The sequence below is a fragment of the Crinia signifera genome, chromosome 7, assembly GCF_055691185.1.
Source record: "Crinia signifera chromosome 7, ASM5569118v1, whole genome shotgun sequence".
Lineage (NCBI taxonomy): Eukaryota > Metazoa > Chordata > Amphibia > Anura > Myobatrachidae > Crinia > Crinia signifera.
Window position 1 is genome coordinate 179,999,170 of NC_139223.1, and position 121,489 is coordinate 180,120,658.

Consider the following 121,489-nt stretch of genomic DNA (forward strand, 5'->3'; position numbering starts at 1 on the left):
TAATGAGAACAGTGATGAAACAAACTGGGTAGGAGGGCCCTGCTCCCAAGCACAACATGCGCTTTATACTGTATGTATGATGCTCACAGCCCCATTGCATTAATAGCAGTCATATGTCATTTCTAGCTTATTTATGGCACTGCTCCATAAGGTGGTGTGTAAAGGGTTCTACCATTACTACTGCAGAATCGATTCCTATACCAGGGACCTGCTCTATTCTTATAGTTATTACTGTATAGATAATACAGAATGAACAGTAGCACTTATACCAGAGGTGGAACTACCATTGTTGCAGCAGGTGCTGTGCAACATGGCCCCAGAGGACAAAGGAGCCCACAGCTTCCCCTGTCTTCCAGTCAGCCACTGTTTTTCCCTGTCATACTCTACTGTCACCCTCTGCCTCTCCCTGTCACCCTCTGCCTCCTTCTGTCACCCTCTGCCTCTTCCTGTCACCCTCTACCTCTTCCTGTCACCCTCTGCCACTCCCTGTCACACTTGGCCTCTTCCTGTCACCCTCTGCCTCTTCCTGTCATAGGGAACTTGGGTTGGGGTGGAGGAAGGGGGCCCAAATAATTTTTGCACACGGACCAACCACTCACAAGTTCCACCCCTGACTTAAACTGTGTACATTTCACGAAGGACTGCTATCATTAATGATGAATTAGTAAAATAAGCCTATGTTGGTCCTCCTCGAAATCTGGGCAGATTCCTGGATAATAGATATCTGCGATGGTAAGGTGAAGAAAGAAAACATGTAATGGACCACAATTGCTTTCTACATATCTAAGCAAGCCTTTGATGACCCTACTGTGTGATGCTGAGCAGGGCCGTAACTAGGGGGGGGCTGGGGGGTCACGCGCACCGGGCGCTGGAGGTGAGGGGCGCGCTGACAGGTATGTCCGTCCATCTCCTACTAGCGCGGCTGCAGGAAGCGCTGATGACTTCGAAAAGACTTGCCGGACGCTGATTGGCTGAATTCAGCCAATCAGCATCCGGCAAGTCTTTTTGAAGTCATCAGCGCTTCCCGCCGCAGCGCTAGTAGGAGACGGACGAAGATGCGGCTGCGGGGTGAGCGGTGAGAGGACTGTGCGGGGAGGGGGGGGTCTCCGGCGCCAGGGACAAGGCGTCAGTTGTTCGGTCCCCCCTGTCAGCTGCTAACTAAGCAGCGGGGAATAAACGCTGTGCGCATGCGCACAGCATCTATTCCCGCAGCCAGGGGGCTGGGGGCATGGCTAGAGGCTCACAGAGCCTCTGGGTCATGCCCCCATAGCGGCAAAATGGGGGCGTGGCCTCGCGGGGGAGCAGCGACTATAGGCCACGCCCCCAAATTAGGCCACGCCCCCCGAAAATCACTAGGGGGGGGGCACCAAAAGACTGCCTTGCCCCGGGCGCCGGAAACCCTAGTTTCGGCCCTGTGCTGAGGTCATACTTATCCAGTATGACAGTATTAGATGCTCACAATCCACTTGGGAAATGTCTAGATGGCAGAGGCAAAGTGTTTGCCATTATTGTACCAATCCAAGGCAGTTTTGGCAAAGTGCCCTTTGCTGGCCAAGGACCAGACCCAGGTTCCTTGAAGTGGAAGACTTCGGTCTATACACTGTGATTCCAGGCGGATTTGTAAGGAGATACCAAATCTTTTCTGTAACCAATTTGAAACCATCCTGTTGGTAGCTGTAGACAGATAATTGGCCAGGGTCTGTGGACCAAGAGATGGTGTCATTGCTATTACGAACTCCTGGTGGTCTCATAGAAGACCTTGGATGCATTACACAATCTGACCCTTAATTGGTAATCTAAATAATTATTGTCCTGTTCAGGATACAGTAATGCTGCTGGATTAAAATATCAGTGGGTTCTAGTGGCTGAATTTCATCTCAGAGTTCATCTATTCTTTTTAAACATATATATTTATTATATAAACCAGAACATATTACTATTAAGGAAAATATGGGTGTCAACCCTGTTTGAAATTGTTTATTGATGGAATTTCTGTTATGCATAAATGTGACGTTTAACCCATAAACCATTCAATCACAAGAAATTGAAGTATCCTTTAATTTATACCCCTTTCACACCAGAAATGCAGAGACAAACCCGGGAATTAAATTCCAGGGACATGCAGGGACATTCCCGGGTTGGGACCCATTCACACATGCTTTTGAAGCAGAGACAACCCGGGTCGGCACCTTTCACACTGAACCCGGGATGACCCTGCATTTCTATCAGAATAGCATTGAAAATGGCCTTTTTTAGGCTCACATTAGATTATGGATTATTAATAATTAAGACACAAAACATTTGTAGTGTTTCAGCCTTTGTTTACTTGTATAAAACAAATTAAAAGGCATATGAAAGCATCTCCACCTCTAATGATTAATAGCTCTCTCACCTCCTCATTTGTCCAAGACATGGCACACATTGCAGGCTTTCAGGGGTTAAAATGCACTTCTGGGGTCTGTGGTGCTACAGAACATGCACAGTGTCTCCCTGCACACTGTATGCTGTCTCTGGGCGTGTCTGTGAGCGTCCACCACAACAGGAAGTTGCCCTGCTAGCAAATCAGCACTAGCAGAGGCAACACGGGAAGCAGGGACATGTCCCTGCACCTTTCACACCAGCCAGTAACCCTGGAAGGACCCGGGAGCAACCCTGCTACCTAGCAGGGTTGAAGTGCCGGCAAATTAACCCATGGAATTTGTCCCTGGAACCTTTCACACCAGAGCTAGTCCCGGGTTGTTCCCGGACCCAACCCGGGAATTTAGGCTGGTGTGAAAGGGGTAAAGGAAACCTCCCCAATTGCCACTGGATTGACATATTCTGACCCCATGCAAGACTTTAAGTTGGAAGTAGATGCCTCAGAGACTGTGGTTATGGCTGTAAACTGGGTATAAATGGGCATTACACCTTTATGCATATTTTACCAAGATGTTGCTGCCTGTCAAAAATACTTACTTGGTAGGAGAACAAGTTGTTGGCTTTTCATTTAGCATTAATGGAAAGATCTTCCAGGCGAAACGTTTTCCCTGTAGATTATAGATATCTTTGTCCAAGCAATATATTATATAAAATAGAGTTCAGTACAAAGGGGGAAAAAAACATTTATTATACAAAGTAAGAGCAAAAAGTTTATAGAACACATTGTAGAAAAATGTATACAATGGCTTACTACAAAATCAAGTCAGGGAAAACCTTTACAAAATGCCAGCACTGCTTAATAAAAAATACAGCATTCGCATTAAAAATGTGAGATTTTGTTTCTGTTGTTGTATTTATAAATTGTCTATGTGTGATGCCCCTGGGGTAATGCAGGATGAATCGGTCTGTGCCTGCTTCTGGGGAAGGGGACTGTGTAGTGGTGGAATGAGGGCATTTAGCAAGACAGAATGATGAGTGAACTTGAAACCTCAGCGTCCACCTTACTGGACTCAGGTTTTAGGTACCTTCCTCTTGGGCGCAAACCCTTACCTTTGGGTGTAGGCTTTTGTTTTAGCACTAAAGCCTTTCCTATTAAGAACCTTATTGATAAAGAAGGACCTAGGCATAAAATCCTCGTACCAGGTGCAGCTAGTAAGATAGCGGTTACGGGATGCCACCCTCTCCCCTGATTCATTCTGGATCTTAGAGAAGACATCTCAAAAAAGGCTGGAACAGAGATGCATGGAAAGTGAAACCACATGACATTGCATTGACCCAATGGTTTCATTCGGGGAATGCAGGAGTATGAGGGGGAAGGGGGGCAGAAAGGATCTACAGCAGGTGCAGGACTACTGTATACTGCGTGGGATAGACTGGAGAGAAGGTAGTGTGGTCAGGGGTGGGGGAGACCAGTGGAATAGAGAGACAAGTGGTGGAACTTGTGAGTGGTGGGCCTGGGTGGAAGAGTATAATTTGGGCCCCACACCAGTGGATGACAGGGGTACAAGCTGCTGGTCTGGTCAGCAGTGGGCCCCTTAGTCCTCAGCCCAAAGTACCCTCTATACAAATGGTATTTCCCGCCTCTGAGAGAGACCAATCTGCTGTGTCCATCGTAATCTGGTCATTAGAGATTTTCTGTATTGTAAAAAGGTCACATAATGGTTTATGAATTGAACATTGATCACTTGAATACTCTATGTCTTACACTCACCAATATTTCATAGGACACTAGAGTGTGCTACAATATGTCCTGACTCACGGGAGGTATATCATAGTGCGGCATGTTGACATTGTCAGAATGTCGACAGGCAAAATGACAACATTCTCAGAATGTCAACATAAGTTAGGCTGGGGGGGGGGGGGGGCGGAGTTAGGTTTAGGCACAACAGGGACGTGTAGGGAATAAAGGTAGGGATCTTGGAAATATATTCACCGGAATGGTGAATGACAGCAGCTCTGCCCCAGAAGTCAGCGTCACATAACCGCCGGTATGTGTAATACTCATAGACCTGTTCCTTCTAGAAGCCTCTCATTCCTATAAACATTAGCCTGAGATGTTCATTTTTGGTGGTGTGATGGAAAATGTAATTTTTGCCCTGGGCTCCACATGGTCTAGAACCGGCCCTGACTATGCACTTTGCAAGTAGTTCTTACCCACCAATCGCATTCCAGTGCAACCTCCACTCCTGTGTATACCCATGTGGCAGCCCTTCTCAATGAAACTACCGCAGCCTGCGCAGACTTCATAGTGGAGGTACTGAGAAGTGTCTGCCTAAGGACTTCATATATCAGCCACTGTAATGCCCTGATTCCCCGACACTGACATTCCGCCAACTGGATCCAATGATCGTCGACCAGCGATGATCATCGATCCGTTGGGAAATCAGGGAAATTAAACATTTAATAATGACCCAATTTTTTGGGCATGACAATAAATTGCTGTGTGTGTGTGTGTGCGTGATACACCCTGTAAGTCCTATAACTTCTATAAAATAGCTACTTATTCACAAACTTGTGTGGTTGAGGCACTTATCTGGGGGATTGCGTGGGATGGTTTTTTATCACATGCAAAGCAAAATAAAACCAACTTTACACCTTGGTAGAACCACGCAGCTATGAAGGGCCTTATTCCAAGTCACTTGCAGGCTTTTCCCTCTGTCCGGAGCCCTGTACTCACTGCAATCTGCTTATACAACAATCGCCTGATTCTAATTTAGAAGTTAAGCAAAAAAGCAAGCAAAAGCATGCTGCACTGCAGGTGGGGCAGATGTAACGTGCAGAGAGTTAGATTTGGGAGGGGTTCATCCAAACTGAAATCTAAATTGCAGTGTAAAAATAAATGTATGTAATATTTGTAAGAGCTACATACAAAAGCAGCCACTATTTACCCTGCACACAAAAAAATATAAATGTATTTGCGCCCCAGACACAAAGTTGCTTTTTTTTTTTTGCTTTACTTCCAAATCATAATCAGGGAGAATTAATCAAGGAGCGATGAATTGTGAATGATAAAACTCCCCAATTGCGTATGATAAATGTTGTTCCAGCCAATCAACTCCCGCCAGTCATTTTTCAAACATGTGACAGTTAGAAGCTGATTGGCTGGTGCATCATTTATCATACACAAGTTTTACCAATCACAACGAGTTTTATCACTCAATGATAAATGATCCCCTCCACTACAACATAAAAAAATCTACAGTAAGTAGTGTTGAGGTTTGAGGACCATTACATACACTGCTATTTGTCAATGTACTTATATAGGGCTCTTGTATTAAAGAAACCTCTATCTTGTGCTTGCAATATTGGGATATTACCAGATTTCCTTTGGGAAAAGAAGAATCCTTATCCATAACTGCTTGACTTTTGGTAAATATACGGGAAAACGCTCAATGAAAAGAAGTGACAGTTGCCATGAAACTATATAAATACATTTATTCCAAGAAAACAAAAAAAAACAATAAAAATAGAGTTTTTTGGCGATTTTCACCTATACAAAATAGATAACTTCTTTGCTTCGCTTAAAACTATTGTTATACATAAAATAATGTGATACACCGTTGTAAAGATAGTATCTTGTTTGTACAGGCTTGGGGCTCATCCACTTTGTTGCTTGAAAAAAAGACAAGCCACATTATGTGTGCAAACGTGAAGGGTGCCACGTTCCTAGATGTCCCAATAAATGAGTATGACCACATACTGTTGTAGAGAATGATATTCTGCCCAAAGAGAAACCTTCTGCTACGTATAGTAATACTGAACAATTCTAAACACCAGGAAGGATTCTGATCAACAGATGCCTGTTTTTCGTTTTGGCAAGACTATAGTAAGTAATACCAAGTCCCCCAATATACTTGCCTGGGCTCCTAGTATTTAGGCTGTATGGTGGTCTCAAGGTGACTTAGGTGACCATGCTCCAGCTGAGCCTGTATGCTCCTTCAAAATATACTGGGTGTCAGGAAGCATTTTTACCATTGGAGGCTCCGGAGTAGGGGCTGCAGCATAGTACAAAATTCAAATAGAGGAGCCACACCAACTGCCAGAGTGTCATGACTCATGGCCGACGGTGTTTGGCAGCAGTTTGGGTGACAGTTGGTGTGGCTCCCCTATTTGAATTTTGGACTGAGTTGCAGGCCCACTTCTGGAACCTACTCTGATTTTGACAAGCAGATTGGTGTCCGCTGATCAGAACGTGCAAGGAAGCTACAGGCACACAATAGAAGTCCGAAGACTCATCTCATAGTCTGCATCATAGATCCCTGTTAATTGGACATCTGGGACTGAGTTGCCCTCAGTATAGGCCATTCAGAACTCACATTTCAGTTTTGGTTAGAACTATCTTTTAAGCTGGAGAAATCTGTGAGGACCTTTCTCTTTCATACATAAATGCCATACATATGAGCAACGTGACTGCTGCTCAAGCAGGTCAGCAGTTACGGGTCGTTCTTTATCCCACTTCTGTTTGGCCAGTGCCAGTCTCATATTCTGTGTCTCTTTAGCTCCATGTTATGTTCCAGCATGGGAGCCATCTCTGAGGACCTCGAATGCTTGGGCTTCCACAGTCTATGCAGGTATTTAGTCATATGCCGGAGCACCAGTCTTCCATGTGTTCCAGCACAGTAATAAATGTCCCATTAGGATGTAAAGGCAGCCATATATCATATTTCTAGAAGGCTTATTACTAATGAGTTTTCTTCTGAAGGCTAACACTCCAAACAGTGTGTAGAATTAGAGATGCTGGATGAGTCTTCCATCAGTCTGCATGTAATCTCTAGGCAGGGGTTCCGAGGACCTGCAGCCTTTATTGCCATCAAACTATTCCTTCACTGCGCTTGCTCCTCCATACAACCAATCCCGTCATGAGAAGTGTTATTAGGACAGGAAAAAAGATGAAGGAACAGAGTATGGGGAAGGGTGGGTCAGCTGGGAGGCGACCGGTGAGGGCACAGTTCTTGAAGTACTTTATATGGATATTTGTGAAGAAATCATCCACTCGGTGGTTTGGCCAGAAGCAGCCCTGAACTTCGGCCAGCAGGATGGTACAATTAGTGACATCGCCATAGATCCTAGAGGAGAGAAAAACAAACGGAAAGATAATGAATCAACTGTACACTGTAATATCAGCATAGAGTAACATCAGGAACACTAACATCAGTATACACTAATATCAGTAAAGCTATCATCAGTAACACTGTAACATCAGTATATACACTAACATCAATATACACTAACATCAGTAGCACTGTAAAATCAGTATACACTAATATCAATATACACTAACATCAGTAGCACTGTAACATCAGTAAAATCAGTATACACTAATATCAATAATGCTATCATCAGTAACACTGTAACATCAGTATATACTAACATCAGAAACACTGTAACATCAGTGTATATACTAATATCACGAACACTATAGCATCAGTATATAACTGTAACATCAGTATAAACTAACATCAGTAACATCAGTATAAACTAACATCAGTATACACTAACATCAGTGTACCCTCTAACATTCAGGAACACTAACGTCAATATACACTACACACATCAGTATATACTAACATAAGAAACACTGTAACAGCAGTATATACTAACATCAGGAACCCATATAACCCTTTAACACAGTGGTTCCCAAACTGTGTGCCGTGGCACCCTGGGGTGCCTTGCAAGACTTGCAGGGGTGCCCTGGGTTGGTGGTCCATTACCATTAAAAAATATGTACAGTATGACTAATGTAATAGGCAAAATGTGGACAAGCAGAAGTGAATCCTGTCCATTATCACATAACTGACACTAGGGATGAGATATAAACACAATTTACTCAATTTAATATTTTTTATGATTTTAGCAATGAGACACTTTTGCCCTAGGGGTGCCATGAAAAAAATTCTGATACTCAGGGGCGCCGTGATTCAAAAAAGTTTGGCAACCACTGCTCTAACATCAATATAAACTAACATCAGGAACACTAACATGAATATACACCACACATCGGTTAATACTAACATCAGAAACACTGTAACATCCATATATACTAACATCATGAGCACTGTTACATCACTATACACTAACATCAGTTTACATTAATACCAGGAACACAATAATATCAGTATGTACCAACATTTGGAATACCATAACACCAGTATACAAGAACACTGCAATATCAGTATCCACTAACATCACTGTAACATCTATATAAACTAACGTCAGTATAAACTAACCTCAGGTGCACTGTAATATCTGTATACACTAACATGAGGAAACAGGTAACATCAGTGTGCACTAATATGAGAAATACTGTGATAGCATACAGTAAATCACAACCAGGTAACATGAGCATTCACTAACACCAGGAAACACTAATATTAGGAAACACTGTCATCAAGAAACGCTGTAACATCAGGAAAGACTACTGTATGACATTTTATGGCATTTTTTTTTTGTAAAGCACAATCGGAAATGCTGGTGCTAAATAAATATTAATCCTCATCATCCTCCACATAATTACGGATATATTATAACTCCCTCCAGAACTCTTGATGATGACTATCGCCTCTCAATACTATTCATTCATAGAGAGAGAGAGAGAGAGAACACATATATATTTCATATTTCATTGCCTCCCAGAGTTACACCTCTGCTCAATTGCCTTCAATTATTCCTACCGACTCATTCAAGCAATGCAAGATTTACATGAGAGGAAGAAATCTATAAATGAGGAGGGAACTGTGCAAACTAACTCATTCATTTACCAAGGAGCAGAGTCAGACATCATTTGTAGGCACAACCTTTGTAAATAATGCTGTAAATAACGCTTATTGAGTAGATAAATTGCAGTCTACAGAAATATTACAGTAAAAGATCATGCCCAAATGTGTACAGTGTAGTTGGGGCATCATATGGTGTATTTAAAAGGAAATTTCCATTTTACTACATACACCATACATGAGCATTGCCAGATTAAGCCTTTGGGGGGGGGGGGGGGGGGGGGTAGGGGGCAGGGGCACTTTAGACAGGGGGCCCCCTTGCACTTGTCATTACTGGCCGCAAACTGCATCGAAGAATATTACACTGTCAAAACACAGAGTAAAGGCAGTATAAACTTGGTCAATGGGTAACTGCAGGGGATATATATATATATATATATATATATATATACATACATACATACATACATACATACATACACATACACATACACATACACATACACATACACATACACATACACACAAATACATACCACATGAAAAGCCTGTGTTTATCCCTCTTCACCTTACTCTGTAGGAGACCTCACAGTCCCAGTGCTGCCTCTGGTTAAAAACCCTCCCATGACTAGGCTGCTGCTGCTGTCCTCCATGGGCTAAGAAGCATGTAATGAGCTCCACCAATCAGAGCTCAGCACAAACATCTAAGCCTCTGCCCTCTGGTGCAAAGTGTCATGGGACTTAGTCAAATCCCAGTAATGCACTGCACACTTGTGCAGTCAGTGTACCTTGGCTCCCCATGCTCAGCACCATTAATCATTGTCACATTGGCAGATACAGTAGGGGAAGCTGCAGCACTACCCCACTCCCATGCACAAAACCTTAAGCTAAAAAAAGTGTTGTGAGTTGTTGTGCTGTGGTGGTCATCAGTGGAGGGGGTGTGTTATAGGGATCCCGACAGTCATTAGCCCGATGTCGGGATCCCGACTGGCCGGACTCAGACAGCATGGTGAGCACAACAAAGCCCCTTGCAGGCTCGCTTTGCTCGCCACGCTGCGGGCACGGTGGCTCGTTGCGCTCGCCACCTATTCTACTCTCCCTCTATGGGGGTCGTGGACCCCCACGAGGGGAAATAGCAGGTGGCCATCAGGAACCCGGCTGTCAGTGACAGTCGGGATCCCAACGTCGGGTAAATGCCTATCGGGACCCCGTCCGGCACCCAGTGGAGGAACTTCATTACTGTAGTCCATTTAGTTTGAAATAGAGACAGTAATTAAACCACTCAAATGTCAATTTGTCATCACAATTGGACCCCGGACGATAAGTGAGTTTGGATGTTAGAGTTCCCGCCCATGGTGAGACAGAGGTGACTGAAAGTGGGGTAACAGCAGAGGAGAGGACAGGAAGGAAGAGAGAAGATGTAGGAGACTAGGGGGGAGGACAGAGGTGAAAACAATGGACAAAATAAAGGAATACTGCAGGTAGACAAAGGCCAGTATTCAATGGCCGGGGGTCGTGGGTGGCAGCGAATCCTGTGTAGGATTCGCTGCCCTTTCGCCTTGGAATCTCCCTGCTGGGAGATTCGCCGGCAGCCGCCCGTCCCCTGTATTCAACGCGTCAGGGGCTCTCAGCCCCTGACGGCGATAATTACCCCCTGCGGTGAATGCCAGTCGGCTCTCTCCCTGGCTTTCTCCCCTGCTGCTGCGGCCAGGGGATTGAGCGGGGGAGCACGCTGATGCTGCCAGGAGCCCCGCACAGCCTGAGGACAGGGACGGGTCCAGCAGCAGCAGACCTCCGGCTCCAGCAGTCCCAGCGCTGACATCTGCTATCACCGCGCTGTGGCTGCCGGAGCAAGGTCTGCTGCTGCTGGACCCGTCCCCGTCCTCAGCCTGTCAGCGCTTCCTGCGACATCAGAGCGCTCCCCCGCCAGCACACCAGTCCTCACATCCCCCTGCCGGGACTCCTGACTCCAGCTCCCCGATGTACCGATGCTGGAGAGTGAGGGGGGGGAGAGATAACCTGCAGGGGAAACTACACACACGTCGCGAGACTCCTACAGTCCTGCTGCATGCCCTCCCAGGCAGCCTCTGCTGATAATCGGGTATCTTGCTGTGGAGTTTGTCAGCGCTCAGAACGGTGAGTGGCCGGCACCAGATGAGCGCAATTTGTGCCCTGTTCTGTGATATGCTCTGGGTGTATATGCTGCTTCTCCCCCTGTATCCCCCCTGCTGCTGTCAGTGGCAGCCTGATGGTTCCAGGTTGTGGCACTGGCACTGCCAGGCAGAGGGCACACACTGATCCCCCCTGCCCACTAGCGCTACTGAACCCTGCGCTGCCACCCCGCTGCATGCCACCCACCAGCAGGCAGGGGTCCCTGCAGCCCTCATGTGAAATCTGCGGGGCCCCCCCTGCAATATGTAATATAATCCACAGCACAGCATATGTAATGTCACCAGCAAACCCCCCCCCCCCTGCATATGGTACGTTTAAAAAAAATATTTTAAAATTAAAAATATATTTATGTGATCCTTGTCCAGTAAAAGAAATAGCAAGACTCTTCAAATAATTAAATGACTGATTTTTTGACACCAAAAAAAAATTAAAAAAGCCTTTATTTTAAAAGATCACATTACAGTTCACCTAAAAAAGCTGCCGAATGCTAAATGGAGAATCATGGCGAAAATCAGTGGAGAAAGCAGTTCTCCATTTGAGCATTGAATACACTGTCGGCGAATTCCACTAAAAACCCCATTGAAAATCACAGGCGAATTGTGGAGAATCATTTACGGCGAATCGGCAGACATTCGCTGTTCATTTGTGGCGAATTGCCTCCATTGAATAGGGAGAATTGTTTTTTCTAAGTGAAAATTCGCCGTAAACCCAGCGAATTGCCAGATTCACTGAAAAAAAACGGCGAATCTGAGGCATTGAATACTGGCCAAAGAGTGATGGTTGAGCTGAGGAAAACCTGGACATACCTATATTAAATAATATGAGTGGAGGGTACAGAGCAGCAGATTTCCAGAACTGTTGGTAGTACAGCGCTGGTAAATGTGTTTATTTACAGTGTCTTATATAGCGCAGCAGATTCCGTTGCGATTTAAACGTGAATGTTCCGTGGAAACAATTTAGTTTCAAGTAAAATAAAAGATTACAAGGTTGCAGAAATTGAGTTTTAAGCTAGATTGTGCCCCCCCCCCCCCCTTTACTTAACCTGTCCTACGTAATAGGTGCCCATCCGCTTCTGTTCCGGTCTGGATGGGAGAGTAAATATCACGCGCGCTTATTTTATCTTTATCGAGACACAAAATGGGTTGCTATGCACCGTGGGTGCTCTCTGCTTATCAGACACCTCTGCCCTATCTCCTACTAATTCATATTCCTAATTACTTTGCAAATAAGAGAAGAGCCAGCAAGGTTCTATCACCATACACTACAGAGCGTTGGTAGAATGTAATATACCATGTACTGTAACTGCGGATATCAGTCCAGGGGGCAGATTTCATTACCCTAAATGTTTACTGCGTGGGTCAACCTGCAGGTTTGACGCTGATTAGATTTTTTTCTGTATTTTGCCAGTAAAGTGCCGGAACATAGAAATGTTGCGTTAAGTGCTAGAATCTATGGTTCTCTCCATGCACTCGAGAGCGGTACGTTTAATGCAGATTTTTTTTCTTTGCACCAAAAATCTGCCATAACCCTTTGAGGCGCCAACATCTCTGTGAGGGATCTGCTAAAAATGCCAGCGTCGCTCACATTTGTTATATAAATTCAAATAAAATATGTTGTGTAAAAAAAAAAGATTGTATTTCCTATATAAGGTAACGTTACAGGTCATTATAAGGAAATTTTCGCACCTGTTTTGACAAATGCACTCGGTGCTCAAAGGGATTAACGATCAGGTGTGAATAAGGCCCAAGGTGCGTTATATGCATGACAACAAAGTGCTCATGAATGCGTGGCAATTAGCCTGTTCTGCATCTGAGACTTGAACACAGGTGCTATGGGAAGGGTTGCCTACTTTTTTAGTCTCCTATACGGGAGAGAGGAGACTTTCAGCAGCACTTTGGGGGCGGGGCTTGAGTGTGACATCTTCAAGTGCCGCCCAGGTCGTAAAATAGCCTAATTTGCAGATCTTCATGAATTGGGCGGGGCTAAAATGATGCGATTAAGACATTTTAGCCCCGCCCCCTCCTAGGAGACCCGCGGATTGTGGTATTTAAATGCCGCAGTCAGGAGGAGGACGCCGCAATCAGGGGGGGGGGGGGGGGAGTGTAGGGCCCCAGAATCTGGGAGGGTGTCCCGCCTGTCTGGGGGGGCCGTGAGGGGGACCTGATTTTTGAGGGCCATTTCGGGAGGGTAGACAAACCCTGGCTATATGCCTGATTCAGACCATCGTGCGTGCGGTATGTGAGCTATCTGTACGACTGGATCTAGTGAAGGCTAGCCTTCTCTGTCCGTACACAGGGTGATTGACACCCTGCGACCCATTGGAGCCAGTAATGTAGTGTTTTCTAGGAGTGCCCCAGAAACCGCAGGCATTTCCCCTATTTTATTCTCACACCACGCCCTTGTGGATGGTAGGGCATGAAATACCACCTGTTGGCACATGTCGGTTGAAAAAATAGTGAAAAACCCCAGACTGTCGAACTAGACACTGTTGAACTAATGACCTGTCGAACTAACGACCTGTCAAACTAATGACCTTTCGACCTAGAACCAACCATGTTGACCTTTTCCTATGTCGACCTAGATCCATGTTGACCTAATGGTGTCGACCTAATGACTGTCTACCATCATGCTGTAGACCAAATGAAAGCATCCTGTAGATAACTAAGCAGGACCAGCTGGTGAGGAATATTAGTCACAGCGGTCGGTGGAACAGGGGTGGGCATATGTGATTAAAGCACCCACGCACAGGCTGATGAGGGACACATTTGGACCCCCCACAAAGTACCAGCCTAGGGAAGTAAATGCCCTGTGTCCTGTGCTGTATCATAGACAGAGACAGCAACTGCCGGTAATCCCTATGGCGTCTCTGCTAGCACAGCTGTACAGACTGGTCACACAGGACCCCTGATCCACAATACTGGATGGGATCTGGATGTTACAATCCAAAAAAAGGAGAGAAAATAGCAATAAGATAAAATGCCGCTTTATGGGAACACTATCATCACCCCAATTAAATGGATAAACAAAAAGTGCATGTAGGAGAGTTGGACAATCAGTAGATGTCTGGGTACAGTCAGTGTGTAGCTCATTATAACCCTCGTGTGGTAGGTTCACACCGAGTCTATCTATAATCCTGCATGCACAGCTCACTGCAGAGTGCGGCAGATTGTGTCTGCGGACCGGGAGCGGACATGACCACAGGGTAGGGATGGACATCGATGGTCGATGTTTCGGAAACATCGATGTTTTTCTTTCGATGTTAGTGTTTTTACCATTTAATGGTGACCTTCCGATGTTTGTCACCATCGAATGCTAATCATTCGATGGTGTACCGATGGTGGCTTATTTTTTGTAATTCCCAAAAGCTATGCCTCCCCTGGCTGCTGTGTCTGTGTCAGGGAAACTTCCTAGGTTCGTTGGAGGCTGTCTGACTTTCTCTCTGCTTCCCTCCCTCTCCCTCTCTATGGTTGCTGTAGCTGCTAGGCAACAGGGCCCACTGCTAGTTCTGATTGGCTCTCCCTGACTCAGAGAGCCAATCAGAGCACAAACCTCACCCTGCAGCACCAGTCACTCAAACAGCAGCAAATTTCACAGACACACTGAGCTCTGGAGGATTCAGAGAGGAGGAGACGTCACTGAATGTTATACCAGCACAGGCAAGCTACAATAATAATAATAGGTACACAATACAACTAGCTACAGATATTTGTGAATGTCAGTCACATACAACACTCATTAATAAGCTGCATTAGTATTACCAGGCAGCATGATCATATATATGATCATCAGTGAAGTGTTGGTCAGAGATTGTCTGTTTCTGTGAATATAGTGAGATAGTGAGGAACAATATACGCAGTCCTGGGGTACCAGTGGAATGAACCAAGATAAAGGTGCCCATACACTGCTGTGACGTCTCGCAGCAGTGTACGGACACAGGACAGCCTGCAGGCTGCAGGGACCTTCCCGGCGGCAGGAACGCATGCGATCCGTTGTGATAGATTGCATGCATCCCTGCTTCCCACCCGCCTCACCGCCAGGAGGAACGGGTGGCTGCCTGCCGGTCTGAGCACCTGGTCGGGTCCGATGCGCACGGGACCCAACAGCATGTCAGGGAGAGGCGATTTGGTCCGATTTAAGGGGTCGATTGGTCGCAATTGGCCACAATCGGACCAAATCGCCTCAGTGTAGGGGCACCTTAACTGTTTTTATATAAAGTGAACTATTTTTTATATTACGTGACCTTGTCGCTAGCGATTGGTCGCTCAGTGACCGAATTGCTGGTTATCAGTATTTTACTGGGGACCAGCGATTCTAGCAAGTTCCTGCGACCAGCGACCATCGCTGGGCTGCGGTGGGAGCGCACACACGGCGAAGGTCGCTAGGTATCACCGGCAATATGGTCACTGAGCGACCATATAGCTGACGATGGAAGCTAGAATCGCCTAGTGTGTAGCATTATAGTGGTGCCCCCACAGATCCTGGCACCCTAGGCAGCTGCCTAATGGTAGAGCCAGCCCTGCTCATTGCAATATTTATCTCACCATATAAATGATGTGATGACCACTACACCGTCATCTCCCTTATTTGTGTGTGTGTGTAGTTACACTTGCCTTAATAAATAGACATTTTCCTATCTGGAAAAATAGTGAAACCTAAAGCGAGTTAGTTTACAATTTATCTAATTTTATTACATTTTGATTACTTGCTGTTAAAGTGTTAATAATGTGTACAAAATTATTATACTACTTCATCATTGGGCATTGTGTGAATATTATATATGTATATTATACACACAATGTCCAATGATAAAGTAATATGTTGCTCAGAGCCTGGGCCCTGCCACCAAACTCAATTACTACCTTACAAATGGCAATACAGGCTTTTGCGCATGCACTAGTCATATAACTAGTTTTCACCATCGAATACTTTTGATTCGATGGTTAGTTACCATCGCATCGAAAGTTTCAATGGTGGAAGCACTGCCATCATTTGATGGTTGGCTTCCGATGTCCATCCCTACCACAGGGCTACTGCCGGCGGCCTCCTGCCACCGCCAGCCCGGCTGTGATCAGTGTTATCAACAGCTGGAAGCAGAGCTCTGATCATTACATTATCATTTGGCAAATAGGGGGCATCTGTATAAATACGTCTGGACTGGCTAGGGTTAATAAGGGATTATAGCAGTGCAGCACACAGACAGCATTATAGGGTTAATAGCAGTGCAGCACACAGACAGCATTATAGGGTTACTGAGGGCTTATAGCAGTGCAGTGCAGTGCAGCACACAGACAGCATTATAGGGTTACTGAGGGCTTATAGCAATGCAGCACACAGACAGCATTATAGGGTTACTGAGGGCTTATAGCAATGCAGCACACAGACAGCATTATAGGGTTACTGAGGGCTTATAGCAATGCAGCACACAGACAGCATTATAGGGTTACTGAGGGCTTATAGCAATGCAGCACACAGACAGCATTATAGGGTTACTGAGGGCTTATAGCAATGCAGCACACAGAGAGCATTATAGGGTTACTGAGGGCTTATAGCAATGCAGTGCAGCACACAGACAGCATTATAGGGTTACTGAGGGCTTATAGCAATGCAGCACACAGACAGCATTATAGGGTTACTGAGGGCTTATAGCAATGCAGTGCAGCACACAGACAGCATTATAGGGTTACTGAGGGCTTATAGCAATGCAGCACACAGACAGCATTAGAGCGTTACTGAGGGCTTATAGCAGTGCAGTGCAGCACACAGACAGCATTATAGGGTTACTGAGGGCTTATAGCAGTGCAGCACACAGACAGCATTAGAGCGTTACTGAGGGCTTACAGCAGTGCAGTGCAGCACACAGACAGCATTATAGGGTTACTGAGGGCTTATAGCAATGCAGCACACAGACAGCATTAGAGCGTTACTGAGGGCTTATAGCAGTGCAGTGCAGCACACAGACAGCATTATAGGGTTACTGAGGGCTTATAGCAGTGCAGCACACAGACAGCATTATAGGGTTACTGAGGGCTTATAGCAATGCAGCACACAGACAGCATTAGAGCGTTACTGAGGGCTTATAGCAGTGCAGTGCAGCACACAGACAGCATTATAGGGTTACTGAGGGCTTATAGCAGTGCAGCACACAGACAGCATTAGAGCGTTACTGAGGGCTTACAGCAGTGCAGTGCAGCACACAGACAGCATTATAGGGTTACTTAGGGCTTATAGCAATGCAGCACACAGACAGCATTAGAGCGTTACTGAGGGCTTATAGCAATGCAGCACACAGACAGCATTATAGGGTTACTGAGAGCCTATAGCAGTGCAGCACACAGACAGCATTATAGGGTTAATAAGGGCTTATGGCAGTGCAGTAAACATACCGTATTATAGGGTTAATGATGGCTTATGGCAGTTCAGCCACACACAGCATTATAGGGTTAATGAGGGCTTATGGCAGTGCAGCCACACAGACAGCATTATAGGGTTAGTGATGGCTATAGCAGTGCAGCCACACAGACAGCATTATAGGGTTAATGATGGCTATGGCAGTGCAGCCACACAGACAGCATTATAGGGTTAGTGATGGCTATGGCAGTGCAGCAACACAGACAGCATTATAGGGTTAGTGATGGCTATGGCAGTGCAGCAACACAGACAGCATTATAGGGTTAGTGATGGCTATGGCAGTGCAGCAACACAGACAGCATTATAGGGTTAGTGATGGCTATGGCAGTGCAGCCACACACATAGTATTTCCTAGTGTCCTGCAGATTTGTGTTGTTGATGTTGACACTCTTGTAAGACAGATGTCACTAGTTTGTACTGGAGCAGTGTGGGAATGGACTGGAGCCCCCCACAGGAGACATGTGTACTCCCCTAGCCCCAGGCTGAGTCATTTTTGTTTTGGAAACTAAACTCCTATAGGTTGCCTGCACACGTCTGTAACCCAATGTAACAGACAGCAGTGCTAAGGAGCTGCAAGTACCGGGACTGCGTCAGCAGGTTTTCTAAAAAAATACTCTCCTAGGGATTTCCTTGTAATGTGCAGCCGCTTTCACGTTGTCAGCATTGTGAGGTCTAGCAGCCGTTATGAATATTGGTCTCAGACAGTATTATGGCTGAAGATTATCTATAATGAGTAGAAATCATTAGACATATGATATGATTATTGTACAGTAGCACACTCCTACACATTCTGCCCCAAGACACTGACATATTATAAGCTGCAAACATTGTGGCTTTTCCAATGTGCAGCTACTCTATTCTGATGTTATGTGGTAATTACCGTAAACCTGCGGGTTTTGTAAATATTTTTTACTTGAGCTTAAGATCTCACTGATACTTTAACTTTACCATATTATCTCTAATACCCCTTTCACACCAAAAAATGCAGGCGCTTACATGGGAATACAGTCCAGGGCTCAAGCAGGGACATTCCCGGGTTGGCCCCTTTCACACCGGCCTAGTCTCTGCATTTTCTAGTGTGAGGGGGCAGCTGGGTCTGGGCAGCGGGTGGCGGGCAGCGAGGTCCAGACTGCGGGATCCGGCCAGCGGCGGCTGGGTGCTTGTAGCGCTATTTGCCGGGCAGCGGGGTGGGAAGTGCTGCTGAAATTGTATTTGAAAACATTTTTAAAAGACTGGCCGGATGCTGATTGGCTGAGAGCTTCCAGCCAGCCTTTTCAATATGTTTTCAAATCATGCAGCACGTCCCGCCCGGCAAATAGATCTACAAGTGCGCAGCCGCCGCTGCCTGGATCCTGCAGTCTGGACCCCGGACCCCACCACCCGCTGCCTGGACCCTGCCACTTGCTACCCGGACCCGGGTAAGTTCCTTTCACACTAGCCAGTAACCCGGGCTGGTTGCGGGAGCAAACCTCCTAACTAGCAGGGTTGAAATCCCAGAAAACTTTCCGGGTCCAACATGAGAATTTTGGCTGGTGTGAAAGGGGTATAAGATACAAACTAACACCCCTTTTACACCGCCGTAAAAACCTGGTTCAGGTTCAGACCCAGGTCAGCGGCAGTGTAAATGGGTCTACCCGTGTCCCTTTACATGGGACTTCTACCCAGGTCCTGACCTGGGTTGAACACGGCTAGGACCTGGGTTGAGGGCAGTGTAAACGGGTACGCTCCTGTTTACATCAATGGGGAAAGCCCAACCTCCGGACCGCAGCGTCCTCAGCTTGGATTGGGGGGGGGGGGGGGGGTGCACACAGCCTCTGCTGCTGTCTGCTGTACTCTGTGTGCGGCATCCATTCACCTCGTGGACAGGGCCTGGGGGGTGCACGGGGGCTGGGGGCAGCCCAGCAGCTTACCTTGGTGATGGGCTTGCCCCAACGCAGAGATCGGCGGTCCCGACAGGGGGTGATCACGGTCCTGGCGCTTGGGAATGATGCCATCTACAAGCGTTGCCTCCGTCTACACTGCGGGTAGGTACCGCAGTGTAAATGGTGCAAATCCCGAATCCGACCTGGCTTGGATCCGTGTTCCAAATGCCAGGTCGGATCCAGGATTTTTGGTGTAAAGGGGTATCTCTTGCACTACAGACCTCCCTGTTGCATGCTGTGCATGGTGGCTTCCAAGCTGCACATGTGCATTCCAGGTGGTACACCAAGTACCTAAAAATGGACATGTGTGTGAGAGCGGCGGGGAAGACACACAGCCTATGTTCTAACCCAGGACTATTCTTATGCTAATTGTCAAGTCAATCAATTTAAAGGTTTGGCCGTTACCGAGTTACAACAAACATAAGTTTAATTTCTATATAATAAAAGTGATGATGATGATGATGGTAATTATTATATCTGTGAGACGTTTTAGGGGTACATCCTTCTCACGGTTTGAATTTTCTCTTGGTTTATTGAGCACTGCTGCAGTCGTACATTGACACCACTTCACAGGTGCTCATAATACAGTCTCCAAGTTAAGACCCTTCCCACACCCTGCGGTTGACCCAACCAGCTGTTGCAAAGTGAGATGCACAACGTGAGAGGGGAACTGGATGTCAGAAGACATTTGTTCGGTGTTTTGAATGAACAGGGGTGAATGAGCGAAAGCTGAGATGAGCAGCAGGAATCATTTATTTGGAACGACCAGATTAGATGTCTGTGTGGACTGAGAGCAATTGGTTAACTGGCATTTGTAGTCGAAGGGATCTTAGAGGTTGCCCAGTAAAGAGAGAATGATTTATCCATGCCATCCCAGATACTATTCTGCTTACCCTGGATATTCGCTGTATATGTTATCACAATCAAAGCTCCTGGACCCCTCCCTGGGGCTGGTTCTAGACCGAGTGGAGCCCGGGGCAAGAAATTCCTTTACTACCCATGAGGCAATTTAACACACACACATATACACACACACACACATGCACACATGCACACACATGCACACACACACACACACATGCTGGCAGAGGGCAGAAGAGTGTTAACCTGGCCACACATCTATAAATCTTTAGGACAAATGACGAAGCAGCGATATACCCGAGTCTCAAGTTGCCCACATACAGCTAGTAGTGAAGTGGCTAAGCAAGGGAACCCTTCCCTGCAGATAGGATACGCTTTTCCACCACAACCTGGCTCTGAATTGATCCATGAAGGATTATTGTGGGCTTGGGAAACTCCATACAGAGCCCCCCCCCCCCCCTCACACACACACACACACACACACTGATTATATGTAACAGAGGTAGCCCATGTGCATCCCCCCCTTACAAAATATACTAATAAGATAGTCATATACCCCATTCCCATACTTGACAAAGCTCCAGGTACTGTAAGCTGTGAAGCACCCAAGGCCTCCCACCAATGGACATGTAACCTTCTCGCCACCATTGGCCCTGAACCAGGTATCTACCCCTGCTGCTCTTGAATCACCACCTTATGTTGTTCTGTGTGGTGGTTCCCTAACCCACAGATGCATTCTGTAAAGAGCAGACAGACCTGCTGAGGAGGATCAGCGGAGCAGACAGCCCTGCAGAGGAATAGCAGATGGGCTGCAGAGGAGGAGCAGACAGGCCAGCAGAGGAGGAACAACCAGGCCTACAGAGGAGGAGCAGACAGGCCTGCGGAGGAGGAGCAGACAGGCCTGCAGAGGAGGAGCAGACATGCCTGTGGAGGAGGAGCAGACAGATCTGCAGAAGGGGAGCAGACAGGCCTGCAGAGGAGGAGCAGACAAGCCTGTACAGGAGGAGCAGACCGGCCTGCAGAGGAGGACCAGTCAGCCCTGCAGAAGATGAGCAGATAGGCCTGCAGAAGAGGAACAGAGAAGCCTGCAGAAGAGGAGTAGACAGGCCTGCAGAGGAGGAGCAGACAGGACTGCGGAGGAGGAGGAGCAGACAGGCCTGCGGAGGAGGAGCAGATAGGCCTGCTGAGGAGGAGCAGATGGGCTGCAGAGGAGGCACAAACAGGCTTGAAAAGGAGCAGACAGACCTGCAGAAGGGGTAGCAGACAAGCCTGCACAGGAGGACCAGACAAGCCAGCAGAGGAGGAGCAGACAGCCCTGCAGAAGAGGAGCAGACAGGCATGCAGAGGAGGAGCAGACAGACCTGCGGAGGAGGAGCAGACAGGCCTGCGGAGGAGGAGCAGACAGGCCTGCTGAGGAGGAGCAGATGGGCTGCAGAGGAGGCACAAACAGGCTTGGAAAGGAGCAGACAGACATGCAGAAGGGGAGCAGAGAAGCCTGCACAGTAGGACCAGACAAGCCGGCAGAGGAGGAGCAGACAGCCCTGCAGAAGAGGAGCAGACAGGCCTGCAGAAGAGGAGCAGATAAGCCTGTGGAGGAGGAGCAGACAGGACTGCAGAGGAGGAGCAGATGGGCTGCAGAGTAGGCTGTTGGTGGCAAAGTGGACAGAGTCTTCTGGAGAATCCCAGACAGCATCAAGTGCCCAGCATTGCCCTGGCTTAGAGATTCAGCCCTGGCTTTGAGCCACACCTACCCTCCCTATTGTACTGTGACACTATTTGATGCCTTATGATGACCTGTTCCATTATAAAATGTTCCTAAATTGACATTATACAGAACCACAGAACCAGTGTGAGATAAAACACTGAAAGTGTAAGATAACTGGATAATACTGCAAAGACTGCACATATCATTCACATGTATTTGACTCTATAATCACTGCCTCACTGTATATCCGCATAATAGTGTCTGATTCCCTTCCAGTGAAAAACAAGCATTGTATCATGAGTGACAGCCTGGAGAAGTAATGGCAACCCTATAGAGCATGTTATGTGACACTGGGCCATTCTTACAGCTGACAGTCCTGTCACAACAACTGAGGCAATAGCTCACTGCTGATCTGTTCCTGAGAGTTACTTATACAACCCATCATTACAGAAATACGCAGGGAGGTTATATTCACTCACAGCTCTTACAGAAGCCCAAAGGGAGAAGAAGAAATATATGTATATTTATTTGGATACAGTATATCAGACTCAAATTATTAATCAATCAATCAATCAATAATAGAGGTTCTTGATATATTAATTGGCCCACCAACCAGCTTCACGGCGACCTCATTTCTGGTGGGTCCCTAATACTAAGTTAAAATCTGGGGCGCCGAACCCCAAAAAGGCCAGCATAAGCCAGTCATCCCAGGGCAACACACTAGTGAAAAAACAAAGATATAAGTGTGTTAAAGGTAGAGCTAGAGGTTAAAATGTGTAGTGCTACAGAAAGTATAATATTAGTGAAAAATAAATAGTGCTAAATAAATGTTAGGGTGTGCCACCCCGAAAGCAACTCGGTTACACAACCCAAGGGGAGCCACGCTCCAAATCCATCCCCAAGACTAGCAATAAGTGTCAATTTTTAGGTCTTACCTTCATTCAGGGGCGGATCCAGGATAAAATGACAGGGGGGGCACCATGATAAAAGAGGGTTTAGGTGGGGGAGGGGCAGTCTTAGTGGTGCCAGTGTACATGCTAAGAGAGTGGCAGAGAGAGGGTGGGAATTGGAATAAAAATAGGCCTTGGCAGTTAAAGTACGCAGGCCCACCATGGTGACAAATGTGAAGGATGTAATTGTGCTCGCGCCGAAGGCGCGCTCCAGAAAAGGGGTGTGGCCACTCAACAGGGGGCGTGTCCTTGAGTGTAGTGTACCACACCATATACAACTTCTACACATTATGCAACAAAATACTACACCCTATTATACTTGCCCCTTACACATGATGCCAAATGGAATGAGCCAAAATTCACATAATGCCACATGGATTGTGTCAAAATTCACATAATGCCACATGGATTGAGCCAGAATTTACATAATGCCACACGGATTGAGACAAAATTCACATAATGCCACAAATGGATTGAGACAAAATTCACATAATGCCACATGGATTGAGCCAGAATTCACATAATGCCACACAGATTAAGCCAAAATTCACAATACGCTTCATAAACAGGGACATTGTCCACCAAAGGCTCGCATTAAACATTTACACCATAATGTCCATTACACGTTAAGTTACACGCTATTATGTCCATTATGTATTATGCCAAACACCATGCCTATTAAAAATTATGCCACATAAGTGCTGCTTATCTACATGCTCATTGCCAAGGGTTCCATGCTCATTGCCAGAGGTTCCATGCTTGTTGCCATGTGGGATTACATGCTCATTGCCAAGGGGGGATACATGCTCGCGGTAAACGGAGACAGCTGCCGCCAGGCAGAAGTGATAGCCACTGACAGTGGCAGAGCCTGGCTGTATTCAGAGCACTGCAGGTCCCAGCTATTTGAAAAAATACCCCTTTCACACCAGAAAATGCATTCCCAGGTTGGCCCCTTTTACACCAGCCTAGTCCCTGCATTTTCTGGTGTGAGGGGGAGAGAAAACCACCCCTCCCCCCCTTTAACCAGTTCTCTAATTTAACCGGCTATATCTTCGGAACCAACTGACCCATTTACATGAGACAAGTATCATATTGAAGAACTTTTGAGTGGACTTTGAATGATTTTGGTCCAGTGAAACTGGAACGTTTGGTTCCAGAGCAATCTGCCCTCAAAGAACATGAACAGCCCTGAAATTACATTTCAAAAATAAAAAAATTAGTTTACATGCAATATCTCTGAAACCGATTGACCAATATGGATGATTTGGAATGGAATGAGATCAACCACAAGCTTCTGCGATGCCAGGGGGGGAACTGGCAGCCGCCGGAACCAGGTGGGGGGTCGGAATTGACGGGTCCCATATTATCCTATGGGGAAAAAAACGTTACAGCTGGGGGTGGGCTCGTTGGAAAGCCCTGGTCCTCAGCTACAAAATTAATGACAGGGGGGGCACGTGCATGGGTGCCCCCGCCCTGAATCCGCCACTGCCTTCATTGGAAGTGGAGAGGGTTAGGGAATTGGAGAGGCTTATGCGATGGGAGTGGGATAGAGTTAGGCAGTGGGAGAAGGTTAGGGAATGGGATAGGGATATGGTTAGGGGGAGGGTTAGGGGTAGGCAGTGTGAGAGGGTTAGCGAATGGGAGAGGGTTAAGATTAAGCATTGGGAGAGGGTTAGGGAGTGGGAAAGGATTAGGGAGTGGGAGAGGATTAGGCAATGGGAGTGGGTTAGGGTTAGGCAGTGGGAGTTGGGGAAGGTTAGGGAATGGGAGAGGGTTAGGATTAAGCATTGGGAGAGGGTTAGGCAGTAGGAGAGGGTTAGGGAATGGGAGAGGGTTATGGTAAGGGAGTGGGAGAGGGTTAGGCAGTAGGAGAGGGTTAGGGAATGGGAGAGGGTTATGGTAAGGGAGTGGGAGAGGGTTATGGTAAGGGAGTGGGAGAGGGTTAGGGTTAGGCAGTGAAGATTAGGGAGTGGTCGAGGGTTAGGGAGTGGGAGAGGATTAGGGAGTGGGAGAGGATTAGGATTAAACATTGGGAGAGGGTTAGGGAGTGGGAGAGAATTAGGATTAAACATTAGGAGAGGGTTAGGGAGTGGGAGAGGGTTATGATTAGGGAGTTGGAGAGGGTTAGTGTTAGGCAGTGAAGGTTAGCTAGTGGTAGAGGATTAGGAAGTGGGTGAGGGTTAGGGGGTTGGCGAGGGTGAGGCTCCAAGAGGGGATGGTTAGGGTTAGGTACCTGGGGGAATTGTAGAATTATGCACTACGAGTAGTGTTAAGAGTTAGACATTAGACGCAGGGCTGGGAAATTGCGGCCCTCCAGATGTTGATGAACTACACATACCAGCATGCCTTGCATCAGTTTCAGCATGGCCACATAGCAAAACTAATGCAAAGCATCCTGGGATGTGTAGTTCATCAACATCTGGAGGGCCGCAATTGCCCAGCCCTGCATTAGAGGAATAGTTAAGTTTAAGCCAGTGGTTCCCAAACTGTGTGCCATGGCACCTTCGGGTGCCTCGGGATAATTACAGTGCCCTCGGTTGGGGGTTCCAGGATCAAATAAAATAATTTATGGTCATTGGAAAAGGAAGAACTAGTGCGGGTGACTCCAATTACAAAATATGTGGACAGAAAAAAGCAAATCCTGTTTCTCACCACATAGCTGAACTTAAAGATCACATACAAACACATTTTCTCAAGAAACTTCTGGCTTAGGGGTGCCGTAAACAAATTCTGATACTCTAGGGGGCCATGAATTTAAAAAGTTTATGAACCACTGGCTTAGGCATTAGCTGTAGGGTTTGGAAATAGGTGTAGGGTTAGGGAATAGGTGTAGGGTTAGGATAAAGCACCAGGGTAATGTTAGAGTTAGATACTAGGGGGAGGGTTAGGTACCGGGGGGGGGGGGGGGTGTTAGGCACCACGGAGTGGTTAGGGTAAGACTGCCAGAGTTGGCACAAGGGGGAGGGTTAGGCACTAGGGGGAGGGATAGGGTTAGGCATCAGGGGAAGTTGCTAGGTGCTGTGTGGAGAGTTTGGATTAGAGATAGAAAAAATGGTTTAGTTGTGTACTACTTGCATTTCAACCTATTGACCCTGTCAGTAGACATTGGGGGATATTCTGATTCACTCACAAAGGCACAATCACTCTCTAATGGACAAAACCATATGCACTGCAGGTGGGGCAGATGTAACATGTGCAGAGAGAGTTAGATTTGGGTGGGGTGTACTTCAAACTGATATCTATATTGCAGTGTAAAAATAAGCAGCCAGTATTTACCCTGCACAGAAACAATAAAACACCCAAATCACTCTGCACATGTTACATCTGCCCCACCTGCAGTGCATATGGTTTTGTCCATTGGAGAGTGATTGTGTCTTTCCGAGTGAATCAGAATAACCCCCATTGTGTGACTTTCATTATGGTATCTGTATAATAAATATTGGAAATTGGGATTGTCAACAAAACATACCAAAACCAGATTGGATGCACATATAGAAAATGAATAATGGTATTCAATATCCTGTATATAATGACTGTTATGAGCAATATATTCTTTACAGATTCGGCGTTAGTCTTATTGTCAGTTTTCTTTGTCCTTTTATAGTTTAAGACAAGCGAAAAACTCATATCTCCAAGGAGATGAGTTCCAACCTCATGGTACTTAGTTACTATAGAAACATGATATTTTATTGTGATTATTTATGTCATAAAGGGCTTTGGTCAACAGGTACAGTGCCATACAGACCCTTTATATCCACTAGTGTAATCCATACGAGAGGGCAGGGAACATTTATCACACAGGGTAATCTCTCCTACTCTTCTACCTTGTTTTTAAAGGATGCAGTTTTAGTTCACTTCTTAGGTTAGTGAATAACTATCTGGTTGTCCAGAGAATGACTTGTAATATACTTCCGGAGCTGAGGCTTCAATGTGTGAAATAGTATTCATTCATGTTATCATTAGCAATTATGCATCAGACATCACAAATGTCAGAGACAAGAGACAAAGGGGGGTATTCCATGTATTCAAGGTTTCCCCTTATTTCCGATTTCACTATTCAATTCCGGCCATTTGCAGATCCAGCACTTTGAAAAGCCGAATCTGCATTTGCTTAAACGGGTGCTACATTTTTGAATCAGCGTCCGGTTCCACGGAAAAACACAAAAGACGTGGATTCGGTGATCCGAAAATCGGAATAAAAGGAAATATTAGAATAGATGGAATGTGCAATGTATCTATTCTTTGCGAAAACGGACGATATTTCACAATTTTTCAGCATTTTGCAAACATTGAACCCAGGTTTTGTGTCCCAGAATCCTATATGATTTTACCCGTGTTTAGTTAATGGTGGTATAACTTTGACCCGGGTTGACACCATTTATCAGACATAAATCCCGGGTCCCTGCCTCAGTGTGAAAGGGTCTGAAATGGGTACGAATTCAGACCCGTCACCGATGGTCGGGATTTGCGCATGCGCGATTATGTGCATGTGCACACCCCGGGAGCGAACGGCTTTGGCGAGTTTCCCACTCACCGCGCCGTTTGCTCTGGGAAGGGAGAGCCGTGGGCGACCAGGGGGTGGGTTCAGGGGTACGCCCATCATTTCATGGGTGTGCCCACAAAAAGATGGGTGCTCCATGAAAATGCTGGGTTTACCCCTGCAAACCAAATGCAAGCATGTCATTGCCTGCTTGGGGCGGGCAGCTGATGTCACATGATGTCAGCGCCCGCCATGAATTCGGAGATCAGTAGCCATAATAAAAGTCAGTTTAGAAGTTAGACAATAAAGGGTTTTCTTATTTAAATGCAAGTAGATGTATATACATGTCTTTCATATCTCCATGCTGTTTATATCTAAATTGTATTTCTGGTTCATTGGCCTTACCTAGACAATGGAAGAACAATGGAAAGTGCTAGAAAGAAGAGGAAAAATAGAGGGGGCTAGGAAGAAGAGTAACAATGGAATGTGCTAGGAAGAAGAGTAACAATGGGATGTGCTAGGAAGAAGAGTAACAATGGGGTGGGCTAGGAAGAAGAGGAACAATGGGGTGGGCTAGGAAGAAGAGTAACAATGGGATGTGCTAGGAATAAGAGTAACAATGGGGTGGGCTAGGAAGAAGAGGAACAATGGGGTGGGCTAGGAAGAAGAGGAACAATGGGGTGGGCTAGGAAGAAGAGGAACAATGGGGTGGGCTAGGAAGAAGAGGAACAATGGGGTGGGCTAGGAAGAAGAGGAACAATGGGGTGGGCTAGGAAGAAGAGGAACAATGGGGTGGGCTAGGAAGAAGAGGAAATTGGAAGTGGGATAGGAAGAAGAGGAAAACGGAAGTGGAATAGGAAGAAGAGGAACAATGGGGTGGGCTAGGAAGAAGGGGAAAAATGGGGTGGGCTAGAAAGAAGAGGAAAAGGGAAGTGGGATAGGAAGAAGAGGAACAATGGAGTGGGCTAGGAAGAAGAGTAACAATGGGGTGGGCTAGGAAGAAGAGGAACAATGGAAAGGTGTGGAAGAAGATTAACAATGGAAGGGGCTACAAAGAAGAGGAACACGGAAGTAGGATAGGAAGAAGAGGAACAATGGAGTGGGCTAGGAATAAGAGGAACAATGGAAGGGGCTACAAAGAAGAGGAACAATGGAATGGTTTTGCAGAAGAAGGACAATAGAACAGCGTCCTTCACAGACATATTGCATCGGCTCTGCAACACAGCCGATAGTCGATATATCTAAAGATATACTGCATTGGCACATCGTGTTCTGTGTGCGGGCGATTCACCACCTGCCCATGCAGCCACACCAGGAGACAGCGGTGATTGGCAACTCAACTGGGTAGGCACGTGCCCAGTTTTTGACGTCAGTCACGACAGATCAGGCAGTGTGTATGGCGAACACGCTGCCCGATCCATTCAGAGATATATCTGCAGATCATTTAATCTGCAGTTATATCTTCTAGTGTGTATCCAACCTTAGAAGAATACAACCAACATTAGGGGCTTAGTAGAAGAGAAACAACATAAGGGGTTTGGAAGAAGAGAAAGAACAGGTGAACAGCACAAAATGCTCTTACCCCACTGTTGCCTCCCAGTCACACCATAGGCTGACATCCAAGCTTTCCATCTCCACAGTGAACTGCTGCAGACAGTACTCATTCAACAGTGCGGCATACGCAGACTCATTGCAACCTGCAAACACCATCAGTGGTGGAGCTGCAAGGAGAGAAAAGAAATACAAATCCTCTGGTTAGACAAATCCTCTTTCAAGTAAATACCTGTCGCCAATGTCATGTGTCAGAATAACAGACATCATGCCTGTATGTGTATATATTTACATGTAATTGTTGTAATCATGCAGCAAAACCCACCGTTGTTCTCAACATACGAACAGCGCATGATGACAGAAGATGGACAGATAAACACAGAACACAACATTTACTGTACGTGTCTCTGCACCATGCTGGAGAAGAACGTGCTACATTTGGTACATGGTGCATTCTGTAAGATAATAATACTTGTAGGATAATAATAGCATGAACACGACATGGCATCATTGTCCGGGATAAATTTAGAATCGCCGTCTAAAATTAGGACCACAAACATTTTTATTACGACTTTTTTGCATCCAAAAAATCCAAAGGCAAAACAAAGGGGAAAGAGAAACAGCAGCGGATGTTAAAGGAACCATCACGGGGTGGACTTAATTAAACAAAGACACTTTAAAAGGCTTAAAGAAAATAAAGGAAAATACAAAATATGAATAAAATGCTTTCTAAGGTTTAGTAATAAATGCTACAAATAATAAAATCACTTCGTCTATTGCCAATAAATACTGCGTGATGGCCAAATGACAGCAAATATACTGACGGTCATAAAAAAATGTAACATACTTTTATCAGCGACCAGATTGAGGGCCTTATTCAGAACTGATCGCTTCTGTGCGTATTCGGATCTGTCTAGGTAAATCGTGCGTGTGTGGACAAATTGTAACAGACCTGGTTGGTGGTTTTGCATCGTGGTCTGCGGTGAAATTCATGACGGCCAAACCTTCTAACCGGATTACCGGAAGGTACTTGTATCAGCTTTTTTATGAATAGATGAGCTACAACTGGTCAGTAAATTTACCTCAATTTACAATAAAGAATTGTCGTGATCCCCGAAACACCCACCCAGACCTAAAACAAAGGTTCTAATTACTAAGCTTTGCAGATAGATAAGTACCAGCTTCTAAATGCGATTTTGTAGTCTGTGCTTGCATTCTGACAGTTAGGGGCTGATTGGCTGGTAGTTTTTCCTCTATCCACTTTATCCCTCTCCAAAACGTAGCACATTGGGTGCCGGATGACATTCTGACAGTCATTAGTCCAACATTGGAATCCCGACTGTTAAATGCCTGATAGTTGGGATCCCGACTGATAGGGGCTATTCTTCCTCGTGGCCTAATTCCGGGGCATGGCCTATACTCGCGGCTCCCCCGCGAGGCCACGCCCCCATTTTGACGCTATGGGGGCATGACCCAGAGGCTCTGTGAGCCTCTAGCCATGCCCCCAGCCCCCTGTGCTTAGCAGCTGACAGGGGGGACTCCCAACAACCCCCCCCCTCACCGCAGGACACTGCCGGCCGCGGGAGGGACAGCGGGACAGGCCCTGATAATCGGGACTGTCCCGCTGAAATCGGGTCTGTTGGGAGGTATTGAAGAATAGAACCTGTGGTGAGGGCACCCAGCCACCAAGTTCACGACGTGGCAAGGACATCGAGTCCACAATGGGCTTCGTAGCTCTCACTCCCCTCCGTCGGAGTTCCGGCAGTCACGTCTCCGGATTTTCTCCACGGATTAGTTAATAGACCGCTAAGTCACATACGGTACAGAACCATTTCTTTTTAAAATATTATTATTTCTCAGCATAACAGTTGCGTAAAACATCTCTGTAAAACATGTTCTTTACAGCAATCCATCTGGTATTGTTCTCATATTCACAGATTGACCTTATAAAATAAATGAAAAAAATTCAAATAAAAATACATAAAAGCGATGACAGCTCTGATTATTACCCCGATGTTAATCTTGCAGATTACAGACCACATTGTTTCAGGGATGGCCCCTTCCAGACCGCAGCAGTAAACAATCAGCAAATGAATCATGTATTTATTGCCATTGTCTGAGATCGGGGTGTACAGTATTTATGATGCACTTTTTTGCCTAAGTACGTAGTTCCCTCTATCTCCTCCTATGTACTACCGCAGAGATATCACAGCTTAATATCTCATTTCCGGAGCTTCAGTATTGCTTATCGCGTCTTGGCAATGTACAGTGTGACATTATGTAGTAATTAAGATATTGCATATATTTATCTTTTTCATTTATTTTAGCTCTGTAAAACAAAAATAAATGAAGTCACTCAATTTTGTGACATTTCAGGTATTGCACTAAGATGAATTAACTCATATATTATGCTCCACGTGTGGGTTTTAGCTGCAGATTCTGGTCTACATATCAGCAGATGGGAAATGCAGAAAAGACTCTGCCCCATAAATACACTTCTTCTGTTCACACGTACCAGGCATTTGCAATATATACAGCAGCGATCTGACAGGAACAGTACAAGGTGCCGTGACAAGCTCACAATGTGTCATACCTACATCTAACATGTCTGTCATTTCCTGGTAGGCATGAGGAGACTGGAATTACAGGTGTCAGGCATGTAGAGGATGTTACAGGATAAGTCACAATGTGTGCTGACATGCTGGCCTAGCATTATAGTTGCTACACAAACACACAGGGCAGACGACAGGGGGTGCTGTGGGTACAGCTGTGCCGGGACCCCGCCTCTGGAAGGGCCCGGGCAGCTCATTTTGCCATTTTTACCCAGGTCTGCTGGAGGGGCCTGGGTCCCGCTCCCTCTCCCCCCATTGTAGGGAGATGGGCAGTGGAAGAGGTGACAGGCTGCCTTGCAGCACAGCCTCTCTCCCCAGCTCAGCACACGTTGCTTAGTTACATGTGCTTTGTTGGGGAGAGAGGCAGCTGCAGCGGCAGCCAATCATCTCTCTCTCTTGTTTATTTTTTTGTTTCAGAGGGGCGTGGCCACACCCTGGAGGCCCCTCCCCTGCTGGTGGCCGACCTAATGTTTGTAGGCTCCATAGCAAGAGTTTGCAAGGGCCTCTATGTACCTCCAAATAGTGAAAAATGTACATAGCACATATTACTTTGACAGGGAAGGTGGCCCCTCTTAGCACTGGGCCCCTTAGCAGCTGCATTCTGGCGGGGACAGGTGGTGAAGACTGGCGGTGAGCTCCGTCGGAAGGGGACGCGCGAGCATCATGTGCACGCACATCCCCTTCCGGCGGTTGGCGATCTGACTGCCAGACCCCCGCTGAATGAGCCCGGCTGTGCACCCTGTATATAACACATGTAACTGTGACAGGGAAGGTGGCCCATCTTAGCTCTGGCCCTATAGCAGCTGCATTCCTGCATTTATGCTAGTTACGGCCTTGCACAGAGGTGTAGTGCAGCAATACAGCATCGCTGGTCATAGCAGTGATTCAGGACGGAGGAGCGTGTGTATTAATACAACCAGCTCTGCCGCGATTATTAATGGTCAGTATCACACCGGATATCATTTCATTTAGAATGAAAACATCTCTGCGAATTACATCGCAGACACAATGGAGGGATTATATTACATCTCACACCGCGCATGTGCACAGTGCCAAATTCAGAAGCCGGCTGCAGGAGAGGGTTCATGAGATCCCTCTCCTGCAAATATGCCTTCATTGGCATAAAGCATTTTACAATGGTAAATTGTGCCAAAGCTTCATCACTCATCAACATGCCAGTGAGGGGGTTCAACTGCGGGGAATGCCAAAACAAGACACCCTCGCCGTTTAACCCCCGCGCTGGCCGCTCACCCTATTCAACATTCCGGGGAAATACTCGCTGTGAGACGGTGTGGATTCCCCCAAACGGCGAGGTTCGTGGCTAATGCAGGGAGCCCGCTGCATTTAGCCACGAGCCTCGCCGTTTTGGCGGCGGCACACGCCTTTTCCACCTTGCTGTAAAAACCCAGCGAGGTGGAAATGGCGTGCGCGGGGGGGGGGGTAGTTGAATACTGACCCGTGAGCTGTGACGGTGAGCAATCAGCAATGCTCACTAAAGAGCACTGAATACCAAATAGCGGTGCTAAGAGATGATACTTATTGGGGGCATATTTGCAATTACCGATAAAACGTGCCCCTAATTGTTCTCGTACGCTTTTGGTTGGATCGCGCTTAGTCATATGAATCTTGTACATTTACATAAGGCATAAATTGGCCTCAAGAGAAGTTTAAATTCCCTATAGCGGTGGTTATCAGGAGGACGGCAGCTGGGACAGAAGCGTCCTCTCAGCTTTTCTTACTGCGCTCATCAGGAAAATTGGTTTCTCAGTTTTGTGCCAAAGAAATATATATATATATATATACACTGTGTATATCCAAGAGAAGCCGTTAGCCAAATACTACAGCTGCACGTAATCACAGATTTCCAGTAATGACTATTGGCCAATTGATTTGTAGATAATAGAAATGGGGAAAGCGGCTAATTACAGGTCGTTAGATCTCCTGGACAATAATTAATCGGCTTCTTTGTTTCATGCCTGAATGAACATATGAGATGTCCTTTTAATGAGCTAAGTACAAGAGATTTTCATAGACCGTTCGTTAATTAGCTGGACGGTAATGTGACATCTTTGTCCTTCTTTACAAAGAATAAAATGTTCCGGACATTTCCATCTTTCTCTGACCATTTCCAGGATTTTCTGGCCTTGTAGTATAGATTATTAACCTGTTTAAAAATGGCAATCAGCTTAAGTGTATATTGCTGCCTTAAACTGATATACTATGGGCCTGATTCAGGTGCGGTTGGAGATGCTGTCTTGCCTTGGTAACAGCAGTGGTAGCAGAGCCGGCCCTAGCCTAAATTACGCCCTAGGCAAGATTTTGACTGTTGCCCCCTAGCACTGCCACTAGTTCCGTCTCCCCTTTCCCAGCACCATCAACCCTCATCATAGCAGTCATCATTTTGGTGTCCCTACCCGCAATATTTTAAATAGAACCAGCACACCCATTCGGTGCCTTTTTTGCTGAAAATTCGTCTTATTTGCATTGTTATGACCAGCACACACAAGGAGCTTCTGCTGATTAAAATGATATGCAGCATGCCTATATTCTGTGTGCGACTGTGGCTGTACCTGCATACGGAATGCTATGTTACAGTGATTTCCATTAATACACTATTTCATATGCAGAATATAGGCATGCTGCATATCATTTTAATCAGCAGAAGCTGCTGATGCCCCTAGGCATTCCAAATGCCCTAGGCAATTGCCTAGTTGGCCTATGCCTAAGGCCGGCCCTGAGTGGTAGTGCTGTATGTTGATGCAGCAGGAGGTGATGACCTTCCCGACCAGCAGAATTGCATGCGATACATCAGGGGGGTCGAGTCGGAGGTAAAGGTGGCCATACACTAGTAAGATTTATCATCAGATCTGGCTGGTTGGAACAAAAACTGCCATTGGAAATGCTGGAAAACTGACAAACTGTCACTCATCCATAACCATTATGGATGAGTGACAGTTTGTCAGTTTTTCAGCATTTCCAAGCAAATGGTCAACTGTCATTTGCGCTCATCCATAACCATGTTTTTGTTCCAACCAGCCAGATCTGAAGATAAATCTGCATGTGTATGGCCACCTTAAGATGTGCATACAGGTCCGACCTCCGGCTCCAATCCAACGCACACGAGACCACGCATAGGATCGGATGGGATGTCAAACCCGTGCGATTTGAACAGATTTCACCCGATTTCTTGGCCCGATCCATCGGAATCGGGTGAAATCAGCCCAAATTGTGTATGGGGGCCTTAAGACACAGCAATGTGTCACACACTCACCATCGGGCAGCTTGCGGCACCCAAGCCATCTGCTGTAGAGGCCGAGAAATCCCCGTCCAATGGCGTGGATCCCTGGCCTCCTCCTAAACGGTGGTGATGCAACTCCATTTGGGGTAATGGAAGCTGTCGCTGCCCCCTTCTCTTTCCACAGGTGGCAGCAGATGGTCCATCACTGACAGACTACTGACGTCCTGGTTCACGTTGCCGGATCCATTTGTGAACACGCAGAACAATAATTGGTACTTTTCCGTAGCGATTGATACTGGTTAAAATACTGAAGAAAAAAAAACACTGAGCACAATGACATCATATCAATGCGGGACACAAAATACATTAAATCACCTCCAGCAGCCGCCATTGTTATTTCTTCTCAGCAGGACTCAAACAACTGTTTGTGTTGCTTTGTGCTTGTTATCTGCTTCTAATTTGTTTGTTTTTTAAGATGACTAGAGTTTGGTTGGGTGTCTAAAGTCAGACTGGCTCACCGGGGCACTGAGAGTAAGGGGAGGAGCAAGGGAGGATTAAGGGGAGGAGTCCCACACAGCAATCTACGGATAAGATTGGTGTTTTTTACACAGATAAGGTAAGTGTGCCTAATAATATAATGGGGCAGATGTATTAAGATTTAACAATCCAAGGGTGATAAGGAGAGATAAACGTCCAGCCAATCACCTGCTAACGGCCACAGTGGCGGATCCACCAAGGGGCGACTAGGGATGGTCGCCCCGGGGCCCCCACACATCAGGGGGGTCCGGGCAGCATAGGGCAGCCTGCTCTCTTGTCACACTGTCTCTGGACCTACCCTGCTCTCCCCGCCTGATCACCCTGTGTCCCAGGCGTCATAAAGTGGCCGTGCCTGTGCAGCAGCTCCTACTCCAATAGGCAGCGAGAATAACTACTCCGGCGAGTGCTGAGTGCTCTGGGGGGGGGGGGGGTCCTGCTAGGGGTGGTTATGAGAGGTGAGGAGGGGGCCCCCACAACTTTTGTTTTCCAGGGCATCCACAGACCTTAATCCGGCCCTGAACTGCCATGTCACAGGCTGTGTTTGAAAAAAGTCAGTAAGGAGCTGATTGGCTGGACGTTTATCTCTCCTTATCACCCTTGCATTTATCTCTTGTTAAGGCTTAATACATCTGCCCCAATATGTGCTAAGGGGCCCACACACAGGGAGATTAGCATTCTGAGCGATGATAGATCACTCAGACCGTTGCACAGCGCTCAGCACACAGCGCTGCTCAGCAATGTGCCGCTGAGCGATCTGTCAGGGCCAGTGTTCTCCGTGAGAGCACTGGCCTTGTCATAGGCGACCCCGGCGATTAACTAGATTTATCCAGCGAGCTTGTTATTAATCGCCGAGGCTGCGAATCGCTGTCGCTATGCCCCCACACACGTGAGATCGCTTACAAAATACCCCCTTAATCGCTATTTGTGTAGCCCCCAGGGTACTAGGTGGACAAACAGAATGTTGACACATTAAAAAGCTCTACATAGTTATTAGGTCGATGCAAGCAATATGTCGACATGGGGAAAAAGGAGTCGTATTGATGTGTATTTTTGCGGTGCGTGAGAAGAGTCAGTTGACCCCTCACGTGCGAAGATTCACCATCAGCGTCACAGCAGCTGTAAGACCCCCAGGAGAGTTGTGAGTCAGAATCTCAAGAGGGGAAATCAGCAGCAACTACGTCCAAAGCAGGCGAGGAGGCCGCTGAATGGATGTAATAGAGAGTGACGGCGGCTGATGGGGAACTAGGCATCTAAAGCCGGTAAGTGGTTTGACATGAGTTCTGTCCCATTAATGAACGGAGTCATACACTGACATGCGCTGCTCACGCTGTATCCCATTTGCCCATAATTGTTGTTCTCCATAGAGAGCACAGTCTCATTCTATCACAGTTATGCCAGACACAGTGCCGGGGTGTCAGGAACATTCAGATCCAGCATAAAAATACCAGCTCACGTTTCTCAGCCTCCCTCAGGAGGAGGAAAAGATGCAGCGGGTTTTGGCAGAGACACTTGAAGTACAGTATTCATAAATGAGGCTGCATTCTGCAAGCTTCAAGCCGGGTCTTAAAGGGACCCCATCCCCTATACACAGTAATAGCAGAAAGCATAGCAGGTCCCAATGGCATCACTCTATTGGGGCAATATTTGGAATCACAGAAACTGAAGACATAAAATGCTGTTTTATTGGGATGCAGTCATGTGGTCAACAGTCAAAAGGTCAAACGCTATTGGTCGAAAGTCAATCGGTTAACAAATGACAAGGTCGACCCTATGACCCATGCCCATTTTATTTGGGCCAATCATATTTTCTCTACTATTCCTGAACATCCGGGAACTTCCGAATATTGGATAGTCTCCACGGACTACATTGATCGACTTTCCACATCAACCTTCAACTGTGGTGCCAGTTACCAGCCTTTCAGCGTTTGCAGACCATCAGCCTCGAATAGTGATTGGCTGCAGCCTGAGGAGGCCGGGGAAGACAGTGAATCCTACTGGGGACATTATGTGTAAGCGGCACTGCTGGGGGTGTTATGTGTGTAAGCAGGAGTACTTGGGGTTATTGTATGTGTAAGCGGCACTACTGGTGGTGTTTATGTGTGTAAGTGGCATGACTGGGGGCATTATGTGTGTAAGCAGCACTTCTGGGGGTATTGTGTGTGTGTAAGCGACACTACTGGGGGTATTATGTGTGTAAATGGCACTACTGGGGGTGTTACAGTATGTGTGTAAGCAGCACTTCTGGGGGTATTGTGTGTGTAAGCGGCACTACTGGGGGTTTATGTGTTTAATCAGGAGTACTTGGGGGTATTGTATGTGTAAGCGGCACTACTGGTGGAATTATGTGTGTAAGTGGCATAACTGGGGGCATTATGTGTACAAGCGGCACTACTGGGGGCATTATGTGTGAAATAAACCCCTGGCAATGTGCAAGTAATTAGAAGGCTTACTGTGTGGCATATTATGTAAGGAGCATTTTGGTGTGTGGGCCTTATGTAGTGGGCATTTCAGAGTGTGGCATAATGTGTATGGGGCACTACTTTAAGGAGGTAAAATGCTAAATAATGTAAGGGGCATGAATCAGTTTTTTTTTTTGCTTCCTTGTGGTGTCTAGGTATCTCAGTTTTAAAAGTGGGGTATAAGGTCTTTTCCTGCGAGTTACACCCCCTTTTTTGAATGCTTTGTGCACACATTCTTTATTTTCAAAATGTCTATGTGGGTGGGGGGGTGCATTTTTAACTGTTTACCCTCGGAGCCCAGTTTGTTTGCTGAAAATGCCATATTGGGAGGTGGGAGGAGCAGATAATTTTTTTTGGCAGGGGGGAGCCATCTTTAAAGTTACCCCACTGCTCATCCCTACCCTCAGTCTCACTGCTGCTGTATTTGTGTCACTCATGTTAGTAACAGAGGCCAAAGTGAATATTGTCAGAGTAGCCAACGATTGTTTACTGGAAGCAAATAAAGTATAGGTAAGGCAAGTAATGACAGGGCTCAAAGCAAACAGACCATGTTTATATGTAACACTCTGTCATTTATGTAGGAATACAAAATGTTGGCAGGTTATAAATGTTTTGTCTGTGCATATCTATTAAAAGCACATGCACCGGCCCACAATAGTTTATGTACCCAAAGACAAAGCTCGGTCCAAAGATATGGGAAGGGTTCCATCGTCAGTCTCTGCACCGATCACTACTGAAACTATGTTTTGGCACCATCAGCTATCCAGTGACGGAACAGCCCAATCCAACTCTGTGCCCAGATCAGACATATAATACACATATATTCCATACACTTCTGTCCATTCTGGCTTCTTGGAGATTTATATTGATTGCAACAGCAATAACTCCACTTTAATGATCAGTTAATGACCAATACAACCTCTAGTCTACAACAATTGTGATGTCAGGATGGCACACATCACAATGGTATTAGCTGGAAAGTTCTTATCATCAGTTTCAAGGTTTTATACTCTATCCCACCATCTAGTACTGGACACATTGCTCTGTAATATGTATACTGGGCATCAGCTGGTGAGGCTGTGTACTGTATACTGGTCATCAGTTGGTGGGGATGTGTACTGTACACTGGTCATTAGACATTGAGGCTATGTACTGTATACTGGGCATCAGCTGGTGGGGCTGTGTACTGGTCATTAGACACTGGGGCTATGTACTATATACTGGTCATCAGCTGGTGAGGCTGTGTACTGTATACTGGTCATCAGCTGGTGGGGCTGTGTACTGTATACTGGTCATCAGTTGGTGGGGATGTGTACTGTACACTGGTCATTAGACATTGAGGCTATGTACTGTATACTGGGCATCAGCTGGTGGGGCTGTGTACTGGTCATTAGACACTGGGGCTATGTACTATATACTGGTCATCAGCTGGTGAGGCTGTGTACTGTATACTGGTCATCAGTTGGTGGGGATGTGTACTGTACACTGGTCATTAGACATTGAGGCTATGTACTGTATACTGGGCATCAGCTGGTGGGGCTGTGTACTGGTCATTAGACACTGGGGCTATGTACTATATACTGGTCATCAGCTGGTGGGTTTGTGTACTGTATACTGGTCATCAGCTGGTGGGGCTGTGTACGGTATACTGATCAGCAGCTGGTGGGGCTGTGTACTGTATACTGGTCATCAACTGGGGGGGTTGTGTATTAATGCTGGTTATCAGCTGATGGGCCTGTGAATTGATGCTGGTTATCAGCTAGAAGGGGTCTGTTTTGTATATTAGTCATCACACAATGGTGCTGTGTACTGTATACTGGGCATCAGACGTTTGGGCTATATATACTGTACACTGTCATCAGCTGGAGGGATTCTGTACTGTATACTGGTCATCAACTGGTGGGGCTGTGTATTAATGCTGGTTATCAGCTGGTGGGCCTGTGTATTGATTAGGGTTACCACCTAGTCCCTTTAATTCCGGACACATGTTAATTACACAGGTTCTGTGGCAGTTTAAAATCAGGTGAAGTGGAGTCTTGAAGTCAGCCAGCCACAGAACCTGTGTAATTAATATGTGTCCGGAATTAAAGGGACTAGGTGGTAACCCTAGTATTGATGCTGGTTATCAGCTGGAAGGGGTCTGTACTGTATATTGGTCATCACACGATGGTGCTGTGTACTGTATACTGGGCATCGGATGTTGGGGCTATATATACTGTATACTGTCATCAGCTGGAGGGGCTCTGTACTGTGTATTGGTCATCAACTGGTGGGGCTGTGTATTAATGCTGGTTATCAGCTCTTGGGCCTGTGTATTGATGCTGGTTATCAGCTGGTGGGCCTGTGTATTGATGCTGGTTATCAGCTGGTGGGCCTGTGTATTGATGCTGGTTATCAGCTGATGGGCCTGTGTATTGATGCTGGTTATCAGCTGGAAGGGGTCTGTACTGTATATTGGTCATCACACGATGGTTCTGTGTACTGTATACTGGGCATCGGATGTTGGGGCTATATATACTGTATACTGTCATCAGCTGGAGGGGCTCTGTACTGTGTATTAGTCATCTGCTGGGTATTGAGTTTAGCCCTATAAACTGATATCAGTGCCTGGCTCATCAGATGACGGTGTTCAACCGTTGCCTGTGGTCACCATCAGATGAGTAGACTTGGTAAGGGACATCAGATAATTTGACTCACTTTGCACACTTTTTGGGTAAGATAATGAAATGCTGCGCTGTGCAAGGGTGGCATCATATCGCCTCAAAACATGGCAGCCCGGCGACTGACTGCAGCTCGGCTGCGCAACCACTGGACTACCTTTTAAAGCTCTTTGCCGTACAGTGAAGAGCTTGTATAAGAGGAATTAAAAATAAAAGAACAGTTGGGAACACGTGGACTGGATGCGTACTGTACTGTGCTGCAGATTCTATAACCGCTAACTATGTAACTGACCCAACACACCGGCATTTTTAGTTAATTGACAAATTGGCCCCAGTAGCCAAAACCCTCTTTGTTTGTCTTGTTATTCCCATATCGCTAATTGAGCTGACATAGGTGCAGCGTGAGAAGACTAATGTATTAAACAATGCCGTTCTGTATTAAGTGCCAAGATGTCAATATTTGGGTTTAGGTGTTACGGATACTTAGTGTGTTGTCTAAACAAAGAGACTGTCAGTGTCAGTAAATACCAGAGACTGCCAGTGTCAGTAAATACAAGTAATTGAACCTATACTGATGTCTCTATTTTCCATTTGACTATTGTGATCAGGTTACAGTACCCATAATGCAGTTTGTGGGTACAAACGTTTATTCTCACCAGTTATTTATACCGCACATTCAAATTCTGCAGCGCATAACTGAGAATAAGTGTCCATTCACAAAAAAAAAACTGTCACCATTCTCCATGGCCATCTTTAAAGCACTAGATGAGACAGGTGGTATTAAAATGATGTTGCTATAAAAGCGACCACATATGGCGAGCCACGCCTCTTCAGCACCACATATGGCTAGCCACGCCTCTTCAGCACCACATATGGCTAGCCACGCCTCTTCAGCACCACATATGGCTAGCCATGCCTCTTCAGCACCACATATGGCTAGCCACGCCTCTTCAGCACCACATATGGCTAGCCACGCCTCTTCAGCACCACATATGGCTAGCCATGCCTCTTCAGCACCACATATGGCTAGCCACGCCTCTTCAGCACCACATATGGCTAGCCACGCCTCTTCAGCACCACACACTATTTCATAGGCTCCTACCAATTAATTCTCCCAATTTGCTCTTCATCCCCCAGGTGCTAGTTAAGGTACTCTTGCTGAACGCTGGTCTGCTAACCTGTCACAGGGAATTAGAACGTGTGTCTGCCAGACCTTTCAACAACAAAGGTTTTATGTTCTGCAAAGGTAATGTAATAAATTAGAGCAAAACAGTAATATCTAAGGCAAAATAACATAAGTAGTGCAAAAAGAGAAATGTTTTACACAAATCCGATATAATAATAAGGCTTAGGCTGCTCCTTACCTCTATGGGGGAATTCAATTATTTTGCACCTGACAGAGGAATTCAAATGCTGCTCCCCCGCATCTATCCTTTACTAAAATAAGTGCAGGAATGGAGGAGGGGTTTAAGGATTGGCCGAAATTTCCATGTGATAGAGTTCAATGATATATTTTCTGTTTAAGGTCTATTACTCTATTATATCAGTTTGCTATGCGCATGATCTGCTCCGCTGTTGTTCTGGGAATACAGACACCGTAGTGTGAGCTTAACCCCAGTTTGCTTCTATAAACATCTGATCCCTGTGTAAGGTCCTCAGTTTTCCATCTTTCTATCACACTTATTGTGTTCTGTGTTTATTACTAATGTGTGAATATTGCTGCAGGCACCAGGCCTCAGATATATCGGCTACTTAGCAACCCCCTGTTATGGATTAAGTTGGTTACGCGGAAATGGCTTAAGGCCCCATACACTACATAGATATATCTGACGCTGAAGTCGGATGCAATTTCCCTTGAACTCCCCCTGGACCTTCCTGGGAGTGATTCCAGACGATATGGTACTTTGGTGTCATTTTTCCATAAGATATATCTCATGCGATTGATCAAGCCGAGATAAATGCAATATATAGTTTACAATTGTACCATACGATATATATGATGGGCTGGGTTAGGGGGCTAGAGGGACTGGAAACATCAGTCAAACTTCCTGCGATATAGCACATACGATATATCGCATGCACAAAACGCACTCCTTTTCAGATGATATATTGACCCGAATGCCCGTAATCGGCCAAAATCCTGCAAAATCGTTCTAGTTCCAATCAATCATTTGCTATCAAATGTTGGAAAACAGACCAAAATTATTGTTTGGACTAAGCTTGTTGAACCAAATGGATGTAACAAGTTTTCGGAATGACCGTTGTCTTGTTTTCCAGTGTTTGGGTGCAAATGGTTGATTGCCAATTGTTCCTATACATTACCAGATTTTTGTTCTCACCAGACAGATTGGACAGATAAATATTTAGGTGTGTACCCAACAAACCTTGCTGGATATGGAGAGAGGGAGCTGTGAAGACAGAGATTGGAGGTAGGAGCAGATAGGGACTTTCCTTTTAACCGACTTTCTGGCAGCCAACTCAATGAAGCAGGGGGCGGGGCCATCACCTGGAGGGAAAAAAGGGCGATTCGGGGGTCAGAGCCACAGACGGACTGCCCTGTTGGGGGCGTGTCTAGAGTGATCGCATCATTTTTGCCCCACCATGCAATGCTGGAATTTCAGGCATTAAACTGCGAGGGGCGGAGATAAAATGCTGAGATCGCATCATTTGACCCGCGGATCCCCCGCCGGGCAGCGGTTTGAGGGAGATGAAAGGCAATGCGGGAGGGTTTCCCCCATTTCCGTAGGCCGGGAGCGGGACCCGCTTTCCAGGACCCTCCCGTGCATTCCAGGAGGGTAGGCAACCCTGTGTATTCTATATGCAGTTACAACATTGGCTCATAGCCACACAGGGGGCAGGAGTGAGGATGGATCCCAGAGGGTCTGGCATAGTGACAGACAAGGAGAAAACAGCTCTTGAAGTTTTACATACTAGTGACTGATGTTTCAGTTCTCACCCCCACAATTGAAATACAATATTGCTGAACAAGACATCAGAGGTCACCTTTGCCCTGCAGGTCAGAGGTGACAGGAAACATACCGCAATGTCAGCTGGGCACTTCCTGCTGTATTCAGCATTTATTGCCCGGTTCAGATCATTATATATATACTGTATATGTGTGTGTGTGTGTGTGTGACACTACACATTGGTGAGGATGCATCTGTGAGTCCATCTGTGTAGAAGATACACAAGTATATATGGTAGCTAACACCTAGCTACGTGTATTACAGTATACAAAGTAACACTCCTGTTGCCTCAGATATCATACTGACTTTGCTGAGGAAGATGTGTGATGCACTAAACCGAACATTTGCTTTTATTTTTACAGTTCCAAAGGAACTAGTACAACGTAACGTATAAACAACAACAAAGCACAAAACCAGTAACCAGAAAATATAAAGTGGCTTTTATAATGATTAAATTGAGTATTCTGTTAATACATAATCAATATGTACTCCAAACACAGTTGTGTCCTTGTATACTTGTGTGTGTTTTATTTGACACTATTGCTATACACATTTAAATGGAATCTGTACACTTCACAGGAGCTACAGTAATGTATCTGATACACAGGAAGTGTCATCATCTGGAGCAAAGACTGAGATTGCCCCAAAGACTCAAAGGTAAGGGTCACTGCCGGTACTCTACACCACCTCACCCACCACAGAGCATCCCAGTGACAGCCATATAATGTACAGAGCATCCCAGTGACAGCCATATAATGTACAGAGCATCCCAGTGACAGCCATATAATGTACAGAGCATCCCAGTGACAGCCATATAATGTACAGAGCATCCCAGTGACAGCCATATAATGTACAGAGCATCCCAGTGACAGCCATAAAATTTACATAGCATCCCTGTGACAGCCATATAATGTACAGAGCATCCCAGTGACAGCCATATAATGTACAGAGCATCCCAGCGACCACCATATAATGTATAGAGCATCCCAGCGACCACCATATAATGTACAGAGCATCCCAGCGACCACCATATAATTTACAGAGCATCCCAGTGACAGCCGTATAATGTACAGAGCATCCCAGTGACAGCCATATAATGTACTGAGCATCCCGGTGACAGCCATATAATGTACAGAGCATCCCAGTGACAGCCATATAATGTACAGAGCATCCCAGCGACCACCATATAATGTATAGAGCATCCGAGTGACAGCCATATAATGTACAGAGCATCCGAGTGACAGCCGTATAATGTACAGAGCATTCCAGTGACAGCCGTATAATGTACAGAGCATCCCAGTGACAGCCGTATAATGTACAGAGCATCCCGGTGACAGCCATATAATGTACAGAGCATCCCAGCGACCACCATATAATGTATAGAGCATCCGAGTGACAGCCATATAATGTACAGAGCATCCAAGTGACAGCCGTATAATGTACAGAGCATCCCAGTGACAGCCGTATAATGTACAGAGCATCCCAGTGACAGCCATATAATGCAGAAAGCAACACAGCGACCACCATATAATGTACAGAGCAACACAGCGACCACCATATAATGTACAGAGCAACACAGCGACCACCATATAATGTACAGAGCATCCCAGTGACAGCCATACAGTGTACAGAGCATCCCAGTGACAGCCATATAATGTACAGAGCATCCCAGTGACAGCCATATAATGTACAGAGCATCCCAGTGACAGCCATATAATGTACAGAGCATCCCGGTGACAGCCATATAATGTACAGAGCATCCCAGCGACAGCCATATAATGTACAGAGCATCCCAGTGACAGCCATATAATGTACAGAGCATCCCAGTGACAGCCGTATAATGTACAGAGCATCCCAGTGACAGCCATATAATGTACAGAGCATCCCGGTGACAGCCATATAATGTACAGAGCATCCCGGTGACAGCCATATAATGTACAGAGCATCCCGGTGACAGCCATACAATGTACAGAGCATCCCATTGACAGCCGTATAATGTACAGAGCATCCCAGTGACAGCCGTATAATGTACAGAGCATCCCAGTGACAGCCATACAATGTACAGAGCATCCCAGTGACAGCCATACAATGAACAGAGCATCCCAGTGACAGCCATATAATGTACAGAGCATCCCGGTGACAGCCATATAATGTACAGAGCATCCCGGTGACAGCCATACAATGAACAGAGCATCCCAGTGACAGCCATACAATGTACAGAGCATCCCATTGACAGCCGTATAATGTACAGAGCATCCCAGTGACAGCCATATAATGTACAGAGCATCCCAGTGACAGCCGTATAATGTACGGAGCATCCCAGTGACAGCCGTATAATGTACAGAGCATCCCAGTGACAGTCATATAATGCAGAAAGCAACACAGCCACCACCATATAATGTACAGAGCACCATAGCAAACAGAGGGCATTACAGCGACTGTTAGCTGGAGGGTACTGTGTAGGGACCATACTGTGGGCTGCGGCGATATCGCTGCACAATTTATATCCAGCATGCTGTATATATCTAGTTACATCGTCGGTCAGGGCCAGTGTTCTCACCGGAGAACATAGGCCATGACAGATTGCTCAGCACACATTGCTGTGCAGTGCTGTGTGCTGACCGATTTACATTGCTCAGATCGCTCAGCAAAATCTCCCTGTGTGTAGGCCCCTTATGAGGACACACGCACTGACTATGGGAACCCAGGCAGATGCATCCTCTTCTGCTTGCTTCTAAAGGCACTAATCCAATAGTAAGTTGATATATATGATGTAATCTAGAAGTGTTAGGAAAGCTTATTTGTCTTAAAGATTACATAAATGTAGATTAGTTAGCAAATAGCTGGTGGATGCATAGACAGAGGTCTTTGTCCTATGAGTACTGCTGTACGGCTCAGAACAGCTGGCCTGGAGATTCTTGTCCCAAGTGCATGAAATATAAGACTTTCCCAATGATCAAAGCGAGAACTCCTTCGAAACTTGCCACCTACTTCCAAACCTCACCAACTCCCAGACGGGGGATCACAATGGGAGACGAGAGCGCGGTTACTGATCTGGAAGTGGAAGAGTTAAGCCCCGAATACAAGCAACTTTCACATGAGAATGACCAGGAACTAAGACAAATTAAAGAGACTGTGGGAAGAGAGAGATAAAGTACTGGACAGCAAGCTCCTAACTGTGTTTGAAAAAAAAAAAGACAGCTGATTGGTTGGTAGTTTATCTCTGTCCACATTATCACTCTCCAAGGCGTAGTACTTCTGCCCCTGGATAGACTCACTACACCTGCCCCTGTATTTTTATGTTACAGAAATTCTAAATGTAATGCTGCCCATACACTTATGCGATCAGATGCGATGGGATATCGCAATGCGATGTCCCATCGCATCTGATCGCATCAGGTGGTGCCCAGTGCAGCACCCGATGTCGCATGCCATCCTGCGATGGACATTGGGTGCTGGAAGAGGGGTGGTGTGGGGCTGTGTAGGCGGGACCGGAGCTGGGGACCATAGCGGTGGAGCTTTCAGGCGGAGGGACTTGTCAGCAGCAGCAGTTGACTTTGAAACACTGGACGGCCCTCTGATTGGCTGAGAGAGCTATCTCTCTGCGGCCTCAGCCAACCATAAGGCCGTCCAGTGTATCCCCGAGTCCCGCCGCCTGAAAGCTCCACCACTCCGTCCCTGCTACACAGCCACCATGACTCCCCTGCTGCTGCTGAGTCCATCCGATCCCCAGCATTAAGGTACCGGCTCCCCGCCAGTGCTATAGTCCCCATCCCGGCCCTGCTCCCCGAACCCGCCGCTGATTGCATTAGAAAACCACATGCAATTCGATAAATATTATGTGCAGCTCATAGGGCAGTATTCAATGAGAATTTTGACGATGTGCAGCGAATCCTGTTTAGGATTCGCTGCACATTCGCCACTGCCCGCCGCGTTCCGGAGCCTCGCCGGCTCCAGTATTCAACGAGTCGGGCTCACTGCCCCTGACCGGAAAATTTTAACTCCTGCGGCGATGCCGCAGGGAGCCTGAGGACAGCGGCAGGCAGGGAGATGGAAGTCTCCCTGCCAGCCCCAGAACGTTTGTGGGGGGGAGGTGGGCTCCCCAGGAGCCAGGCAGCACAGGCTGCCCCCCGGGATAGCCAACAGGGGACCGGGTATTCACTACACCCAATCGTGCATATGTTATGATCGGGTGCAGTGAATATATGAATATCTAATGAGCGGCTCGGCTCCCGGCCCCCTGCTGGCTGCTCTGTGCAAAAAAAAAAAAAAAATATATATATATATTTTTTTTTTATTAAATATATATTCATGTGCTTACAGCACATGAATAAAAATAGCATGCCCCTCCTCAGAATAAAATTCCTGATTTTTTGACACCAAATGTAAAAAAACAAAACACTTTAATATAAAAGTTCACCTTCCACTTCACCATAAAAAGATAGCGATTGCTACTTGGTGAATCATGGCGATAAAAACCTTGAAATGTATTCGCCATTTGGTCATTGAATAGGGTGATTCACCGTTGTAGTAAAAAAAAAATCGCCGTACAGCACGAAAATAGCACAAAATCGCCATAAAACATGGCGAATCAGCCTCATTGAATACTGCCCAAAATATCTATCGATGCGACATTCGACGGCGTGCCTGCGCATCGCGTCGAATGTTAGCTTAAAAAATGCATGCATGCATCATTTAATTTATCGGCCAGATGTGGCCGAAATCGAATGATTGCATGCAATATCTCACATATGTATGGGCAGCATAAGGAAGATGGGCACCTCCAAACAGTCAGTAAATCACAGTGTCTCATAATAGGACTGCTGCCAATTCCCCGGAGAAGTCAGAGCCTGAGCCAAGCCCGTACATAAGTTATATCAGCCTCTTACAAGTGCAGGCACTAATAATCCTGCGCTCCCTTCTCTCTGACATCTACACCCCAGGAACCCTTATCCGGCTTTTACAAAGGGGAAAAAAAAGCTCTCAGCACAGAAACCACAAACATCTTCCTGGGGTTTTAAAATACGTACGAGGACAGAAACCAGTGACAATTATATCTCCCATTTATCACTTTACCAGTGCTTCTATCACCTACCTTATAGCCTAAACACCAGAGAACTTCCAACCGTGTGCACAAATGCCATTGCAAACCCCCCAAAATGTTTATATTTACATTTATTCAATTTAACCAGTTACACAAGCTCCCATTTTGTGATGACAAAACTTTCACAGAAGTGGAATATAAATATTACCAGCACCCATAGTATCAGTTCTCCATAGACATGAAAAATAAGAAATTACTTCTGAGGATACAGTATGTACCAAGAACTGAATAGGCTCCACTTCTGCAAATGAAGGTGTTCTGTGGTTGCCATGAAGCCCACTGGCACACAGCACTTATGACAGCTGGACAAGAAAGTATTATGGGCAGTATGTAGGGCTGGTGCAAGGCACCGGAGCGCCCCAGGCGAGGGGGGGGGGGGGGTGCGCCCACGCGCTACATGGTGGGGAGGTTTTGTCGATTTGGCTGGTTGGCGGGGGGCTATATGCAACAGGTGGGTCCGCGTGGTCTGTGGGGTAACTATGGCGCCCACAGCAATTTACCGAGCCCCCGTCAGAAGAGAGGGAGCCACACGCTGTACTGCCCAGCCGGAGTGAAGTGCTGCCGCACATCATCATACGCCGGATATCGCCGCTGGGACCCCTCTGACCGCGGCTTGCGCCGCAGGGAACCCTCAGACCGCACGGACCCCCCTGCTGCATATAGCCGGGGGGGGTTCACCTCCGCTCACCTCCATCTGGGGGGGGGGACCTGCTCCGAACTGCCGCCCTCCAGTGGCCGGCGCCCTAGGCAAATGCCTATACCTGGTGGTGGCCCCGGCAGTATGTTATGTTTGTTATTGCATATGCAAATCATTCCAGTCCAGATTATTCCTGCTCTCCGTTATACCCTGCAGACCTAAGGGAAAAGCAGTCGGCATTAGATGTGACAATAATTAAAGTCAGATTCTCACCCATTAACACTAGTTACTGAGATGGGAAACTCTTACATGTGCGACTAGAGCCAAATTGATCAAAATAAGCTCTCAAGGCAAGAACAGCAAAGAGAGGTATGAAGGAGAAAATGTAATTCCTTCCGTGTACTAGAAAATCCTCAAAAAATGTCCTTGAAAAATCCTTAGAGGCGGTTAGGGAATTTACGGCAGAGACTGGAGCGGTTGTTGCTGACCTACGCAGGAAAGTTATATTCAGCGCTGGGAAGGAAAGACTATATAAGAATAGCAATAAGTGTGAAAAGTATAACTAAACTAAAATATAAACTAATATACAGAATAGTAGGTTATCGGTCGGATGGGATGTGTTCAAGCATTAGGTCAAATGTTGACAGTCAAAAAGATCGACATGAACTTTTACAGTTTCTTTTTCAAAAACAGGTGGTATTTCATACCCTACCATCCACTAGGGCGTGGAGGGAAAATAGAGGAGTGTGCCGGGCGCAGTGAGCATGGCACGTGCAGTGAGTCATGTGTGGGGACACGGTACACTGCTACAGTGTCCCATACTTACCTACTTTCCGGCTGGGCAGCCAGTTCAGGGGGGGGGGGGGGAGCAGTGAAAAGGGGTGGGGCGGGGGCAGAGCCACACCCTGTACGTTACCTTGTAATTTGTTTTTTGTTTGCTATGTATGGCGCTGCGGACACTTTGTGGCGCCTTATAAATAAACGAACTACGGTACTTGTTTCCTAGCACGGCGCCCATCGCATTGCATACCATAAGGCATTCGATGGTATGTGATGCGATGTTAGCCGATGTTATACAATTTTTAATTGTATACCATCAAATTGTATGCCATTGTATGGCATATACAATGGTATACGATTTTAAATTGTATAAGCACCCTAATGGGTGTTTTCAATGTTAAATGTGCCCCCTATAAGATAAATAATTGTATAAGCACCGTAATAGGTGCTTACAATGTTAAAAGCACCCCCACGCCACCGGTGCTATCAACGCCAAACCGAAGCGTGGCGAGCGCAGCGAGCCCGTGAGGGGCGGCGGCACGTGTCCTCCGACCTTTTCATACCCCCACTATCCACATCGGCGTGGAGTTGATATGGTTAGAGCGTGGAGTTATATAGTGTGGCGAGCGCAGTGAGCACCACGAGGGGACGCGGAATACATGTGAAGTAATGCGCATCCCCTCGTGGGGCTCGCTGCGCTCGCCACACTATATAAAGTAAACTCCACACCGACGTGGATAGTGGGGGTATGAAAAGGTCGGATGACGTGTACTGCCGCCCCTCGCGTACCGCCGCCCCTCGCGGGCTCGCTGCGCTTGCCACGCTTCGGGTTGGCATTGATAGTGGCGGTGGCGTTGGGGGTGCATTTAACATTGTAAGCACCTATTAAGGTGCTTATACAATAAAAAATCGTATAGGGGGACCATTTAACATTGAAAAAAACCATTAGGGTGCTTATACAATTTAAAATCGCATTGTATGCCATATACAATGGTATACAATTTTGAATTGAATATTGACTTACTTATATTTATTTACGACTGAATATTGTGGGCGCCATGCTAGGAAACAAGTACCCAAACTACTACTAAAATGGTGCGATTTGCGTCATTTGACTCGCCGTGGCGGGGCCGCAGGTGCCGACAGGGGAGGGCCTCGCGGAAGCCGGGCGGCTTTGTGGGAGGGTTGCCGTTCTTTCCGGGGGGGGCGGGAGGGGGACCCGATTTCCAGGACCCTCCCGGCCATTCCGGGAGGGTAGGCAACCCTGCAGTGTCCATGTCAACTTACGTCAACATAGACTCGAATAGACTCACCTTCCCATTGTCAACCTAATGCTGGTGTCGACCTTGAAACCCTGTCGACTTTAGGCCTGTCTACCTATTTCATGTGTCGAGCCAAGCCTTCATACTGTTGACCTTATGACCCATACCTCTTCAGTTTGGGCTACAGGGAGGGAGGGTTAGGGTTAGGCACTTAGGGGGGGCATTCAATCCCACCAGAAATAGTCAGATTAGTTGAGTTTTGCATTTTTCGGTTTGCTCGACAGCCAAAATGCAGCTTGACAATTCGAGTTTCAAGTCAATCAAGTGTCAATCATCAGTGACTCCGCCTGCTGACGTTTGACCAATGAGGTGAGCTGTAGGCGTGGCAATCTCTCCTTCCCGCTTTGATAGATACTTTATAAACCCATGTGTGTTGGTGGCATTTCCGCGTTTCACCTGGGAAATAAGCAGCTTGTCAGCGGACCACGACGGCACCTGGAAGTGTGACGCAGGGAATCGGACAGCAGAGGGTACCTGGACCCTGGATAGCAGCAGTTTGCCCTTGTCATTTTACAAGACATTTTACATTATTTCTGCTTAATAATGTGTCCCATGTGACTGTTACTGATTCCGTGTAATGTCATTTATTAAACAACTACACAGTTCTTAAGCTTTGCTTCATAATATACGTTAATCTTCAAGCATGCTTCTGGAAGGCTACTGAAATAGATGCTCTAGTAACCAGTGGCGTAACTAAGTTTTGGGCGCCACGCACCCCCAATCCCCCGCCGCCCATGCAAACTCCCCCCCCCCCCCCCAATCCTCTGCAGCCTTACCTATCGCGCTGGTCCCGGCGGCTCCGTTCTTCTTCTGCTGAGGACCACCACAAAATGGCCGCCCCCATACAGCAGACAGTTTCAGAGAACTGTGTGCTATAAGGGGGCGGCCATTTTGTGGTGGTCCTCATCAGAAGAACGGAGCCGCCGGGACCAGCGAGATAGGTAAGTCTGCAGGGGATTGGGGGGGGGGGGGTGTAACTATAGCACTGCAGCCCCCGGCCCCCACATGCACAGCGCCCCCCCCCCCCCGCGGTGGCGGGGGGCTGCGGTGCTATAGTTACGCCGCTGCTAGTAACAAACTTCTGAAATCTGAATTACAGTTCTAATAACACAACATTCTAATCACTTTTGTACAGTTAACCATGGAATGAAAGCGTTAAAAATTAAACAAATATGAGCTGAGAAGTGTTGCATAAACAAAACATCTTGTGGTTTTGGAATGGGCATGCTTTTGGGCAGTGGCGTAACTATGAATTGGGGCCCCCCCCCCGCGGCATCCCCCTCCCCCATTGCACCCCCCTCCCTCGTCCGCAGCCTTACCTGTCTTGCTGGTCCCGGCTCCCTTGCTGGCTTTATTCTTCTGCTATGGAGACGGACCAACACAAAATGTCCGCCCCCATACAGCAGACAGTTTCATAGAACAGTCTGTTATATGGGGTGGACATTTTATTGTGGTCCGTCTCACTAGCAGAAGAATGACCGTCCACCACTGAAGACAGGTAAGGCTGCGGACGGCGGATGGGCGGGCGATGGACGGGTGGCAGGCAGGCAAGCGGCGGATGAGAGGGGGCTAACTATAGCACCGCAGCCCCCCAGTGCCCCCACATGCACAGCGCCCCCCCCCCCCGCGACCGCGGTGGCTGCGGTGCTATAGTTACGCCACTGCTTTTGGGGCAGATTTGTACATCAAAAGTACCCTATCACGACTCCTGAAAGAGGCAAGGTAAAAAATTTAGAAACTGCCTTGAAGCAGTCGGGCACCTGAACAATAATCCACATTGAATAGGCAGATGAAAATATCTCGAGAAATCTCACCCAAATATGCTCGACAATTTGAAAATTGGTCATCTCAACAGGCGAGCAAGACGAAACCACAAATCAGGCGAGCTCACCTCGAAAATTGAGATAAAGCCAGAATGAATAGACGAGCTCTGAAAATCGGAATATCCAGTCAAACAGATTAAAAACCTCGACAAAATTACATGCTTGACAGGAATTCAATACCCCCCTTAGAAGGGAGAGTTGGAGTTAGGTTGCAGGGAAAGGGGGGTTGGGGTTAGGTTGGGGGCTGGAGGGGGTTACAGTTAGCCAATAACATGTGGGGGGGGGGGACATGGGTGGAGGGTTAGAGTGCAAAAAGGGATGATTGGGATGCTGGGGGGGGGGGGGTATAATTTCAGAATGCTACTGACTTTTTTTAAAGTGGAAATCGTTTACACTTCAAAATGATTGCCGCTTGAAAAAACTGGATTTCTTCCCAAATCTCTCATCCTCTCATCTCTCATCTGTGTTGTCATCTGGCTATTTCTCTATCAAGTTATAAATACATTTAGCTTTCCATTAAAGTATTTGAAGTACCTGAAAGGCATTTGTACATGTCGCACAGTCAGAGTAAGAGCTTATGGAGTGTTATTTGGAGGTTATCTGGAGGTCTTCCCTCATTTAACAATACCAGGCAATGCTCTCCATCTTCCCCATTAATATATGGAGCTTGCAGTAGCTGCGGTGATGCAGAATGCAGGGAAAGTAGCAGAGGCACCTTAATAATATCATCACATCCAAATCAGTCTCATCACGACTCACATTAATTAGACAAATGATGGAAGATATCGCTCTCCCCGGGGGCAATGGGGAGATCTTTATCATTGTCTCCCTCTATGAATGCTAGTTCACCAATTACAGCATCTCTTATTGCAGAAGTAAGCTATTGATGGGTACACACTTGGCGATATATCGTTAACGACATGGATTATATTAACATTGTTAATGTGTAAAATGCGTGTGCAATGTTATAGTGCAAACCGTCCTGATTGTACGTGCAAAGTCGTTAAAGTTGCGCACTGTTAATGGCCCTTTTTGTACGTGCAGCTCAATCTTGACTACGACTGCAAGTACGGACATCGGTCAGTGTGTATGCCGATATAGTGGCCGATTCAGACCCGTCGTTTTTGATGGTGGTGGGGGGGAAGTATGAGTTGCACTCTCCCTCCAGATTCACAAATAACTCCGGGGATTCTTCTATAAACACCTGTGTGTTTTATGTCCTTGTGTTTTACAAAACAATATTGATTATGATTATGACTGTTTCCCTTTAAGATAAATCCCTTTAAAAACTGGCATCTGGGCAATTAGGTTTTAACACGATCAAATTGTATCTGGTTGCTTTTCATCCAAACTTGTTTATTATGCCAAATGCCTGTGTGATGCTCCCATGGGAACAGGGCATCAGAAACAAGGCAAAATATTTCATAAGATGTATCTCGTGTATATGTTTCCGTATATATATATATATATATATATATATATATATATATATATATATAATATATATATATATATATATTCTATTATTCGGATTCAGTATTGAACCGGCGTTCAGAATCCCGACGCCGGAATCCCGACAGACGAAATGCCGACAAGGGGGGGACGTGGATCGCCCCCCCTTGCGGGCTCGCTGCGCTCGCCACGCAGCGGGCCCGGTGCCTCGCTACGCTCGGCACACTAATTTATTCTCCCTCCAGGGGTGTCGTGGACACCCCAGGAGGGAGAAAGTGTCGGCATTTCGGCGGTCGGGATTCCGGCGTCGGGATTCTGAACGCCGGGATCCCGACCGCCGGGATCGTAACTGCATCCCCAATTATTCTATTATATTCTATTATGCATTCTAAAATGTAATTTCACAAATGCAACAAAAATGCTGGCTTAAGATAAAACCAGGGTTTACAAGCACACGAGTAAATGCTGCAATGAACATAGGTATATAAAGCATGAAATGATACAATGTATCCGGATAACAGGCCGTATCATCACCCGGCAACACATGTTGCCAAATGTATAGCTGATTGGTATATACAATTTAATAGAGAAGTATGGGGACGGCAGAATGTGTGCTCCCAGGGCTCCTGTCCCCATACTTCGATGCCCGCCATGCATATTATATTTTCTAAACATCTTTAATAATGGCGGACATATGTTTAGTATACATGCGTTCCACCGGCCGGAAGTTGGATGCGGTGTGCGTTCCAACTACCGGAAGTGGAACGCAGATTGATGTTTTTTATCCTTTTTATACGTTTTTTCATTGAGTTATTATTCTGGATTGCCTCCTATATCTTTTATTATACATATTATTTATTATAAATTGTGAAATTAGGCCAATTAAGGTTATTTAACATGATCAATGTGCTGCACTGCTGCCAGAACCAGCCTGCCTTACCTCTCAGATTGCCGCCGTCGCCGGGACCCGCAGATCTACTTGTCTGCAATCCCGGCGCTCCTCCAGGCTCCTGCTAATGAAAAATAGCCCACACAAAATGTCCGCCCCCTTACAGCAGACACTTTTTGAGCATGCGATTTATCACATGCAAAACTTGGCACATCAAGTGCTTAGTCGTATCTGATCCCTCCCGGGGAGCTGCCAGGGAATCAAGTTCCGACTTGTCCGAAGCCTAATTTATGGGGGCCTTTAGTAAATTTACCCCGTAGACTTCAACTTTCAATACAATTCACACGAAATACAAATGATCGAATTCACCAATGAATCATCTGAAGAAAGATTCACAGCACGTGCATTAGGAGGCTCCTCCGGATGTATTTGGTCTCCTTCGTTATCTCCAGATTAGCCGCAGTTTTCAATTAGTTCGTGCACTGATTAATTTCCTGTAGCGGAAGGTGTTGGTTTTACCTGGAATATTGGGAGCTACGGCTACAAAAATATAAATAAAACAGCTTCCCCAATAACGTAGGATCCAGTGGTGAATTTATAATGGGTGCAATGTGTGTGGTGCACACAAGGCCCCTGAGTCCCAGGGGGGCCCACACCATGCAAACTGCACCCATTGTTTAATGCTTACCCCTCCAGAGTCCCACGATAAATGCAGAGGCGCTGCCGGAACCACTCAAAAATGGCCTGGGCGCCAATGACTAATCTGCAGTGGATGCTGTGCCTGGTCTTTGCTTCCATTGGGGCAGATCAGTATCAAGCCTTAAAAATAGATAAATACAAGGGTAATAAAGAATGATAAATGCCTAGCCAATCAGCTCCATACTTTCACGTTACATGCTGTGTTTAAAAAATGACAGTTAGGAGCTTATTTGCCAAACATTTTTTACTCTCGCGTTTTTCTCTTTTTGAGATTACATCTGCCCTACTGTGTCTTAGTGCAATACCAGGTGTCAGTGACATTTCTATAGTTTCATACAGTCGATGCGTACAAATTTTCAACTGAATTTGCGTACATTACATCTTACTCGCAGATATCAGCAGCATGGGCGCGTTCTCGGGTGCGTGCATATAGATTGCAATGAGAATGTACTGAGCGATCGCAGCTGCCTCTGTGTTGTGGCAAAACCACACTCGTGACCCATTCGCGGGTAAGATGAAGGCGGCCATATTTGTATAAAAAAAATTGGTTGTGCTGGGTTATACTGAACTGCAGATTCTCATCCTGCAAAGTGGATGCAACACTTGTATGTACTCAGTGTTGCTGCACATATTCATCGCCATGTTTGACTAACACCCTCTGAATATTATACGCTGTACAGGTGTCACCGCTGAAGCAAGGTACAAAATAATGAAACAGTCTGACAGATATAAAGACAAATTAAAGCTTCCTTTGAATCCAGCGGCTTTTGATCGGTAATTTTACCTACTTCACTAATAAAAACGATCCTGTAGCCTCCGGCACTAAGGGATAAAGAGATCTCCTAATTATCAGGAGGGTGCACCTATGTTATTAGTCCCCTGCCCATCTCATTAGTCTGGGAATAGAAATATGCAGAAAGGCAAATTCGTTCTATCATTCTACCACAGAGAGCAACAAGAAAGTGCATTTGATCAAGATGTGATTTGAGTTTGAGAACAAGAAGCCCCTTTGAGGTTGCCCACCTTGAAATGACATTAACTCAATAGTGTATACATCATATCTCCCAAATGTCCCAATTGTAACGGGACAGTCACGATTTTTTGGCCCGACCGGTCGGCCGGGCCACAGTAAAATGGAGGAGGCGTGACCACCGGGCGATGGTGTGGCTCCCGTGATGAAAAATAAATAAATAAACGAGATGGAGAGGGAAAGCAGGATGCTGCTGCAGCTGTATCCCTCCCCAGCTCAGCACACAGCACTGAGCAGCATGTGCTGAGCTGGAGAGAGAGGCTGTGTTGCAGTGGCAGCCTGTCATCGCTCTCCCCACTGAGTGGCTCCTTGCAACGGGGGAGGGGGGAGTAGCACCCAGGCCCCTCCTGCAGACCCGGGCCCGGGTAAAAAGTACCCGCCCCTCACGATGCCACTGGCCCCACCCACAGGAGTAGTGTCCTCTAATGTCTTGGTGACATGGAGTCAGAAATCACACAATACTACGGGATACATTTACTCTTTTTCTTGAAAAATAGGTTCAGGAACTCTGGGTCTGTGGGTGGAGCTATTTATAAAATGTATATCGATAGATAGAAAGGGGCAGATGTATTAAGCATGGTGAAGTGACAAAGTGAAAGGTGATAACGCAGCAGCCAATCAGCTCCTGTCATTTTTCAAACTCAGCCTGTAACAGGATAAGGACTGATTGGCTGTTTTCTGATGATGTTACCGGTATATTTAATAAGCGGTTCAGGAACGGAGTTGCTCCTAGTTCCTGCTCAAAAAGAGAACTGTATGTACCACATTATGCAGGGCTTTTGACAGACATCTTTGGCAGTTTCGGTTGCTGGATTTAAAGAGGCAAATATAGCTAATAAAAAGCAAAGTGAGCTCTTTTATTGAATATAAGTCACCCTGTAGATCCTGCTACAAAACGGCCAAAGTTACAACGGCTTTGAATAGCGCTGCATAGACAACTTAGCCCCAGGAGAGCCTACAGAATTCTATCTCTCCATGCCCGGGGGTGGGGGGACAGCCCACTAGTGCTGCTCTCACAGAATACTTAGTACTTTATAGCTACACTGGGGTTGCACAAAGCACACAGCCCGGATTGCCTCTATAATCTGAGCCTCTTTCTTTAAACTCAACATTGCCGAATCCAAGGTGGTTTTGTCTTTTAAAATATTCTGTTAAATCTAGCAGTTAAATCATGGAAATCTTGCAGCCAACCGTAACTCACAGGCAATGGCATTAACCCCCGCTATGTCCATACCTTCTACAGGCTTCTTTCCAGGGGTGGGTAAGCTAAGCTGGTCCCAGGTCTAAACTTGGCCTTTTTGCATTCTAAGGAGATCACAAGTATTAACCATTTGTTTGAGTTTTCAAATGGATTCTTCTCACAGATTACAATCCTGATTCCTGATTTGCGACGCAGTCGATATACCAACAGTCAAAATTGTCAATTGTCAGACAGTCAGAATACAGAGACGTGCAATATGCCAACAATCATTATGCGGACATGGTCAAGTGTCGACATGTTAGAATGTCGACATTTAAAATTGCCAACATGGCAAAAAGTCGACATGAGTTTTTTGTGTTTTTTTTCCTCTGAAACCAACTTGTTCTTACTTCGCAATCCAAGTGGGCCTAGAGTTAGATTATAATTGTGTGCTCAAAGCGGTACATTTATAAAGTGTCCATGTCGACCTATGGTGACATAGACCTCCCAAAAAGGCACGTCGGCATTTTTGGGCATGTCGGCATTTTGACCGCGTCAGCATTTTGATCACGTCAGCATAATGAATGTAGGCATTTGAACATGTCGGTATTTTGACTGTTGGTATTTGAATGTCGGGATTCATACTGAACCCCCTGATTTCTCTGTATATTACATTTGTAATATGTTGGCTACAGACGTTTGGATTTATTAATAAATAAGTATCTTTGGATACACCTCCCATCTGGAGAGGGGGAAGTAAGTTTTTGGTTTACGCACCTAATCGCCATAAATCTTTCCACAAATGTAATGTACAAGCCCAGCGGGAATCTGATCTCACTTTCACACTCTGGCAGGAGGACCGGCAACAAATATGATATAAATCTACAATCAAATCTTCATATAAGTAACATTTTACCCTGCAGAAATCTCTCATTTATATACCCTGCACGTCTCCCTGAGACCCATCTGACAGCTCATCCGCTAGAATGCTCTAAGTGGCGCAAGTTATTTCTGGACATGATAGATAGAGAATAAGGATGATGGGTCCACAGTGTCAAGCTCAGCCAATAGGTTGACGCCGTATAATCGTGCACAACGTCGACACAATGCAAGAAAAGTTTGACTTTTTTTAACTGTTTTATACTTTGCGGACTCAGATTGTGAACAATAAAATGTGCCGACTAATTGGGGGTCAACAGATGTGGACATTGACACCAAAAAAAAGGTGAAAAACACATTTCTACCTTTTTCACGTGTCAACTTTTTTCGACATGACACGTGTCAACCTAATTACTATCGGGGATGTGGTCGATAGGAGGACAAGCAATACTGTAGGTCGACCACTACTGGTCAACAGGCGAAAGGTTGACACATGGAAAATGGTCAACATACAAAAGGCTAACATTGACAAAAGGTCGACATGTAAAAGTCGACGTGAAAAAAGGTCAAAATGGGTTTTTCATGATTTGTTTTAAAAACAAAATAGACTTGATCATATGTTACCATCCCAGTGGGCATAGAGGGAGAATAGTGTGCCCACTGCAGCGAGGCACCGTGCCCGAAGCATGGCGGTACATTTATACGGTGTCCATGTCGACATAGACATTTAAAAAACTTGAAAACTCGTATTGACATTTTGTCCATGTATACTTTTGTATGTTGACCCACTGACTGTTGACCTTTTGCTTGTCGCTTCCTGTGGGCCCTTAGCCAACCCCAAGAGCCACACTAGATAGATAGATAGATAGACAGGGCTGCCGACATGGGGGTGCCCTGGGTACAGCTGTCCCGGGCCCCGGCCTCTGGAGGTCCCCGGGCAGTTGACCACAGCGGTGCCAACCACCCCCCTGGCACCCGCACACCGCCTCCCCCTCCCGGGCACGTACAATGCACAGTGCAGCCTGAGCCTGCAGAGGACCGAGCCTAGGACACAGAGGGGCTCGGCGCTCTGCAGGCTGGACTGTGCAGTGTGCGGGACCTGACCAACGGTGGAGGCTGAAGGAGCCGGAGGGCGATGCCGCGTGATGGTAAGTAATGGGTAGGGGTAGGCAGGGTGCTGGCAGGTGCGGGGGGAGGGGGGAGGGGGGGGAGGTGTAGTGCTATGCCGCAGGGGGCCTGGTCAGTCCCGGGCACCAACAGTTCTAGTGGCAGCCCTGTAGATAGATAGATAGATAGATAGATAGATAGATAGATAGATAGATAGATAGATAGATAGATGTCCTCATTCTGGGACATTACTTGGTTGTCCGGGTCAGGTCTTAGCTCCCATTACTAGCAGAGTTATCATTAATGCATTACACATGTTATCTGATTTGTCCCCATCTCTCCTTGTACCATCTGTTTACATATATAAATATTTATAATAGAAAACAAACCACATTGTTGCTCGCTGCTTCCCAACAAAAACAGGTGGGGTGAGCTGTAGTTCTCAGTCTGTGGAGTCTCGTGGATTAAATCATAGCAACAGGCTCTCTCCATGTAACTATCTGTTTATGTCAGTATTCTAGGCCCAGATGGGGACACAAATACCAGCCTTGTTCTCGCTTCTGTAACCGACCCTTGCAGAGCTACATTTGCCAAAACAGCAGGGGACAGAATGCCGGGGGGCAGAACGCGGTTACATGCGTGAACCCTGGAAACATCTGTTTAACCCTTTGAGTGACAACGTTGCTGTGAGCAATCCTCAAAATTAATAGGTGAACCCTATTAATGTTGACATGCATTTGGGTCGACCGCTGAACGTCGACATGCCTTAGGTCGACACCTGAAATAGATCGACACGGGTATGGTCAACAGGGCCAAAAAGTCAACACAAGCATTAGGTCGACCATGGGAAAGGCAACAGTCAAAAGGTCAACTTGAGTTTTTCACAGGTTTTTTTTTAGCCGACATGTGCCGACAGGCGGCATTTCATGCCCTACCATTTACTACGGTGCGATGGGAAAATAAAATAGTGTGTCCGAAGTGTGGTGAGAGCCATGCAAGGGATGCAGAACACTGAGATGTTGTCCATGTCGACTGTGTCAACATTTCAGGACAAAAATCTACCTTCCCATTATCGACCTAATGCTTGGGTCGACCTTCCTGTCCTTTCGACCTTACCCATCAGTGGGGTAACTATAGCTCCGCAGCCCCCGCGGTGGCGGGGGGGCGCAGAGAAATTGGGGGCGCCGCCGGGGGGGCTGCGGGGCTATAGTTACCCGCGGTCTGCGTCTCGCCCGGCTCTCTGTGGGGACCTTCCTGACGTCACGGTCCCGGCCGGCTCCTGCTGCAATGAAAACTGACAATTAGAAAATGGCTGCCCCTATACTGCAGACAGTTTTCTGTCTGCAGTATGGGGGCAGACATTTTCTAAGAGTCCGTTTTCATTGTAGCAGCAGGAGCCGGCCGGGACCGTGACGTCAGGAAGGTCCCCACAGAGAGCCGGGCGAGATGACGCAGACCGCGGGTAAGAAGGGGGGGCAGGTTAGGTGGGGGGTGGGGGGTGCCGAATAAACGTGCAGCGGGGGGGCGCTGAATAGTTAGTTACACCCCTGTTACCCATGTTGACCTATTTCCGGTGTCAACTTAAGGCCTTATCTTGTAACTACTGGTAATGCTAAATAATAAGACTGACACATTTCTAGCCTGGTGTACAGATGTGCCAGTAATGGTGATGAGAGTAACAGCAAACACTTCTGATTGGCTGATTGTGTAATGACAGCTCCAGGTAATAGCACATCGTTCATGGGGGGTTAATTCTGGTTGATTCACTCAGTTTTGAATTCGCACCCTTGCAAGTCAACCAGAGCCTGCCCTGCGAATGCCGGTATGCCCCCTCTCGCAGCGTGTGTTCGCCCGCAGGGCCTGCGAATGGATGTCTTACATAAACATACATTTGCAGCCTTTGGGTGAACCCCCACATCATTCGATGGTCGCCGACCATCGAATGATGTGGAACGTGCGCGCATATCTAAGTGACTCTCAGGTGCACCCTCGGGAGGGAGGAGGCGGCACCGACATCACAGCTCGATTACCATGGAAACGGCCAGTGTTTACATGGGAATGTCCATGAAATGCTGGGCTATTGGCGCGACTATCCGCCGTTGACTCACCACCCCAGCGCACCGTCAGTTGCGTGCACCCAGCGAACAGTCAGTTTGCCATGGCCGCACGGACCGGCGTATGCACATGTGCAAAAAATGCAGCTGCGCATGCGCGTACGCCAAACATCGGTCCACGTGCAAAGGAACGCTCGCTGCGGATGGACCAGAATAAGGTCCTTTATCACCCAGGCTCCATTACATCGGGTTATGGACAATTTTTAGAATGTATCATCTGTTATTTTCATTGGGATCCGGCAGTAACAAATTATTCATATTACATTTAAAAAGTGGTAATATCGGGATGTGGGGGGTTTGTGACTAATTACTCTTTATATGAAAATTTTATTTTTTATAATTATGTATTATTATTATTATTAATAATATTCATCATTATTATTATGGCAGTACGGACGGTGTAATGATTAGCATTACTGCCTCACAGCACTGAGGTCATGGGATCGATTCCCACCATGGCCCTAACTGTGCGGAGTTTGTATATTCTCCCCGTACTTGTGTGGGTTTCCTCCGGGTGCTCCGGTTTCCTCCCACAATCCAAAAATATACTGGTAGGCTAATTGGCTCCTAACAAATTAACCCTAGAATGTCTGTGTGTGCGTGTACATGTGGTAGGGAATATAGATTGTAAGCTCCACTGGGGCAGGGACTGATGTGAATGTTCAAATATTCTCTGTACAGCGCTGCGGAATATGTGTGCGCTATATAAATAACTGGTAATAAATAATTTATTTTTATATGAAAATTCAGTTTTTGTAATTATATATTATTATTAATAATTAACAAAACGAATTATTCGTAGATATTAATAACCCTGCTAAGACATGATTCCCTGTTGTGTATGTGACATATTACTGCATTACACTGTGTATGAATAGGGTCATTCTGTGTGCACATTTATACCAATCACTGCCAGGATGGGTCTGTATACTACAGAAAGGCAGCAGTATAGGTATTTGTCTAATGCAGAAATACTGTAGTTATGTTGGTGATATGATGCGTCTTCTAATAAATGAGAGTCAAAATACATTTAATTAAAATAAATCGTGTCTACCAAATATTGATGTTTATACAGTAAATAAAACTAATTATTTATGCAGCAGTTTCCAAAAATGTTTGTACTACAGATTAGACTGCAGCTTTTCCCAATAGATCAGGACAAGCCCGGGACAGTGCTGATTCCCCATTACTCAGGGTGCCATACACTATGCTGCTGCTGTACAGACTGTATTACACCGACAGCTTCCCAGGCTGTCACTCATCATCGCATGCAGCTTGTCCTGACATCGGGGGGGCAGAGAACCAGCTGAGATCTCATCAGTCAGTACTGAGAAGGCTGGTACCCGTCATCCCACTATCTGGGGCTGTATACGGGTTATCATATACAGGTACACTATGCCTATAGCCCTGGCAGGGGGCAGGGGTCATTGCACTCACTTTTATATTTATTTATTTATTTAACCCAGGGAACTATTAGGGGATATTGTGTAATAGGGTATACGAAAATACACAAGTAATGTGTATTTGCAATGAATAGTGTGTGTGTGTGTGTGTGTGTGTGTGTGTGTGTGTGTGTGTGTGTGTGTGTGTGTGTGTGTATATACACACACACACACACACAAACGCATTTATATACACACTCACACTTAAAACTATATATAATCACAATATCTTTATGTCTGCATACATTATGTATATCTAAACCCACACATACACATAAACTTACATAAAATGAAATATAACCCTAATATAATATATATATATAAATATATATATATATACATATATATATATATGTGTGTCTGAAAAAAACATCCTATTACCCTGTGTACAAATATCTACTTGTTAACTGTCCCATTAATATAGGTCCCATTAAATAACACTGTAATGAAAATTTGCAAGTTATTCACTATAATAATAATAATGTATCTTTTATTTACTTGTTAGGATGTGAAGGATGAACACAGTGACTACAGTTACACTGCACCGTTCTGTCAGACTGTCCTGACCTGGGCTAGGAGCACACAGCTGTCACACAACTCATGTCTACAGTCTTGGAAGGAGTCACTGCTTTTTATCACTTTCTTTTGGCAGTATGCTGATACTTGTAGTTCCACAAATACAAAGGACATAGACAACAGTTGGAGCTTATATAAAGATAATTCCTGAGAGTTTAACGACTGCCCTAAAGTTGTGTATTACAGGGAACTGATCACATACTGTATGTGCACTACATGTTCCACTAAATCGACAAAATAATACAATACTATGCTCAGAATACAGTAGTAATAATAATAATAATAATAATAATAATAATAATAATAACAACATACTGTAGGTCACAAGCTGCAAGTGGCAAGTAGTAGCCTAAATCGCTTACACAATAGTAGCCATGTACCATCTCCCTGCAGGTAAGTATACACCGATCTATAAATACAGATAATACATTCAGTACTGTACCTGTCAGATGTGTCATATAACTATGCAGAGAAGTTCTATCTGTACATTTATAAAGGAGGTGACGGGAAGATCAGTCATCAGGACAATAACGAGAAGCTATAATACTATTATGCTAAATGTTGCAGGTTTGTATACCATACACATGTGAGGGCAGTGCCCCTGGGTGACAGATGCTCAGCTGTACCCCCAATGCTCAGTACAGGTAGGTGTACTTCTTACCTAGGAGGATCCAGAGCAGGTGCCTGGAGGTGAGGAGGAATCCCAGGTTCATGTCTGGACAAGGTACCCCCAAGCTCAGAGCGCCGTATACCAATGCCCTGAAGGAGCCATCAGAACGTTGAGGACTTCCAATAGTGACAGCTCCTGGTGTATGTCCAGCAGACCAGATCCATCCAGGTGCAAAAGAACTTCTAAATGCTCTGAAGAAGACAAGGGAGGTGCTTCCACCGACCAACCACTATCTGGTACTCCAAGCCAACGAATGGTGTCCCCTTCCCCTATGCCTGGGAGATGCTGGGAGGAACCTGCAGGTTTTTAGGATAGCACAATCTCACCTACAGCACCCTCAGCGCAGTTTGGTCATTTTTGAGGTCAGTGCTTCCGGTCTGGAGAAGTCTTCAGCTACATGAGCCCACTGGAAACATGGTTGAGATGCCAGATAACCCCAAACTATCAGTATTGCTGGAGGAGAATGGACCACCAGGCAGAAGAAGTTGGTGCTTTGGGATCTACACTTCTAAACAGATGTCTTCTTCTTCCTTAGGTGATGGTTCCCCTCTGAACTTCAAGCTTCCTCTTGGTAGAGTTGTCAAGATCTCATCTTCTTCTGAACTCTTCTGGAGAAGGATTCTGGATCTGTTGAGGAGAACTGAAGGACTTATCTAGCCTCTAGGACTTTGAATGTGTGAATGAGAAAGGGGCTTTGGCTGAAGTGATCTTACTCTGTGCCTGTGGAGTGTTCTCTCACCCCCCCTCTCTCTCTGTAGGGTTGAGGTTCTCCTATCCCCTCTGCATCTATAGGTGCGCGTGTTCCCCTGCCACTGTAGATGGGGAGGAACCTCCCAGCCTCCCTCTTGTCCTCCGTGCAAGTGGAGGCTCTCCTGCTGCTGCCTCCGTCCTCTGTTCTGCTGATGGCATCTAACTTTAGATCCGGATCTGTTATAAATAGGATCTGTATGAACACACTGCAGCCGAGCTCTCTCCCTTTTAATCCCAGGAATTCCTGTCATTGCCATATGGGAGCTGTCAGTGTGCACAATGGTAATGACTGCTGCTGGTCGGGTGTCAGACCTCTGGGTGCAGGGAGCAGGATGTCTCAATGAGCACACATACATGGGTGGAATTAAATGCTATAATGAGTCTTGTGACTTTAGGTGTTCCTCCTGGGTCTGCATGCAGAAGGAATTTGCTTCCACTTGCAGTGACTTGCAGAGGCTACTGGTTCCTTATACAGCAGCAGCAGCAAATGTCATTTCCAGCTGTCTCTGTGATCGCCTTGCAATGTCTCTGCCTTATAGTATATATCACAATGCAGCTACAGTATCTGTCCAGGGACACAATTACTGATGGGTTAATTAAGAATGTTTTATTGGTAAATATGCAATTAAATGCCTATAGCTGCAGTATAACACTACAGTACAGTGTGTGCATCTTTATTTGTACTGAAATCCCCTATATCGCTACCGAAGTACTGTATAAAGTCAGGCATGCATCTTGCATGTACAGTACATGGCCAATGGCAGAGTTTATAGAGGTAAAATCAATGTTTGGAATGACTTATACAATGTATATAGCTCATTCCCCCCATCAGTATAAACAGAAGGATTGCATTTATTTACAGAAAGAACATACTTTTAGTAATGTTTAGTATTTATTCTTGGTCTATACTTTATAGTTGTCAAAAAAAAGGTCTTTATACTGTATGTGTACATTCTGACATCAGCAAGAGGTATTCCGCTCTGCAACCTCTTTATGAACTGTGACATAGGATTAATGTCCTTTTAAAATATTTAGTCTCCTCTGTCACAATTGTTACTGATAGAAGGATTGCATTGCAGTTTTCTTTCATGCCATCAAACTTTACAGTCTGGAATGGAATTTAGGAAGATATATATGTAATTATTATTATCAGCATCATAAATAACAGACATTACCACCATAAAAATGACTTTTATCCTAAGTGTGTATTATTTCTTTTAGCAACTGCATAGTTATATCCAGACGCAGGTCTCCTGCTCCCAAGGGGGCACCTCTCCTCCACTGCCAGTTTGAAGCAGTTCTTTGAAAGCCGTTGATATCGCTTCTTTGGCTGACTCCCCTCCGAACATAGGGGGTTATTCTGGTTCACTCCTTCTGGCAAATTCCTTCTCAAATGGACAAAACCATGCTGCACTGCAGGTGGGGCAGATGTAACTTGTGCAGAGAGAATTAGATTTGGGTGGGGTTTTACTTCAAAGTGAGATCTATATTGCAGTGCAAAAATAAAGCAGTCAGTATTTCCCCTGCACAGAAACAAAATACCTCACCCAAATCTAATTCTCTCTGCACATGTTACATCTGCCCCCCCTGCAGTGCAGCATGGTTTTGTCCATTTAAGAAGGAAATTGCCAGTGTGAACCAGAATAAACCCCATAATTTCGCATTAGAACCCATGACCTGTCTTACTAGAGACAGACACCTTACTGATTGAGCTACTGTATTTGGGGGGCACCAGTATTTATCTTGCCTCCGGGCAGTGGGGACTGACTTACGCCACCCACTGTCCACGCATTTTACAGCCATGCACAGAGTGATGTAATCTCACTTTACCCACCTAATATTTTGAAAAATGTTCTACATACGATGCCAGAGATATTGTATGTTTGCTTTATTCTGTAACAAATGAATGACATAAGGATATTAGGCATACTTGCCTACTTTTGAAAACTAGTTTCAGGGAGATTATAGTTGGTAATAGAATTTTGGGTACTTGTTTCCTAGAATGGCCACAATCTTGTCCATCGTGTACCTTAAAGTTAAGGTATACGATGGACTTGATGGACCCGATTTCCTTTGAAATCAGGTCCATTTTGCTGGCAAAGGCAAAATCGGGAGCATCGCGTCGGTCGCGGGCATTAACATGGCCCGCGACGCGACCGACGCGATGGACGCGATTTTGCCATAGGCTTCAATGTTAAAAATATTTTTTACATTGAAATCGGGAGCATCGCGTCGGTCTTGTGCCATTATATTGGCACAAGATGAGATGGACTTGACCTTCACTTATACCTGTGAAGTTATACGCGTCCCCTCGCGGGACACTTTATATTCTCAACTCCACGCCGACGTGGATAGTAGGGGTATGAAAAGGTCGGAGGACACGTACCACCATCCCTCGCAGGCTCGCTGCGCTCACCACGCTTCGGGTTGGCGTCAATCGTGGGGTGCCGTTGAGGGGGGAAAATTGGGGGTCTGGGGACTACTTTACATTGAATCCAATGTAAAATAGGGTCCCAGGGGCCCTATTCACATTTGATTCAATGTAAAAATCGGGTCGATCGTGTCGGTCGCATCGCATGCGATTTGGTCGCATGCGATCCGACCGAAGCGATTTTTCCGACACGATCACCCTGATACAAATCGGAGTGGCCGTGCTAGGAAACAAGTACCGAATTTTGTACTGCACTCCATTGAGGGGGCGTGTCATGCTCCCCCCAAAGGGCGTGTCTAGTTCCATATATGGAGAGATTGTGAAAAGAGATTTTGAACGTGGCACCTAGAAGCGTGGCTGTGTACTGCTACATCTGAGAGGAATCTTTTATTATGACTTATATCCAAATGTAGATGAGCCCCAAAGCAGTTAGTAAGAGCTACTGTACTTGGTAAAGTGCTGGGAAATGGTGCTGATGATTCAATGTAAATGTATCTATCTCTCATTCCATTTTTCCGCAAAAATGTAACAGTGTAATATGGGCTAGGTGACATGAGGAAGATTGGTAGACTAATGAGGGAGATAGGGAGATTGCTGCTATGTCAGGGAGTCTCCTACAGAATGCAGGAGGGGAGGTAACTATGATGTAACAGTGTAATGTGGGCTAGGTGAAATGAGGGAGATTGCTAGACTAATGAGGGCGAGAGGGAGATTGCTGCTATGTCAGGGAGTCTCCTACAGAATGCAGGAGGGGAGGTAACTATGATGTAACAGTGTAATGTGGGCTAGGTGAAATGAGGGAGATTGCTAGACTAATGAGGGCGAGAGGGAGATTGCTGCTATGTCAGGGAGTCTCCTGCAGAATGCAGGAGGGGAGGTAACTATGATGTAACAGTGTAATGTGGGCTAGGTGAAATGAGGGAGATTGCTAGACTAATGAGGGAGAGAGGGAGATTGCTGTTATTTCAGGGAGTCTCCTGCAGAATGCAAGAGGGGAGGCAACTATGATGTAACAGTGTAATGTGGGCTATGTGAGATGAGGGAGATTGCTAGACTAATGAGGGAGAGAGGGAGATTGCTGCTATGTCAGGGAGTCTTCTGCAGAATGCAGGAGGGGAGGTAACTATGATGGAACAGTGTACTGTGGGCTAGGTGACATGAGGGAGATTGCTAGACTAATGAGGGAGAGAGGGAGATTGCTGCTATGTCAGGGAGTCCCCTGCAGAATGCAGGAGGGGAGGTAACTAATATGTAAGTGTACTGTGGGCTAGGTGACATGAGGGAAATTGCTAGACTAATGAGGGAGAGAGGGAGATTGCTGCTATGTCAGGGAGTCTCCTGCGGAATGCAGGTGGGTAGGCGGCTATGATATTAGGAAGCATTAATCTTTAGCAGATTCATCAGAGGGGATTTCACATACAAATTGCCTCTAATTGGTGGTATGGCATGCTGTTGCTTGTGGTTCCACAGCAGCTGGTAAGCACTATTTTGCCCATTTCTTCTTTATTATTTTCCTTTTTTATTGTGGGAGGTGCTTTGATGCTGTAGGGTTGTAATGTGGCGACTATAGGGTTGTACAGTAGTGTCTGTAGTTACTGACAAAGAAGAGGTTGCGTTCCATTCATTATGAAGATCACAGCAGCACTTATAGCGGCTGTGACATCTACAGGCTATAAGTAGGTACTACAACAAGAATCCCATGACAAAATACATCATGTGTTCTACAGTGCCTTTTGTTTTGTAAGAAAAAAAAAACATGCAGATATTGTAAAACACATTTGTAAACAGATGAAATTATTATCATTAAAAATAATTTATATAGTTATTCGGCATATTATATTACTAGTATTCATATTATTATTATTACATATTATTCAGCACTTTGTTTCACATTAGTACCTGACTCCCTGCTCTTGTACAGCTTAAAAGCAACATTCCCTCTCACAGAGGGGGTTATTCTAGTTCACTCTTTCTGACAAAATCCTTCTTAGATGGACAAAACCATGTGCACTGCAGGTGGGGCAGATGTAACATGTGCAGAGAGAATTAGATTTGGGTGGGGTTTTACTTCAAAGTGAGATCTATATTGCAGTGTAAAAATAATGCAGCCAGTATTTACCCCGCACAGAAACAAAATAACTCACCCACATCTAATTCTCCCTGCACATTTTACAACTTCCCCCCTGCAGCACACATGGTTTTGTCCATTTAAGAAGGATTTTGTCAGAAAGAGTGAACTAGAATAACCCCCAGAGGGAGAGATGCACTAAGCCTTGAAAAGTGATAAAATGGAGAGTGATAAACCACCAGCCAATCAGCTCCTGTCATTTTTCAAACACAGCCTGTAACATGGCAGGTAGGAGCCGATTGGCTAGGTTAGTACATCTGGGCCACTATAAGATATGTCATATGATATATCGGCCCAACGTGGATCACACCGATCTATCATAAAGGGGGGATGTTCTAACATCCGCACGCCAGTTCTGCCCCCTATCGCCGCCCATTGCATTCATAATTATCGCATATGCACTAACATATGCAATAATAATGGCAAAGGACAGCTCTTGCGTTAAGAGCTGTCCCCATGGGGACCCGGCGGCTCTCCCCTCCCTCCCTTATCCGGCGCTGCTTTGCCGGGCTCTCCTCTTCCCTGCACCCGGAAAAGGATCCGTGCAGGGAGGAGAAGGTCACAGGTCCGGGCAGGACACAGGTGAGGGGGGCGGTGCGGTGGTGGGTCGGTTGCGACGGAGGGTTGCGGTAGGAGCCCATAGGCTTCTATGGGGCATTGCCAGGTTTTTCTGGCAAAGCCCCCCCGCCGGGTTACTTAGTGCATCCCAGAATGCGGTAAAACCCCCGATAATGGGGTTTTTACTGCATTTTTAGCTTAGAGAATCTCCCCCAAAGTGTACCCGGTGGAATTTCATTGTATCATTCCATCTGATGTGCTGCATGAAGATAACGACATAACATGCTGATGAAAACAAGATTGTGCAGTGTGTACAGCGTGATGTAAGGTTACATGGCTGAGTCACACATATTGCAGTGTGTACAGCACGCGCTATGTATGGTTACACGGCTGGGTCACACAACGTGCAGTGTGTACAGGGCACGCAATGTACGGTTACACGGCTGGGTCACACATCGTGCAGTGTGTACAGGGCACGCAATGTACGGTTACACGGCTGGGTCACACATCATGCAGTGTGTACATCGCACGTGACGTACGGTTACACGGCTGGGTCACACATAGTGATGTACGGTTACACGGCTGGGTCACACATAGTGCTGTGCGTACAGCGCGCGTGATGTACGGTTACACGGCTGGGTCACACATAGTGCTGTGCGTACAGCGCGCGTGATGTACGGTTACACGGCTGGGTCACACATAGTGCTGTGCGTACAGCGCACGTGATGTACGGTTACACGGCTGGGTCACACATCGTACAGTGCGTACAAGGTGCGCGATGCATGGTTACATGGCTGGGTCACACACCGTGCAGTGTGTACAAGGTGCGCGATGCATGGTTACATGGCTGGGTCACACACCGTGCAGTGTGTACAAGGTGCGCGATGCATGGTTACACGGCTGGGTCACATATCGTGCAGTGCGTACAACGTCGCGTATGGTTACACGGCTGGGTCACACATCTTGCAGTGCGTACAAGGTGCGCGATGCACGGTTACATGGCTGGGTCACACACCGTGCAGTGTGTACAAGGTGCGCGATGCATGGTTACACGGCTGGGTCACACACCGTGCAGTGTGTACAAGGTGCGCGATGCATGGTTACACGGCTGGGTCACATATCGTGCAGTGCGTACAACGTCGCGTATGGTTACACGGCTGGGTCACACATCTTGCAGTGCATACAGCGCGCGTGATGTACGGTTACATGGCTGGGTCACACACCGTGCTGTGCGTACAGCGAGCGTGATGTACGGTTACACGGCTGGGTCACACATAGTGCTGTGCGTACAGCGCACGTGATGTACGGTTACACGGCTGGGTCACACATCGTACAGTGCGTACAAGGTGCGCGATGCATGGTTACATGGCTGGGTCACACACCGTGCAGTGTGTACAAGGTGCGCGATGCATGGTTACATGGCTGGGTCACACACCGTGCAGTGTGTACAAGGTGCGCGATGCATGGTTACACGGCTGGGTCACATATCGTGCAGTGCGTACAACGTCGCGTATGGTTACACGGCTGGGTCACACATCTTGCAGTGCGTACAAGGTGCGCGATGCATGGTTACATGGCTGGGTCACACACCGTGCAGTGTGTACAAGGTGCGCGATGCATGGTTACACGGCTGGGTCACACACCGTGCAGTGTGTACAAGGTGCGCGATGCATAGTTACACGGCTGGGTCACATATCGTGCAGTGCGTACAACGTCGCGTATGGTTACACGGCTGGGTCACACATCTTGCAGTGCGTACAAGGTGCGCGATGCACGGTTACATGGCTGGGTCACACACCGTGCAGTGTGTACAAGGTGCGCGATGCATGGTTACACGGCTGGGTCACACACCGTGCAGTGTGTACAAGGTGCGCGATGCATGGTTACACGGCTGGGTCACATATCGTGCAGTGCGTACAACGTCGCGTATGGTTACACGGCTGGGTCACACATCTTGCAGTGCGTACAAGGTGCGCGATGCACGGTTACATGGCTGGGTCACACACCGTGCAGTGTGTACAAGGTGCGCGATGCATGGTTACACGGCTGGGTCACACACCGTGCAGTGTGTACAGCGCATGCGACGTACGGTTACCCGGCTGGGTCACACACCGTGCAGTGTGTACTCGGCATAACTATGATTAAAGGGTGTTCTTATGGTAAATCCATTACTGGTCCTTCCCATAGTGATTTACACCCCCCCCCAGTCCCTCATCTGTGGTAGATGGGGAGTCTGCGGAGGGAATCGGGGCAGCTGTTTCTTTAAAGTCCCACTAAGACCTTAAGAGTTTTCTGTCAGGAGACTGAGTAAAAGCCTCACAGCGCCGGTTTCTGTCACAGATCTATGGAATATTGTCACCTCTGACTGCAGCAGGCTCGAACATACTAAGAACCTTCCTAAAGGCTTGTGTCACTGTGTCATTACCACCATACTTCTCCTCAGGTATCAGTTGTCAGACTCTGAGGAAAAAATGGATTCTGATCATAATGAAGCACTTTCTGAAGCAGGCGCATGTTCAAGACAGATGTTCCCAATATAAAAAAATATGTCCTCATAGAGATGTCAGCTCAGACACAGAGTCCCCTGATATTGCGTGTAGAAGGCAATTTTTTTTTTTGAAACACCCGTTGCCTGCAATAAGGGGTGACGTGAGCACTGGCCCATCTCCCTACCCCTCCCCCTTCCTGATAATTCCCACACTAATGAATATGAATCCTAATACCAAATCGCAGGTGGAGCCATTGGTGTATTTATAATGGGTGCAGTAGGGGCGTTTTAACAGAGGAAGGAGGCCTGTGTGCAGCCACCTCTGGCTGGGCCCCCTCCTCTCTGCTGGGAGCAGCAGGGTCAGTGGTGTAACTATAAATTGAGCACCCCCCCCCCCCCCGGATATTTCAGCAGCGCCCCCTCCATAAAATAAGCCCGCTTCCCACCTCCAACCCTGCCTTACCTCGCTGCTTACCCCTCTGCCGCCTCCTCCTCTAGCATCCTCAAAAAGTGTCTGCTGTAAGGGGGCAGACATTTTGTGTGGGCTATTTTTCATTAACAGGAGCCTACCAGGAGGAGAGCCGGAACCACAGACGGAAGTAGATCTGTGGGTCCTGGTGGCGGGCAGAAGGGTCCCAGGCCCCGGCAGCAGTGCAGTGATAGCCCTGCAGAACCCAGCGTCCACACTTACTTAGCGCCTCCCCATGACCGCAGGGTCTGTGGGGCTATTGTTACGCCACTGAGCAGGGTCTAAGCACTAGAGCTGTCAGACCCTATTGCACATGCGCAACTCATTGAGATTTTGTCAGTGCTCCAGCCACCACTGGACTCTGGAAGGTATTCCAAAAATGGGTGCAGGGCCCTCCTGCGACTAAGGGGCCCATGTGATACGCCACTGGGGTGCAGTGTGCACAGAGACTCCCACACCGCATATGCTGCACCCATTTTTGTAATACCCATCCAGAGTCCCGCGTTGAAGGCAGCAGCGTTGCAGAAATCACCAGAAAAATGGCTGCTGCACCATTTTTCCAAAAATGTGCGTGTTAGAGTCTGAGCCCAGACAGAGGAGCCTGCACATGGGCCTCCTCCTCTGGCTCATTTTGCCAGGGCACCTGCGCCCAGCCTATATTCAACGTACTGGGCTTAGTGTGAACATTCTGAGGGATATAGAACAGCTAGACTGGCATGCCGAGCATTAGCTGGTGCTCCGACGGGCCATCTCTTGTCTGATATTGGCTCTGGGTCAAGCATTACACTATTTTACAAGATGGCTTTCAAGAGCGGGTGTAACAGAACTAGGCTAGGATATTCTAACAAGTTCTGCAGAAAATAAACAATTACCCTTGAATTGGGAAAGATAATATCCAAGTACACATAAAATAATCCTAATAAATAAATAAAATTATCTTGTACACGTTAAATTCCAAATGAACTTTTAAACCCCGTAAACCAAGCAGCTTGGCAAATCCTTATGGGTCCCACACACTGGGCGACATTCATGCATTTTCTGAGTGATTTTAAGAAATCACTCAGAAAATACCTGAAAACGCATGTAAATCGCTGATTGTGTAGACCACACAGCGATTTAAATGCGCGTTCTGAATCTGCCCAAGATTCAGAACGGCCCTGTTGTATGTGTGGCACGTGGATGAGCAGGGCCTCCTGTGCGACTGAAGACTCCGGAGAACACTGCCTATATGCCCACTGATGACACCGCCGAGAAGCCCCGCTGAGCCGTGCCTGCCCTCTTCACTCGGTGGAAGCTGCGGGAGTGAGAGGGCGTGATGCTGGACTCCGGACTTGGTAAGTATTTTTTTTGTCCCCACTGTGCCACCAACGATAGCCACTAGCTACCAGTGTTTTTTTGAGGGGGGAGGACGACGACACTATGCCACTAACGTTTATTTGCTTGGGGGGAGGGGGACAACGACACTATGTCACCAATATTTGTTTGTGAGGAGGAAACACTATGCCACCAACATTTATTTATAAGGCCACTGGCTACCAATGATTTCATTAATTATCAACCTGATGCCCCACTGACCTGGGGTGCCAGGTACAGCCTCGGGCTTCAGCACGGGCCAGTGGCACCCTGGAGGGGGGACTCCTTTATTGGGGAGGTCCCTACTCACCCAGGGACCCGGCCCGGGCTGACCAGCCACAGAGGCAATGATTTGACTACGGGACCTTATACAATAAATGACCATTATGAATCTCTGGCACAAATCTCTCTGTGTGTGGGCCCATTATCTGAGAGATTCCGTTTAAGGGAAATCTCCCATTATGAATCACTGGCACAAATCTCTCCATGGCCCTTTAGGGTGGTGGAAAGAGCTTTGAACAAACACCTGAAGGAGACAGGTCAAAATGTGTTGGCTGCGAGTGTGAACATTGAGCTTGTTTGACCAAAGGGGATTACTTCAATTTGGACTCTTTTCACCACGCTATGGATTTGTGGAGCCCCTGGAACTCCAGAGTCATTCTGATGGGGACGGGGAGACCCAAAATCTCCAGCTACTAGGGATAGGCAGCAATGCCATCCCCTAGATCAGGGGTGGCCAAACCGGTCCACAAGATCTATAGTAGGAATAAATGCAACATGTTTGAAATGTAACAGGAATAACTACAGCTGTGTGTGATTTGGGAAACGTGGACAGTGGGTAGATCTCGGGGCCCAGTTTGGACACATTGGACCTAGATCTTATGCTCTGGGCAGCTGCATCGTTTTAATGGCAGGTACTGATATATGCCACAAATAGAACACCCCACAACATCACAGTATAATCCTATGGCGTTTCACCGCAGGACTAATCTATGGACTCCGCAATCTTATCCTGCTCCTTCCAGCAGCGTGAAACACCACAAACTAATATTCATTATATCAAGTGCTGCTTTTATTTTTTTACATCTTTTTTATCGTTATATAATTCTGTAGTACTGTAAACTTGCTGATACCAGCGGAACAACATAACAGACTACATTGACATTTACAGGATTACCTGAGTAGACCTTGGTTATGTCAGGCATACACATCTCTGACAATGTCTATGTCCGTATCTCCTGCCATAGCGCAGCACGCAGTTCTCCGTATACACAATTATTACATTATGCTCTACATCTGATAGACCGGAGAGCTGGCTTCCTGCTGTTCAGAGATGAATTGTACGTCCAATAATCCCGAGAACCCATCATCCAGGGGCCCCAGCATGCCAGACTCCCAATAAAGAGGACTTATTGCTTCTATAGATTATGTAAATATTCATTTTCCAATTACACTAAGTTTACCCAAAGGCTCAGCTGAAGCGTAAGCACACTGAAAGCGCAAGGACTGTAATAACAAACGAATAATCATTATAGCATGAACAAAGAAATACTGTGTACAAGCCTGCAGCTGTAAGTCACGTTACGGAACCAGTGCTGTCCAGCAGTTCTGTGTGATACAGTATATACCTGGTCATTAACTCTATGGAGTAGGTCATTGCGGACGATCATTTAGAGGCACGGTTTGGGTGGATTTGGGACATGGTTGAAAATGTCCTATTAGCCGAATCGTGTAGTCTAGTATGATCTACAGTATGATTCAAAACATGCAGTACACCCTCATTTCAAAAACTGTGTAGGAAATGGGAAAATGTAATACTTTCGTGAGGTTGGGGTGAGGTAGGCTATCTTTTAGGTTGTGTACCGAACATGGACGTCATCTTGAAATTGGCCATCTTGAATCTAAGTCAGTTTTTTTCAAATGGAAAGGGAGTCATGGAACAGGATAACAGATTTGAAATAGAAGTTATGGTTCAAAAGTTCTCACACTTTTTTGCTGCAGGTAACTGAAGACGGCTTTGACAAAAGAGGAGAGAATTTAGGTCATTTTGATGTCTTTACCAGTAATATTGCCTTGGCCCCTTGGACATTCACTGTGCGAACTGGAGGCGGACGTTCGTGCAGCGTTTAGTTGGCCCGCAAAGCCGTGAAATTTGCTTCGCTCGCCACAGGTTCTATTCTCCATCAATGGGGGTCGTGGACCCCCACAAGTGAGAATAGCCCCTGTTAGTCAGGATCCCGACTGTCGGGCATCTAAAATGTCGGAGTACTGACCGTCGGAATTCCGACGGTCAGGCAGTCATCCGACACCCAGTTTGCCTGTTTAACTTTGGTGAAGATGTGTGTTGCTACGGTGTACACACTCTCGATGACGGCACTCATCTCCGCTTCAGGGAGATGGGCAGGGTTAGGGGGACTGGCGGCGGTGGGGACCCGGGAGGAGCTCCCTGGTGGGAGCTGGCGGCTGGCGATAGTTTTGCCAGCCCCTGCAAAGACAAGGCCGGCTCCATCTGTATTTAAAATAAACAGCAATGTAAAAACTCTGAATGTTTGAACATACCGAAACTTATAGGTAGGATTCATTTATGAACATATGGTTACCAATTTCAGAACTCCAATAGGTGAAGCATAACATATGCATTGAGGTTCAGTAGCCTGAGGTTCTGTAGCTAAAACATTCCAAAAAACTAAACTTTTAACAGCAGCCAGACATACACTGCAAGTAATGCGTATATGTACTGTAGGTAACTGATCACAGGTGCAGTAAGTTGTGATACTGTATCTTCATTAGAAGCGTTATGAAATGTTTGTTCACACTCAGTAGACAGGAACCTGCTGCCATCTTGTGGACAAAAGTAATAATCATCATTACTAAATTTAGAAAATGTTTGTTTAGGTCAATAAATTACCTAATATCTATTAAGTTATTCAACTACATGTAAAAAGTGTTTTTTTGTTTTTATTTAGGAGGCAAAATTATGCTTAAACGATAAAATTAAAATCTAAGCAGTTCCAGCTTGGATTAAGCTTTGGTTTACTCAGATGACCAATACTGCCAAGAACTTGACAAATAACAGATTAATTACCCGCCTGCAACTCCCATTGCGACTGCTTATATTAATTTGCAAGCTTGCCTTGAATCATTGTTGCTACTTTGCAAAAAAAGTTTCTATTGGGACTGTTATATTCATTGATGGAAGAAAAAACTTCAATGAATATAAGTTCATGGAAGTAAGAAAAAAAACAAGTATAAATAAATGAAAAAACAATTATAAATCTATGTTTGCTGCTATATAATGTTTGAATGATCTCAATATTAGATGTCTGTAAATGGATTATTGACGGCCGGCCTTTATAGATGTGTGATTATTGTTATTTTTAAATAAAGATATTTAGGTTAATTTCAATAGCGCGGTCTATCTTTTTCTAACTGACGTATGTCTGCGATATCCTCTTCCATTACATAACTTACTGAGTGAATTTTGGAAAAGGGTACAGAGTGCTAACATATAACTGAATTGTATAAAAAAATAACCATCTTGACACACTGGGACCTGTGTGGGCCCCGTTTTTGGGCCCTTGCTCCATCGGTTTGTCCTACATCCCTCTGACTCAAGAATCCCATAGATGCAGAAATTTGATAAATGTGATGTGTATTCCTAGGAACAGGAGGGCCTGTTCTACAAAAACCAGATACCACTTTTATGACTTTATTATGGCAAGCATAAAAAAAAACCACACATAAAAAACCACGTTATTGATAAGCTTTTATTAACGCTGAACACGGACAATCACACGGATGTCATGCATGCTGAACAAATACTGCGCAAACACCAAGTACAAACAGCACTAGCGGTTCTGCCAGGCTACTGTTACAGGGCAATGTGGAAAAAATACAAAAAAAACTTATGGTGGCTAAACTGCCAAGTTCTCGCTTACTCAACTGTTCAACAAATAAACCTGAAGCTGCGTAGGTTGCAGGTGATTTTCTGCACCACACAATGGAAGGGCAATTTGGACCGAGCTGGGCAACAAGCTGTTATCCTGCAGGGCCACCAGACATGGCTGGCATGTGGCATAACTGTAGTGATATGTTGTCACTTTATTGGAAGATTCACTATGGCACATATACCTTGCACTCATGTAAGTGGAGTTTTTCTATTCTTGACCCACTAGAGGTCGCTGATCCGTAGACAATCGAGGAGGTCTGACGATATCAGCGGATCTGCCATAGATTACATAAATGTGACAACACCAGGAAAGATTCAGTAACGTCAACAAGACAAATGTTCTCCTTTAAAAATGTCTACTTATCGTAAGACTCAATGTGGTCAAGAACATCACTAGACAAATTTAACATACCAAAGCATATAGACCGGCAGACTTAAAACAAAATGAAAGTAGTACTACTTCAACTAACAAGTAATTAATTATCTGGTGCAATTCAATAGGACAACACAAAATGTCACTTTTTTACTATTTTGTGACGTGCTATTTGTCAAATCTTCTGGTTTCCCTGAGAAAAAAAAATGAATGTTCTAGATCTCTGCTACTGGTTTACAGCTTCCGTAGCTGGCCACGTGTTGCACAAAAAAAAAAGCCGATGTATGTGATATTGCAACAATCTGACCCAAAACAATTGTAGGAGAAAACAAAAAGAATTCTATTAGAAAAAAAAAAGTGAAACAATCTTCTAATATTTAGATAACAAAAATAACACCCCAAAAAAACAACAAAAAAAAGTGATAATTGCTGACATTGTTAAACATCATTACAAAAAAAAAAAAAAGTCTCCAAAATATAGTATTCAAGTCTCTTTACAGCAAAGACTTGAGTACACAGGCGTGAAAATACAGCAATGATAAGGGGTATAAACGTAGATATGTTCAAATATTTTCTCAACAAAACATTTATTCCAGTGCGGCAACAACCAACTGATGAAGAGTCCCAGAATGTGTCCGTCAACCCTCTACCTTTCACAAAGAACGTGACAGAAGCAGGACCTGTAAGGACAAACACACGATGAGATTGCACACTGTGTTCACATTTGTGACGGTCTAAAGTTAATCTGAAACTGGACTGAAAAAGAGAATGTTTATCCTGTATAATAAAAGATTAGCACAGTTCCTCAACTCTACAGATCAAGTGTTTTGCGCGCTGGCGGCACTAGATGGCGCCCGATGGAGTAATTCAATTTTGGGAGCACAGAGCCAGCGCTGACACTAGTGTTGCATTGTTCTGCTGTTTTGATGGGCTGGTACCTTCTGTAGTTGTTTGATAGACTAAAAACATTTCTCCTCTAGCCATCAATCATGTCAGCTCAGCTGAAAACCCGCTGAGAGACAGAACACCTGATATTTTTATCTGTAAATATTACTAAAAACTCAAAGTCACCATGATTTATGGAAGAGTGGGGGTTTCTGGCTGTGTTTTAAAAAATTGTTGACTGTCGCACTACACGTGCCTTTCAGTAATGGATGCCAGGGTGCTTGAAATTCTACAAGGGCTAGTGTGCAATGGAAGTCATGAGTATGCTAGTGGTAGTAGTATTTTAACCCATTCAGTGGTGTTTTTTTTTTTTTAGGGAGGGATCCCCACTGAATGAGTTTTTTTATGGGGAGCGCACCCTAAAAAAACCCCAAAAAAACAAAAAAAAAACACTCTCCCCGGGTCCGGGCAGCGCCGCTGAACTGTCAAACAGCCACTGCCCATCCCTGCGCCCCGTCGCTGCCCCAGGCAACCGGCTTGTCATAAGCTGGCCCCGTAGGCTGTAGTGGAAGTGGGGGGGGAGGCCCAGCGGAGGAGAGGGAGCTGCCTGAGTTCAGCGATTAACTCAGCAGCGCTGCCCGACTCTAAACAGTGGCAATCCCGAGAATTTTCCAGGCTTGCCAGACTGGGCACTGAGGCACAGCCCAAAAAATTCTCAGGATTGCCACTGAAGGGATTAAAGCACCAACACTTGTAAGGCTCAGGCATGCTTGGATCAGTAGTTTACTATGTAAAATGCTTATATTTCATTTTAGTAATTCCATTTACTGCACCATGGGGGCCTTGGCAAGCTTTAAGGCCCCCATACACTAGTGTAATTTGGGCACTTTTCACCCAATTCTGAAGTATCGGCCGCATAATTGGGCAAAAAGTGGGCAATCGCATGCGTTTGACATCCTATCCGATCCGCGGTCCCGTTGGACATAGATAAATTGGATTTGTGTTGCATCTAATTTCCTTTGAACTCCCTCTGCGATCCTTTTACATGTGCTAAATCGCATGTAAAAGTGGACAAATCGCTTGGAAGCCCTCCAGGGGAGTTCAAGGGAGATCGAATTTGACTTTTGCCTCAGACAAGTTGGACTAGAGCACAGGTTCTCCACCTCGGTCCTCAGGACCCCCACGCAGTGCATATTTTGCAGGTCTCCTCACAGAATCACAAGTGAAATAATTAGCTCCACCGGTGGATCTTTTAAAATGTGTCAGTCAGTAATGTGTGAACCTGTGCACCTGCCGGGTGAAATGGAAACAGTGAACTGTGTGGGGTTCTGAGGACCAAGTTTGAGAACCCCTGGATTAGTGTAGGGGGGGGCAGTTAGAGCTCTCCAGTGTATGGTTGGTTCTCCTAATGGAGGGGTGTAGGTTTTTAGCGATACTAGCATAATACATTTTAGTGAATCCAGCCAGCGATAGAGGCAACAGGTGCGCCTCCTAAGCACACAGACTTATTACACGGGCTCATTTGCTGGGTATGGGTAGAGTGGAAATGAGCAATTTGCGATTTGGTTCTATAGACCCGAGCATTCACCTGGTAACACACCCCCCCCCCCCCCTTTAAAAAAAAAAAGTGAATACCTGCCATGTTCTACGTTCACGCCGGCGGCTTTCTTTTCGCAGCCAATTTTGAACTTGCCTCTGCGATAATTTCTGGGATAGGCACGCCGCAAAGATATCCCCCTCTGCTCTGCCTCATCTCTTCCAACGTATCTGTGATCTGCTGACTGCAAGAAAAGATGCCAGGGGTAGTAGAAGAGTCCAACGCAAAGCCCAGTAACCCCATGCATTACAGTAGCCCTTACCTCGGAATATCTTTGTGGTGGTCCATCAGATAACTATACACCCTTTGGAACTGGTAGAAATTAAATCGGTTAGGAATGACGATCATATTAAACTCAGCCGCTTCTTTCTCCAATTCTGCCATACTCCAATCCTCCAGTCCAAAAGTGCCCACAGGAATACAGGTAACGGGGGAAGAGTAGAACATTCAATTAGGAAATCCCAAATGAACATTTCAAGAGTGCTGTGATTACAACCAGGATGTACGGTGCTGCTTAATGCCGACTCAAGCTCGTAGAAAAGAGCGTCTATAATCCAACAATTAAAAGTTTCTCTGTACTATGCGTTAGAGAACGGTTGTGCTAAACCTCTGGATTAGCTAGGAATAGGACAACTGATATGACAACGCCTTAAAATGAATGGCATAACGGACTTTCCAGAGGGGAGCCGGATGCTGTCCCGACAGTCGGGATTCAGACGGTCAGTATACCGGTATTGGAATCCCGAGTGTTTAAATGCCTGACAGATGGGATCCTGACTGACAGGGGCTATTCCCCCTTGTGGGTGTCCATGCCCCCCCATAGAGGGAGAATAAAATGTGTGGCAAGAGCAGTGAGCCAGCAAGTGGACTACCAGTCGGTCGGTATTCTGATGTCGGTATACTGACCGTTGGAATCTCAACTGTCGGGTCGGCATGCCACACCCTTCAAGAGGACCCCAATCAAAAAATAAAAGATCACGGTACCCAGATGTGGGATCCAGACAGCAGTTGAACCCATGTCCTCTAATAGAATATTGCTATAAACAGCGAATGCTGAGTCCTGAACGCTGCCGAATCCATGATAACAGGTCAGTACATACATTACATACATCATAACATGTATGTTCATATGTGCTAAGTACCCACTGCACTATGTGGTCGGGGCTGGTTACCACCCACTGCATTGGAAAACCAGGTGTTTACTAACAACTCACTTCCCCTAGCGTCATACAGGTACTTGTCTACCACCCCCCCCCCCCCCCCCCCCGGTAACGCCCCATTACTACCTCTTCCTACCTTACAATGCGAGCCCACACAAGCACAGCCCACACCTTCCTCGCCCATGATTAACGGAACTACGCCATTATTTGTGTCTGTGTAGTTCTAGGCCAATTGGTAACTTTGTTATGGTAACCTGTCTGGATCACACCTCCGTACAGCTCTGTGCAACTCTCTGGGGTCCAATGAGTAGGATCATACAATTTTACTAAATATTTTGTTTGCATTTTCTTGTATATTGCCATAAACGTGAACATTATAGTTGTAAAAAAACACAACCTAAACATTAATTTATCCTCAGCCCATTCTGAGGTTTATACACCTAAAACAAACAAACCAAAAAAATATATATATATTTACCATTAACGTATATGGTGGAGGATCTTCTTGATGACCAGCAACACTGGTGCTCACACAGGTTTTATCTGTAGATTGGGGCAAGACTCCTGCGTTGGAGATGGTATTTGTAGGGGTTTCTCCTTCCATGGTCACACTGCATGGGACAAAGGATGGAACTCTCAGAGGTGCCGCGGGCTTGTGGATAGATGACCCCGACGTCAGTTCTGCCAAGTTATCAGGGGATGAGGATGCACTGCCACTCACAGCAGTTCCCTCTTTACACAGAGTTGTCGAAGTATTTGCTACAGAGACTGTGTCAGTGTTTGATGTGAAGAAAGTCGCTGGTTTACTGGCAGACTGCGCTCCAGTCGGCTTATCTATTACTTCTCCTGCACTGCCCTCTCCTGCCGATACCAGTGTACTAGAAGTTTGGTACTTGACAGTTTTCTGCCCAGCTCTCTTACCTTTGCTTTGGGCGCTTGCGGAATACACCGGTTTTGCTGACTTGGCTGGCATGTAATGGCTACCCAGTAAACCAACGTAAGTGGGTGCATTAGAATTCATAGTAACATCTGGAGTGAAAATATTGGTATTTGCCATCGGAACCTGTTGGGGACCAGGACCACAGCTGAGTGATGGACCTCGAGGATACATATACGGAACGGCCATAGGATATGGTGTGCTGCTGTAAGCCATGTTTGGGTAAAGCGCGGGTAGCACCCAATGACTGCCAGGAGGCAGGGCACTAGGGCTACTGCTGTAAGAAGCAGCTGGAAAGACTTTATGGATGTTACTGTAAGGAGAGAAGCCATATTTGCTTGGCACGCTCATAAGGAACTCTCTTCCGCTTTCACCACCTTGCGCTATAGGAGTGTTGCCCTGTGGGCCTGGTTTGGGGGTCTTGTCACATGTCGCTGGCTGGGAAGGTTTCCATTCTTCCAACTCCGTGGTGCCAACCTTCACTTCTCCTTGGGGCACAGCTTCAGATGTTTTGAATATTAAGGGCAGATTGCAGCTGGAATTCTTGACAGCACGGACTTTTAGTTTTTTCCCCCAAAGCTCCTTTCTGTCCATTTCTTGCACAGCAGCTTGTGCATGCTCTGGACTCGTGAAGATCAGTACACCATACCTTGAGGGGGGGGGGGGGGGGGGGGGGGGGGGGGGGGGGGAGAGAGACAAGAACCACACACACAAGTAAATGAAAAGGTGCACACTTACTATACACTGTAGATCTGTGCGTCAATAACACGGCAAGGCCCCATTTACTAAAGGAGACTATGAACACAGCACCTACTGTAATGTGTAATGCAGTCCCGAGATAGCCCTACGTGTGGGTTGCCGGGGCGATCTCGGATGTTGTTTTTTTTTTTAAAGGGGCAATGGTTTACAAGGCAAAGCCATGCATTGAAAAGGATTGCTCCTTTAAAACAAAAACAAACCATCCGAGATTGGACAGCATAACCCACGTACGGCAATCTCGGACTGCGGTACATCCCGCCTTTAGGGTCTATGTTCTTTACAGTCTATGTCAAATGGTTAAATACCATACGGGAAGAAAATAAATTCTATGCAACAATATAGTGTATAATATATATATATATATATATATATATATATATATATATATATATATATATATATATATATATATATATATATATATATATATATATATATATATATATATATATATATATATATATATATATATATATATATATATATATATATATGTGTATATATATTAGTGTATAGGATCTACTGATTGTCTATGGACCGTGACAAAATGAAATGGCAGCAAATGGAATAAAATCGTTCAGCAAACTATTACAACAATGCTGCCCCAGCATAACAATTAATATTTTTTTCATAAACAAAATTGAGAGCCAGTAATAAAAGGTGTTTAATAAATTGGTTAAGCCCCATAACATGAGCAAACTGAAATCCTGTACTGCATATTATAGGGGTTGCTAAAAGCCTGTTGCTATGTTCCTCAACTGACCGTGTCTTTTACACTCATACATCCACTAGCCTCCAAACTTTCAAGCGTTCCCTGAGTACTCACCTCTTCAGGCAGCCTATCATATACCGGAACCCCCACATAACCTCCAGTAGTGTTCCCTGAGTACTCACCTCTTCAGGCAGCCGATCATATTCAGGAACCCCCACATAACCTCCAGTAGTGTTCCCTGAGTAATCACCTCTTCAGGCAGCCTATCATATACCGGAACCCCCACATAACCTCCAGTAGTGTTCCCTGAGTACTCACCTCTTCAGGCAGCCTATCATATACCGGAACCCCCACATAACCTCCAGTAGTGTTCCCTGAGTAATCACCTCTTCAGGCAGCCTATCATATACCGGAACCCCCACATAACCTCCAGTAGTGTTCCCTGAGTACTCACCTCTTCAGGCAACCTATCATATACCGGAACCCCCACATAACCTCCAGTAGTGTTCCCTGAGTACTCACCTCTTCAGGCAGCCTATCATATACCGGAACCCCCACATAACCTCCAGTAGTGTTCCCTGAGTACTCACCTCTTCAGGCAGCCTATCATATACCGGAACCCCCACATAACCTCCAGTAGTGTTCCCTGAGTACTCACCTCTTCAGGCAGCCTATCATATTCAGGAACATCCACATAACCTCCAGTAGCATTCATATCTAATTGCATCCACCTGATGGGACTGCCATGCTATGGAATTCTATACAGTACTTATGTATCCCTCCTATTATCCTTATAAATTGTTAGCTTGTGAGCAGGGCCCTGCTACCTCTATGTCAGTTTGTTACTACACAGTTTGTTTTATCACTGTTTCCTATTGTAATAGGAATATGCTGCGCTATATAAGAAACTATAAAAAAAAAAAACATTTAGCCTCAACAGGACACCCAGAGTGACAGGTCCTGCGCAACTAGGCTAGATCAGGTGGGACATGACTAGCATCCACCAGGAAACCCTGCTGGTTAATTTAATATGATATACTTGCATACTGAGTCTGTATAGGAAGCACAATGAAAAAAAAAAAAAAAAAAACCTGCGCCATCATAGCACATTGTGGGGTAAATGTATGAAGCAGTGATGAGAAGTGAACAAGAGGAGCTGTGGCCCATGGCAACCAATCAGCAGTGAAGTAACATCTATAATTTGCATAATGTACAATTATACAGAGCAGCTGATTGGTTGCCATGGGCCACTGCTCCTCTGGCTCACTTCTCCCTTAACACTGCTTCATACATCTAACCCTCTATACAGATTCAGAGACTCTGTTGCACACAGACTTACAGGTGTTGCAATATTATAAATAATTGGAACAGTCTCCTGGTGGGTTCTAGCTGCATGTCATTGAAACCGACGCATTTGGGTAAAAAAAAAAAAAAAGAAACTGACGCCCAATGCTAGCAGAGTCTCACTGGACCTGGCTGGTAGTTTGACATTCCTGTAGCTAAAATGTATGGAGACACATCTGTATGTACATAGTCAAGAACGGAAAGTCATTACTCAAAGAGTTTCCACCTCTTCAAATTCATCTACACGTTTAAAATAACTAGAAAATGTTACCTGGACATCATAGAGGAGTCTTCAACACAAACTCTCAACACCTTATATTTCTGGAAAGCATTGAACACCTCTTCCTAAAAATAGGAGTGGAGTAGAGGCAAATAAAAATCGATAAAATAAATTGAAGAAAGGTCTAGAAGAGAAGAATCCTCTCATCTACTAATGCAGTAACACTTCAGTAATAAAAAGGAACAGAATTACAGAAACGTAGGAGGAGGAGACAGAACATTGTACTAAGGAAGCTGGATGAGAAATACAAGAATATATAAAACAAGAGGAACCGATGAGCTCTGGTAGGAAATCTAATGTCCTCATTAAATCAAAAAGTTACGGATTATACTTACGATAATTCCTTTTCTTCGGAGTACTTCATGGCAGCCATACAATGGGTTCATCCCTCTCTCCCCTTACAATTAGACAGGTAGTTTTTCCCTAGGACACGCCCCCTTCTTCCACCAGTACATAGCCAGCACCTTCCCCCATGACTCCAGTCTTTTGACTCGTCTCCGCCACCGATCCTAGGGAAAAACACAAACACGGGGGGGATAATAATACAGGCTGCCATGAAGTACTCCGAAGAAAAGGAATTATCGTAAGTATAATCCGTAACTTTCTTCTTCTTACTTCATGGCAGCCATACAATGGGATATACCAAAGCAGTAGGGTGGGCTACAATACCTTAAATCAAGGCCTGATGTAGAACTCTGCTCCCAAAAGATTCTTCAGCTACATGCAATGCATAATGTTTTGCAAAGGTATGTATGGACGACCATGTCGCAGCTTGGCATATGTCTTTGACCGAGACGTTAGCCTCTCTTGCCCAGGAAGTTGCCATTGCCCTAGCCGAGTGTGCCTTTATACCTTCTGGAACTTGTCGGCCAACTTTCTTGTAGGTGAAACAAATAACTTCTTTGAGCCACCTTGAGATAGTTTGTTTTGAAGGCGCAAATCCTTTCTTTGCTCCTTGTGGAATCACAAACAACGATCTCGTTTTCCTGAAGCTTGCTGTACGATCCAAATAAATTTTGATTATTTTCACCATATCCAGCGTATGAAGATCTTTTTCTCTTCTAGTGGATGGATTTGGAAAAAAAACAAGGCAAAACAATATCTTGACTCATATGAAAAGATGAGACTACCTTCGGAAAAAATGAAGGTTTGGTTCTTAGGACTACTTTGTCCTGAAATAACTTAAGGTAGGGTTCACAACATAGTAACGCATGTAACTCCCCTACACGTCTTGCCGACGTAATAGCGACCATAAACGCTACCTTCCACGTAAGAAATTTTAGCCCAGCTCTCTCACATGGTTCGAATGGGTTTGCCATGAGACCGTTTAGTACCAGATTGAGGTCCCACTGAGGAATCACAAGTCTAACTCTTGGACGGATTCTTTTAGCTGCTTGAAAAAATCTTTTTATCAGTCCTTGGTCTGCTAACTTCTTATCCAGTAGAACACTGAGGGCTGAAACTTGTACCTTCAGAGTTGCTATGGATAGGCCCTTATTAAAACCTTCACAGAGGAACTGTAGAACATGCGCCAGTCTAGCCTTGGGAAAAGGAAATCTATGTTCAGACCATCCCGCGAAGATCCTCCAGATTCTATAATATATATCAGAGGAAACTTTCTTCCTTGCTTGAAGTAGCATGTCTACTACGACTGCTGACAGGCCCTTATCTGTCAGTTGCTTCCTTTCAAATTCCATGCCGCTAAATGAAGTTTCTGTGGGTCCTGGCACATTACTGGGCCCTGCATCAGAAGATCCTGTGACACTGGAAGAAACCATGGCTCTGCCACCGCCATGCCCTCTGCCATCGGGAACCAGGCCCTTCTGGGCCAATATGGGAGAATAACTATCGCCCGAACTCTCTCCGATCTGATCTTCCACAGTACTTTGTGTATAAGTGGGAAGGGTGGGAAGATGTATACCAGGGAGAACTGCCATCTCTGGGACAGGGCGTCCACGCCTTCCGATCCTCGTGCCGGGTTTCTGGAGAAGAATCGTTGAACCTTCGTATTCTCTGGCGTCGCCATCAGATCTATTTGTGGCTGGCCGAATCTGCGCACGATTTGTCTGAAGACTGAGTCCTTCAGCTCCCATTCTCCTGGCAGAATTTGAGTCCTGCTTAGGAAGTCTGCCAGCTGATTTTCTTCCCCTGGCACATGTAATGCCGAGATGGATCGGAGATGTTTCTCTGCCCAGCCCATGATCAACCGGATCTCTTCTAGCAGTGGGCGACTTCTTGTCCCCCCCTTGCTTGTTGATATAAGCGACTGTCGCTACGTTGTCTGAGAAGACTCTTAGGTGGGATTTTCCTATTTCGCCTGAGAAGAACTTCATGGCCATGAAAACTGCTCGAAGTTCCCTGTGGTTGGATGATAGATCCGATTCTTGGACGGACCAGATACCTTGGGTAGTTTTGCCTGAGCAATGTGCTCCCCACCCTGTGACGCTTGCGTCTGTTGTCAGCACTACATACTGTGGGCTTGAAAGAGACATTCTTCTGACCGCCATGTCCCTGCTTTGCCACCACTGAAGTGACGACACCACTGATCGAGGGAGTGTGATGTAGCGTTCCAGAGAAACTTGGCTTCTGGTATAGGGTAGGAGATGCCACTGTAGTGTCCTCATATGCCACCTGGCCCATGGTACGACCTCCACTGTTGAAGACATCATCCCTAAGAGACTTATTGCTAGTCTCAGCGGAACCTTCCGATTCCCTTGGATTACCTCTACCAGCTCTTGAATCTTCTCGCATCTCTGGCCGGACAGGGTGACCTCGAACCGTACTGTGTCCACGATGACGCCTAGGTATTGGATGGTCTGTGTAGGAGACAGATGGCTCTTGTTCCAATTGATCAGCCACCCGTGATCTTGTAGGAACTGGACTACTATTTCTGTATCTCGGACGGCTTCTGCTTTTGACTTTGCTGAGATAAGTAGATCGTCCAAATAAGCCCATATTGCTATGTTCTTTCTCCTTAAGCACTCTATCATGACTACGAGTACTTTTGTAAATACCCTCGGTGAGGATGTGAGACCAAAGGGAAGGCAGGTAAACTGAAGATGTTTTCCTCTGACGCAGAACCTGAGAAATTTTCTGTCTGGTATATAGATAGGGACATGGAAATAAGCGTCTCTTAGGTCTATAGAGACCATGTAGTCTTCCCTTCTCAGACCCATAAGGATAGTCTTGGCTGTTTCCATGTGGAACTTGCGTTTCCAGATTCTGGCGTTTAGATCTCTTAGATCCAAGATTGTTCTGAAACCTCCAGAACTTTTTGTTACCACGAACAAACGGGAGTAGAACCCTAAGCCCTGCTCTGCCTCTGGGACCGGCTCCACGGCCCCCGAATCCGCCAGATCTCTTATGCTCAGGGCCAATGCTTCCTGCTCCGCCCTTAAAACTGGAATCCTTGAAACTAAAAATTTTTCCCTTCTGGGTTTTGAAATGAACTCTAGGCGGTATCCCGTGGACACCACTTCTAGAACCCAGGTGTCTTGTACCGTTTGTTCCCACACGTGGGTAAACTGCAGCAATCTTCCGGCCACCTGTAAATTGTCCACGGGACACAACTTGTCACTGTTTCTTATCCCCTCTTTTGACAGTCTGTCGAAAGAAGGCTCTGGAAATACCTGAGGTATATCTCTCCCGAAAAGGCCTCCCGGGCCTATAGGCTCTGGCTTGTCTGAAGCTTTGCCTGGGGAAATAATTGAAACCTCTTCCCCTTTTATCTTGGGGGAGTCTCACTGACTTCCCCCCCGACATCCTCTGTATCATCTGGTCGAGTTTGCTGCCGAAAAGGAATTCCCCCTCGAACGGCAGGGTTGCCAGTTTATTTTTAGAGTGGGTGTCTGCTGCCCAAGACTTGAGCCACAGGGCTCTCCTTGCCACCACTCCAGAGGTCAACGCCTTCGCTGAGTAATACAGCACGTCTAGGGATGCCTCACATATATAATCAACGGTAAGTTGGATTTGTGCCAGACTGCTGATCATTTGCTCTCTAGCCACCCGTTCTTGTAGGTCCTCTTGTAAAGAGGCGCACCATATCCTAAGGGCTCTAGCCAAGGAGGCAATAGCCACTCCTGATTTGATAGACGTGGCGCTAGAGATGTGCAGCCTTTTTAAAGCGCTCTCCATACGCTTCTCCATAGCATCTTTAAGAGATGCCCCGTCCTCAAGAGGAATCGTAGTTTTGGTGGTGACTTCGGACACTGCCGCATCAATTTTGGGGATACTACACCACTTTAGAAATTCTGCATCCTCTATGGGGTACATCTTCTCTGTCCTTTTCAAAGGCCCAATCCGTTTGTCCGCATTGGACCACTCCTTAATTAGGATCTCCTTAACCATCTTGTGCACGGGAAAACACCTCCCCTTTCTTGACCTGTCCTCAAACAGAGCGTCATACTCGGTTCTCACTGGTTGTTTATAGTTCAGTGTTTTATACAGTTCTTTAAGAACCACCTCCACCAGCTCTAAATTAAAGGACCGTTCCTCTTCCACTAGTTCACCGGCCTCTGTGCCGTCATCCCCATCATCATCATCATCATCAATATCTGCAGCCGCAGGTAAATCACATTCTACATCCAGACTGGTCTGTGACCTGGACCTTTTCCCCTGATATTCTTTCTTGGAGACAAAGTTATCTTTCATCCAGGCCATAAGCTCACTAATCTGGGAAACAGTCCCAATACTGGTATCCGCTCCCTTGTCACAGCTGCGGCACAAGGAATTCTCTCCAGTGAAAATCTTATCACAACCAATACATGTCTTGCTAACATGTTTCTTCTTGGCCAATTTCTTCTTAGTCCCCACAGGCACACTAGAAGATTAAATAACAATAATCACTAACTACTCTGCGTAATTTTACATATATAAAAAGCTCAGTCCTCTGAGAGGACCTACCTGGGCAGCAACGTAGAAAGTTTTTGAGAGGCTTCCTCCTCCATGTCTCTGGTACCACGGGGCTTGCAAACGGCACAGCTAGCACGAGGAAGCGCCTGTAACACCGACCAGGCGCATTAAGAAGGCTACTTCCGCCTTCCGGCAGCGTCAGGCAGCGTGCGCGTCATCCCGACGCTTGGAACGCACGCCCGCCTGACTTCCTGCCCCGTGGACCGCAAGGTTGCGTCACAGTACTGCGCGGGGACAGCGTGTTTGGTCAGAGCAGCGCGCCCTGACATCGGGAGCCCAGCACGCGCCGCACAGACGCTTCTGTCTGCCGGCGGGGATTTAACTAAGAAAAAACCTCCGGGCTCCCTCCGCTTATCAGTACCCGCAAACGAGGTACATGCCGCCGGCCAGACCTCCTAATGGGAACGGCACCGCCACCCCAACGCTGCCCAGGACTGGCAGCGTAACGCCTACCAGTAGGTAAGAAATAAAATAAAATAAAACCTGTACTACACTGTCTATCTGTCTAGGAGACAGGAAAAAGACTGGAGTCATGGGGGAAGGTGCTGGCTATGTACTGGTGGAAGAAGGGGGCGTGTCCTAGGGAAAAACTACCTGTCTAATTGTAAGGGGAGAGAGGGATGAACCCATTGTATGGCTGCCATGAAGTAAGAAGAAGAAATACTCCATTATACTATGATAGCTCTTGGGGGAAACCAATAACGACAATCAGCAACATCAAAGTGGTCTAGAGCAGAGGTGGCCAAACCGGTCTTCGGGATCTACCAACAGTTCATGTTTTCCAGACCACCTAGCTCGGTCACAAGTGCAGTCGTTACTAGCGGTCACATTCTCAGACATGTGCTGCATTCATTCCTAACCAACACATTCTACAGATCTATAGGAGGATATGGAAAACATGACGAGCTGGTAGATCTCAGGGCCGGTTTGGCCACCCTTGATGGCTAACCTTGACACTCCAGCTGTTGTTGAACTACGCATCCCAGCATGCTCTGCTTCAGTTTCACTATTTGGCCATGCTAAATCTGATGCAGAGCATGCTGGGATGTGTAGTTCAACAACAGCTGGAGTGTCAAGGTTAGCCATCAAGGATCTAGCCCATACTATCTGGCTTTAAGCAGCCATCACTTTAAAGCCAGGCGACCTTAAGAGAAGTGCAGGAAGTGTCCTTGGAACAGAAGGTGAGACCATATTGGCAGTCGTAACTTGGGCTTTCACCATTCCGAGGATGTTGGGAGTAGCACAACCTAGTGGGCCAATCCGCTAACTGCACGGCAAAGCTGACATGATCTCCCTTCACCATATTGAGGTAGCATTAATACTGGGGGGAAGCTGTAAACGAGAGAAGAATTGCATGGGCTACTCTGGCATCTACTTGTATTATGTCAAGGTCCAAGGTTGGGGAAGACTCCATGTCAACTCCCATTGAGCCCCACCTATCCACCATGAGCTAGAATCCCACCAGATGGACTGACACTTTCTAAGATGAACAACACGCCTACCCAGGCAGTCCAGCACGCCTACCCAGGTAGTCCAGCGCGCCTACCCTACCCTGGCAGTCCAGCACGCCTACCCTACCCTGGCAGTCCAGCACGCCTACCCAGGCAGTCCAGCGCGCCTACCCAGGCAGTCCAGCGCGCCTACCCAGGCAGTCCAGCGCGCCTACCCAGGCAGTCCAGCGCGCCTACCCAGGCAGTCCAGCGCGCCTACCCAGGCAGTCCAGCGCGCCTACCCAGGCAGTCCAGCGCGCCTACCCAGGCAGTCCAGCGCGCCTACCCAGGCAGTCCAGCGCGCCTAACCAGGCAGTCCAGCCGGCCTACCCAGGCAGTCCAGCGCACCTACCCAGGCAGTCCAACGCGCCTACCCAGGTAGTCAGCCTCTCGAATTTCTACACTAGTAATGAAGACTGCCAGAATGGCAGGGAAATGGTGTTCTGCCGATATCATTATCCCGTTGGCCTCTCTCATGGACACTGGTAACCTGTTGGAGAATCAAAAATTCTACACCCATAGGATTGTCTAACTCTTGCTCTCAACCTTAACCCTCAAATTTTCCATGAATGATTTCCATCTGTGGAAACAGGTGGGATAATTACTAACCAACAAAACAGATCAACTCTACTGTATGTGCAGGATTAGAAAAAAATCCACAAGACATTAAAATGTTGATAAGGGAGGACTGGAGTGGACAACCTATCTGTACTGGCTTTCCCTGGAGACGTTGTGTGAGCACTAGTGAGAATTTGGAAAACAACTCCAAGCTTCAAATCTTGTCCATGTCCAATGCCCCTAGGACGTGGAATGAAAGACGGACATTCATCTCCAAGGCGGGGTTTCACTTTTGCAAGGCAGCAGCTGCACATTCGCAGCTGTGCAAGCAGGTCTGAATGACCCCATAACATAAACCAGGCATGTCCAACCCTCCAGCTGTTGTGAAACTACACATCCCAGCATGCCTTGACACAGTTTTGCTATTAGGTAATGCTAAAACTACGGCAAGGCATGCTGGGATGTGTCGTTTCACAGCAGCTGGAGGGCCACAGTTTGGACATGCTTGGTATAAACCATGTGACAGAAGTTTCGGTACTTATGTAGTATCTGGGCGTCCGATTTAGAAATCGGATCGCATCGCATGCGACCAAATCGTATGCGATGCGATGGTCAAGATTTTTCCATAGGATTCAATGTTAAAATGGTCTGAGTCCATTTTAACATAGAATTCAATGGGAAAAAGGGGTCCTTTTCCTTTCCCCACTATCCAAGTGGGCATGGAGTTGGATATAAACCTGTGGCGAGCGTAGCGAGCCACCGAGCCCGAAGCGTGGCGAGCGCAGCGAGCGGACACAGAATACTTTTTAAGAAATATGCGTTAGCTCGCCACGCTTCGGGCTCGGTGGCTCGCTGCCCTCGCCACGCTATATAAAATCAACTCTATGCCCACTTGGATAGTGGGGAAATGAACAGGACCTTCTTAACATTTAATCCTATGCAAAATCGCATCGAATCGCATCGCATCTGATTGTATGCCTAAAGGTGCCCATACACGGTCCGTTAAACGGATCCGTTTGGGTCTTAATTAGCATGCATCGTATCGGATCGCATGCCTAGTGCATGCCTAGTGCATGCAATGCGATCCGATACGATGTTTAGCTAGTACAAAAAGTATGTGCAGCACATACTTTTTGTACCGTACTATGTGATGCACGGGAGCGCGCATCGCATAGTACAAAACGGACGGTCCGGGAACGGACCGTCTATGGGTACCTTTAAGGTAAGGCATACAATCACAAAATCGGCAGCCCAGATACTACATAAGTACCGAAGTTTCTGGCCGACAAGCCATAATAAGTGGGAAGCAAGATAGTTTAGGGAATAAAGCAGAGACCCAGACAGACAAGCTGGGAAGAAGATCATACCTCTGTGACTGAGGGAGCTATATTCCCCACATGGACGTAGTAATATTGCTGCACCTCTGACTGACTCGCAGGTTTACTGGCTTCTAGGAGAAAAACACATAACAGCATACATGTGTACAAGCTTATTCCATGCAAAAGCATTACCCAATCCACTCTACCCACAGAATACAGTATGTTCCGGACACCAAGTGACCCCCCTCTCATTACTCTACTCCACTGAATGGGATAACCTGACACCTCAGTGGGATAACTAGTGGTGCAAGCCGCGACACACAGGGCTTGAAACACCAAGAAGGGATGTTCGGTGCGACTACAGCAATATCTATGAGTGCATATCTGTACATGTAAAATACACTGGACAACCTATGCATAGGCTTTAATGGTGCGATTGCCAGCTGTGACTATTAGCAGTCTGGCGTGTAGTTTGACATCGAGACATCTGTAGGACACAGACTACCCGGCCCACGTCGAGCGTGGAGGACCCTCAGCTCAGCAACACGGTGTGTTGGACTTCCCAGATCGGCAGCTTCCAGTTTAGAATCTCGATAATACTGCATTTATATCAGAGGACACATCGCCTTGCAGCTATTATTTAAAGCATTTAAACTGCAAGTACTACGCTTCTGCACATGTAGCATCGCCACTGACAAAACGTGGGAGGAATTAGTGCTGTCATGTTCCATTCTGAAGCAATTAAGATGCTTATCGTTGTGTATAATAAGTACACAGTAGAGTTACAGACACAGAACATCTGCAAATTCACCCTTGCCAAGGTCGCTTTCTAATCAGAGCGGATTTCATTTAAATGGCAGTTTCCATTTTTTAAATCCGTTTATTTTTTTTACATTTAAAAACCACTGTTTCTCGAACACCAAAAACTTCCCTAAAAGTGCCCAATCTATCTATTTGGAACAGATGGACTTTTTAGGATTCTGATGGGTATTCAATCTGGATTTTGACTGTCGGGGCGCTCCCGACAGTTGGAATCATGGCCGTTTTCACCAGCTTTCGACATCAACCCGGCAGTCAGTATTCAATGTGCTCGCTCAGGTCTGCCCATCGTTTCTACCGGTTTTGTGGGCACGCCCATGAAACGTCGGTGGACCACCCAGGCACGCCCTCTGCATGTAAATAAAGATGCGAGCGCCTTGCTGAGGGAGAAATTAGGTGAAGGTGCTCGCATCAGCATGCCATAAGCAAAATGTCTCAAAAGGCCCCCCCCCCCCAAAAAAAAAAATCAGCAAATTCATATTTTATGTTGTTAGGGAGGATTGTACCACCAGCCAATGGAGCTTGAGGGGGATATTCAATCCCAGCCGTGACCCTGTCCTGTTCTCGGCCGGCTCGACTGGCAATCCACAGGCGGGAATCAATGTCCCACCTGCCGAATGCCAAAAATGGGGTGTGGCCACGAGATATGGGCATGTAACGTTGAGCTGCTGCCAGGAGCTTGACAATCCACAGCCGTTCTCTGCAGAACGGGCCCGACTGCTTATAAAGTCAAGGTCCGTTCTGCAGAGAGCCCTGTTCAATGCTGTCGGGAAAGACAGCATTGAATAGGGCCCCGCCGCTATTTTCCCTGTCGGAATAGCGGCGAGAGATTAAATACCCCTCTAAAGCTGCAATATTATTTTTCAATAGAAGGTGGAACAGAAACGCAATGAACTATCCGCTATATTATCCAAATAAATAAAATAATCTTCATACGTACGCTCTCTAGATGTTACAAAATGAAGGAATATCTGGTTGATCTCACTCAGTAAGGAAGATCACTGCTGAAGAACGCAGAGCATCTACCACCAAATCTAATTCTAAGCGAAACATCGGAAAAACTTTATTTTTTTCCGCGTCCGATGATTTTTTTTGCCAATAACTGTCCTGACAACCACCCAGCTTCTTACACCGCTAGCACATGCAGGAAACCTCCTCTATATGGGAAGCTTTCCCACATTAAAATAAACAGCGATAAGGAATTCCAGAACAAGACGACAGATGAGACGGGTAATCGCGTCGGTAAACAATTATATCAAAGTGGAGGCTAAGAATCCAAAACACACCAACCTCCCTCTGCTCTGCGCGGAACATTCTGTGTGGCAGAAAGGGACGAGCTGGTCAGATCCTAAAATGGAACACAAGTCGTTAATGAAGCTCGTCCACCTGTCAATGGGCTGATTACAGGTTTGGTAAATTAACGCCACATACATTTCGCACACTAGTGATTTTCTTTTCCGGAGACGCATGGTCAGACCTGTTCAGCATCGTGCTGTGCGGAGGAGTATCCATAAAGCATTCCTTCAGCAAGTTACTGAGAAATGGAAAATAAAAAGGTATTATATCCACTATTATTATTATTTAATCATGCAGTAAGTGCAGTCATTAGCTATGATGTTAAAATGTAGATACTTACTCAGCTGGATATTTCACTTCGGTGAGCTAAAGAAAAACAAGATTATTTTATTTGCGTGTTCGAATAATTTAAAGACATACAACCTGACATTTAAAAAAAAAGGGGGGAGGGGGGGGGGGGGGGAAACGGTGGATTTCTTCGTACATTCAGTAACAAACACTCAGATCGCCTGTAGAGTAATACAGCGCTTTCAGGATTCCCACCCACAGCATTAAAGAAATAACTTTATTAACACTGAAGAAAAATTGTACAACCGTTAAATCCCATACTCCAAGGCCAATGTAGGACACTGACTGATTTGGGTGGGGTATAATGTACCAACAGTCAGGATTCGACCGTCATTAGTCTGAGGTCAGAAAGTGGGACAGGCGCAACGAAGATGCTCGCCACCTATTTTATTCTCCCTTTATGGGGGTCGCGGTCCCCCAGGAGGGAGAATAGCCTCTGTCAGTCAGGATTCTGACGTATGTGGAATAACTGTCGGAATCCCGACTGTCGGGAGGCCATCCGGCATCTGACACATTATCCCCAGAAATCAATCTAATGTGATTACCCATTATAGGTTTGCTATTGGGCCTAAGAACTGGAGCCTGAATAAAGACTTATTTGGAAATGGGTAATTATAGGAATAGGTAGAGTACACTCTGCCAATGAGGTCTTGCCCAGTTACAAATAAAACGCTTACTACTTCTAGTACAAAGGGCACCTAAACTGGAGCCTTTCCTGCTGGTAAAAGGGCCCCACGGACGTAGCCAGCAACATTGATTGTTCACCATGTCGCAGGTATGACATTCATGGCATTAGGCATGCATCGTCCGCCGTGCATCAAAGTCGCACCCGCGACTCACTGAAAATAGATTAGCCAGAAGCCCGGCGCAGCCCAGCATTCCGGTGTAACTTGCTGCGCCAAAACGGCAGCCACAATGAGCAAGGCTACGTCTGTAGGTAGGGATAGAGAAGGGTTCCGTCTCTGGCTACATCTGTAGGTAGGGATAGAGAAGTGTTCCGTCTCCTTTAGGCGGTACTCAAACTTTACATCTTTGTGTTCGACAGATGGTTAAAGTAAAACAATAGGTTTCAATGGCTCTCTCTTGTATTACCTGCGTATTGAGAGGCTTCAATGTATCTAGCGGCACGCCAGACTGAATTAGTTTCCTCATTTCCTGGTACTTCTCTTCCACTTCAGCGAGAGCCGCCATGAGATTGAAGTGAACTCCGGAGGTGGGCTGATCGGTGGGTGCTCGGTGCAGGCCCAGGAAAGGCTCCGACTCCATGCTCTGCTGTTGTGTTTTCCAGCATTGCTGCAGACACAGCCAGCGCTGCACATCCAACAGCAGGAGCTCAGCCTTTACTGCTCTGGCTTCATTAGAGGTCGATGGGAACCCATCACCGGCCCTGGGCAAAGAGGTAAAAAAATTACGGTACTTATGTATTATCTGGGCTCCCATGTTAAATGCACCCCATTTTTTCATACCCCTACTATCCAACTATGCATGGAGTTGATTTTATATAGTGTGGCGAGCGCAGCGAGCCACCATGCCCGAAGCGTGGTTAAAGGATCCATGGCGCTGCCAAAAAGCGGGGAGGCGCTATTGGGGTACATTCATAAAGGATTTAATTCCTATTATTCAGCGCATATGTAAATGGTTTCAAGGTCTCTTATTATTATTATTTTCCCAATAACTGTTTATTTAAATTTTGACATCATTTTAACATTACAAGTCCCAATACGCATCTGATCAGTTCCCTTTTACTAGAAAATAAAATCATAATAGCCAGCGCAGACCCTAAATTACAAGCACCATTGGAAAATTCACTCATTTTTTCAGAAACACAAATATTAGGATAGATTCCGGGTTGGAAGCAAAATAAAAATAAAGATTTATGGTGTTATCTTGTTAAACGCATTTCTTCACAAACAAAGGAGGGACACAGAGAACACTGGGTATAGCCTGGAACCATCAAACCATTACAGCAATCCCAGCATGCCCAGGCTTTCCTCTCCAGGATATACCCAGTGTTAAATACCGACTGCTTTTTCATGAAGTGCTCAGGATTGGACAGTTTTGTTTACACTGGTTAGGGCACACCAATAAGAACTCTGCTTTGTTGCATTTTAGGCTCTGGGGGTTATTCTGGTTGATACGCAAGGCGGTACAAATGGTGTACTGGATAGCATTACTGCCTCACAGCACTGAGGTCATGGGACCGATCCCCACCATGGCTCTAACTGTGCGGAGTTTGTAAATTCTCCCCGTGCTTGCGTGGGTTTCCTCCGGGTACTCCGGTTTCCTCCCACAATCCAAAAATATACTGGTAGGTTAATTGGCTCCCAACAAATTAACCCTAGAATGAATGTGTGTGCGTGTACATGTGGTAGGTCGTGCGAACACAGGGTGGTTGCGAAGCAACCAGAATAAGGCCCTCTGTCTCACCTGCAGCACAACAGGCTTTTCCAGTGTGTAAATTTTGTCTTGTTAGCTGTGATTGTACCTTCATTTGCGTAGCCGTTTGGGTGGCAGAGCCCTATAGATAATGTGTTTCTATGCCCACCATAGGAAATTGGTTCCTATGTGCCAAGGATTATAACAAATGCACTTGAATCTACGTAGTAGAAAACATGTAGTTTGATCAGGATTATCAAGATAAGGCAAAAATATTATTTTATGTATCAATTTTATAAAACACACAAGTTTTACAGAAGAGAAAAAGTGAGGCCATAAAGTAACTACGGTGATATAACAAGGCTAAACTCTATGTTCGTATTTCATCATTTAAATGCTATTAGTATTCCTATCAGAACGGACAATACTGCAATAGAGAACACCTATCGCTGTGTAGCCATGCATATTTCCCTACAGATCAGTGTTTCTCAACCTGGAGTAGTTTGCAGACCGTTTGGGGCTATTTGAAAATAATGGTCATGGCGAAAGGAGTCACCCGATGGCGTAAAAAGTCTCCCGCATTGTCACTTCTGTTTCCGTCTGCAGCGTCAGCGTCTCCTCGTGCTTTTGCCTGACCAGCAATCCACTGGGAACTACCCGCGCTGCCCTCAGACATCAGCAATTATCTGCTCCACGTTGACAGGGGTGGAGGAAGCAGCGGCATTAATGGGAACCCCGGAGACAGTACACAGCCGGCTGCCAGACGCAGAGGGACCAGATTCCTGACCGCACACTACTCCTCCGCTACTGCTTAACATCAGGACGTACACAGCGCTCACTTCCACTCATAAGTACAGTGAATATTTCAAATTGGGAGGAGAGGGGTACTCCAACGAAGAGGCTAATCCAGGGATACAGGAGAGTAGAAAGGTTGGGAAGCGCTGCTATAGAAGTTAACCTTACTGATGTACTTAGTTTTCCATGTACACTCTGCATTGCGGCACCGGTCTGCACAAGTCACAAAGTGAAAGAAAACCATCACCTGTGTCTGTGTGGGTAGATCACTACACAGAGATCCACTGTTATACTGGTCTGTACCTAACTGAGTATTTTTTTTTGTCTAGACATTAAGAGCATCTAATGACAAAGTGTTTGCCACGGCTGCGACGGCTCCTAGCAATGACAACTTTTTTTAAAATTATTATTTCAAACAAAGGGCCTGATTTATCTTCAGAAATCTACTATATGGTGGCCTTTTCAGGTGTCGATCATTTCCATGTTGACATTTTACTTGCGTCTGCCTTTTGTCCAAGTTGACCATTTGGTGTTGACCTATTGACTGTCGAACCATAACCGTTTAATAGGGGTATGCAATGTCTGTTGACCTCCCGGAGCCATCTTCCGACGGGGGAGATGGCTGCGGGGCCCTATTCAATGCTGTCTTCCCTGACAGCATTGAACAGGGGTTCTGCGCAGAACGAGCCCGACATCACAAGCTGTCTGGCTCGTTCTGCCGAGAAAAGCCGGAAATAGGCGAGCTCCCGGCCAGAGCTTGTCTACTTCCGTCCTCATCTCGCGGCCACGCCCCCTTCTCGCTGCTCGGGACATTGAATCCCGACTGCCGAACTCCAGGCGAGCTGACCAAGAACGGGACAGGGGCACGGCTGTCGCGCTAGCTCGACAGCCGTGCCCCGGACATTGAATACCCCCCTAAGTTTGGTACAGGTTCAAAGAAGAGGACACAGTTCGCTAGTGATGTAAAAAAATGTGTTTCTATAGGAGATAATGACGTAAAAACAGCTGTCCACTGTAGTGGCCTCTATGCATGAAAGGGATGTAATCATTCTGTTATTCGCCGCCTTTAAAGAAAAGAAAAACCAAACCAACACCTACATCTTGCAATGCTCCATCTTTTCGCAGGCTGCATTTCCTGTCTGCGGTGTATCCTAGCAAGAAAAAAAAAAAGTTCAGTGAAAAATACTGATTTAACTCCACGACCAGAGGTATTTTCCATATTTTCAGATCAAATCACATTACAGTTTATCTAGGTGTCTGTTTCACAACAAACAAGTGTTTTAGTTTCTTTGTGTAAAGTAAGGTCTCATATTTTATACAATTTTCACAGCAGACAAATTAATTAAAAGTGCATTATACAGATAGGTCCACGTATGTATATCCTCCTTGGGCTGTAAATAGCCCTTTTAACTGTAGCACCGGGAGTGTTTTGTATCTTTTTTCCTGTTACATAGAATCTATTTTGCAACGAAGTGAATAGGAAGCACAATCAGCTTCTGCTGATTAAACTGATATGCAGCATTTCTATATTCAGTGTGTGACTGTGGCTGCATCGGAATTCAAAATGCTACTTGACACTGTTTCCAGGAAACCAGCAGATGTATTAAGCCTGGAGGAGTGATTAACTGGAAGGTGATAAAGCATCAGCCAATCGTTTTTTAAGACCAGAATGTAACTAGACAGTGAGGAGCCAATAGGCTGGTACCTTATCTCTCGACACTTGTCACTTCTCCATGCTTAATACAACTGCCCCATTGTTTTATATATCTATCCAAGCTTACTCAGCATGGACCTCCCTATATCATGTAGCCGGGAATCCTAAGTAACCATTTTAGGTTTTGGATATAGCATACAAGTTATTAACCCCTTCAGTGGTAATCCCGAGAATTTTCCGGGCTATGCTTCAGTGCCCAGACTGGCAAGCCCGGAAAATTCTCGGGATTGCCAGTGCTTAGCGCCGGGCAGCGCCGCTGAGCTGATCACTGAACTCCCACCAGCTTCAGCACAGCCCGGCTCCGGCCGCGAGTCCTCCTCTCCCCCCCCCGGCTGTTGTGTTAAACATCTGCAACGGGTCTGTAGCATCAAACCGGGTTGCCGGGGGCAGGGCCGGGCAGCGGCTGACATAGTACTCAGCGGCGCTGCCCGGCCCTCGGGAGACAGCGTGGTGAGCGCTCCCACTAAAAAACTCGCCCAGTGGGGAGCTCTCCCTAAAAAAGAAAGAAAGAAAAAACACCACTTAAGGGGATAATGACCGGATGCTTCTAGCTATGGAAAATAATTCTAAAACACATTTAAAATATAAACAGAGGATTATTTTTGATGATCAGCCAGACATTAAATTGTAAGCTTGCGAGCAGGGCCCTCCTACCTCCATGTCGGTTTGTATCTAACCAGTTTGTTTAAATCACTGTTGTTTCCAATTGTAAAGCGGAATATGCTGCGCTATATACCAAACTGTAAATAAATAAATAAATAAATAAAATGTTCCATTTACCGGAGTCAGTGAAAATAATCCATTCATCGTTATGTCAGTATTTACTCCAGTATCTTTTGTGCCCATTCTTTGGATCAGAGTCCCTTTGCCGGAACATTCCGTTTTGGAAGACACATCTTTCCGTTTGAGATTCCCTGTCACGGCTCTTCGATCTGTTGCTTGGAAAGCCTTCTTGACATCTAGAGGCGGTTTAATTAGGAAAGATGGAGGACTGGCATTGGAGGATGTAAACGGAAGACCAGGTAGATGGTTAACTTGGCCGCATAAAGAGAAACTGGAAAGGTCTTCGAGAGCCTCTTCAAATACGCACTGCTCTATGTCGGTGTCATCATCTAGTGACAACTGTGAAGAGCTGCCACTTTTAACAGACAGGAAGGATTCATCATCAAGAATGTCGCTAGCTGAACAGTCATGGTCACTAGAGTTGTACGAGCGCTGTGTCTGGAATTGTATCGGGCTATGAATTTTGTCCGGTTCAGCTGCACCGGCAGAATCTTTGAAAACTAAATGTGTGCTTTCTATGAACGCATCTCCCTTAGTAATTCCAGAGTCATGAAGAGACTCTGGTACAATGGGCACAGCTTCCATAAGATCCTGTGTTTTCATTGGCACATAACTAGTCCCATCTGTGTATGACTTATACTCAGATGTTTGTTGACGATCATTTCCACGATCCCAGATTTCCGCACTTGGAGCAGCTGGTGTTTCATAGTCACATGCTGAAATCGCCTTCCCGCAACGCTGCTCTTCTGAATTATCCTGATCGAGCCACAATGCTTCTTGGTTAGGGATCATATATGTAACCAGATCATTACCCGACTGGCGATACCCACGCCCATGAGGACGCGGCGCTTCATTAAAGCACCCCTTACTATTGTTTGGACTATATTTATGTCCAAAGCAGCCTGGTTTCTCCATGGAGGGGCAGTAAGTGTCGTCAAAGGACTTAAAACCACTTTTACCTGTTGAAAGGGAACAGAAAAAAAAAATTAAGAAACATAAAACACAAAGTTGCAAAAAGAGCAATGAATATGAAAAGTTATTTATTGCGGTAAGTGCAACAAAATGATGCAAGACATTCAAAAGTATTTCCTTGCCGTAGTGTTATTTAATGGATTCAAATTTCACAGGTCCAAAAAGGACCATAAACGACACGTTCGCTCTTATTTCAAACTTCTTTTTCATGTTAAAAGATTAATTTAAAGTTACAGGAAAAGACGACGTGAAGGACTTTCTGCATAAGACGGGATTTTGTACTTGCTGTTCAATTTCATTCTCTGAAGAGAGACACTGCTCATATACAAAACACACTACAAGATTTAGAACAGAAGTACCTCCGATCTGCGACACTCCATCATCAGAATTAATGATTTTAAAATAAGCTCTAACCAGGAAAAACACAGTGCAACCTGGAACCAACGAAAAAAATGAGCCTAGGTGAGTGCGGGCATTTCCCCAGCTCCTCTGTCAGGACTGCGTGCCTCTTGTGACCGGCGCACTGCGGTCAGCAGCAACGGTGTCAAAGTAGAACAATGCTGCTTCCTGGCCACTTACTCTTCAGCGTCACCCAATTATTAGATATCTGCAGAGATGGATTGCACTTTAGAAATGTCTCCAAGCCACCAAATTCTGTAAATGAAAAGATTGGACAATCAGAATTCCATGCGTGTGATCAACAGAGGCCTTCTCAAAATAGTGCTGGAAGAGTTTGGTGGAAATTAGGTGTTTTCACAGTCATTCATTGGGAGGAGCAGAGCAGCAACCGGTGGCCAGGGAGCTGCCACCTCACCGAATCACCCTGTCAAGTCTCCCCGCCCACCTACTGTCATCTCACCCCTTTACTCTCGGTACCTCACCTGTCACCTAACACCCCCCCCCCCCCCCATGTCACCTCACCCCATGCCCCTCACCTGTTAGCTAACACTCTTGGCCCATCTAATCAACCCTTCTCGCCCACTGGCACCTAACTAACCCCTTCGCTTAACTCCCCCCCCCCCCCCCCCAATCACCTCACCCCCTCTTACTTCACAGGAGTACGACCCCAACTTTATAAAGTGTGGGGTACCGGTGATCCACAATTTTTTTTCACAGAGCTCGATCACTGACCCACTGGCAGCGCCCCTTAGCTTCACCTCAATACCGTGCACAATACCAGATTTTACACATTTTGCCAGTAACACACACAGATTACATATGTGGGCACACTGCATAAAGCCTGAAATACATTACATTTAATACAACAATGAAGATTCAGGGTTTACAAAAGGAGACATAAGCAATGCAGAGCTCAATACCTTTTATAATTCTTCTGTCTTCGGCAGCAAGCAGAATATACCACCCCAGAATCTCTTTTCCATTAACTTCAACTGCCCAGTGTTTTTTAAGTAACTCAACCACCTGTCTGAAGTAACAAAGAGAGGTCTCTGGCATCGTTATCTCCTTACATGATCTAGCGTTTACCATTACAAAACCAAACTGTATAGGAATGGACTAAGCAACTATGTTATGCACATTTGCAGAGTGCAACTTGCCTACACAGATACAGCCACGCTCATCGTGGCTACATCATAGCAGCGGGTGACCGCCTTGCCCGCCGAGTCCCAGGCTGATGACTAACAGATTATGGGCTGCGGCTACACATTGCGCCGTAATGTATTCATGATGAGCATGCCTACAAATGGACTTGCAAGACACACAAACCATTTACAGTACTTGTAAATAAGAGGCAGAACAAGGGTGTGAATAATTCAAGAGGCGAGTGAATGAATTTGATTGATGAAGAGGTTTGAGCGCTATGTAAAATTCCTAAGACAGTAATCATTTCACTTGAACTCTAGGCCGTGTACACACCAGAACTACATTGGCAGACTTTTTGGAAGGACAACTCGGGCTGGTGTGTGCCCTCAATTGAGCTCTCAGGAATGACGTACGATACCGTTTGATTGGCTGTGCTGCACAGTCAGACATCATCATGCGTGTGGCTGTGAAGTGGGTACTTATGTACTAACTGGGCTGCCGATTTTGAAATCGGGTCCATCGCATCGCATCCGACCATATCGCATGCGATGCGATGGACCCGATTTTTCCATAGGATTCAATGTTAAAATGGACTGAGTCCATTTTAACATGGAATTCAATGGGAAAAGGGGTCCTTTTCATACCCCTACTATCCAAGTGGGCATGGAGTTGGATATAAACCTGTGGCGAGCGTAGCGAGCCACCGAGCCCGAAGCGTGGCGAGCCCCGCGAGGGGACACAGAATACCGTTCGCTCGCCTCGCTACGCTCGCCACAGGTTTATATCAAACTCCATGCCCACTTGGATAGTAGGGGTATGAAAAGGACCCCTTTTTTCCATTGAATTCAGTCAATTTTAACATTGAATCCTATGGAAAAATCGGGTCATCGCATCGCATGCGATATGGTCGTATGCGATGCGATATCGCATCGCATCTGATTGTATGCCTTAAGTTAAGGCATACAATCAAAAAATCGACAGCCCAGATAATACATAAGTACCGTGAAGTGTAATGAAAGACAGAACAAGGTATTGTTTATTACATCATGTAGTGTGCTCCGGCAATCTTCAATGGTCCGAGACAAAGGGAATTCAACCCAAACGTTAGCTAGGAGATGTCAGAAGAAGGTGTGTGATCTTCATTAGAAGGTAAATATACACCTAATGGCGATCATAAGTAACCAACGTTTTTATGCGACCAGCCAACTGATTTTCTTCAGCGGGCCCAAAAAGTTTTGATCAGACGGAAAGTGTCTGCCTACTTCTGCAGTTTACAAATAAGGACAGCTGTATGTATAGGACAGGCTGATCGCTCAGGTGGCTGGATAGCTTGCAACTTTCCCCTACACTGAACAATAAGCGGTCCCAATAGTCCTGAAAGTTTAACAGGCTGTTTTCAGACGTTTTTCAGCATGTGAAATCAAACAGCGGATTATTGTGGCTCCTGCACAGCAGCTTTAGCCAATTAGGTGGCTGGAGGGGTCTGGTATGATTCACCGACGTTGGGATCCCGACTGCCTGGTCTCAGACAGCGTGGCCAGCGCAACAAAGCCCCTTGCGGGCTCACTGCGCTCGCCACGCTGCGGGTACGGTGGCTCGGTACGCGAGCCACCGATTCTATTCTCCTTTTATGGGGGTCGTGAACCCCCACGAGGGAAAATAGCCGACGGCCGTCGGGAACCCGGCCGTCTGTGTTTTAACAGTCGGGATCCCGACCGGCACCTGGCTGGAGGGATCATGATTCAGTGCCGTGGTTCGCATACTGTGCGCCGGTGTCACCCTTGGGGGACTTGCAAGGGGTGCTGTGGATAGGTGGTCCATGGCTAATTCAAATGATTTTTGGGCAATTTGTGGAAAAACAAGTTAATCGTGTCTATTACCGCATAACTGACCCTAAGGATGAGATATACGGTGAGCACAATTTATGTCATTTTATATTTTTGTCTGATTTTCCCAAAAGAGAAACATTTGGATTAGGGGAGATACCCCTGGGTGCTATGAATCAAAGTTTGGGAACCCCTGGTTATGTGTATGGCCAGCTCAACACTTTTACAGAAATCCAGCTGCCCAAATACCGAATTCTCTGCATGACCTCACTTATACCCCTTTCACACCAGAAAATGCAGGGAAATCAGTCCTGGGATCATGCCGGGGCACTCCCAGGTTGGCCCCTTTCACACCAGCCTGTCGACCCGGGTCTAGTGCTGGTGTGAATATGTCCCGGGCCAAAAATCTTTCCTGCTCACTAGCATGGTCCCGGGACCGAATTCCCTGGTAAGTCCCTGCATTTCCTTGGGGCAGATGTATGAACGGTCGGTATGGGGGAGAAGGGGTATTAGCGCACGTTATGTGCACTGATACCGCTTCTCCCCCATGTATGAAGCAAGTGAGATGCGGTAAAGGACAGGGGCGCTATGCGCCCCTGTCCATATCGGCGCTGCTATCAAAATGATAGCAGGCCGAATGTATGAACGGTCAGCATCGCTGACCGTTCCGCACGAAGCCAGGTTTAGCTTCGCCAGCATCAGGCTGGCGAAGCCCTATCTAAACAGCAGGGACAGCGCTGTCCCTGCTGTCAGCTGTGGGCTGCGCTGGGGATCTCGCGTGAACAGCGAGATCCCGCGCATGCCCAGTGCGGCCGGCCGGGGGACAGGAGATAGCGCATCAGTATTAACTGATGCGCTATCTCCAGAAAGGGACATCGCCGAAGGGGGGAGTTAACGCTCCCCCGCTTCTGCAGACAAGATGTTAATACATCTTGTCGATGTCCCTTCCTGCTTCGCCTCGCTATTGAGGCGAAGCAGGAAGTATCATAGCGGCGCGATAAGCGCTGCTATGATACATCTGCCCCCTTGTGTGAAAGGGGTATTAGGAGCGAATTTACTAAAGCTTCTAAAAATAAAAAGACGTGATGTTGCCCATAGCAACCAATCATTCTGGGATACAATAGAGAACAGGTTCTCAAACTGGGTCCTGAGGACCCCCACACGGTGCATGTTTTCCAGGTCTTCTCCCAGAATCACAAGTGAAATAATTAGCTCCACCTTTGGATCTTTAAATAATGTGTCGATGAATAATGAGTGCACCTGCGGGATGACCTGGAAAACATAAACTGTGTGGGGTCCTGAGGACCAAGTTTGAGAACCCATGCAATAGGGAATTGATAGACGGGGATATTTACTAAGATGGGAGTTCTATTTCAGATGGGATGGGCCACCAGATACTATCTATGGTCTTCTAGAAGGAGCTAATAAGAAGTAGATTCTGATTGGTAGCCCATGGCAACATCCCATGTGAAATAGAATCTGATTGGTTGCTACAGGCAACATTGCCTTTTCATTTTTACAAGTTTTAGTAAATTTACTAATAACTGGCATTTCAAAGAGCTTGTGACTGTTTGGAAAAGGTGGGAGATCAACCACATGGAGAAGATGTAGAAATGTTTTCCTATAAGCCAAGCATCAGAGAAGAGACTCCTACATAGTCCATATGCGGCAAGTCTCTGGGGGTTATTACTCCTGCAATGTAGTTTATGCCATACTGGAACCAGGCACCCTGCTATTTCGGGAAGTATACAGATAATCTGGCCTTTAGGTACAGTAGGAGGGTACAGGAATAGTATTTGAACCTTTACAGAAACATCCCACATGAGGTGTGCGCTGGTGGGCCTGTCACTTCCATCTCATTCCTTGGGCTGGATGTATAGTCTCATCTGTGGGAAGTTTAGAGTGTATTTTCCACACATACCGTACTCTAATCATTGTGACCACCACACAGGCGCATCAAGGAAGGAAGATGAACGAATGCTATGATTACCTGTTAAGTGAGTATTCCTTCTCCAATTTGCAGTTTGCACAGGTGCCCTCACCAGAGAGGCCTTAGGAGGAAAAAGGAATGCAAACATAAGAAAACAACAGATGTTTGTTTCAAATAATCACATATACCGTACATATAAACACATACGTATACTTATCATAGTATATAGTATATCATAGGCTGAGTATCCCTTATCCAAAATGCTCGGGACCGGAAGAATTTTGGATAACGGATTATTCCGTATTTAATAATAATTTTATATCTGAAAGGAGGTATCTTGACATATCGTGCACTTATGTTGTATAAGCACACCAAACACATGAAATACACATAATATATTTTATTTGTGCATGAAACAAGGTTTTAAAACATGAAACAATGTTTGTGTACAATCTCAGAAACTCAATGTGAATGCCAAGCAATCATGTCCTTGCACATATCTAGTTACATGTTATTTCCCCAGTAGTGCCACTTACATGTTATTTCCCCAGTAGTGCCACTTACATGTTATTTCCCCAGTAGTGCCACTTACATGTTATTTCCCCAGTAGTGACAGTTACAGATGTAACTAATATTTTTTTTTAAAATAAATAAAAGTACATTTTGGAGACTATGGTTTTCGGCACAATTTGGATAACGGATATTTGGATAAGTCATGAAGATACTGGGTCTAGTTCATCTTGCGCCACCGTCTCCCTGGTGGGCCATGCAGAATACATTACTATACCAAGGAATAGAACACCTTATTGTCTAGTTCAGGGATCCCTCCAGCTGTTGTTGAACTACACATCCCAGCATGCCCTGCAAGTTTTAGCATGGCTAAATAGCAAAACTTTAGTAGGGCATGCTGGGATGTGTAGTTTAACAACAGCTGGAGAGCCAAAGGTTCCACATCCCTGGTGTAGAGGGTAACTAATCACTCCCCTCCCAGCAAAGCTACGGTCATACAGAACAGTTCTTTCACTGTTAAACACTTGAATAATAATGAAGAAGGCAGGCAGGATCAACGATAATCTCCTACACAATAGCAAAAGATACAAAACTGAGTAAACATAGTAACAAACAAACATTTACAGTACAAGTGTAGTCGTAGCCTCAGATGGCGGTAGCTGCTTTATGTCTATGGAGGCATTTTGGCGCTCCCTGCCATGTAGAGGATTTTCACAAACAAACACGCACGCACAGTGTCAGTAATACACCTGTCATGCGGCCATCAACATCCAAAGTTATTACAGATGAACAGGCAACAACTATGGATATTGTAGTGTGAAAGCAACCAGTTAAAAATAACCGGGGTTGAGCGACCTGACATTTCAACTTGAGTAGCGAGCACCGTTCAACCCAGCTAGCAGTGCACAGTTAACGGGTAAGCCGGGTCAATGCGTCACGGCACCAGTTCACACCATTGGAAGAGCCGGTGTAGGGAGATTTTCTCATCTCCTAGTGCCGGCTCAGGACACATCGGCCTCCAGTCTAAAAGAGTCTCGGCCGGGTCACCCCATGCACAAATTCCTGGGAGTGAACCACAACAGCAGTGTGAAAGGGGTACAAGACTCCAGCATGCTGGAACTACTTCACAGGGACAATGCTTTATCAAAAGCACCGTCACTAGAAACTTCGTGTGACAAGAGATTAATCATAAACAAATGAAAAAGTAATTTCTGCAATTTTTTATGCATATTGTACGGTAAAATGTGCTGAGCACAGCGAGGTACCTGGCCAAAAGCATTTCCAGTGTTTGGGAGCAAATGGTTGATTGCAGTTTGCCTCTAAACATTACCAGATTTATACTCCCTGCTTTATATACATGCTCGCAGGTGACCCACTCCTCTCGGACACAGTGATAACACACATACACAGGAGGGAACAAAGGCACAGCAAGGAACATGCACACACCATCTGTACTGCCCAGTGACCAGCAGCTGGCCCAAGGACACGAAAATACAACTGGCCAGAGGGCCACTTGGCATCAGCCCACCACAGGTGTTACTGTCCCTCCAAAAGTTAAGTACAGCACTCACTTTAGCAGGACTCTGTGTGGAACCACAAGTCTCAGCCAGTTTCCTTGCGCCAGTCTCTCCCTCTGTCTACATTATGATACTCAGTGGCTGCACCCAGCTCTCCCCTTTCAACTGCTCCAACTGTCATCCTGCAAACTGTACCTTTTTTTTTTTTCTTAAAACAACTTTGTTTAAAACGACACTGGCCTCTGTAACCTTTTCCCAAATGGCTTCATATGAGAGGGATCTCACCAGCGACACAATACATGCACACAAGTCTATTCATATATTAGTTTTATTGTATTTTTCAACTTAAAACTAAATCCATCAGTACGTTCTCCTCCTGTTTTTCTTCGTCAACTCTGACTTTTAGGGGTCAGCACCCCATCATTAAGGTGTGCTGTAGATGTGCGACAATGTGTTATTTCTGTGATAATTGGAGGCAGATATACATACTGTAGGCGCATTGGAGGCATCTCTAATGAAACTCGACACGCTGCCCGATATGCACCAAGCGATATCCATTCAATCCACCGCACATATCACTCAGTCTGTACCCAGCCTTAAGGCTTAATTGGTCTGGTATGCATTTATAATTGCTTATGAATATTCCATAGCACCCCAGCAGTAGACACACATTTCAAGAAGTCCCTACTCTACACCACACCACAAATCAAGGCTTGGTGTAGGAGGACACAACGTTAAACTTCAGGGATAGAAGAAAATATACCCCATTGGGGCTCCCATTAACAACACATTTGAAGCTGCAAGAACAGTGGTGACGCAGGAATCTCACTCAGAGCTGTCTTCAGTAGTGTCCTGAATATACACATCAAATAATAAAACAAGAAATAGTATAAACCTATATCACGCTGCCCCGCCGCAAGGAGGTGCTCAAGTGCGCAGTAGAGAGTGACTTTACTTGGCTGTCACTCTGTAGTTTTCTTCTGCACATGCTCGCACCTCCGGCCGAGGTGCTGGCGCCGCCGCCGGCTGAATCATGAGTGAGAGTCATTACCTAGCGGCAGCCAGCAGCAGCGCGACTCCAGACCACTGCAGTTTACTCCAGGACGAGCTCGGCTACAGTGTGCGAACGCCCACATAGCTCAGCCACAGCACAGCAGGCACGTCATACGCACACCCGGCCGGTCAACCAAGACCACCCTGTGAGTGCCGATCATCGCTGACCCTGGCAATAGAAGGCAAGATGCCGCGGCGCAAACTGCAGTGACAGAGAGTGAGATGACAAGTGGTAGTAGGGCAGCAGCACAGTGGCAGGGGGAGAGGGGGGGGAATCACCATCGTTTGCCGTCCATCGATGGCATAAAACTATTCAACCCTCGCCTATCAATGCCCAAAACATCGAGCACTAGGTCCCGATCATCTATGTTTTGGGACATAGATAGTCGATGACCATCCCTAAATCCATATAATATAATAGGAAAGAGCAACACATTTCCCTGGATGTTTTTTTGTATGTTCCAGCTTCCTCAGGGGCAAGTATGTTTGTGTTCAATAACAGCCCTATATATACCCCCTTAGGTGTAGATTATATATATTATGCCAGTTTTTTTAATGTTACTAAACTGATTATCACAGGTGAATCTCGTCACATGATTACCTGAGGGGTATATACAGCGTTGTTCCTGAACAGCCACTTCTATTGCACTGCGTATTCAAGGTGTATGGTGTTTGTATTATGCGTTACTGTATGTATTGGCATAGTGCAGCCGCTGCTCCCGTTATCATCACCAATAATATGACTGACACCTTAGAGAGCCAGAGTCATGCTACATGGATCATATGGTAAACCTCAAGATGGCCGACAGTCATTAGGTCGACATACTGAAAGGTCGACAGGACATTAGGTCGACACAAGCATTAGGTTGACAAGGTCTAGGCCGACAGTCAAAAGGTTGACATATGGTTTGCTTTCTTTTTTTACCCAAATGTCGATACAGTCGACATGGACACAGGATAAAGTGCACCGTGTCCCCTCGCCATGCTTCGGGCACGGTTTTATTCTCCCACCACACCTTTGTGGATGGTAGGGCATGAAATTCTGCCTGTCGGCACATGTCGGCTCAAAAAAAACCATGTCGACCTAGTGGTGTCCACCTAATGACTTTCAGCCATATGTCCGTATCCCAGCTACAGAACCTCATCATAGAAGAATGTATTTCACTAATAAATAATAATTCAGTACAAAATATTCTGACATTTGCAGGCCCGGGATGCACTCACCTGCAGATCTATGTGCGGGTACTTGTGGCTGAGGTAAGTCCGCTGTGGCTGCACTGTGGCTCGGGAGCGATGTGAAGGTCACAGAATGTGACACTATAGGTTGAGCGAAATGTACAGATACAGTATTCTGGCAGATCGGTATCCCGTCTCCCGCGTTACACTGAAACTGACTGGGTGGCAACAGACTCTGCGGTGCCTTGGCAAAGCGTGTAAAATCCATTACAGAAATCAGTCATCACAATGCGTGAGCGAGGCCTACAACAAGCCCACGCACCTGTTCCTGTAAACCAAACACATAAAGCAGATCATATATAGGGATTGAATACATTCATGTACAGATGGATATGGGTCATTGGGTCGACCAAATTAAGGTGGACACACATTGGGTCGACAAAGACAAAAGGTCGACTCTGGGTTTTCACTTTTTTTGTCCTGAATGTCAACATGGACACTATCGGTGCACCGCATGGCTCGCTATGCTACGCTCAGCACACTTATATTCTCCCTCTAAAGGTGCCCACACACTAGAACGATTTTTTGTCCGATTTCCGATAAATCGGCCGATATATCGGCCGATATTTACCGATAATCGGCCGATTTTTGTCTGATGCGCGCTCCCGTGGATCTTTAGCTGAATCTTCTGATCTTACGTGCTGCATGAAAGATCAGAAGATTTAACAAAAGATCCATAGGAACGCACACGGGATCTTAAGAAAAATCTTTGGTAAAGATGTGCGCTGGCCTGAAATCTTTTGTCCAGATCGGAAAAAAGATTTAAAGGCTAATTTATGCGCACATCTTAAGATCGAAGATCTTTCTAGTGTGTGGGCACCTTAAGCCCTAGTGCAGCGGTTCTCAAACTGTGGGTCCTGACCTTCTCAGCGACCCGCAACTCCATGTTGCTGACCATCAGGCTGATGACTTTTCTAATCTCAGTCATTCAAGGAGTCTGAAAAATCTGTTGACTTGTCTGTTATTTTCGACTCCTCACATGATGTTGTGCCTCCACAATGCTGCCATGTATGTGCTGTCTGCTGACTACACATGTGATGTGATGGGTTATGGTATATCAGACTCCTCCCATCACTCTGTGCCTCAACAATGCTGCCATGCTTCTGCTGTCTGCTGACTACACGTGATGACCTTCTGCAGTAACTTGCAGGGGTCCTGTAATTATTTTTATTGTCTGATGGGGTCCCAGAGCAAAATTGTTTGAGGACCCCTGCCCTAGTGGATGGTAGGGCACGAAATACCGCTTGTCGGCACATGTCGGCTAAAAAAAAAAAAATAGTAATAATAAAAATAATGTGAAAAACCAATGTTGATTTTCCCAATGTCGGCCTAATGCTTGTGTCAACATTTTGACTGTGTCGACCTTCAGTGGTCAACCCAATGTATATAGACCTTAATAGTGTCAACCTAACGACTGTATACCAGACAGAGATGCCTTCTCATACACCTACCGTATCCCTCTTCCACCGTGTGGCACGAGAAGCCTGGTGGATTTCACCTGCTGAGGACAATCCTACAAAGCTACTTTGTCCTCAGTCTTGTGTCGTAGTTCACAGTGTACTAGGGGGGGGGGGGGGTTCTAGCAAGAAGTTGTAATGAAGTCAGAGATTAACTTTAATTATACAAAACACAGTTCACGGGGACTTAGCTAAGCATTATAGGGTTGATTCAACTCAGCGAGATATGAATATCACTGGGAAGGGGATCCCAAAGGGTATTCGGTCGGTTGGTCGACCTAAAGATGGGGGTCCACATGGGTCTAGGTCGACGTGGGACAAGGTTGACAGGTATTAGGTCAAAATGGTCTAGGTCGACAACCAAAAGGTCAACATGGGGTTTTTCACTGTTTTTTGAGCAGACAGGCGGTATTTCATGCCCTACTACGACTAGGTCATGGTGGCAGAATAAAATGGTGCTCGAAGCATGGTGAGCGGACGCGGTGCACTTTAACCTGTGTCCATGTCGACATTCGGGTCATAAAACAGTGAAAAACCCCATGTCGACCTTTTGACTGTCAACCTAGACCATGTCGACCTAATGACTGTCTTTAGGTCGACCATACCATCCATACCCTCCCAAAGCTAATTTAATTAAGCAGGTTTTCATCTACTGGGGTACGAGCAGACAACAGACTAAAATAGTGCCGCAATTCTGTTTTGTGTATTTAGCGCGGCACAACCTGCATCGCAACCGGCACATAAGTTGGAGAATGCTGGTTCTTGAGACTAAACATCCAACTTACTGTAAAGGTGGCCATACACACGCAGATTTATCTTCAGATCTGGCTGGTTGGAACAAAAACATGGTTATGGATGAGAGCAAATGACAGTTGACCATTTGCTTGGAAATGCTGGAAAACTGACAAACTGTCACTCATCCATAACCATGTTTTTGTTCCAACCAGCCAGATCTGAAGATAAATCTTACTAGTGTATGGGCACCTTTAGTCTCGAGAGGCCTCATTCTCTGACATAACCGTGCGGTTAACTGATTAGATCCGGGAGCTTCTTCCCAGAGCTGTACGCACCACGCTGAACTGAACTGACCACTGAGAACGCAAATAGTGTACTAGGTACTTAGGGTTAGTAATTTGTCTGGGCTAAGCAGAAAAGTCTGTGAAGCGATAAATGGGGCAATGTGGCGCGATTTGAGGATAGGTTTCCTCTCTGATATCAGGAATGAGTATATTTCATCGCTAACCATGTTTTCTCCATTTGCAAAGTGTAAGCTGTATTTATTTTCTATTAATTGTTCCTCTTATCAATTTGCTGAATTGATCGGTTTCACGTTAAACACATTATGAGCCAAAACTAGAATGTCTTTCTGTCATTTCACACGCCACCCAGTCTCCCCCCCCCCCAGCATTGCACATGCCACCCAGTCTCCCCCCCCAGCATTGCACATGCCACCCAGTCTCCCCCCCCCAGCATTGCACATGCCACCCAGTCTCCCCCCTAGCATTGCACATGCCACCCAGTATCCTCCCCATCCCCAGCATTGCCACCCAGTCTCCTCCCCAGCATTGCACATGCCACCCAGTATCCTCCCCATCCCCAGCATTGCCACCCAGTCTCCTCCCCAGCATTGCCCATGCCACCCAGTCTCCTCCCCTGCATTGCCCATGCCACCCAGTCTCCTCCCAGCACCCAGTCTCATCCCCAGCATTGCACATGCCACCCAGTCTCCTCCCCAGCATTGCACATGCCACCCAGTCTCATCGCCAGCATTGCACATGCCACCCAGTCTCATCGCCAGCATTGCACATGCCACCCAGTCTCATCGCCAGCATTGCACATGCCACCCAATCTCATCCCCAGCATTGCACATGCCACCCAATCTCATCCCCAGCATTGCACATGCCACCCAGTCTCATCCCCAGCACTGCACATGCCACCCAGTGAGTCTCCACCCCAGCATTGCACATGCCACCCAGTCTCTTCCCCGACCCCAGCATTGCACATGCCACCCAGTGAGTCTCCTCCCCAGCATTGCACATGCCACCCAGTGAGTCTCCTCCCCACCCCCAGCATTGCACATGCCACCCAGTGAGTCTCCTCCCCAGCATTGCACATGCCACCCAGTGAGTCTCCTCCCCAGTATTGCACATGCCACCCAGTGAGTCTCCTCCCCACCCCCAGCATTGCACATGCCACCCAGTGAGTCTCCTCCCCAGCATTGCACATGCCACCCACCCAGTCTCCTCCCCACCCCCAGCATTGCACATGCCACCCAGTGAGTCTCCTCCCCAGCATTGCACATGCCACCCACCCAGTCTTCTCCCCACCCCCAGCATTGCACATGCCACCCACCCAGTCTCCTCCCCACCCCCAGCATTGCACATGCCACCCACCCAGTCTCCTCCCCACCCCCAGCATTGCACATGCCACCCACCCAGTCTCCTCCCCACCCCCAGCGTTGCACATGCCACCCAGTGAGTCTCCTCCCCAGCATTGCACATGCCAACCACCCAGTCTCCTCCCCACCCCCAGCGTTGCACATGCCACAACATGACATAGTGACACCTGCTATAGACTAGAGACGGATATGTCAGGGGTTTTAGACAGTCAGCTCTTGCCCCGTTCATTGCCCATCAGACGAATAGTACAGGCCCAAGTAACCGGGCCAGGGGACGCCACCATATTATCCTACCTGCCCGCCAGCTGCGTCTCCGATCTGTGCGACAGTCAGTCACGAAGCGCCGCACTCTCTCACCGTGGTCGCGGCGCCTGTTCGCCCCGCCCTACCAAGCATGTGACGCGAAAAGTAATTCGCGCTCCTCCGCGGACTCATTGGCCGCATCACTGACGTGAGGCGGTACCAGGCTCAGCCGGTGCAGATCCCTCCCCAGTATATAAGGAAGGACGCAGAGAGAAGATAAGATTATTCAGTGAGTGAGTGTGTACTATAGTCACTTGGGAGAGAACGTTGACTAAAAACAATAATAGTGTAAATTACATGGGTTCCAAAACATTGTTTAATAGTAAACATTGGTTCTGAGTCTGAGTCCCAGTGTTTCAACAATGTCTTTTTGTGTGCGCATAAAAGGCGCAACAGTACTTCTGTGGGCATTGTGTGGTTAAGTGGCACACCGCTGTGGGCATTATGCGCGTAGACGGAGCTACTCCTGTTGGCATTGTATGTGTAGGCAGAGCTACCCTAGTGGGCATTGTGTGCACAAGTGGTGCTACTCAATGGCGTAACTACCATAGGTGCAAGGTGTGCAGCTGATATGGGGCCCTGAACTGAAGGGGGCCCATCTTTATGGTCTAAGTAATATGTTTTACATACATTTATCACCATCAGTCGCTAAATAGGGGGCTCTTACAAACTTTTGCTATGGGGCCTACAAATATCTAGCCCCTGGTGCTACTCCCGTGGGCATTGTGTGGTTGAGTGGCACTACCACTGTGGGCATTATATGCATAAGCGGTGCTACGCCTGTGGGCATTATGTGTGTAGACGGAGCTAATCCTGTGGGCATTGTGTGTGTAAGTGGTGCTAGGCCTGTGGGCATTATGTGCACAAGCGGCAATATTCCTGTGGGTTGCGCTGTGTGCGTAAACGCCGTTACTCCTTGGGCTGCATACAGGATTTGTAAGTGGCACTACTCATGGGCTTCACAGGTGGCCGCGTCCCCTCGCTGGGCTCACCACACTTTCTAATCTCAACTCCACGCCGACGTGGATAGTGGGGGTATGAAAAGGTCGTAGGACGCGTACCGCCGCCCCTCGCGGGCTCACTGCGCTCGCCACGCTTCGGGTTCGCGTTGATAGTGGGGGTGGTACAGCCTCAAAAATGCCATTTGGGGGCCATTGAACATGTTTAATACTAATTCCAATGCATTTGGATGCTTTTCAGTGCAAAATCGTATGCGATCGCATGCGATGCGATTGCATACGATTTTGTAAAAAACGTCAAAAATCGCATGCCACTATATATGGCATGCGATGGCATGCTATGGGAGCCGTGATAATCCACAAGTACGTAAAAAAAGATATGGGAAGAGGCAAGTGGACACAGGGCATCCAGGTCGGAAATTCAGTTCATTACACGTTATCTAAAGCTTCAGGGTTCTAGGTGTGCCAAAGTCTCCTGAGCATCCTATTCAGTTTTCCATACCCCGCTTAAAAATGTCCACTTCGAGTATAACATAATGAAAAAAAAAAAAAAAAACTGTGTAAGATGTACATAGAGAAAACACAAAATACGCATACATTAGTATACATAGTATATATGAAGAGTAATAAAACCCACACTAGTAAATAATACTTTTTAAGGGATGGTCATCGGTGGGTTATCCCTCATTGGATAACCTCAATGGTGTGAAATCATATGCAAGGGAACATCAATGGTTTCGCCAGCCAATGGTCACTCTTGATTAAGTGAGCAATGAGTTGTGGGCCAATCAGAGTCAGGGGTGGGGTTAGACACCACGCCCAGAACACCTTGGAGAAGTAAAAAATAGATATACTGTAACTATGTTTTATCGATGTTAGGAAACCATCTGCTTCTCCCCATCAATGGTAAAAGTAGTTACCATTGGTCGTAGACCATCACTGACTAAATCATCAATCAATGATGGAAATCCCTAATACAGTATGAACTCCTACTAACAGAGTAAGGGGTCCTCAAACTGTTTTGCTCTGGGACCCCATCAGACAATAAAAATAATGACAGGACCCCAGCACCAGCAAGTTACTGCAGTAAGTCATCACATCACAGGTGTAGTCAGCAGACAGCACATACATGGCAGCATTGTGGAGGCACAGAGTGATGGGAGGAGTCTAATATACCATAACCAATCACATCACAGGTGTAGTCAGCAGACAGCACATACATGGCAGCATTGTGGAGGCACAACATGATGGGAGGAGTCTAAAATAACAAGCAACTCTTCAGGCTCCTTGAATCACTGACTGAGATTAGAAAAGTCATCAGCCTGATGGTCACAACATGGAGTCGTGACCCCATGCTGAGAAGGTCAGGACCCACAGTTTGAGAACCGCTGCACTAGTCCCAATGGTCTTAAGGGAATGTCGGACCCAGTTTTCCTTGAGCTCCCCCGGCAGCTCCCCAGGAGGGCTAACATCCAACTTGGCACTTGATTGGCAATTTATCGCATGTAAAAGGACTCTTGGATGGGCTGCCAGGGGAGTTCCTTGGAAGCACCCGCGATGTGCACCCGATGGCTGCACATAACAGGAGAGTTCCTGGGAAGCACCCACGGTGTGCACCCGATGGCTGCACATAACAGGGGAGTTCCTGGAAAGCACCAGCGATGTGCACCGGATGACTGCACATAACAGGGGAGGGTACTTGTGTATTATCACGGCACCCCCGATTTCCATTGCAGGGCATTGTACAACCACAAAATTGCGTCGCGATGAGACGCGATTATACGATGTTAAATTGTACAGGCACCCAGACCCGATTTTACATTGTACACCCACCCTGATGGGTACTGA

At 46.3% G+C, this 121,489-nt stretch overlaps 2 protein-coding genes and 1 long non-coding RNA gene across 6 annotated transcripts; 1 reads left to right on the plus strand and 2 right to left on the minus strand.

Moving 5' to 3' along the window:
• Window positions 1–4,283: 4,283 nt before the first annotated feature.
• RAMP1 (receptor activity modifying protein 1) lies at window positions 4,284–66,545 on the minus strand. Its single transcript, XM_083154510.1, has 3 exons — window positions 65,348–66,545; window positions 29,212–29,350; window positions 4,284–7,484 (listed from the first exon to the last, which is right to left on the minus strand). The coding sequence occupies exons 1-3, from the start codon at window positions 65,397–65,399 to the stop codon at window positions 7,229–7,231; spliced, it is 447 nt and encodes a 148-aa protein (XP_083010636.1). The 5' UTR covers window positions 65,400–66,545; the 3' UTR covers window positions 4,284–7,228.
• On the plus strand, window positions 44,032–67,307 carry LOC146020910 (uncharacterized). The gene is made up of 2 exons (XR_014450853.1): window positions 44,032–44,309; window positions 64,616–67,307. It is a non-coding gene; the product is annotated as an uncharacterized LOC146020910 (long non-coding RNA).
• An 11,979-nt stretch (window positions 67,308–79,286) lies between these two features.
• RBM44 (RNA binding motif protein 44) lies at window positions 79,287–118,837 on the minus strand. 4 transcript variants are annotated; one of them, XM_083154513.1, is made up of 17 exons: window positions 118,737–118,837; window positions 114,513–114,792; window positions 110,269–110,329; window positions 106,230–106,336; window positions 105,490–105,564; window positions 103,936–104,897; window positions 102,540–102,592; window positions 99,363–99,657; window positions 98,263–98,288; window positions 98,058–98,160; window positions 97,917–97,974; window positions 95,856–95,938; window positions 87,521–87,594; window positions 83,976–85,083; window positions 82,600–82,730; window positions 82,376–82,521; window positions 79,287–80,535 (listed from the first exon to the last, which is right to left on the minus strand). In XM_083154513.1, the coding sequence occupies exons 2-16, from the start codon at window positions 114,730–114,732 to the stop codon at window positions 82,392–82,394; spliced, it is 3,486 nt and encodes a 1,161-aa protein (XP_083010639.1). In that variant the 5' UTR covers window positions 114,733–114,792; window positions 118,737–118,837; the 3' UTR covers window positions 79,287–80,535; window positions 82,376–82,391. The 4 variants fall into 4 exon arrangements, with proteins under 4 accessions (XP_083010639.1, XP_083010641.1, XP_083010638.1 ...); XM_083154515.1 differs by having other exon boundaries at window positions 82,380–82,521; window positions 118,674–118,814; XM_083154512.1 differs by having other exon boundaries at window positions 118,674–118,814.
• Between the last annotated feature and the right edge of the window lie 2,652 nt (window positions 118,838–121,489).

Bases quoted from the DNA above. Each gene is read 5' to 3' on its own strand.
- RAMP1 (XM_083154510.1), bottom strand. From the start codon at position 65,399: ATGAACCTGGGATTCCTCCTCACCTCCAGGCACCTGCTCTGGATCCTC. The intron at 29,351-65,347 runs GTAAGAAGTACA...CTCTCCTTGCAG, and splicing joins CCTGCTCTGGATCCTCCTAG to CTCCACCACTGATGGTGTTT. The intron at 7,485-29,211 runs GTAAGAGCATTT...TCTCTCCTCTAG, and splicing joins GACTGGGAGGCAACAGTGGG to GATCTATGGCGATGTCACTA.
- RBM44 (XM_083154513.1), bottom strand. From the start codon at position 114,732: ATGGATTTTACACGCTTTGCCAAGGCACCGCAGAGTCTGTTGCCACCC. The intron at 110,330-114,512 runs GTGAGTGCATCC...TTTCCTCCTAAG, and splicing joins ACCCGCACATAGATCTGCAG to GCCTCTCTGGTGAGGGCACC. The intron at 98,289-99,362 runs GTAATACAAGAG...GTTTTTCTTTAG, and splicing joins TGAAGCCTCTCAATACGCAG to CTCACCGAAGTGAAATATCC.